Here is a 144,179-nt window from a genome sequence, read left to right as displayed (position 1 = left end):
GAAGGATAGGACTGGAAAGCAATTTTGCATTGCATGTGTGGGAAAGTCAAAGGACTTCTTCTGAAGTATGCACAACAAATTATTCCAAAACAAATTTCTGAAATTCAGTTTTAAATCAGGGATATTCATTCATACTCCAAGTGCTAACAAAATAACTACAAATCTTAGTATTTGACCATGTGTTGCCCTTTTGATACCTGAGGGATTGTTTTTCTCACAGGGATTTGCTAAGAGTGATTTTGCCAACAAAAACCATCTGTCAGTTATCAAAGAGAAGATTTGTTACTTTCTATGGAGAAGGTATTTGTAACTAAAGCAAAGCAAGTCACTACAGGTAGGCTCTGGTTTTTAATGAGCTTTATCGACCTTGTAGCTCTCATTAAGTACTGTACTTCTTGACCTTGCTGTATTCTGTAAGGATTGAGTTACTTCCCACAAAATTGTGTTTAGGAAAGTAAATAATAGGAAATTCTTGCATATTGGTTGAATGAACAGCCATGTAGTAACTCACTAGCCTTACTATAACTGATCTATTGCTGTATATTGCACAGCCTGATTTCCTGTTTTTCTAAATGGCTCTCACTGTGGACTTAGTGAATAGTTGTAGAGCTGTGTTGTATCCTCTCTGTTGTTAGTAAGCAAGAAAAGTGAGAAGAAACAAGAAGTTATCTGGATAGAGGAAGCAAAATCTGCTGCAAGCACAGTAAGACGAAAAGACTGGGGTTGACATCAAGACAGAGTGTTTCATTAAAAAAAAACAGGATATTTTTAAATGTAAATATGCGCTTATATTAAAATATGTGTTATATTTTATGAAGGTTTTCTATTTAGATTAGATATACATGTAATCTATGCAGTGCTAGTACAACAACAGCAAAATGGTAAACATGCCCAAAAGGATTCGGTGGCAAGAAATAATTAAATTTCTTTCAGAACCAGGGGTAAAATTAATAAGTTAGAAAAAGAGAACAAGATAAAGAATCAGCAAAACCAAATTAGGTCTTTGAGAACCCTTAGCCAAACCAACTAAAAGGCAGAGAAAGAATACCCATTTTAACAGGTTCAGAAATGCAAAGAGGACATGTTAACACATACCAAGGAAATCCAAAGGATCATTATCAAAAACCTAAACTCAACAAAATTGGAAACTATAAAAGGAAAGTGTAATTTTCTGTATAGATACAACATACTAAAGTTAAATCAAGAACAGATAAATAACTTAAATAGACCTATAACCCCCAAGGAAACGGTCATTAAGTGGCTCACAAACAAAAAATCTGAGGACCAGATGCTTTTAGCGCAGAATTCTGCCAGACTTCCAAAGAACAGGTAATACAAACAACCCTCAAACTGTTTCAGAATGTATAAAAGGATGAACATTGCCAAGCTCATTCTATAAGACCATGGTCACACTGATACTTAAACCACTAATAAATGAAATTTTCAGACCAATTTTCCTAATGAACAATGATGCAAAAATCCTCACAAACTAAACATATCAAAAACATCATCCACATGATCAAATATTCTTCAGTCCAGGATGCAGTGATGCGTCAACATACAAGAATCTATCAATGTAATCCACCATATACACAAACTGAAGGAAAACAGAAACATATGACCACCTCATTACATACAGTCTTTGACAAAATCTGATAGTCATCATGGTAAAAGTCTGAGAGCCATCAGGAATATGAGGCTCAGACCTAAACACAATCAAGGCAATATATGGCAAGCTGACAGCCAACATCAAGTTAAATGAAAAGAAACAACACAGTTCCACTAAAATCAGGGACAAGGCTTCCCTCTCTCTCCAAATCTATTCAATAAAGTGCTTGAAGATTTATTTAGCTATAGCAATAAGACAATGAAAGGAGACCAAAGGGCTAAAAATGGGAAAGGAAGAAGGCAAAGTATTGCAGAAATGATAGTATCCCTAAGTGACCTCTAAAATTGTACAGCTGATGAACATGCTCAAGGCTTTCAGTCTTTCAGTCTGAAGGATGATGTGTCCCCTTACAGCTATTTGGTTGAGGTATCTCCATGCAGGGCGTATCAGCTTCCTGTGTTACCTGCATTGCTGTCTTTCTGCTTCTCTCCCTTCCTCAAGTCATGCCTTTCATGTGGAAGCTTGTTTTACTTGATGGAGGCCTTACCCTTTCATCATCTGTGGAAATACAGACAAAACCCCTCCCCCAAAGTGTCACATTCCTTGATTTGATTCTGATGTTAAAGTATCTTTAAAGTAGACAGGTTGATTTAATTCAGCAGATTTTTCTATAATCCAGTGTCTTTCAGCGGATCTTACCCCCTTTGTGGCTATCAAGGTATGGTTAGATCTGTAAGAATCCACACATAAGGTAGACACTTGGGCACTTGTATTTCATGCCTGGGTCCATGCCAGCAAGTTGGCTTCTTACCAATTTAAACACAGAAAAAAAATCAAGACATATTACATAAGATGACAATATTAAGTTTCAAATAAAATATATGTTCATCATCTGAGATTGAAGGAATATTAATCTGAACTCCCATTTTTGTAGTAGATCTCTTTGCCAGAGGTTTCTGGCTATGTCTGCAACAAAGGGCTTTAATCTTCCTATTTAGTCTTCTAGTCCCATACATTTAATTTTTCTTATGCTTTGTTTTATTTGGCATAATGTTTCAATCCCTTCAATATGTGTAAATATACCCTGAAGGGGCCAATGTGGATTCCAGGACTCTGTGGGATTATATCACATCAGGTCCTGTGTCCTCTGAACCTTTAATTTCAATATAATTTAATTTTTATTTAAATTTTGACCTCTGGTGAGGAGGACAACAGGAGGGATCAATTATGCATAGGATAGAGATGGCAAGAACTGGGAGAGAGAACATGAATTGGTGGAGCCCATATCTGGGATGACCAAGAAACTTAGGGCAATAGAAACTCTCAGTAATCTATGGGAGTGACCTCAACTAAGACTCAAAGCAATAAGGCATACGGAACCTAAAATGGCCACCTCCTACAACCAGGCAAGTCTTCCAGTGATGGGATTAGGACACCAATCCAGGTCCAAAAATCTTTGACCCACAATTTGCTCTGCTTATAAGAAGTACAGGGATTAAAATATGGATCAAAATTTTAGGGATGGACCAACCAATGATTGACCCAGCATGAGACCATGCTATGAGACAGAACCCATCCTTGACATTAATATTGATACTCTTCTATGGCTGTAGATAGGAACCTAACATACCTGTCTTCTGAGAGGCTTTACCCAGCAGCTGACAGAAATAGTTGCAAAGACCCACAGTCAAACATTAGGCAGACTTCAGGGAATCTTGAGGAAGATGGGGAGGAAGGATTGAAGGATCCACAGAGGTAAAGGATACCACAAGAATACCTACAGGATTAACTAACATTGACCCATAAAAGGTTCACTGAGACTGAACCACCAAACAGAGAGCATGGCATGAACCAAGGTCCTTGACCTATATAATTAACATAAAGCTTGATCTTCATGTAGGTCCCCTAACTGCAGGATCAGTGGTGGTGTCTAACTCTGTTGCCTGCCTTTGGATCCCTTTTCTCTAACTGGACTGCCTTGTCTGTCTTCAGTGGATGAAGACACACCTAGTCCTACTGCAACTTGATATGCCAAGGCAAATTGGTATCTATGGGAGTCCTCTTCTTTGAGAATAAAAGAAGGGGAAAGTTGGGGGAGGAAAGAGGAGAGGGAGGAAAAAAGATGAAAGATGAAGTAGGGGAAGCTGCAATTGGAAAGGAAAGTAAATAAATCAATTAATGACAAAACATATTATGTATGTTTTGAAATATCACACTGTGTCCATTCATATGGATAATTATTGCATAGTAACAGGTGATATTTATAATTCAGGAAAGATAATTAACTCTCAACAATAATATCCTAAACATTTTTTCAGCTTCTTCATGCAATATATAATAAGGAATATATCAAAGCAAAATTTGTATACAGAAAGAATTTTTAAGTATATCTGCACTGGTAGTGAATTTTCAGAAGGTAATTAAAAAAGACAAGTGATTTTTTTCCCCATGGTGCACATTTTCAGTGGAGTAAATGTCATTTACAATAAGCAAAAAAGTGGGTGGAAAGTTGTCAAATATCAACTTCAGTGAAGCAGTTTCTTGCTTGAAAAATCTACACCACTGAAAGATAGCAGTACTGCACGTGCACATAAAGAGATGCAAGCAGAATTCCAGGTGATCTTTAAAAATTAGCAACACTTTCAAGGTGTCTAGTTATTTACTGAAGATAGAAGTCTCATAGAATTGCTTCATCATCACCAAAATTAAAGTTTCATTAGTCATAAAGCTTTTGTGAACACCAAATATATAATAAATGCAGTATTGAACATATCATCCAGTGTATAATGTGGTTTTAGTAGGACTGGGATTAGACTGGAGTCCCATCCATAAATGCTAAGCATGAAGTCATTCACAGGGCCACGCCCCAACTCTACAAAACATGACTAAAAAATAAGAAATGGAATTTAGTATTTCAGATTATGCTCAGGAATTAAGTTGGATAAAATCATGAAAAACAAGTATAAAATTGTTCTTTTAATAAAAATTAATGCCGTTCTTTAACTTCCAAATTTATTAATGTTACATAGTATTGTTTTTGAAAAAGCTCATTTTGATTTTAATCTCATTTTTATTCTATCTGTCTATGTATCTATCATCTCTATCTCTCTATCTCTATATCTCCGTGTGTGTGTCTGTGTTACAAAGAAGCGTAAACATGTGCCTGGCATGGGTGGAAATCAGCAGACAATTTTCAGGAGTTGGTTCTCACCTTGACCTTGCTGATAACAGAATATCACTTGTAGATTTTGCTGCATTGTGTACTGCAGGATAGCTGGTTTACACAGTGGTGATTCTCCTGTCTTTATCTACTATATCCAGGGAAGTATGCTGTGGTTATCAATACACAGAATTACTTTTTATGTAGGTTCTTAGAACTGAACTGATTGCCAGACTTTCATAGCATGCACTTTTCCCTTCTTAGCCATCTTGCTGGCACCAAATTCTTGACTTCCAAGCCTTCTACAAAGATATCATATACCCCATTTCATGGTATTTAAGTTTTCTCTGAGCCTAATTCCTAAGTATTTCATTGCTATCAACCATCACCCTTCTATATAAAAAGGATTCAATGCATTGAAATTACAAAGCTAATTTCTTAGTAGCAGATCTGTGACTTAACCTCCTTTCTGAATATATTCATGTTATTGGATTATAGTAATACTAATTGGATAAAGATCCAGTTCCATTTTCTTTGTTTAAAAATGTCAATCTGAGAGAATTGCTCATAGAAATTTAGAAGATTAGAAAGATGGAAATCTGATATGTACAGGTAAAGCAGCTATGGAAAAGATTGGTTGAAATTATTTTCAGCTCCAAGGAGTTCCTTTAACTGACCATCTTCAACTCATAATTCCTTTCCAGTTTACCTCAACTGTTAAGTGGCATCCATGTGTCTTTTACCAGCACCAAATAGTAACTAAGTCCATTATATGATTAGGTCTGGCTTTTTTATCCAACTGTGAACGTCTTTTAAACTTACAGCCTTTACTGTACTCTACTCCATGGAGTTGATCAGTGTGTGTTTCAAATTTCCTTTTTCTCAGAGTTTGTTTAAACCCATACTTGTCTCTTCCATCATTTCCTTTCAGTCATGTCAAAATCCTCATCATCTGAGACATTTGTCCACTTAAGGTCCAATCTATATTTCCTGCCTTTAACCATCCCACACATTTACCTTTAACATCCATACCCACTAGTCTTACAAAGCACTGAGTTAGATACACCCTATGTTAGCTCATCTTTCCAGAGAGAGAAAAATCCATGAGATATACTTTAGTGGATAACAATGGAAAAGTTCTTGTGACAATTTGCTCTATGTGCATTGACTTTGTGCATGTAAACAAAGAGGTTTGAGACTTGTTCACACTTGGAGATCTCAGAAGATGTCACAACAATTTGAAGGATGTTCTTTAGTGGTTGAACAAAGATGTATAGCAAGTGTGAACATGTAGATTCCTTCCACCACTTACAATGCAAATAATTCCAAGAGTTTCTTTTGTAAATGTTAAGAAAATAAAACAAATGACCCACAGAATATTATTCTTATTTTATACTGAACATATCATGAGTAACTTTGTTCTGTAAGAGAAAATTGACATTACTTTTTAATAAAAAGAAATTGTTATGATGAAGAGGTTAACAGTATTTGATGCTCTTGCAGAGGATTTGAATTTAGTACTTAGCACCCATATCAGACACATCGGGTAACTCACAGCTGCCTGATGTACCACAATCAAGGCATTTTTCAGGCTCATCTTGATTTTGAGGCATGTATGTGGCACATACCAGCCAGCACACCCAGTAGGAGGACGAGTAGGAAGAAAAGGTGGAGAAGGAACAGAATGAGGGTCAGAAGGAAGAAGAGCAGAAGGAAGAGGAAGGGCAGGAAGGAAGAGAAGTATAAAGAAGAGAAGTAAGAGGATGAGGAAGAAGAGGAGAAGAAATAAAATACTGGATGGGATTGGCATAGGAAATTGGTAAAGGATATATGGTTGAGACAGTTGTTGGTCAAAAATACCACTATCCTTTGAAGATCTCGAACTGTCTATAGAAATTCGTTGAAAAGCAAAGAATTATAATTATTAGCCTAATTGTTATAGCATATGGTTCTCTAACATATTACTCTTTAACTGAATTATGATACATGAAATGGAGGTGGGAGTCTCATAATAATGTAGTCAGAATTCTGATGGCTATAAAAGGCACATATTCCAGAAACTAGCATAAGTCTGGATCATCAAAATTAGCCAAACAAATATTTTCACCAATTGAACTTCCAACAGCAGTATGTGATCAGTTGAAACAATCTGTACATGGCATTCTCATTCCTTAGTCCTCCATATGATAGTCATTTCTTTCTGTCTCCTCCTTCTGAATATCGTATTAGTCAGGATTCTCCAGACCAACAGAAAAATTTGAGACACAGATATATGCCTAGATTTAGGTATAGTTATATGAAAGATACTTACTAGGAAATTGGCTTGTGTCATGGTCTGGCCATCTGAAAGCTTGAAATGTCAGAATGCTGATAGCACAGTCCAACTTTAACTGCCTGGCAACATAAAGGATGAGACCGTGACTCTCAGCAGAGAAATCAAGGGTCATGGGTCAATGTGAGATCATGTGTATAGACACATGGCAGTCTGTGGTTTTGATGTCTACAAACAAAACAGGTATCTCAGTTCTGACAGAGACTGAGAGCATCTGCTTTTGCTAAGTCTCCCAGACCCTAAGTGGTTAACGGCTGACCTCTAACATCAAGGATATATTTCAATTTAGTTCATTGATACATAGGATAATCTTTCCTTGAAACACCCTGTCAGATACAAGTAGAAATACACAAATAATATTTATTTGTTCAATAGTATTCTTTAATGGAGTAAAATTGATTCAAAATATAAATCATCAGACTCCCTTGTCTTTATTCTAGAGGAGTTTACAGCAAGGGAGAGGCAATGATGGAAACTCAATGATTTGATCATACTTTCTTAGTCATAAAATCCCTGTTCAATTACAGAATGTAAATAAAACATCAGATCACATAAAATTGAAATGTTAAGTAGAATAACATGGGCTCGTTTTGAATTTGCGTAGAAATGTGTATTAAATGTACATTATAACATTTTAAGGGATAAATAAATATGTATCAAAAATACATTTTTGTTTGTTTTTGTTGATGTTGTTTACATTTTTTGCTGTACCTATTTGGAGAAATATTTTTAAAGGTAACAAGTTTCTTAAAGTGTTATCTCAGGGATTCCTTATGAGTGTAAGAGATGAACAAAATAATATCCCCATACAAAAAAATAATGTGTGTGTCTGTGTGTACTCCTCCAAACCTCCTCATATAAGAGATATCCTTTGAATTAAGTCCTTGTTAAATCAGTCATTAATTAATAAATTATAAATAGAACTGTACATAACTACATTTTAAATATACTATAAATACTAATGTGTAGGATATATTCTATGAAAAGAAATGTTTAAGAAAAGTACTTCTAATGTCAAAAGGCATTCTCATCCATGAGAAATCTTTTTAATTGATTATTTTATTTATTAACATCCCATATGTTGCCCCACTCCAGAGTTATTTTTCCACTACCCCCCACCTCTGAAAAGCTTACCCTCCATAATCCCCCTTGCCTGGGGCATCAAGTCTCTTCCAAATTAGGTGCATCCTCTCCTAATTAATAATTTTAGATTAATTATCATCTCTGTTTTATTTTATACACTAATAAATATTTGAGAGAATCTGCTTCTCAGTGCACACACAAAAAATAATGTGTATCATTAGTCAATTTTAATGTGTATTTGTCTTTTTGTAAATGACACTGTTAACATTTTCCATGTGTGATAATTATCTGTATTTTTAAGGGCTCTATTTATATTTATCATCCCATTCTCTCTGAGACTCGGTGTCTATGTAAGCCATGTGCATTGTGGAATACAGGAAAGCTCATGAACATGGAGGTACCTTTGCCACTGATGAATCTCTTAGACATTAAATGGTCTAAGTGAGGCAGGAATGGCTTTAAGTAAGACAAAAGGGAAGATGCAATCCCCTGCTCCTTAACTCTTCCCACTATGACAGGCCAAAATATTTCAAGTTTGGGACACATATTCTTGGTAATCTGTGAGGATGGTATTATTAAAAGGGCCTAAAACAATAAGAGTATGCAGGAGACTATTTTAGTGAAAGCCATGTTATGTTTTTGTATTGAATCTTGCTAAATAATAATAGTTTATGTACCTATGGTGGATAAAATCTTATATAAATTAATTTTAAAGTCTCTCAAAGAATTTCACCATTGTTTACCTTGGTTATGAACCACGATGTGTTTGTATATTGGCTATGACAATGGAACTAGAAAGAATAAAGAAAGCTATATACCATGTCTTGTACATCTATAGATTTACCAAATTTCAAAGTCAGGGATGCAAAAAAGGAATGCTTTGCATATGTAGGTAAATTGGATCTTTAACCACATTCCAATAGCTCACCCAGAAATAATGACATAAACTATCAGTACAACAAAGTTTTCTCTCAATTTATTCCTATGACCTGATGAGTGGTCTATATTGGAAATGTCTTGGGGTTTCTATTGATGGGACAAAACACCATGGACAAAAGCATCTTGGGGAAAAAGGGGGGTTTATTTGACTTAAACTTCTGCATCACTGTTCTACAAACTAAGACAGGACAGGAACTCCAGCAGGGCAGGGACCTGGAGGCAGAAGCTCATTCAGAGGCAATGGAGCTTACAGACAAGCTCCTTATATACAAGCAAGCTCCTTCCAGACTTGATCATTGTGGTTTGTTACGTTTGAATTTTTATAGAACACATGCCCACAAGCCCGTGGAATCTTTTTAATTGGGCTGAACCTTTCCTCATTGATCATTATTTAAGAAAATGTCTTACAGCATAATCTTAGGGATGAATTTTCTCTATTGAGTTTAATTCCTTTCAGATACATCTAGCTTGTGTCTAGTTGACATAAAACTAGCCAGGACTAGAATATTGTGGTGCGAGTAAAAGGTTGTTTTCACTGACTTCTGACATATTAAGCAGACTTCTTGAAAACCACACTTACGGAAATATATCCACAGATACAATTAAGGGAGAGTATATGAGGCATATTAACTGTTAAAAGAGTTGCAATTAAAGAATAGTTTCCCTTTCTGTCATTTTTTTCTCCACAGGAGTGAGTTATGTATACCAAATCTAAATGAGTTATTAATCCATGACTGGCTTGTTAGAGGCCTCAAAAGGGGAAATTTTTAAAATTAAAAGCCTTGTATTTTTAAGTTGGAGTTTTATTTTGTGGAAGGATCCCAGGGAAAGCTTCTTTCAGACTATAAACTTCGTGAGAAGACATAACTCTCACTTCGTGTTTATGTAGTAGAACAATTATAAGTAGCAATTCACACAGAGATGGAGGAGTCAAAGCACGCTCCCCATTTGAGGGTTACCCTTGTTCAGTAGTTCTCAACCTAAAGACTCATTGGGGTTGACCAGCCATTTCACAGGGGTCATACATCAGATAGCCAGCATATTAGATATTTTTACATTATGATTTATAACAGTAACAAAATTGCAGTTATGAAGTAGCAAGAAAAATAATTTTAGGGTTGGGAGTCACTGCAATACAGGTTCTGTATTAAAGGCCTGGAGCATTAGGAAGGTTGAGACCACTGCTCTAGCCATTGTTGCTACATATTGTTTAGTACATAGAATGCTGATTCTTAACTCTGAAGCTTGGCACCTGGAACACAATTAATTGTATTAGGCCAACTCTATTTTAGATTATTTAATACTTCTCAATGTGATAGCTAATCTTGGTTGTCAAATAAATTCCATCTGGAATAAATTAAGAGACACGACTTTGAATAAGTCCATGAGAATATTTCCGTGGATGATTAACTGAGGGGGAATATTCAGCCCCAGCATACATAATATCTTCCATCAGTGTCTAAACATAATGACTGTGAAAGGAGAATATTGGCTTTTACCTATTCCCTTTGCTCCACGCTAGTTAATTTTTCTACCTTTGTTGCCACTGATGTTATTATCTTTCACTGATATTGGAATTCAAATGTTTGACCTTTCAACATGCACTCAAGGCCAAAGGGTCTACAGGAAACCTCCAAGCCATCAGCACCAGACTGGGACTGCAAAAACATCCAATATGACAATCTAAAGAACTTTCAAGGTTTTAGCCTTGAGTATGCTAACAACCATTGTTAGGTGACACAGCCTACATTATGTGAGCCAGTCTCATAAATCTACTTTGCATTGTATATTAATACTACCAGTTCTTTCTCTCTTGAGAATCCTGAAGAATGTACTCATATGCAAAAATAACTCATATTAAAAGCGTAGACCTGCCTTTTCAGTTCTCTCTATGCAGCATTTCTTATAGTAATACCTACCTGAGGGTTTCTCAAATATCTATTACACTGGCATAATTGTTCCTACAGATTGATTCAGACTGAGGTAAAACAGTGGTTTCACTATAATTTGTGATATCATTCACATGCAGTTGACTCAATAGAACAACTGAATGAGATATGAAATGCTCAGTAGAGACATAGTTCAGGAAGAGCTCCATTGCTGAACACACTTCAGAGGAAAGAGGTGTCAACAGTGGGTCATTGATATTGCTGTGATATAGCATTGATATAGCAGAGCTTAAGGGCTCAGTAACAAGTGACAGATGTACCTTACTCAAACAGTTTCAAAGTGAATCCTATTCCATGAATAGGTCTGATCGATTTGAAGTTCTAGTGTCTTGTGAAAGTGTCATGACAGAGTAAGTAACTTGATTCAGAAAGAAAATATAAGTCTATATATTGAGTGTTATTCTAAGACTAAAATCAGAGTGCCACAGAATGAAGATGTCACTGCTTTCTCTGTGATAATTTGTTAGTAAGCCAAGGACATGCAAAGCACACCTAGAACTCATATATTTGGTATCCTGTGATGATTGTTACTTCAGAGTTATTGGGAATCATACAATTTAATAGCTGCAGTATGATAAAAGATGATACTTTATTGCCCAATCAGGGAAAGAACCCAAAGAGAGCAAGGGCTAATACCAAGGATACACAGAACCTTCTCTAGGTTCTGTTCTGTATGGTACCTGAACTAACAAAGATCCCATGAAAGAATTTCAGCCATATCTACACTCAGTATGATAATCTACATGCTGTCTAGTTTTATAACAGTTTAATTTTCATATCTATCTTCTCCTGTCTTCAGAAGGTTGTTCTTATGACTAATACATCTTTAAATACTAGAAGTAAATCTAACTTATTTAACCTTTTGTTTCTTATTCTTGCAAAGAACAAATAATCATTGTGTGTGTTTTCTATACTACCATATTTTCCCTTTTACTGTTCTTATTGTTTGTGTGCTGTCCTCCTGGGTTTGATTTTGCATGCACTGACTGACTGGTTTGTTTTCTTAGCCTTATTTTGAAAGTTCAGTTCCTCCACTTGTCAACAAAAATTCTCTAGAATACAGGTTCAATTCACTTCAGCATGTTGGATAGAGAGTGTGACATTTTAGTCCATTTTTTTTTACTGTAGCTGGGAATAACTGATTGAGATTGTTGAGGAATTTCTCCCTTGGTAGACACTATACCAGCAGGCTGCTTATTTGAAACCCTACCCTTGAGATGCATCACTTGGTTTTGTAATCATTGCTCCTCCTAGAAACTAAACTATTTTCTGTGAAAATAAAATTCTCAATTCCTATGCATACACTCTATATGAGAAAAGATTCTCTTGAGAAATTTTATGAGTTCTACACATGGAAAACCCTTATTTACCCAGCTTCATTCATTGTATTCTGCCTTGTGGTCCTTTCTTTTATTTACTATGTCTGGATTTCACACAGTTGGTATGTAATTGGAAATAGAAAACACCTCGGTTTCTCATTCCTCTATTGAATTGATTCAAGAAAACTAAATCCAGCTGGAAGTCAGTTCTCTGAACTTTTTCATTACAAATATTTGATTTCTGAGAGTTTTCCCCACTCAGGTGAGATGTTAAACTGAGCACATTGTGTGCATCTGAAAGGTTCTAGAAGAGGGAGAAGTAAGTCCACTATTGAGTTCTTTTTCACATACTGTACAAAAGAAAAAAGAAAAGAAATAAAGAACAAGAATAAAAGAAAAAGTAAAAAAAAAAACAAGAACAAAGAAAAAAGAAAAATACAATAAATCAAAGCAGAAAAGTGAAAGATAATTTGGTCTAAACATACTGTAAAATGCCCTGCTTTTACTTAATATCATGATGTTTCTTGAATGTGTATCTCATTTGTGAAATAAAATATGTGGTCTCAACAATTCATGGTCTGTTGTTTCCACTTATTATATTATCTCTCATTAGTCATTGTGACCTAAGGTGCATAAAGCAACATTAAGTTGACTTATAACATATGGTTAATAATACTAATATTTCTTTGAAAGCCCAAGGACACGATGAAACCATAATAATTACATGGTCCGTGCTTATATGATAAAAGGCAATCTAATACATATTTATAACTGTAAAAACTTTTCGGAAGAAAATAAGGAGGTGAAATTTTTTGAGGAGGAGTGATCAACATAACTGGACTATAGACTAGTTATTTAACAAAAGTCCAGAAGCTGCAATGAATGCATGTTGTGGATGTGCTCAATATCTAACATCAGTGGCCTTAAGAAAACCTTAGGAGAGGCCCCTTGGTATTACAAACTTTATATGCCCCAGTACAGGGGAATGCTAGGGCCAAGAAGTGGGAGTGGGTGGGTTGGGGAGCAGGGCTGGGGAAGGGTATAGGGAACATTTGGGATAGCATTTGAAATGTATATAAAGAAAATATCTAATAAAAAATAAAAGAAAAAGAAAAGAAAACCTTATACCAATCAAAATGTCTAAGATCAAAACCTCAGGTGACAAGCACATGTTGGAGAGGATGTGGAGAAAAAGGAATACTCCCCCATTGCTGGTTAGATTTCAAACTGGTACAACCACTCTGGAAAACAATCTGGAGGTTCCTCAGAAAATTGGAAATAGACCTACCTCAAGACCCAGCAATACCATGCTTGGGAATATACCCAAAAGATGCCTCACCATGTCATAGGAGCATGTAGTCCACTATGTTCATAGCGACCTTGTTTGTGATAGCCAGAAGCTGGAAACAACCCAGATGTCCCACAACAGAAGAATAGATACAGAAAATGTGGTTCATTTACACAATAGAATACTACTCAGCTATTAAGAATGAGGGCATCCTGAGTTTTGCAAGCAAATGGATAGAACTAGAAAATTTCACCCTGAGTGAAGTAACTCAGACCCAAAATGACATACATGGTATGTACTCATTAATAAGTGGATATTAGCCAAAAAACCAAATGTACAGAATACCCAAGATACAGCCCACAGAACTCAAAAAGGTCACCAAGCAGAAGGGCCCAAGTGAGGATGCCTCAGTACTACTTGGGAGGGAGAAGAAAGCAACCACAGGGGTGGGAGGGACCTGGGACAGAAGGGATCATGGGGGTGGAGAGAAAAACATGATTGGGTATTGGGTGGGGGGAAAGGACTGAATTCCCTGAGGGCCATCAGAAAGAATGGAAACAGGCAACCTTGAGAGGTAGGAGGATGGGAGGGGGACCCTCCAGAATGTACTAGAGACATGGGAGTTGAGAGACTCTCAGGATTCAAAGAGAGGGACATTAGATGAAATGCTCTACATTGGGAAGAGGGAACTTGTAGAGCCCGCCTCCAGCAGAAAGACAGGGCATCAAGTGAGGGATGGGGTTGCCAACCCACAGTCAAAACTCTCACTTATAATTGTTCCTGTATGAAAGAACTGCAGGGATGGAAGTGGAGATGAGCCTGAGAAAAAGAAGGTCCAGGACAGGCCCAAAGTGGAATCCAGCTCAAGGGGAAGTCCCAAGGTCTGACACTATTTCTGAGGTTATGGAACACTCATAAAAGTACCTATCATAACAGCACTACAGAAGATCCAACAAGCATCTGAAAGAGTCAGATGCAGATATATTCACCCAACCAATGGACAGAAGCTGCTGATCTCTGTGGTTTAATTAGGATAAAGCTGGAAGGAGCTGAGGAGGACCGCAGGCCTGTAGGAGGACCAGCAGTCTCAATTAACCTGGACTCTTGTGTTTTCTCAGATACTGGACCACCAACCAGGCAGCATACACCAGCTGAAATGAAGCCCCCAACACATATACAGCAGAGGACTGCTGGGTCTCGGTTTAGTCAGAGAAGATGCACCTAACCCTCAAGAAACGAGAGGCCACAGGGATTGTAGAGGTCTGGTGGGGTGAGGGGTGGAGGGGTGGGCACATTCTCAGGAAAACAGCAGGTGGAGAGGAGGTATAGAATGTGAAATAGCTGAAGGGTGGACGAGGAGGGGAATAAAATCTAGAGTTTAAAATTTAAAGAAAAGGAGAGGAATGGAGAGGAATGGAGAGGAGAGGAGAGGAGGGGAGAGGAGGGGAGGGGAGGGGAGGGGAGGGGAGGGGAGGGGAGGGGAGGGGAGGAGAGGAGAGGAGAGGAGAGGAGAGGAGAGGAGAGGAGAGGAGAGGAGAGGAGAGGAGAGGAGAGGAGAGGAGAGGAGAGGAGAGGAGAGGAGAGGAGAGAAGAGAAGAGAAGAGAAGAGAAGAGAAGAGAAGAGAAGAGAAGAGAAGAGAAGAGAAGAGAAGAGAAGAGAAGAGAAGAGAAGAGAAGAGAAGAGAAGAGAAGACTTCCTTTAATACTACAAACCTCATCTGACCACTTGAAGACATTGAGAGCAAATCAAAACCTAAGGCTTCAAAAAGAAATCATTTTGCCACAAAATTTCAATATAGACCCTGTTCAGGTTGACCTGAAATTCATCAAAATCTGTCAAGTCTCATAACTACATGAACCAATACTGGGCACACAATAGAAGCACAACAAATAGGGTCTCTCCTCTGACTGATATGAGTGATCTTCACAGGAAGGTACTTCTGCACTCAGAAGAAATGCAATGAGTGAGTGGCTGGGACATTCAGTCTCTGTTTTTCTCAACTCTGGTGCCATTTCAGGGGATCTGTGTGCTCATGACTCATAAAGATTTGATTTTTTTGAGATTGTACTTGGTTAAGCTTTTCTTACAAAAGGTTGCTTTTAGAGACTGGAGAGATGGCTCAGAGGTAAGGAGCACTGAAAGCTTTTTAGGAGACCTATTTTGATTCCCACTTCCATATGGCAGATCACAAACATTTGGGACTACACTTCCAAACTGTCAGACAATATTTGCTGATACCCATGCAGGCAAATCTTCCAAACACATAAGGTATAAAATAATAATATATATTTCAAAAGCATCCTTAAGTATATGTTTATATTATGAAATTGGGGGAAGAATAATATTTTAAATATTTAAGTTTATGATTTATTTTTTTGTAAAAGGGGCTTTTCAATATGCTCTCTACTTATTCCATTAATTGTATCAGCATAAGAAACACACTGGCAGAGAATCAGAAAGGTAGGAATAATGAAGTGATGGTGTATAGGTTGAAATGAGGGTAGGTAATAATCTAATAATGAAAAGATACCCTACCTTTACCAATTACATGAATAAATATTAAATACTCAGAGATTTTAAAAATATGTCTAAAATCTATCAAATGGGAAAACTAAATTAATGTTTTTCATAATAAAAATCAATAATTACAGTGCGACCCTTATTCAGTTATTTTTGTTATGAAAGGACTTAAAAGTCACTGATTGACACCTTTTCCAGGATTTACTGGAATAACAGAGATAGCCTGATAGAAGTTGGCAAGTGAGGGGCTATGGGTAGCACTCAGAAACTGTGGACACAGAAAGCACTGTAAGGTTGAACAAAGACTCTTCAACTCAGACAAATAAACATTGCTGAAGTTTAGCAAGCTTGGTGCAAAAGCAAAAGAATCTTTAAAAAATTAACAATGGGTATATATTAGAAATACAATGAAAGAGATCATAAAACCTGTACCTTCTTTTCAGGTATTAACTCTCAGGATTAAGTCAATATGTAATACACATATTGACAGATAAAACAAGCGGAGATCTCGAAACATCTAGGAGTTAAGCATCATCCTTTGAAGATACTAACTTCAATGAGTTCAGATTCAAATAAAGAAGCTAAAATTGATTAGGACATTTGAGATAAAACATGAATTATAATAGATATAATACATGTAAATTATCTTTGTACCAATTATGTATCTTTCATGTACTAATGCAATTTTTTCAAGCATATGAGAGATACAATGGCTGTTTTTGGAAGAATGAAATTTCAGTTTTTATGAAGTGGGTTTTCTGTATTTTACATACAGTGTCATAATAACCCATCTTTCAGGACATTTGTTTTTTTTGATTTCTTTGACTAATATACATTTATGAAAATTTTGGCTATTTCTTGCTTGTTTGAAATGTCCAGGATACTTTTCTTTGTAATTCCTGCCTGATTTCCCCACTAAAGTGTTATTTCTTCCTGCTATTGAGTTGCCTCAGCATGTTGTCTTTCAGACTAAGACACAAAATTATTCCTTACAGACTCCTTTTTCTTTGTGTTTAGAGACACACATCAATAGACTTTAAATTCTGAAAAGCAACCTTTCTTAAATGTCTAGAACATGGATAGATTATTAGTTCATAATATTGTAGATATCTTGGTCTTTGACTTTTGACTTCTAAAATTAAACTTCTATGACCAAATAAGTAGTATGTATGTGTGTGTGCATGTGTGTGTATATATGTGTGTATATTTGTCTGTACATATATATGTATTTGATATATATCAAAAATAGTAGCACAAGAGCTGTGAGTGGTACATGGGAGGAATGTGTTATTAACTATAAAGATGGTAGACATGGCTCCAGCTGAGGAAACTGGCCTTCAGTTCTATCCTCCATGCTGGTTAATTGGCTGAATCTTATTACAGAAAGGAGAACTTCTGACATCTTGCCACCACAGGACACTTATAAATTGTTGCTCTTCACCTGAGCACATATAAAAAGAATCAAAAGGCAGAACTGTAGAACTTCATCTAAAAGAAAAACATTAGATGGTAAATTTCATCAGAGTGGAGATTCAATAATTGATCTCAAGAAGCCAGCTGGGGATCTGGGGAACATAGGACTAGTATTAGAACTTTGGTCTATAAAAAACATAGAACTTCTGAATGAGATTGGGCTTTGAAATTTGTGTGTATGTGTGTACGTGTGTGAATGTTAGTAGTAAAAAATTTCAAATTTTTGGTTATTAACCAGTAATTGTCACAATTGTAGAATTCATGCATAGAAGCTATTATGGTTCAATTTTGATGAAAGGGATTCTCAAATACAGTTTTCATAGGAGCTGAAAGTCTAGGTTCTATTATCATATCCATTTGATAGAAAGAAAAAGCAAAGACTCAAGTAATTCAGTCAAGTGAAGTATGGAGAGCCTTAACTACAGTGGATATGTGAAATCGATATATCTGCCTCAAAACGCAAGAAGGCAAATTAATGTTGAATGACTGGAAAAATATCTTTCAGTTCTTTTTTTATTTATTTATTCATTTTTTATTTATCATTCCATTTGTTTACATCTCAAATGATATCCCCTCCACAAACACCCCCATACCACCTCTTTCCTCACCTTTGTCTTTATGCGGGTACTCCCCCATCCAACCACCCTCTCCCACCCAACTGCTCCAGCATTCTCCTACAGTGGTGCATCAAACCTCCACAGGACCATCAGCCTACCCTCCCATTACTGTCAAAGGACATCTTTTGATATATATGTATCTGGAGACATGGATCCTTTCCTGTACACTACTTGGTTGGTGGTCTAGTCACTTAATTATGATTTGGGTAAATTTTTATTTTATTTACTTATATTTCCATATTTTAAAAACTTTTTTTCATATCCTATACACTGATCACACTTTCCCTTCACCAAAATTGGCATTTAAGTATTATGTGCTATTATGACATCTCCAAGCCAAATATATTCTAGCCAATCCCTGCCTCATCTATTTCTCCCCAATTAAAATTGTTATGAGAAAATACAGTGACAATCTTTGTTCATAAGACTAGTAGATAATATGATATGTTGCAAGTTCATAAATTCAGTCTATTAGTGTTGGTTTTCAAATCTAGTTAGGATTTTCAAATTTCCACTGCAGTGTCTTATTTTCTATATGTACAGGTAATAAAAGATAATGAAATGCTACCCTGGATTTGGAATTACAAAATTTAAGGAAATAATGTTTTTCTAATGGAAAACAGAAGTCTCGCATTTCAAGAATGGTGTCATTTTAAAAGTTGACCTGTATGACTAGTCCTAGAAACCTCTCTTTGGCATCTGCATGACATTTCTGAGACTTCAGCTCCTCTTAGTACTCCCTCTTGTAAATTTTGGTAAATGACTAGGTAATATATTTGATGACACTAAATACGTTCAATTTCTTCTCAAGTTGCCCTTTCCACTACTAAATTCTCTTCTACCATAGTAATTATTTATTCTTAGAGGGAAAAGTTTTCCACTCGTAGATTAGAAATGTATTTTTCAATTACATTGTATTGTATTCTTGTGACTGACCAAATGTTCAAGAATTTATGTTGTCCAACATACATTTCTAATTATTTATAAGCATTTCTTGGTTCATGTGGAATCATAAGAAAAATAAATTTAAAAATGACCTGTGTGGTTGACCAAATCAGTAGTTGGAAGCTCATTTAGTCACAATCATGCCTCTATATACAACCTGACATGGTTATAAACATGGTATGCTTACAAAATGTTTGTAAGTTTTTGATCTTAGAACAACTCAGATCTCAAAAAAAAACACCCAGTTGAAGCCTTTTCTAATTCTGAGTCAATTAGATGACTCAGTTCGTAAAGAGGTATATTGTGCAAGACTAGGGACTTCATTTGACCCTCTGGAATCTATGTAGAGGTAATAAACACAGAACCAACCCCATATAGATGTCCTCTGATCCCCACATGTGTGCTATGCCAAGCATAGTCCCTACCTCCTTCCCTTCCTCTTTCACTCCCTCCCTTGTCTGTCTCCCTTTCTCTACCCTCTGTAAATAGTGATGCATAAGATTAAATTGAAAACTAAATCTCATAGCATAATATTGAGACCAATTTGGATTTTTGCTTGGTTTATCAAAAATAAAATATCTCTCTTAGATCCTACATTGGTTGCTGCATCTGACTTTGCACATTTAGAAGCTACTCTGGTGTGATGGACTGGGGAAAAAACTTTTTTTTTTTAAGCAAAATACCGTTCAACATACTCAGTCAGAGGAAACTATGCAACCCCAGCCATACCTCCAAGGCTCTCGTGAGTAAGTAGAATACTAATGCAACCGTTTTAGAGTGATGTGGAGTGCACGTTCCCAAATGATTTTCCGGCACAGGTGAGCTCTACAGCCCATATCTCAGCTCCGATGTCAGCAGGTCAATCAATCATTAATTAGCTTTTTATCATAACAGAGTTCTTTTCTGTTGACAGGCATCTCAGGAGAGTCCATTTTCAATTTGACAGACTGCCAAGTATCCAAATTGATTGTTTATCTGAATCCAACCCTCAGAGGCTTTTTGTCTGACATACAAAAAAAAAAAAAAAAACAAAAAAAACATTTTTAACACCATAGTTAGTGTGGGTATGCAGTCTCATTCTATAAATGCATCTTTCCTTGGAAATAAAGCTTATCAATCCAAACTAATTTAAAATAGTACTTAGCATTTGAAAGTTCTTGTTGTTGCTGCTGTTTTCCTACATTTATTCAAATCTTTTATTCTTCAGGCATGAACAGTGAAAGTACAGACACCAGTAAGTCCTATTACAATAGCTTTCTATGAAACGTAGTTTCAACTTCTTCAAATACTTTTGGTCTTAATTTCAACTCTTTAAAATTACTTTCTAATTGATTTATAACAAGAAGTGGCACAATGTTTAATACTTATCATGTGTTTAGGTTAAGATCCAGTTTATCTGCTTTCTTTAGTGAACAATCTGAAAGATTTAAGGCATGCTATTATTGCTCTTGCTGAGGAGACAGAGTTGCCGAACCCAGTGTAGCCTCCTCAGTGGATTCCAGGCAAGTGAGACATCTTATCTCGAGAGAATAAAAGAAAAGATAGACAGCACCTGAGAATGGACACCAAGGTTGTTCCCTGACCTTCAAATACAAATGTACATTTATATCATGGGCCTTCACATACCTGTGCAGTTGAAGACACAAAAACATATAATGCATACAACATATATTTTTGCTTCAATTTGTTCATAAGAAAACATTCAGCATAATAATACAATTCATCTTTTACCTATTCCCTGAGACTTCCCCTCTAACACATTATTATGAGAGTAAAACTAAAATAAGGATATACATTAAAGGAAAATAATTTGCAAAAGAGCAAGGCTAATGTTAACAGTGGTAAATTGAAATGTAGTGAATGGCTCAAATGCAAGTGTCTTAAAAAAAAATCTTAGCACTCTCAAAATGGACTGGAAGATACTGGATGGTTGAATGGGACCACAATCTCATTTACTATCACAAAGACTAAGAGTTAATTACTCATTGGCAAGTTTTCTCCAATAGTTCTTATTGTTAAAGGAAAATCACTATTCCAATTTCAATAGAGTAAACTTTTGTCTTCTTTTGTGCTAATTAGAATTGGTAAGAATGTGTGCTGAAGAATGATAAAAATCCACCATATTTTAAAAATAAAAAACGTTCTAAGTGGGCTATTATATATTCTGAATTATGCATTCAGTTGGACTCAAATGAAAACAAAATAAGATAGGATTAGGAAGTCTGGAAACAGAATTTATCCCAAATTCATGATAAATTATCTTACTCTTGGATGAATAATAAAGACTGACTCTGATTGCTTGCTGACAGTTCCTTTTGTCCTCTTTATATACCACATCTGGAAAAGTTGACTTTTAAAACTGTGCTATCCACTGATGCCAGGAAAAAGTTCAAACCCTTCCTCAGTATCCCCTCACCAGCACCGAATTATCATGACAGTCTGAAGCCAATTCCGTTCCTTTGCTCTCTTAAGGCATTTTTAAATCAATTTAAAAAGTTTGACTGGCTCTCCCCAGAAAGCTTCAAATTGGTATTTTTATACTCTCTTGGTATATCAGTGATATTGATTTTGGACATTAGAGCAATTTTAGATAGTAATCTATCCTGTCTCCTGCGGTTTCATCAAGTGTTTTTTCAAATGTAGAAAATGACTTTTCTGGGGAATTTTATAAAAATTCATATTCTGAACAAAGTAGATCTGAAGTCTGTCCTTCCAAAGATTATGTCAATAACTTTAATATAAAATAAAGCAGAAAATAATTGCAGAGATGCCTCTTTGTATAAATCTATCTCTACTCAACTTTGATGTTTGATTTAATTTATTACATTAGATAGAAGTTGGAGACAGCCTTTGTTTCTTTGTACAAAATCATTTCAGTTAGTACTTTAAGTCTAATATTTGAATACAAGTTTGATCAAAATTGGTTAAAATCCCGTGATTATTTTGGCATTTATCATTGTTTTACTTACTTCTCTATTACTGTGAAGAGATACCATGACCAAGGCAACTCTGCTCTTATAAAAGAAAGGATTTATTTGGGGGCTTGATTGCAGTTTTGGAGGGTTAGTACATTTTCATCATGGTGGGAGGCAGACAGGCCTGGTGTTAGAACACCAACTGAGAGACCTGAATCCTGACTTGCTAAGATGGGAGAAAACAACAACAACAACAACAACAACACCAGGCCTGAGGTAATCTTTTGAAACTTTGCAGCTCAGTCACAGTGGCACATCTCCCCCAACAAAGCTATATTTTTGAATCCTTCCCAAATAGTTTCACAAACTGTAGACTCAACATGCACACATATAAGCCTGTGGGGACCACTCTGGTTGGTTTTTCTTACTCAATATATATTGTCTGTTGTTTACAGTATCTACTATGTAGTAGTTCACATAATAGAAAATTTTAAAGAAAGGGAGGAAGAGAGGGGAGGGACGGAGGGAGGGACAGAGGGAGGGACGGAGGGAGGGAGAAGGAAGGAAGGAAGCCAACAAGCAAAACTCCATGAACAAAAATTGGAAAGAGATAACACAAAAGAAATGAATAAACAGTACTGGATTGTATGAGGTTCAGATATTTTCAACAGAATCCTGAATATACACTAAATCTCTGCTAACATTTTAATTGGAAATGTTCTCACAGCTGCATGTTTTAAATGTTCAATTCCAATTGTTTGGTATTATTTCAAGTACAGAGAAGTTTTTATCAGGCAAAGTTCAGATGACAGAAATCAGTCACTGGGGGAAGGACTTTAAAGGATTTCATCTCTACTCTTAGCAATAATCTCTGACTCCTGGTCTATACTATGTGAATAAGAGCCACCACATATTCCTCTTGCTCTACCTTCCTGCCATGTGGACTGACATGTATCTGAAACCATGAACAAAAATAAGACCTTCCTCCTTCAATTTGCTTTCTGCCCCAATGGACAAAGGTAACTAAACCTGAACAAAAGTAACGAAAACCTAAACCTTGTACCATGACGAGGTATTTCTGCTGTTCTAAATCTGATCTTCATAACTGATTTGCAGGGAGAAACAGAAGCGTTTGAAGCTACTGGAAACACATAGCTTATGCTGTTGCAAGGGGGGCTTGGTGTCCTACTCTAATGTCAATTCAAATTATCATTTTGATAAGACAAATACAAATAGTAAAGATTAGCCTTAGGAGCTTTTCCGGTGGTAAAAAAAGATCATTTGGAAATTTTGGCTGGATGAAGTTCATTCTGGTTATGCTCTGGCAAAGAAAGAGGCCATTTTTATTATTTAGTTTCTTTTTGGCCTGAGTCCTGAAGAAAATTTGTGTGAGTCTAGTAATGGAGACATTTACTTATACAACCCCAAGACAACAAAACTTTCCAGCTGTAATATGGATAATGCTGATGCACTGTAGAAAGATTCACAGTACAAATCAAGACCAAAACAACAATAGAGAAGCATTGAAATTATGTGGAGATGAGAGGATAGGGATGATCAAAAACAAACAAACCAAGTATGGGCAAAGCAAGGACGTCTGTTGAAGAGATTGGTATCATTAAAGACAATCAACATTTTGCTTAATGGACATCAAAAATGCCCTTCATTATGAATCTCAACCTAAGGAAGGATCCAAATATAAAAATGAAAATTCATTTGATAGACTTTAATTTGAAAAGCTAATACTTATAAAGAAATAGCATCCAGGATACCCTACTAAAAAAGCACCACAAAGGGATTTTTTTTTTGTATCATATTCAGCCATCCAAGAGATAGAGGTTACTGCAAAGTTGTCCAGAGGTACTCATTTAATTCTTAAGCAAGCAATATAATTGGTATTATCTGTTAGAAGCCAACTCTTAGCAGAAAGTGGCTACCATCTTTGCAGCCATCTCGGGCTATGTACCTACAGGTGGTACTTTTCCACCCTGATGTGAAACTTGTTTTCCTAGCATGATGTTTTTGCAAGAAGCACACCACAACTGAACACGCTCTGATAACATCTTATATTTCTCCCATACATCGTGGATTTGTGGTTAAGTGTCTCCAGCTGCACTCCTCAGCTTGTGCTTATACATACCCATAGTTCCCTTCCAATAGACTTGATCCTTGATCAGATAGCCTGTCTTGTCTCCATTCTTCGTGTCTCTTGACCCTCAGTCCCCACTCTCTTGCAGGCTCCATTGACTGACCATAGACGGGGGTCAATTATCCACTTGTTGTTGGCTTTGTAGTTATGCAGCATGCAAGATATACAGATTCAAAGAGGATTGTACCAAGTCTCCAGAGAAACACCTAGAAGGTAATATACAGTACATTCAAATTCCTTTACTGATACACTGTGTATAAAGGTGAAGCCTAAATCCAATAAGTATCACAGGATATTGGAGATGTTACAAATGAGAAATTTCTGATGAAGAAAGCTGTGGGCACTAAGTAGTGGAACTGTCTCAAGTGACAGACTCATGTGTATCTGAGATGGCAGGGCCACATGGACTAGCTGCTGCTGCCTTCTGTAGTTTACATAATAACACCACATTCCTCAAATACTAGACATGAAGTTCAGGGATCGCCCTACAAATTTTGGGGTCTGCTTTTTGTTACCCCTGATCTTTCCTTGTTATTTCTCTGTTCTTTTTCTTTCTTTTTCAAGAAAAAAATATTTATTGAAATGTATTCTTTTCTCAAACAATAATCCCAACTTATTTCCCCTCCCTCCACTCCTTCCAGCATCCCCTTACCTCCCTCCTCTCCTAGATCCCATTCTCAATCTGATTACTCTTCAGAAAAGAGTGGGCTTCCAAGAGAAAAAAAAAAGCCAAATGGGACAAAGAAAGATACAATAAGATAAGGCAAAAGCTTTTCTATTGAGTCTAGATGAGGCAACTCAGAAGGAGAAAAAAAAGAGTCTCAAGAGTAGACAAAAGAGTCAGAAAAAAATTCCTTCCACTTCTAGAAATCTCACAAAAACAACAAGATAAGCAGTCACAATATGTACAGAGGACCTGGAGCAGACCAGTGTAGATCCTGTGCTTGCTGCTTCAGTCTTTATGAGCCCATGTGAGACCTGCTTAGTAGCTTCCGTGGACCATATTCTCCTGGTAAAGGCCATGTATTCTGACTTTTACAATCTTTCCTTTCCAAAAGCAAACTTTATACTGACATTCCATTGTACTTGACAGCATCTATGTGATTTCCATTCTCTGCTAATAGGACCATTATCTGGAAACTAAACATTTGTCTATGTGTTTCTAGGGGCAGGGGGGAATCCTAATACCTAAGTAAGTGAGTATTAGAGTGAATGAGAATTGCAAGAAAATCACGTCGCAGCCTTAAGTATTTAACTTCATATTATTGGGTAACTTCGGAATTCATAGAGTGAGACAAAATAAAGATAAGACTAAGATCATCTGCTAAACAAAATAACTGTCACTTCTAAGTTCTCAAATACTAAGCTAAATGATCTGCAGAAATTCATAATGGTGATACAGCTTTCTTGCACTGGCCAATCAGGAAACTTTTCCATAGCTTTTTAAATGTTGTTAATGGTTGCCAATCTTTTCAGAAACAGTAACTGCCACGCACAGTATGTACTGTTGAACTTTAGCCTGGTCTTCCAGACCAGGTCTTTAAAAAAAAGAAGAACATTTTAGTCACTGTTAATCCTTTAGAATTCTTTCCTAGTAAAAGTTGCTTCCAAAAAAACTTGGATGGTATAATTGTAACCCTACAGTGCTGTCATTATGAACCACAGCATGAAGCCATCGCACCTCCATTCTCAGTCAGGAGAATCTGAATAAGAAGGGAGTCCTCCACTCAGATCAAAACAGAAAATAGATTGTAAAAATAAATCTGCTTCAAATGACGTTCTCAGAATGAATCACTCTTGGCTTTGTTCTTGTTTCTTTGGAGAAATAAAATGATTTCTCAGAATTGGATATGGCATTGATTATTACTTATGGACTCTGATGTGGATTTACAATGGTGTATTTGCTTATTTGAGATTACTAAAACATACCATGTAATGTGATTAGTTAGCACAAGTTCCCAGAACTAAGACCGTCTCTTCTCCAGTTGTTAAAAACTTAACTGTGGAGTCAGAGTGCATGGATCTGGATCCTGATTCAGAATCTTTTGTACTGGGTAATCTTGAACTTGGTTGCAATTACCTTGTGAGAAGAATGAGATAGCAAGAATACTTACAAATAACCAGGACACATGGGGAGACAGATATGACTGTCAAGTGTAGGTAAAACTGATATTGTCCACATGAATTTGGACAGGGCTGTAATGAGGTATTTCTTACCAGCAAATATCAAAAAAAATACAATGAGATACTAAAGTATACTGTGTCAGGATGTCATTAACTCGGAAAATAGACATTTTGACATGGTTATTATGAAATCAAATTCTTGTAAATTATTTAGTAAAATGTAACATAGCACAAAGCTTCTAAAAAATGAGCAGAACATTTATAAAATATTTCAAATACAACTGTCATATAAATGCCTATATTCATTTCTAGGAATATTTCAGGTAGAATTGATATATTTACTGGATGTCCTACATACATTATATTATTTTTCATAGTAGACAATCTGAAAATGGACTGATGTGTGCTCTCTCTACATATATATATATTTATGTACACACATAAATATTCCTCAACTCACTGAGGTGTATATATTGAATGTGTATATCTAAAAATATTTCCCTTTTAGGCATGCAAGATCTTACATATCTACAGGGTAAATAGCATATATTATATACTTACAGATCATGACTTTGTGTCTTCGAAGTTTTCATCCTGGCATATGACAATGATAAATTTTATGATGTTGATAATCTCAGAATTCTAGCTTGCTTTCTTTGGCTTCACTTTTATTATAACTGAAGTGCTGATACTGTTTTGCTCTTTATAATTTCAATTAATCTCCCCTACTAAGTTTTATTTAATAATCTTTTAGCAAAATAAATGTTAAACCCATATCTTGTTGGTAAGTTTCCATCCCAGCTGCTCACAAAGCAACCTGTAGTAAGTAAAATGAAAGCTAAGCAGATCCTGGTCAGTGTCAACTTGTTTTCTTCATGTCCTGTGTCTAAAGTGTGTGGCACCTCCAACAATAGGGTCTTAGCCTCAAGCACTGAAGTTTAACTAAGTATAATAATAATTACACTTAGATAATAATAGATTGTATTATTTAGGAGGATATTTGTTGATTTTAATTATGAATTAAATTAATGACTTTTTATTAATTATTCCCCTTGTTTACATCTCAAATTATATCCCCCCCCCGCCCAAATCCCCATCTGGAGCCAACCATCAGACTGAGCTCAGGGAACCTGGTGGGGGAGCTGCTGGAAGGACTAGAGGAGTGGAGGGGAATTGCAACCCCAGTGGAAGAACAACATAGGCTGGCCTGACCAATCAGTTGTCATGGAGTCTAGACCACCAATGAAGAAGTGACCTGGAGGGATTCATGGCTCCGGATATATATGTAGCTGAGGATGTCTTTGCCTGACAACAATCAGAGGGGAGGCCCTTGGTCCCTGGGAGGTTTGAATCCCTAGAATAGTAATTTTTTTCTTGTGGGGGAGGGGAGGAAGAAAAGGGTTTATTCAGCTTACACTTCCACATTGCTGTTTATCACCAAGGAAGTCAGGACTGGAACTCAAGCAAATCAGGAAGCAGGAGCTGATGCAGAGGCCATGGAGTGATGTTTCTTACTGGCTTGCTTCCTCTGACTTGCTCAGCTTGCATTTTTTTATTAGATATTTTCTTTATATACATTTCAAATACTATCACAAAAGTTCCCTATAACTTCCCTCCACCCTGCTCCCCTACCCACCCACTCTTGTTTCTTGGCCCGGCATTCCCCTGTACTGGTGCATATAAAGTTTGCAATACCAAGGGGCCTCTCTTCCCAGTAATGGCCGACTAGGCCATCTTCTGCTACATATGCCAGTAGAGATACGAGCTCTGGGGGTACTGGTTAGTTCATATTGTGGTTCCACCTATAGGGCTGCAGAGCCCTTCAGTTCCTTGGGTGCTTTCTCTAGCTTCTCCATTGGGGGCCCTGTGTTCCAACTTAGAGATGATTGTGAGCATCCACTTCTGTATTTTCCAGGCACTGGCATAGCCTCATACCAGACAGCTATACCAGGGACCCTTCAGCAAAATCTTTCTGGCATATGCAATAGTGTCTGGATTTGGTGGCTGATTATGGGATGGATCCCCAGGTGGGGTATTCTCTGGAAGTCCATACTTTTGTCATAGCTCCAAACATTTTCTCTGTAACTCCTTTCATGGGTATTTTTGTTCCTTATTCTGAGGAGGAATGAAGTATCCACCCACTGGTCTTCCCTCTTCTTGATTTTCTTGTGTTTTGCAAATTGTATCTCAGGTGTGCTATGTTTCAGGACTAATATCCACTTATCAGTGAGTGCATATCTAATGACTTCTTTTGTGATTGGGTTACCTCACTAAGGATGATATCCTACAGATACATCCATTTGTCCAAGAATTTCATAAATCCATTGTTTTTATTACCTGAGTAGTACTCCATTGTGTAAATGTACCACATTTTCTGTAACTATTCTTCTGTTGAGGGACATCTGGGTTCTTTTCAGCTTCTGGCTATTATAAATAAGGCTGGTATGAACATAGTGGAGCATGTGTTCCTCTTACCAGTTGGAAACTTCTTCTGGGTATATGCCCAGGAGAGGTATTGCTGGAACTTCCTGTAGTATTATGTCCAATTTTCTGAGAAACCTCCAGACTGACTTCCAGAGTGGTTGTACAAGCTTGCAATCCCACCAGCAGTGGAGGAGTGTTCCTCATCCAGTACCATGCAGTTTTTATCACAATTGCTCTGTAATACAGTTTAATGTCAGGCATGGTGATTCCACCAGAGGTTCTTTTATTGTTGAGAATAGTTTGCTATCCTGGGGTTTTTTTTTTTATTATTCCAGATGAATTTGCAAATTTCCCTTTCTATCTCAGTGAAGAAGTGAGTTGGGATTTTGATGGGGATTGCATTGAGTCTGTAGATTGCTTTCGGCAGGATAGCCATTTTTACTATATTAATCCTGCCAATCCATGAGCATGGGAGATCTTTCCATCTTCTGAAATCTTCTTCAATTTCTTTGTTCAGAGAAGTGAAGTTCTTATCATACAGATATTTCACTTCCTTAGAGTCACACCAAAGTATTTTATATTATTTGTGACTATTGTGAAGGGTATTGTTTCCCTAATTCCTTTCTCAGTCTGTTTATCCTTTGTGTAGAGAAAGGCCATTGATTTATTTGAGTTAATTTTATATCCATCTACAGAACTGAAGCTGTTTATCAGGTTTAAGAGTTCTCTGGTGGAATTTTTGGGGTCATTTATATATGTTATTATATCATCTGCAAATAATGATATTTTGACCTCTTCCTTTCCAATTTGTATCCCCTTGATGTCCTTTTGTTTTTGAATTGCTCAGGCTAGAACTTCGAGTACTATATTAAATAGGTAAGAAGAAATTGGGCAACCTTGTCTAATCCCTGATTTTAATGGGATTGCTTTGAGTTTCTCTCCATTTAGTTTGATGTTTGCTACTGATTTGCTGTAGATTGCTTTTACTATGTTTAGGTATGGGCCCTGAATTCCTGATCTTTCTAAGGCTTTTCTCATGAATGGGTATTGAATTTTGTCAAATGCTTTCTCAGCATCTAACGAGATGATCATGTGGTTTTTGTCTTTGAGTTTGTTTATATAGTGGATTAAGTTGATGGATTTCCATATATTAAACCATCCCTGCACCCTTGGGATGAAGCCTACTTGGTCATGACTGATTATCGTTTTGGATTCGGTTGGCGAGGATTTTATTGAGTATTTTTGCATTGATATTCATAAGGGAAATTGGTCTGAAGTTCTCTTTCTTTGTTAGATCTTTGTGTGGTTTAGGTATCAGAGTAGTTTTGGCTTCATAGAATGAATTGGGTAGAGTACCTTCTGTTTCTATTTTGTGGAATAGTTTGAGAAGAGTTGGAAGTAGGTCTTCTTTGAAGGTCTGATAGAATTCTGTGCTAAACCAATCTGGTCCTGGGCATTTTTTTTTTTTTTGGTTGGGAGACTATTGATGACTGCTTTTATTTCTTTAGAGGAAATGGGACTGTTTATATTGTTAATCTGATCCTGATTTAACTTTGGTACCTGGTATCTGTCTAGGAAGTTGTCCATTTCATCCAGATTTTCTAGTTTTGTTGAGGATAGCCTTTTGTAGATGGATCTGATGGTGTTTTGGATTTCCTCAGGATCTGTTGTTATGTCTCCTTTTTCATTTTTGATTTTGGTAATTAGGATACTGTCCCTGTGCCCTCTAGTGAGTCTGGCTAAGGGTTTATCTATCTTGTTGATTTTCTCAAAGAACCAGCTCCTGGTTTGGTTGATTCTTTGAATAGTTCTTTGTTTCCACTTGGTTGATTTCAGCCCTGAGTTTGATTATTTCCTACTGTCTACTCCTCTTAGGTGAACTTGCTTCCTTTAGTTCTAGAGCTTCCGGGTGTGCTGTCAGACTACTAGTGTAAGCTCTGTCTAGTTTCTTTTTGGAGGCACTCAGGGCTACAAGTTTTCCTTTTAGGACTGCCTTTATTGTGTCCCATAAGTTTGGGTATATTGTGGCTTCATTTTCATTAAACTCTAAAAAGTCCTTAATTTCTTTCTTTATTTAATCCTTGACCAAGGAATCATTGAGTAGAGTGTTGATCAGTTTCCATGTGAATGTTGGCTTTCTATTATTTATGTTGTTATTGAAGATCAGCCTTAGTCCATGGTGATCAGATAGGGTGCATGGGATAATTTCAATATTTTGTATCTGTTGAGGCCTGTTTTGTGCCCAAATACATGGTCAATTTTGGAGGAGGTACCATGTCAGCCTGAGAAGAAGTTATATCCTTTTCTTTTAGGATAATACATTCTTTACATATCAATTAAATCCATTTGTTTCATGACTTCTGTTAGTGTCCATGTGTCTCTGTTTAGTTTTCTGTCCATTGGTGAGAGTGGGGTGTTGAAATTTCCCACTATTATTGTGTGAGGTGCAATGTGTTCTTTGAGGTTTACTAAAGTTTCTTTAATGAATGTGGCTGCCGCATTTGAAGCATAGATATTCAGAATTGAGAGTTCATCTTGGTATGGTTTAAATTACAATGGTCCCTAAAGGATTATATATTCTAATTTTTGGTCCCCAGTTGGTACAACAGGATGGGGGGTGGATTAGTAGGTATTGATTTATTTATCTTTGATGAGTATGAAGTGCCCCTCCTTGCCTTTTTTGACAACTTTGGGTTGGAAGTCAATTTTATTCGATATTATGATGGCTACTCCAGCTTGTTTCTTCAGACCATTTACTTGGAAAATTGTTTTCCAACCGTTTACTCTCAGGTAGTGTCTGTCCTATTCCCTGAGGTTGGTTTTCTGTAAGCAACAAAATGTTGGGTCCTCTTTGTGTAGCCAGTCTATTAGTCTATGTCTTTTTATTGGGGAATTGAGTCCATCGATGTTAAGAGAAATTAAAGAAAAGTAATTGTTGCTTCCTGTTATTTTAGTTAAAGTTGGGATTCTGTTCTTGAGGCTGTCTTCTTTTAGGTTTGTTGAAGAATTACTTTCCTGGTTTTTCTAGGGTGTAGTTTCCATCCTTATGTTGGTGTTTTCCCTTTATTACCCTTTGAAGGGCTGGATTCGTGGAAAGATATTGTGTGAATTTGGTTTTATCATGGAATACTTTGGTTTCTCCATCTGTGGTAATTAGAGGTTTACTGGGTATAGTAGCCTGTGCTGGCATTTGTGGTCTTTTATGGTCTGCATAACATCTGTCCAGGATCTTCGGGCTTTCATAGTCTCTGGTGAGAAGTCTGGTGTAATTCTAATAGACCTACCTTTATATGTTACTTGACTTTTTTCCCTTACTGCTTTTAATATTCTATCTTTACTTAGTGCATTTGTTGTTCTGATTAGAATAATAATTTTTTAAATTAACTTTTATTTTACCTGATTTATTTGTCATCTCAGAGGCCTTCTGTTGAATGAGTTGACCCTTTCTAGCTCTTTCTGAACTTTGGCTGGCTGGTTCAGCTCAGCTGTTCTGGCTTCTCTTGGATGGCTTCATACTGAATTGCCCTGCTTGGCCTCATACTAACTCTGCCAATTAGTTCAAATCTTCTGACTCCTTTTTATTCTCTAGCTTCAGCTCTGCTATCCTATACTGAACTGACTGAACTCATGAACAAACTCAACTCCACTGTATTGCACTCACAGCCGTGACTCCCAACTGACTGATTGAACTGACTGAATACACTCTCCCTGTAAGGGTCTTAAGTAGCTTTTCTCTTGAGAGTTGGATCCCCATTTCTGACTCATTTTGTCAAATTGTTCTCTGATTGATCACCTTTCCTGTTTCTCAATTAGATGCCATTTTTAAACAGGGCTGTTTCATTCTACAAATTAATTTTACCTTAAAACTATGTACTATAGGTGTGTTCATATTCCAGTCAGAGGGATTAAAGATTTGTGATGTCTGAGTGTGATGTGTCTACATTCTATCCAGTTCACACAGACTTAGGTCTTTGGACATAATCAAAACAGCCATATTATTGGATTAAAATTCCTCCACACACTTGTATGGCGTAATATGCTTGTGATGGTTTAAATTACAATGGTCCCTAAAGGATTATATATTCTAATTTTTGGTCCCCAGTTGGTACAACAGGATGGGGGGTGGATTAGTAGGTATTGATTTATTGCCAAGTTGTTACTAAGGATAGGTTTTTAGCTTTCAAAAGTCCATGATCTCCCCAGTTAGGTTTTTTTTTTCTTTCTCTGACTCTTATTTGTTATATCAAATTGTAAATACTCATTACTACCCTAGTGCCATGCCTGCCTATTGGCTGCCATGCTCCCCACCATGATGGTCATGGATTCATCCTAGGTAACCATGAACCTCATTCATTGCTTTCTTATGTAAGTTGTCTTATTTATGGTGTCATGGTGTCTCTTCACAGTAATAGTTACTAAGAAAATGATCACAGGTACATTTGTGGTATAGATAGGGTGCTACCTAAAAATTGTCTCATTCAACTTAAAGCATCCTCGAAATGAGGAAGCACATACCAAAAACTGTAACTCTGGCAAATGACCAAGGGTTTGGTAGCTCATAGGTCCTCCTACTATTATTGTGCTAAATTGACATACAAGAAAGTATACTCCTAACTCACATCTCCAAATCTATAGATTGGTGATACTCTCAGATGTTATCTGAGAAGTTTTATTGTACAGTGAGAAGTGTTGAAAAGAGAGAATTATAGATAATCAAAGTATAGAGAGTGTCAGTGTGATGCAGTAGCTGAAAAGGGATATCTATATCTCACACACACACACACACACACACACACACACATACGCACACATGTACACACACACAGGCACACATCACACATAAGACTCCTCTAGAATAGAAAGTGGTAAGACTGTAATACAAAGAGATTGAAAGTGAACATAGGAAGTCAATGTCTTCTAGACATAAGAAGATTTATATTCAAGTACTCACAGAAACTGTGATTGTCTGTATAACACTATACAAGATCAAGATAGTCACCATTTCATCATGAGGAGCTACTGACACTTGTTTGTTTCTGGAAGAGGAAAAGTCATTTTTCTTTAAAGGTGTGGCCCCTAGTAGTCTGATCACAGGCTGGTGGATAACTCCACACCCCATGAATATGTGGTAACAAATTTGAACTCATTTATGTTTCTGAGTTTGAAGCAAGCTTGATCTAATGCATGAGTTCCAGGATAGACAGGACTACACAGAGAAACCCTGTTTTGAAAAACGCAACAAACAAACAAACAAACATGAAAAGAGAAAGGGTTAGGAAAGTTGAACGTGAATCTGCATAGCTAGTGAAAGCAGTTGGGACTAGTTAGTGTCATCAAAATGCATTCTATGACTCACATGATATGCACTCACTGATAAGTAGATATTAGCCGGGAAACTTAGAATACCCAAGATACAATTTGCAAACCATATGAAACTCAAAAAGAATGAAGACCAAAGTGTGGACACTTTGCCCCTTCTTAGAATTGGGAACAAATCACCCATGGAAGTAGTTACAGAGACAAAAGGATAGACCATCCAGAGACTGCCCTACCTGGGGGTCCATCCCATAATCAGCCACCAAATGCAGACACTATTGCATACACCAGCAAACTTTTGCTGAAAAGACCCTGATATAGCTGTCTCTTGTGAGGCTATGCCAGTGCCAGGAAAACACAGAAGTGGATGCTCACAGTCAGCTATTGGATGGACACAGGGCCCTGAATGAAGGAGCTAGAGAAAGTACCCAAGGAGCTAAAGGGGTCTGCAGCCCTATAGGTGGAACAGCAATATGAGCTAACCAGTATCCCCAGAGCTCATGTCTCTAGCTGCATATGTAGCAGAAGATGGTCTGGTCGGCCATCATTGGGAAGATAGGCCCCTTGGTCTTGCAAACTTTATATGCCCCAGTACAGGGGAAACAACAGGGCCAAGAAGTGGTAGTGGGTGGGTAGGGGAGTGGGAGAGGTATAGGGGAATTTCGGGATAGCATTTGAAATGTAAATGAAGTAAATACCTAGTAAAAAATTGAAAAAAATGCATTCTATAAAATTACCATATTTAAAATCATTATGTATTTCAGTTAATATTTTCCTTCAAACTGTTGAAAAATGCCACTTCATATTTTGCAAAGATAATATTCAGTTTTGAAATAATTTTCTATTCTGTATCTACATTATCTTTTATTTTTGAGATTATAATGTAATTACTTCATTTAACCCCTTTTCCTTCCTTCCCTCAAACCCCTCCCTTGTACCTTGTTCTTTTCACACACAGCCATACATGCACACACACACACACACAAATACACACACAGGAAAGAAAAGAAAGGAATGGAGGAAATGTGATATTAAAATTAATATGCAACAAATTAAAATTTAAATACAACAAATTTGAAACTTTTATTGAACCTGTAACATTAATTATCATTTTATGTTTAGAATTTCTTAGACAATCATGTCAACATCCATCATAATTTTGCTCAATGATTTATTAATGTCGAAATCATGGCACAGATCATGAGCTTTGGAATAAACATATGTCTAATTCCTTTGTTCTCTTTAAATTCTCCAAAGACAGAACTTTTTCAGCTAAGAGTTAATAATGCTGAGGTTTGAAATTTTATTATATTGCAGATTTAGAATATCTGCCATCTACAGTATTTATTTACCCTTATGCAATCCAGTCTCTTTTCTGAAATGGATATAAAGTTCCCATGGATTTCTAGTCCAGGAGAAAGTACAAATGATTTTAAACTAAAGCAAGATTTGCTGTGTGGCACACTATGTGAATTTTGGTTCTGCCTCCTTCACTCCCTTCAGCCAACGCTATCGTGGGTGTGAATCTTTGCTGATTCAGTTCACATAAATAAAAAAAAAAACAAATAAAAATAAAGTAAAAGGTAGTTTTCTTATTCTATCAGCAAGTTCTGCATTTCCCAGAGTGTGCCTAAGAATTTTCAAGGAATTTTCAGAAAAGGATTAATGGTGCATGGGCAATTAAAAGAGAAGGAGAAAGCAAAGAAAGAAAACATAGGGATGAAAGGAGCTGTGGTATTAGAATTATTGTAAAGGGGCAGAGAATAAAATGAGCACAAAGGGGAGGGGGGGAGGATACTTAAGGAAGGATTTCAAGAAGTGGATTGGATTATCTTCTGAACTGTTACTTATGCAAGAGGAGGTGGAAGGATTGCAGGAATCATAGTTAGGGGAGGATACCAGGAGAACATGGCCCCTTGAATCAATTAATCAGTGTTCACATGGGCTCACATTGAAGGAGCTTCAATAGCCCTGTACTATGTCCCCTGTGTATGTTATGCAAGCTTGGTATTTTTGTGGGTCTCCTAACTGTGGGAGCAGATAGGTCTCTGGCTCTTTTGCCTTCTTTTGAGATACTTCTTTTTCTTGTTGAGTGCCTTGTCCACCTTTGCTATGAGGGCTTGCCATCGTCTTACTGTATTTTGATTTTTAATGTTTTGGTTGTTGTCTCTTAGAGGCATGCTCTTTTCTGATAAGAGATAGAGAAAGATTGTATCCAGGAGAGAGGTCATGCAGGGATATGAACTGGGAAGAGTGGAGAGAGGGGAAACTTGTCAGGATGCATTGCATGACAGAAAAATCTATTTTCAATTGATAATAAATAATAATAATAATAATAATAAATAATGAAAACTCCACCACCCCCATGCTGCATAAAGGATTTGCTGATGTCTCAGAGCTTAATGACCTTACAGCTGGGAGCTCAGCAAGCTGGAATCTAGAGCAATTATTGTGTAATAACAAGTGAATCCTTTTCTTACAGAAAGGTAGCCTGGTTATAAAACAGACACTCATGGCAGAGATTTTTATAGTAGCAATACTTTTGATATATAACAATAATAAAAAGGTTCTAAGGAAGACAGTAGGCCTCCTAATTTAAATTATTGGCAATAATTAGGTTAAAAATATACACTCTAGTTTAAAAAACTTTTTCTAAATGTCCAGTAATTAGGAAAGGGCCTTGATTTCAACCCACCCAAGCAAAAATTGTAATCCTAAATTTAATAGAAAAATGATTTTACTTTATATGATTATCTAAGAACTTTCATACTTTGAGAGACTGGTTCAAAGAAAATAGTTTTGAACTCTTGCAGAACAATAAAAGAAAATGTGAATTAAAAGGAGGAAGGCCTTTTATATGAAAAGAAAAACAAAGAAACACAATTACTTTTTACAAAGTCATGTAGACACATGTAGACCTTTCTCTTGTATAACAGCTAATACTCAACTTCAGCTATGAATAATCTAAAGTGTTCTAATCATAACAGGAAACTATATTACAGTGAAAATTCATCCAGAAACAAAAAAAGTCTTCTTTTCTGGAACACACAATATTTTTTTTCTACTATATTACACGACCCAAACAGCCATGACTGAGTAGAATACCATTATTACATGGTAAATATTCTACCAGGCTACTTGGAGGAGTCATATAATTGAGAATGGAAGTCTTTACCAGTTAGGAAAGGAAAAGGAAAATTAGACACATTACAGAACTGTACATAAATTCAAGTATAGAATGCAACAGGTAACTAATTGCCTCATTTTATACATCATATCTATAAACAAGGCATTAATCTAGAAGCTGTAAAGAATAAAGCTAGTGTTTAGCTCACTTATCTTTACTTTGCACACTTGATACATGTTGGTATCAAGGCACATCATTCACTTGGTTCCAAATGGCTGCTACTGTAACTATTTCTCTATTTCAATTTCATCATTTCTGGTACACTTTGGTACACTATAGCTAGACTAGTTTCTGGATTGCCTTGTATTTAAGCAAAGGTGACTGTGAGTTCTGACAATGGGATGTAATTAAAGATCACATGCTTCATTTACAAGAATTGCCTATACAAGTACCCTCTTATGTCAGTGTCTCTTCTTTGTTGTTTTTTGTTGGAATGCAATTGTTCGCTGTGTTCATATAGCAAGAGAAAAAGCAGTGGGGTTCCTGGATACCACTTGAATATCACTTGCCATGAGGGACACTGGTTTTTAATTTCAGATGGTTAGGAAATCTGTTCATTTTTTAGCATACATTATGCAATTTAAAGTTCATTTGTTTTCAGCCTTTTGCTACTTTATATAGTACTTAACTTGTGAGCATTACACAAGATGTGTACCTAATGCGTTTTCCATAAAAGATGCACCAAACGGAAAAGCAATGACAACCACTTTAGTATTAGCCGTGGAGTACATAACCAATGCAGCTTAAATGGGTGGTTCTTAAGTATCATGTCTACCTTGGTGGAGTGGGGTTGAACTAATGCTCATCCTTAAGCTGAGAAGCATGCTTTACAATGACATATGCTCTCAATGGGACTAAGTTGTTCTGTGAAGAAATTACAAGCAAGATTTTGAAACCCCAGCTAATGTCTATGTGCTCTGTGATCTAACTTGTATATATCACAACCCTTCAGCATCCTAGACCAAGTGATTTTCTTTCTATAGGAATTCCATTCACTATGCCCACGCTACTCCTAGGAATAGGATAAAATGAACAAATAACAGCTTTCGCTGCAAGATAATGGAAGTTAAGAGTCTCAAGTTTTAAATTACTGTTAATAGGAGAGTATGACAGATAGTAAAATGAAAACTGCTTTCTTCCTGGATGCTAAATTACATCTTGAAAATTGTTTACTTTGAGAAATAGAAGGCTTTCATTAACCAGTTCTTTAACTGTCTCTTAAAGCAGGACCCTGTCCTCCCTTGGCCTTGGAGGACTCTCAATAGTATTATTAAGAAATATCCAGTGCATTAAGTTACATTTTACATTTAATATCTGGTCAATCAATCAATTGATAGTTAACGTTGGCTGGCTGACATTTAAAACTGTCAGTCACTTATAGTTTTAGCCAGAACACAGAAATTGTGAGTTGGCAAATATTTCCGTTTTCTCACTGCTATAATAATTCATACTATGTACCACGATTCCATCTAGTCGACCTCTAAATCAACCCCTATCTAAAGTCTCGGTGAGTCAAACCCAATTCAACTTTAGGATCTACATCTTTAAACTTGACCGTTATTATTTTTCCCTAAAACCTTTCATGAACATTCCTGTAAGTTTAAAGAAGATATCTTAGTTACTTATTTACTATAATGTCCGAGATCATTTCAGAGTGATTTTTTTGAAGCCTAAACAAGGAAAGTTAGTCATATCAATAATGATACACATCAGGACTCTGAGTTTTATCTGATGATAGCTTTGTTATTTTCAGTAGTTGGTTTCTAAATGAAACAACACAATGAAAAGAAAAATAAATCATGAAGATACAATAAATTATAGCTCCTGAGCCCTTGGTGCAGGGACTGGTGTTGACTCACGATTTCACAGTGAGGAGCTGTGTTACTCTGAACCACCAGAGTTCTGATGCAGGTGGCCTATAGTCTGACATTTGTTAGGATCTCGGTGCTTCAAAGGATCAAACATAGTTTTGAGCTTTATCATATTTCCCCCAGTTTCAGTGTTCTCCAGGCACATATGAGACTGGTTTCTTTCAGCCTCATTGAGAGTAATTCTGGTGGATTGCTTCACATTTCTCCAGGCAATTGCAGTAATATGTATCTGGAATAACACAGGGGGACCACTCTATGTCTTTTAGAAGATGCTAATTATACTCCTGTGAGATGATAATTACCATCACAGACACACAATCTTTGTACTTTAGAGGAGTTTTGAATGTACAACAAGCACATATCTTTGTGGATTCATGACTATCTTCAGGGACAGGCGACTCTATATTTCTCAAGAGAGTTAACAATGCCCCAAAACAGCTGCAAAACTCACAATGTCCTCCTTATATTTTCTTCTGATTATTTCTTTTAGTCTCAGACTATAAACCAGCTGCTCTACTGTGTCATATAACAGGGTCTTTAAAGCAACTCAACAAATTAGTTTTGTGTAGGACAGACAAAAACTTTAATTTCTTTTCTTTTTATAACACAAAAATCACATTCTCTTCATACATAATAAAATGCAAATAAAGATTTTGCCAAATGTACATGGTAGATAATTCTAAAAGATGTATATTGCCTTGTCTTGTGTCTTTATGAAACCCCAGTATTTATTGATGAACAACTGAAGGAAGATTAAGGTATTTTCAACTTCAAATCATACTGAACTATATAGTACAAATGTTTATTATAATGCATTTACCTTTGTAGTACTGGATGCCCTGTGCCAAAGGAAGAGAAGAGAGAAAAGTATCTAGTGTCATTCATTCTAGGTTCAATTTAGTGAATTGGAAAATACAATGTCCACTGGCTCAAAAATATCCCACTGTGGATTAGAACTGATACTTAGAGGAATGTATAAAATGCAAGAGCTAAGCAGAATCTCAAAAAGCCATGTGGGATTTCCCTATGTTTCGCATCTCATTAGATCTTACCCTGCCAAATTGGATCATTATCACAGTCTGTGTCATCATTTCAGAATTGGGATTCACTGAGACAAAATATTTACTGTAGTTGTACCTACACATTTCAGATGGAGAGATTCTGTATTTTATATGTATTGATTGCTTTAAATACAGATGGGAAGATCTGTTACATTTCCCCAAGGATTAACTTTGTATAACACCAAAATGAACATCAAAATTAGTTGTTCTCAATTTAGAGAAAAACACATTCAAATAAAAGTATTTGGCTTAGAGAGCAATGAACCTTATTATTCATGTATTCCACCCATATTTTATACATCTCTGATATATGAAAATAGCTTGAGAATCCTTAGATTTTCAATATCTTAAAGAGATGAAAACATTGTTTTCTGTGGAAATATTCATAAAAAGTACATGAAATAGTGTGAAAAGTTATTTTCACATATCTAAAAAATGTTCTAATGATAATTTCTAATAGAGCACAATGATGGTTTCTGTAATACTAGTTTGCTTATTTTAAATTATTGTATCTTTGACTAATTGATATTTCTCAGCTGTACATTTCTGCATAGCAAAGACCACGAATTGCAGTTTCTACTACATAAAATCACAGTTTGTCAAACTGGGATGTGTTCAGCAGGATAGAATCTAGAGCTTTCCTGTGTTTGCTTAGTGGACTAACATAGCTTCACGGTTCACAGTAGCATTCCTTCTACAAATATCAGATAGTTTACTAGTTCTCTTAGCTTGGTATTTATGCTTCTTCTCCCCTGGGCATCTCTAGCAAGATAGATCATGGCTCTTTCTTGGCAGTAGTGACTTTAACATTTGGAAAACCTGATTTCCTATCACTTATTAAGTGTCTACAAAATCAATTTCAGAGGGCCTTGCATTAGAGTGTGCCAATAGGGATTAGTTTGCTGGGAGATTTTGATGGATCTAGGTTATAGGTAATATTTTGTACATTTTTTTTTCTGGAACACTAACAAGAGTAGTAGCTAAATAGAAAACTCTTATGATCCTGTTATCCTTGTTAAGCTTCAGGTCTCATATGACAAACATTTCTAATATAAAAACCTACATTTAAGACTTGAATCAAAATGTGAACTCTGATAGGACATAAAACCAAGGACTGAGCCACATTTTACAAAGCCCTGTACACAGATTCATGTGAAAAAAAGGGTCTGTAGCCAAAACATAAAAATTTGGAATCCAGAGGTATGTGTGTGTGTGTGTTTATGTATATATGTGCTTCTCTGTGTGTGAATGTGAGCATATGTTTGTATGTGTTTATATATGAGTGTGTGTATTTGTGTGTATAGTCATGTGTTTGTGTGTTTGTGTGTGTGTGTGGCTTGGCGTGTTCATTTTTATATGTGTTTATGTGTGTGTGTGTGTCAAGTGTGTGAGCATGTGTTTGTATGTGTGTTTGTGTGTGTTAGTGATTGTGTGTGTGAGCATGTGTTTGTGTGTGTGTGTCTTTGCTTGTAAACAGTAGATAATTGTTGGTTATAGAATTGAGACAAAGCTCAGTGGATGATAACAAATACAAGAAGATCAAGTCCAATCGATGGTAGCTTCTTTGAAAGACATAGTCCTGAGACTGGAGGCATTTCCAAAATGAAAACTGAGATAGTAAAAGAATTATACTAAACAGCAAGATGAGATTCATTTTTACCTAAGGTCAAGATAGGTTCACTAACCAAGTAATTCTTATAATTAATTGAGTACTTCTTTGAATATTTTGGTAGTAAAATTTCCAAACTGTGAATATATCTTATTTACTAGGCTTTAACCTAGACTGTTTAAATTGATATATTTGTAAATACTTAACAAATTGGGAAGACCTGCAAAGTTCTCACAAGAAGCTACAGATTTATGCTCTGATCGCCTTCATGACTACCTGTGCATGATAGGACATTACTGTTTGGATCACTTCAAGATCTCTATTTACCAATCTGTTCCATTCTTGAAAGACAGAATAAAAACCTAGTGTCCCTCAAATTCTATTGGCATTATAATGAGAATAAATCAATGAACAAGTATTAGACAAGTTAGAACTAAGAAGTTTTAACTGCTATTGCTACAGAATGCCCACAAGAATATTCTTAAGAGAATAGTAGTATAAATACCAGTTATTTTGCCAAATTTACCTGCCAGGAAGAATCAAAGAAACCAAACTGAGATAAAGGCTGGACAAGATTCAAAGGAAGTAAGTAAAATCATTAAAACATATTAGGCAGAAATACAGAGCAGAGGGAAGATGAAGTACACATATCAGTGGATGAACAAAAACTATACCTAATAAAGACAGTGGTTCATAGGCAAACCCAAAGAAGAGTTTCTATATAATTGTATCAATGAGGGTCTATAAATTCCACAAAGGTATACATAAATGATCGATCCCTCCTCTTATTGCAGCAGATTGTATAACCCATTAGTGATTAAAACATATACCTTTATATGTTATTGCCACCTCAAAAAATGTCATTTAAGGTGTCTTGATTTGTCTGAAGAAACATCTTTACTTTTGAAAACCACTGACTTGGCAGTGAGGTACCCTTAAGTGTTATATACTCTGTACATTAGAGCAGTAGCATGGCGCTTGACTGGTTACACTGCCTTTTTTCTACTCTGAAACAAAGCCCTAAATATCCACGTTCTTCCTATGAAAACAGAGAGTTCTTACAATGAGTGCTCATGGGAATATGATCTACTATGTCATAGGTTATCCCCTAATTAATTGAAAAATTACTAAGATTCTGAGCATCTAAAGATATTAGTCTCCAATGATTACTGAGTAGAATAAGAGCTAAGATGTACTAGTACTGAAGTACAAATTATTAGTAAATCCAAGAAAACTGTATGATTTGATCTTACTAATGACAAAATATTAAAAATCCCCTTCTTGTTTTCTGTGGATATTGCAGTGTAGTTGATGTCTCATAATTATGGAAACAAAGAATTGCCTGAAGGAAAACTTAGTAAAACTAAGTAAAAACTTACGTTAACATAAAACATTCTGAGGCTTCTTTATGTACTGCCTTAGTTAGGATTTCTGCTCTGATAATCTAACACAGCATGAATGAAACATATAATCAGGGGAAGTAAAGGTTGGAGCAGGGCAAGAACCTGGCACCATGGACTGAAGTAGAAGACACAGAAAAATACATTATTCATTTCCAGCAGGCTATGGCTTGCTCAACTACCTTCCTTATACAATCCTTTACCACCTGTCAAGGAGTGGCACTACGTAAGTAGGCTGGGTACTTCCCTATCATATAGTAATCAAGAAATGTCCTGACAGACGTGCCTACAGGCCATTCTGATGGAGAAATATTCTCAATATATATTTGCTATAGAAGAAAATGATTGACCTTAATAATACATTTTCAATAACACTTAGAAAATTATAGTCCACTGGTACATCTTCACATTAACAAGTTTTAAAATGTTTTGCATTAACATCATCAGGGAAATACTCTTGCTTATTATACCAAAGAAACTATACTGTTTGCAAACCTAACCCTTCAGAGAGAGTGCTGCTCTGTAACAGAAAATATTCCCTACTTTCTGGACCAAATTACATGTATTAAAATATGGTTACAAAAATGTTAGTGCAAAAGGAATTCTAGTGTATTGCCATAGACAAAAAAATCTCCCAGTTTCTGTGAAGGTATATATGATTAAATAGTCTATAATCATGTTTCTCTCTCTTCATTTCACTTGATTATGAAGAGTAGTTTCTGGTGAGCACCCTGTCTTTAATATAGTGTTCACTAATATTAATTCTTTCTGTATATAGTTATTTTTGTATTTCTCTCTTGTATAATATATCCTGACTGCAGTCTCTCCTCCCTCCACTCCTCCTAGTTTCCACCTCAAACCTCCCCTCTCCTGCAGATCTGCTCTTCCTCCATTTTACTTCCTAAGAGAACAGGTCTCCCTGGGATATCAACTGAACCCACCAATCAGAATAGGTACAAACCTTCATCTCAGGGCAAGGTAAGGCAACCCAGTTAGGGAGAAAACAGTGCCAAGAGCACGGGAAAGAGTCAGAGAAACTTGCACTCCCACTGGTAGATGTCCCACAAAAACACCAAGATCACAATCCCCACATATTTGCAGAAGGCCAAGTACAGATTCATGGAGGCTCTGTGACTGCCAGTCACTTCATTCCCTATGAGCACCTGAACCCAGCTTAGATGATTCTGTGGACCATGTTCTCCCAGTGTTCTTGACCCCTCTGGCTTTTACAATTTTTCCTTCCCTTCTTCTGAGAGGTTCTCTAGTTCTAACGGTAGGAGCCCAGTATCCATCTCCAACTTACACTTTCTCTATGCCTAATGTCCAGCTGTGGGTCTCTGTATCTGCCCCCATTATCTGCCAGAGCAAGCCTCCCTGGTAATGTTTAGACAAGGCACTGATATACGAGAATAGCAGAATAGAATTAGAAATCGTTTCACTGATTATTTTGTTCTTCTATTCTAGGCTGTACTGTCCAGCCTGGCCATACAGAAAATCTCTGGCATAGACTTCCTCTCCTCTTTTATATCTCCAATTAGACTAGTCATTGGTTGGCCTACATATAAATTCTGCACTTCCATTGCCCCAGTGCACGCTATAGGCAGCACAGAAGTATTGTGGCTGGGTTGCTGTCCCAGTCCCACTAATGGAAACCTTGCCTGGTTACAGAAGATGGCATGTTTAGGCTTCATTAATACTCACTAGGGTCACCTTAGTAAAACCCTAGCATTTCAATTGTAATAGGTTTCCATACCATCCCCTAAATAGCCTCCAATTTCTATTCTTTCTCTCTGTCTCTCTCTCTGTCTCTCTCTCTGTCTCTCTCTCTGTCTCTCTCTGTCTCTGTCTCTCTCTCTCTCTCTCTCTCTCTCTCTCTCTCTCTCTCTCTCTCTCTCTCTCTCTCCCTCCCTCCCTCCCTCCCTCCATCCTCCACACACATATAATTCTTCCTGTTCCCATTCCCACCTGCCTCCAATTACCTACAAAAATCTATTCTATTTCTTTTTCCCAGGGAGATCCTTATATCCCTCCTTAGAGTCTTCCTTATAACTTAAGTCTTTCTAGGTCTCTAATCTATATCATGTTTATCATTTACTTTATAGTTAGTAACTACTTATGAGTGAATTATCTCTCTCAGGATGATTTTTTTTTCCAGTTCCATCCATTTACCTGCAAATTTTATGATGTAATTTTTTTTCTTAACAGCTAAGTAATCACCATTGTGTAAATGTACCACAGATTTTTTTTAATCCATTTTTTTAGCTGAGGGACATCTTGGCTCTTACCATTTTCTGGCTAATATATATATATTTAAATGCAGCTAATGAATATAGCTGAGCAAGTTCTTTAAGGTAAGATAAAGTGTCCTTTGGGTATATGGCCAAAAGTGGTATAGCTAGGTCTTATGGTAGCTCAATTCCCAGTTTTTTTGAGGAATGACCATATCTATTTCCATGCTGATTGTACAAATTTGGACTCTCATCTGCAATGGAGTAGTGTTCTCTATGCTCCACATCCTTGCCAGTATGAACTGTCACATGTGGTTTTGATCTTAGCTATTCTGTCAGGTGTAAGATGGACTCTCAACACATCTGAATTGCATTTACCTGTTTGCTAAGAATGTTGAACAGTTTTTTAAGTGTTTTTCAGTCATTGTGATTCCTCTTCTGAGAATTCTCTCTTTAGATCTGTACTCCATATTTCATTGGACTATTTGGTTGTTTAATGTTTTGAGTTTCTTGATATGTGTGTATATATAATGTATATTATATATACATATATATATGTGTGTGTGTGTGTGTATGTATATATTAACCCTCTGTTGGATGTGGAGTTGGAGAAAATCTCTTTCCTTTCTGTAGGCTGCTATTTTTTCCTATTGACCATGTTCTTTGTCTTACAGAAGCTTTAGAGTTTCATGAAGTCCCATTTATTAGTTCTTGATCTTTGCATCTGTGCTATTGGTTCAGGAAGTTGGCTCCTTTGCAGATGCATTCAAGGCTGTTCCTCACTTCTATCTGGTTCAGTATAAAGCACTCTTTTCTAATCCTCTTGTAAGATGAATTTTTTTCAGAAGTACTTTATAAAACAAAGAAGATGATTCCCAGTCACAAGAATTCTCATCTCACCTGTGTGTCATTGAAAAATGTACTTTGTTATCCATTAAAAGCATACTGCAGCAAGCAATCATTTAGGTGCTGACTCCTACACCCCATAATACATCCATGGACTCACAGAAAGCTCATCTCCTAATAGCTGTTTATAAATCCTAACTCTTATATCAGTTTAGCACAGGCATCAGGTTTTATGGGGTTATAGTTTGCCTGGCTCAAGAACTCTTCAACAGCTTAGTGAGTTTTACATTTCCTCTACTTAAAAGTAAAATAAGAAAATGGATAGATTGTTTTCCTAAGAAAAATAGGGCATTGATATACACAATAGGAAAATTCTGGTCTTTAATTGTTTTTTTTTATTATTTTTCTGTCAGTGTAAGACATGTAAACAATGCATTGTGAACAATGCACCCTCCTTTCTTGTATTCTTCTTTCACCCTCTCTAAGGTATCTTTTCAGACTGGCTCACTTGCTATATTATATTAAATTATGGTTCAGGTTTTGCAGGAAGCCAAAGCTTGTGTGTGTCCATGATTGTAATAACTACATCATATCCAAAAGACATACATTTATGGTGTTCTTTCCATCTGCTAGTTCTTAATTTTTCTGCCACACTTCCATGGTGTTCCCTGGAATTTGGAGGAGGTAACACTGTTTTAGGTTAGAATCATAAAAAGTCATGTATTTTGAGCACGTTAAGGTCATGTATTTTGAGCACGTTGATTAGGTAAGACTATGTTAATAAACTTCTGCCTACTGCAAAATGATGCTTCACTGGCAAAAAAGTATAAAATTCCTTAGTGTAAATATGTAAATATATAGAAGCTAGTTTCATCACATAACCACTTGACAAATGACTCCTCCATACAGTTCATGAAATTCTGAACTGTAAACCTCTTTTTTTTTTGGACAGGTTTCCAGTATCAGCCATATAGTCCCTCAAAAGAATAGGATTTCAAATTTAATAAGAGCAGTTTTATCCACATAAATTTCATGCCACTGCTGCACACATAGGCATATTTTGCCAGGCTGTTTATTTTAGTAAACATAATACAGACCTGAACAAGACTATTGATGACTTTTCTCCTTTGGCAGCTTATATCATACCTCTGAGTACTATGAGCACTAGCCAACATGGAGAAAGTATCCAAGTTCTATCTTGGTGTCTCTGTGTCCTGTATTCAAATTGTACTAACTGCAGAAGTAGGGTCTAACAACCAAATTCTGATGTCATTCATAGCAATAGTGCCATAGTAAAGAGAATTAGAATATGATACATAAGTTTCTATTTTGGAGAATAAATCGAGAAGTATTGATGATGATTCTTCTTTGAATATTGAGAGAATTCTATAATGAGTCCATCTTGCCCAGAAGTATTTTTTTGGTTAGGAAGCTTTTAATTACTGCAACTATTTCATTGGGGAGTTGGAAATCTGCTTAATTTGTATATTTTATCTTGTTCTATCAAGCAATCTATCTATCTATCTATCTATCTATCTATCTATCTATCTATCTGTCTGTCTATCTATCTTTATATATAAAATCATAAGAATAATATGAATTTATCAATTTCTCTTAGATTTTTCAGTTTGGTAGAGTACAGCCTCTAAATTTCTTCAGTGCCTGTTGTAATGGGCCTATTTTAATTTCAAATTTTATTTATCTGAATCTTCTCTAAGTTTTAGTTAATTTAGATAAAAATTTGCCAATCTTATTCATTTTCTCCAAAGCCAACACTTGAATTCATTTATTTTTGTAAGTTTTTTTTTATATTGATACGTCCTGAGTTAAATTATTTTCTGTGGTTTTAAAATGTAATTTATGATGAACCATAAACAGTAGTTATATTTATAGATTAAGAACTATTATTGTATAGCTCAGTGACAATAGGCTACTTACTCTTCCATTCGAAATGGAAACACTTCATAGAGTCAATGCAAAGTAAGCCTAGTGTTTTAGATAAAGTAAAGACCAATTTAGAACCTCAGGAGTAGTTTTTTCATATGAGTAATTTTACTGAACTTTCCTTTTTTTTTTTTCCCCCGAGAGAGTGTTTCTCTGTATAGCTGTCTCTGGCTGTCCTGGAACTCACTCTGTAGACCAGGCTGGCCTCAAACTCAGAAATCCGCCTGCCTCTGTCTCCCAAGTGCTGGCAATGAAGACATGCACCACCACTGCCCGGCTGAACTTTCCAAATATTATTACCAAATTAACATTACTGTAATTAAATTACAATGAAGAGAAAACTGAATTTCAGAAGAGTATTATCCGTTAAAGACTATTAATCCTGGTTGCCAACCTGATTGAGTGAAGACATTTGGGTAGATAATGAACATTTCTGTGATTCCTATGAGGATACCTATACAGAGAACTAGGTAATTAGCGCTCTGAACTACTTAGTGGGTTAAACATCTGAATATTTGAAAATAAATATTAAAATTTGATGAACTTTAAGGATGAGGCCTTTTTGGAACTATTATTTCCTTCAGACCATGTCTTGGAAGAAAAGATCTTGGTCCTGATCACTTTGTTGCTTCTTGTAGCTTCTGGTAGTCACAGCATGAACAGCTTTCCTCGTCCACATCCTTTGATCATATTTCTGCATTTCTGCAGTCTTAGATACTCTAGATCCAGCCAATTTTGTGTAGTGACTAATTCTTTATTCTTTTCAATTGCTTCTTTTAGCTATCTACATACATATATATCTGTGTGTTGGAGGAATGGGAACAGAATGGATAAAGATCTGTGGGGTGTGTGTGTGTGTGTTTCTTTTAAAGTTATGGGTAAAATTATATGCATTTATTATAATGTCTGGTATCTTTTTTATATCTAATTTTATTTGGTATTTTCTTCATTTATATTTCAAATGCTATCCCAAAAGTCCCCCATACCCTCTGCCCCACTCCCCTACACACCCGCTCCCACTTCTTGGCCCTGGCGTTCCCCTGTACTGAGGCATATAAAGTTTGCAAGAGCAAGGGGCTTCTCTTCCCAATGATGGCCAACTAGGCCATCTTCTGCTACATATGCAGCTAGAGACACGAGCTCCGGTGGTACTGGTTAGTTCATATTGCTGTTCCACCTATAGGGTTGCAGACCCCTTTAGCTTCTTGGGTACTTTCTCTAGTTCATCCATTGGAGGAACCTGTGTTCCATTCAATAGATGACTGTGAGCATCCACTTCTGTGTTTGCCAGGCACCGGCATAGCCTCTGGTGGAATCACCATGCCTGACCTAAAGCTGTACTACAGAGCAATTGTGATAAAAACTGCATGGTACTGGTACAATGACATTCTGCTTTCTAAAGCTATATTTCTTCCTTCTTTAATGACATCATGGGTTAGTGGGAAGCAGCAGAGATTTAGGAGGAGAAGGAGGGGGAAATGTGCAGTGTGCACATGACTGATAACTGTAGGTAGAGAGTTTTCATGAGAAAATGAATGTATAGCCTTTACAGCTGTGAAAAAAAAAAAAAGGTGGCCTGAGTTGTCTGAATGCCAGAGTGTGTAGACTGCACCTCTTTCTTGGCCAAGGCTTCTTTGAACTATTCCACACATCCTTCTTTAGAATATGAACCCCAGCTTGGCTGAACTGCAGGAGATATGTAGGATATACCATACATGCAACATGCAACCCATATATGGTAGTATTTATATTAGATTTCTAAAATAGTGTTTCTCTTTGAAGAGTAGGATGAAAGAATTTTTATAAGGCATTTTTCTCCCCCCCCCCTTCTCATTCTCTCTTTCGTGTGTGTGTGTGTGTGTGTGTGGTGTCTGTACTTCCGTGCATATAGATGTTGTCTAGTGGATAACCTTGCATATAATTTTCAAGAACACATACAACACCCCTGTATTAGAACTGCAAGTAGTCCCAAGTGCACACAGCCATGCCAGGAGACTTGTTCCAATGGGTTCTGGGTACCAAATCAGGTTCTTCATCCATTGGTTAAGCATCTGAGCCATCCCTCTAACCCATGTGTTTTAAGCTCTTATCATCAAGGTTAGATTTGCCCACCAAGGAGGAAGATAATGGTAAAGTCTTTAAAGACATAGTTTGCAGATGTTTCCTTCATATAACCTTGTACTTTCTCTTCGCCTCTGTCACTCTCTTCTCCATGGTTTGAGAGTCATGCCTGTCTAGTTAATTCAGCTTAGTGAAAGTGATAGGAAAGCATGCCCACTCATTCACTCTTTCTTGGTTAGTGGTGGCCGGGCCTCTTCTGTCAGCTATGACCTCAGCTCCTGCTATGGAACTCACATTTGGCAAAAGTCTCACAAGGATTCATGTGGACCTTTACTATCATTTGTCTGGAGGTACAATAAAATAGGGAAGGCTCACTACCTATGAAACACATGCCTAAATGGTTCATTGTGCCAGCAGTGATCTATACTTCTTGACCCTGAGTACTACTCAAATTGTGTTTTCTTTCTAAATATGCTTTTTCTTTCACAGTCACTTGAGATTGGTTTTCCTTATTATTGTTTATAACATTTTACTTCATTCACAAAATCTCTCTAACACGTTTGAGGAAGCAAAAGGGATAAAATACAGAATTCTATGGCTCTCCCCTTCATTTACATTAAATATTTTATAAATATCAATTATTCTTCCATCAAATGCATATATTTCATGGGTATTTTCAGGTTATTTGATTTTTAGGTACAGGATGAGCACTTATTAAATGTACAATTTGGTATATTTTATAACATTTATTTAACCAAATATATGTCCTCATTGATATTTATTTTGTGACTTTATCTTTAGGTTTGAAGTTTTTGATATAGTCTTAATTATTTACCAGTGTTAACAGGATCAATTTATTTTATTATTCCATTCTGAATATTTGTGACATAGCCAAATATCTAATCTAGTACCTGCCATATGAATCAATTGAAAAGTTTTATTGACCATACATGTCATATTTTGAAACTCAAGCCACATTAATAGTGCCAGAATTTCTAACACAGTTAAATACCATGTAGTTGTATATGGGGTGGTGGGCTGTGCAAAGATAGCCTGGTCCCCAGTTAAGCAAAGGTCTGGGACCCAGTGACCTGGTGGGCAGTGATTTGCACCTGCATGGGACAGAAGGTGTTTGACCACGCCTCCTGGGCCCCTGGCTCCTGTTGCTGCTACAGCCTCCCACAATACCCACACCCACACCCACACCCCCACCCCCACCCCTGCAAAGAGGTATGTGGCCATCAGTCATATAGGAGCAGTACTAAGCCCTCCCAAATGCAAATAAGGTTTCCCCAAAGCTCTCAGAACAAACCAGTGAGAAGTCAGACACTTACCCACCCCAAAACTGTATATAAGAATACTATCTGGAAGGATTAAAGGTGTTCGAGAACTTCTCCATTGTCTGAGCCTTCTGTTCTAAGAGCTGTACTGCTTGGGAAGAGGTCTACTCTCCGGAAGCACGTGAAGGGCAGTCGGCCTCTCATTGGCCCAGCCCAACATGACTCAGTGCAGGGCAGGGCTGAGTAACTAAGTAACCTGGAAGGCATGGTAGAGATGGAGATGGAGCCAACTGCAGCAGGAAGCAACATCGACTTCCCCTCCCTCCCTGCTTAGCTTCCCTTCGCCAGAACTCTCCCACAAGGCCAGGCCAGAGATCTCCATGGAAAGCCTCAGGTACACAGGCCCACAGTTGTAGAAAATTAATTTAAATCAGTTCATTTACATATCAAAGCATGAAAGAGTTGTAAATAATGTAGGACAGCACAATAGTTTCTGTAAAAAGATATTTGAATTTTTCATCGGTTTATAAGAGCATATTTTTAGCAACAGGAAATGCAGCAATTGCAGAAAATAATACACTTTTAATTTTGATTCAGAGATTGGGGTTTTAGCACTTTAGTCTTCAAGTGGGAAGGTGAAGCCAATTTTCACCATAAATACACTGTGGAAATTAAACTGTAAAGAGATCCTTCTAAAAGAAACAAAATTAGAAATTTATTTTGAAATAATGGTCATTTTATTCATAGGTAATAATTATTACTAGTTTTCTTTAAAGACAACCTTTGCATATTAACAATTATAACTCTATTAGTAGTCACTGAGTTACTGATAACACATGGCAAGAAATCAATGTCTTCATGATGCATGCAAGATGTGCTTTGTAACAAAGCAAAACAGGTATGAACCTTTGATCAATACTTCGATGTATAGGCCCATTTTTAGCTTTTGGTTCAGTTCTCTCAGTCTAGTCTCTTAATATAATCATAATGGAAGGCAAACAGTAACATTTTGATGGGTTCTGATGAACACTGAGACATTTAATATCACCTAGCTTAATTCCATGTTTCATCAGAGTTTCTCAATTGCAGGGTCATCTCCTTTCAATCTCTGTGTCAATTATAGCAGAATGTTTGCATTGTTTCCAGAGATTGGCTGCAAGATCAAAGTTATGAATCTATGATCCATATGGTATTAAATTCTACTATTGATAACTTCTCCAACTGAGTAATGAATAGGATAAAAAAGGGGTAAATATCCACACACAGAATATTATTTAGGCATTGGAACACACCATTTAGACTGTTAAACCAAGATGAAACACCAGTTTTCAGAACTCAATCCATTTTCCTTCTGTAAGCACTACTTAAGCAAAACAAAATGTTTTTATTAGTTAATTATTTTATTTATTTACATACCAATGATGCTCTTCTTCCCAGTCTCTCCTCTTAGTCTAATTCCCCCATACTCCTTCACCTTCACTTCTGAAAGGGTGCTGTGATGGCTTGTATGTGCTTGGCCCAGGGAGTGGTACCATTAGGTGTGGCCTTGTTGGAGTAGGTGTGTCACTGTGGGCATATGCTTTAATACACTAGTCCTAGCTGCCTGGAAGTCAGTATTCTGCTAGCAGCCATCAGATGAAGATGTAGAATTCTCAGCTCCTCCTGCTCCATGCTTGCCTTGTTATTTTCTAGTTCTATCCATTTCCTTGAAAAATTCATGAAGTCCTTGTTTTCAATAGCTGAAGAGTATTCCGCTGTGTAAATGAACCATATTTTCTGTATCCGTTCTTTGGCTGAGGGGCATCTGGGTTGCTTTCATTTTTCTGGTTATTATGTATAAGGATGCTATGAATATAGTGGATTTCTTTTCCTTCAAGTACTAATTTGAGTTTTGAATCAAGGTTAAATATATCACCTCATGCCAGGTCCAGCATTTCTTTCTTTCTTTTATTTTCTTTCTTTTTTTTTTCATCATTTCTTTTGTGGGGACAGAATGAAATGATTCTTACCCCTGGGACAGGGTGAGAGGACCCAAGCCTCCAGGAGTGTTGCTGCCATGAGCATAAGGCTTGTTTGTATAATAATGTACATATTTTCACATTTCTCTGAGGAATGTCCTCCCTTTGAATGTTAGTAATAATCAAATGTCCATAATAATCAGACTGCCTGAGTCCAGGAGGTGAACCAGTGGCTAATGTCTTAGCAAAATGGTAAATACCTTAAGGCTCTGGAAAAGAGCTCTTAAAAACATGAATAGAATTTCTCAGCTATGCAAAATGTAAGTATGCAATATGAATTATGAGGGGCTTCATGAATCTAAAGGAACAAAGACAGCTACACTATGGCAGGTTGTCAGAAAGATACAAAGAGAGATACAAATACAGGCAGATTTCTGAGTTTAAGGTCAGCCTGGGACAGAGCAAGGTTGGGCTAGGTGTGGTTGGAATGGTAATTTTAGGACTGAGTCTCACCCAGCTAGTTTAGCACTTGTATTCAACAGAGGCAGGCAGAAATCTGAATTCTTTGGCAATGTGTGCTTGCTGTTTCCTAAAGATTTGGGAGCTGGGTTCACAGGACTCTGATTCTTAAGATAATTGAAAGGAAATTTGGAGTAAATGATTGGATTGATATGTAAAATAAAAGACTGGGCTTATGATCTGCAGGCAAAGAGCTAGCTTTCCACAGAATATCTTTAGAATAGCAAAAGAACAGAAAGAGCAAAGGAGAGAGAGAGAGAGAGAGAGAGAGAGAGAGAGAGAGAGAGAGAGAGAGAGAGAGAGAGAGAGAGAGAGAGAACACAGAGAGAGGACAGAGAGAAAGAATGCAGGACAGAGAGAAAACAGGCTGAAAAGCTGTTTCCAGCAGAGCATAGGTCACTGGTTGGTTGGTCTTTGAGTAGTTTGTTTTTGCAGCTCAGACACCCTTTCTCTCAGAACCCCTCTCCAAACTTAAGCCAACCTCTTCAATCTTGGCAATCTCAGAACTATTTTATAATTTTAGAAAAATAAAACTGTGTAAATGTACTTTGTTATTATGGTAAAATGTGAATTATATTTATTATGATAATATTATCAAAAAGCCTGAACTCTAGCAGACTATATTCTAGTTGGAATAGTTTAAAGTAGAGCTGATAAAGGACAATAAGGTTACACATTTAATAGTGATTTAATAAAGGGGGATGATTTAGTGATATACATGCCTAGTGTTTGTATTCTCATCTACGTTTATTATTTCTTCTTGAATGTGATTATTTTTTGAAATCTATACAATCCTTCATGTGAGTAACTTAGTGATCAGTTGCATTTAAAAGGATTTCAGTCTCATCATTTTTATGTTCATCTTTACATTTAATGATGTAAAATAATAACTCTTGAACATGGATGATGTGGCAGAAAAAGCATAAGAAATGTCAAATATAAACTAGAATCCTCCTTATATTGAATTTCTACTTTTTTCTTACTCTCACATTTTGAATTCTTGCAGTCATTGCTTCTAGAAATTCTTCATTAATTTAATCAACCTATATGTGGTATATCACACATTCAAAAAATTGTATGTGGAAAATGTAATTAAATGCACAATTTGAGGAATATTGTAAAAATTAGGATTTTTCTTGAGGAAAAGTGAATTTGTGAAGCACAGTGTATTACAGAGTCACTCAGGCTGTGGTATTTAAGCTGAAAAAAAAATCTACAGAATGGAATATGTGTTATTGCAGGATAACATGTGACAGTCAATTTGATTTCAGAAATAATGGATTTGAGGTTCTGTTTTGAGACCAGATTTCAAGCAGAATGTTGACACATTTGCTAAAATTTGGACACTTCAAGTCCAGTTTTTCTACAGATCCTAGAGAAACGTATAAACAAGATACACTAATGAAAAGTATACTATTAATCTCTTAAAGTTACCAAGCATTGTCTTTTGCCTTACAGAAGGTTCGCAATTTTATGAGGTCAGATTTGTTGATTCTTGATCTTACAGCAGAAGCCATTGCTGTTGTATTCAGGAATCTTCGAGGCTTTTCCCCACTTTCTCCTCTATAAGATTCAGAGTCTCTGGTTTTATGTGGAGTTCCTTGATTCACTTAGATTTGAGCTTAGTACAAGGAGATAAGAATGGATCAATTCACATTCTAACACAACACATGGATGTATAACCAAGTATATATGGAGAGGTGATAGATTACATACCAAAGAAATTCTAATTTATTTATGGACACATAGCATCTCCCCATATCCTAATTATGAAATCTAATCCCTCTAATGCTCGAGGCTTTCAGCACATTAGTAGCCTGGGTCAGTTCCTCATCATTGCTTGGCTCAACTTTGAAAGTTCCTATTAGGTCTCAGAACCAAGGATCCAGCAAGATATTTCTAACCTTTTGATAATCAACTAACTGTTGTATGAAGTAAGTGATGGGCAAATTTTTGTCATAATTAAGTTCCCCTTGGAAGAGAACATTTGGATGTAAGCTGATGTACTGAGATCATGACCTTGTTTGAGTAACCACATTGCCATTAATATATAAAACAGGGGTAGTGATATTTTCCACTCCCATGATCCTCAGAGACAAACAAGAGTGAATCATGCCCTGAGCATTCTTTTTCTGATTCTGAAGAAATGTTTGTCACAGATGAAGTGAAAGTATAAACTTTCAATAGCAAAGTCAAAAATGCAAAGGCAAGTCAAAAGTGAACCAAGCATTCCCTCTGGAAAGGCCAGAGAACCCTGCATGATTATCCCCACAGTCCCTTGCCATGTGGGAACCCAACTCTTCAGGCCTTGCCATAAGGAGAGTCATCTGCATTATACTCATTTAACTTTCCCAGTAAAGGCTTAGGCACAGCCAGAAACTTACAGTAGGACTATTATGCATAACATAAATAGAAATATTGAGACAGGCCAACTGAACATAATTTCTGAAGTGGGATCCTATTATCTTTTTTAGGGTACTGATCAAGAAATTGAAAAGCAGGAAACATGAGAAAGGCATGTAGGATTTTCTATATTTAGAGTGTCAATAGCCAGGCTTTAATGGAGTTTGGATTCAAATATCAATTTGTTGACCTCTCATCTGTTCTGTACTAGTCTTCATTTCTTTCCATAACAGAAAGAATGAGGGACAGCAATTGATCCATTGGCTGTCCATCAAACTGATGTAGAAACTCTAACAATGTGTAGTGATGGTCACGCAACAAAAAATTTTTCCATGAGGGAGCCATCTTGGTTCACGGGTCCCTCAGAGACCAGTCTGCACAGGTCAGCGAGCAGACTGCAAAAGAGACAAAGCTTCTGGGACAGGCAGAAGCAGCACAGCTTCTGGGACAGACCCCATTTCGGGCTCCAGACATCCAGGCAACTTCCACACCAGAGGAGAGGTGTCCATCCGACAGGGCTCTGCCAGAGCAGGTGAGGGAGCCATCTTGGGTCCTGGATCCCACAGAGTCTAGTCTGCCCAAGTAAGAGTGCAGTCTACAGAAGCAACACAGCTACTGGGACAGACCCCATTTCGGGCTCCAGACATCCAGGCACATTCCCTGCCAGAGGAGAAGTGTCTGCCCTGGAGGGCTCTGACCATCAGAGCAGGTAGAGAGCAATCTTGTGTCCCTTGTCCCTTGGAGACCAGTCTGTGCAGGTGAGCGTGCAGACTGCAGGAACAACACATCTTCTGGGACAGGCCCTGTTTTGGGCCTTCATTTTCTACCAGGTCTAAACACCAGATATCTGTGCACCTTCCCTGCAAGAGGAGAGTTTGCCTGCAGAGATTACTCTGATCACTGAAACTCAAGAAAGAGCTAGACTCCCAGGTCTGCTGCCTGGGGCTAACAGAATCACAAGAGGAACAAGCTCCAACCAGAGACAATTATAACAACTAACTCCAGAGATTATCAGATAGTGAAAGGCAAACATAAGAATCTTACGAATAGAAACCAAGACCACTCACCATCATCAGAACCAGCACTCCCACCTGAGCCAGTCCTGGTTATCCAAACACACCCAAAAAGCAAGACTTGGATTTAAAATCATATCTCATGATGCTGGTAGAGGACATCAAGAAGGGCTTTAATAACTCACTTAAAGAGATACAAGAGAACACTGCTAAAGAGGTGGAAGTCCTTAAAGAATTACAGGAAAACACAACCAAACGGGTGATATAATTGAACAAAACCATCCAAGATGTAAAAAGGGAAGTAGACTTAATAAAGAAAACCCAAAGTGAGACAATGCTGGACATAGAAAACCTAGGAAAGAAATATAGAACCATAGATGTGAGCATCAGCAACAGAATACAAGAGATGGAAGAATCTCAGATACACAAGATTCCATAGAGAACATGGGCACAACTATCAAAGAAAATGCAAAATGCAAAAAGATCCTAACTCAAAACATCCAGGAAATCCAGGACACAATGAGAAGACCAAACGTACAGATAATAGGAGTAAATGAGAATGAAGATTTTAAAATTAAAGGGCCAACAAATATCTTCAACAAAATTATAGAAGAAAACTTCTGAAACCTAAAGAAAAAGATGCCCATGAACATACAAGAAGCCTACAGAACTCCAAATATACTGGACCAGAAAAGAAATTCCTTCTGACACATAATAATCAGAACAACAAAAGCACTAAATAAAGATAGAATATTAAAAGCAGTAAGGGAAAAAGGCCAAGTAACATATAAAGGTAGGCCTATTAGATTCACACCAGATTTCTCACCAGACACTATGAAAGCCAGAAGAGCCTGGACAGATGTTATGCAGACCCTAAGAGAACACAAATGCCAGCCAAGGCTACTATACCCAGCAAAACTCTCAATTACCATAGATGGAGAAACCAAAATATTTCATGAAAAAAACAAATTCACATAATATCTTTCCATGAATTCAGCCCTTCAAAGGATAATAAAGGGAAAACACTAACACAAGGACAGAAACTACACCCTAGAAAAAGTAAGAAAGTAATCCTTCAACAAACCTAAAAGAAGACAGCCACAAGAACATAATCCCAACTTTAACAACAAAAATAACAGGAAGCAATTACTTTGCTTTAATTTCTCTTAACGTCTATGGACTCAATTCCCCAATAAAAAGACTTAGACTAATAGACTGGCTACACAAAGAGGAGCCAACATTTTGTTGCTTACAGGAAACCCACCTCAGAGAAAAGAACAGACACTACCTCAGAGTGAAAGGCTGGGAAGCAATTTTCCAAACAAATGGTCCAAAGAAACAAGCTGGAGTAGCCATTCTAATATCAAATAAAATTGACTTCCAACCCAAAGTTATCAAAAAAGACAAGGAGGTGCACTTCAAACTCATCAAAGGTAAAAATCTATCAAGATGAACTCTCAATTCTGAATATCTATGCTCCAAATACAAGGGCAGCCATATTCATTAAAGAAACTTTAGTAAAGCTCAAAGCAAACACTGTACCTCACATGATAATAGTGGGAGATTTCAACACCCCACTGTCATCAATGGACAGATCTTGGAAACAGAAACTAAACAGAGACACATGGACACTAACCGAAGTTATGAAAAAAATGGATTTAATAGATATCTACAGAACTTTTTATCCTAAAACAAAAGCATATACCTTCTTCTTAGCACCACATGGTACCTCTTCCAAAATTGACCATATAATTGGTCAAAAAACAGGCCTCTACAGATACGAAAATATGGAAATTATCCCATGCATTCTATATGATCACCATGGACTAAGGCTGACCTTCAATAACAACATAAAAAATAGAAAGCAAACTTTCACTTGGAAACTGAACAACACTCTACTCAATGATTCCTTGGTCAAGGATGAAATAAAGAAAGAAATTAAAGACTTTTTAGAGTGTAATGAAAATGAAGACACAACATACCCAAACTTATGGGACACAATGAAGGCAGTCCTAAGAGTAAAACTGAAAAATAGAAATTAGAGAGAACTTACACTAGCAGCCTGAAAGCAAACCTAGAAGGTCAAGAACTAAAGGAAGAAAATTCACCCACGAGGAGTAGAAAACAGGAAATAATCAAAATCAGGGCTGAAATCAACCAAGTGGAAACAAAAAGAACTATTCAAAGAATCAACGAAACCAGGAGCTAATTCTTTGAGAAAAATCAACAAGATTTCAAGTATCTGTCTTAGTCAGGGTTTCTATTCCTGCACAAACATCATGACCAAGAAGCAAGTTGGGGAGGAAAGGGTTTATTCGGCTTACACTTCCATGCTGCTGTTCATCACCAAAGGAAGTCAGGACTGGAACTCAGACAGGTCAGGGAGCAGGAGCTGATACAGAGGCCATGGAGGGATGTTCTTTACTGGCTTGCCTCCCCTGGCTTGCTCAGCCTACTCTCTTATAGAACCCAAGACTACCAGCCCAGGGATGGTCCCATCCACAAGGGGCCTTTCCCCCTTGATCACTAATTGAGAAAATGCCTTACAGTTGGATCTCATGGAGGCATTTCCTCAACTGAAGCTCCTTTCTCTGTGATAACTCCAGCTGTGTCAAGTTGACAAAAAAATAGCTAGTACAGTATCTAAACAGCCCCATTTGCCCTAAAGAAATAGAAGCAGTCATCAATAGTCCCCCAACCAAAAAAAGGCCAGGACCAGATGAGTTTTGTGCAGTTTTATCAGACCTTCAAAGAAGACCTAATTCCAACTCCTCTCAAACTTCCACAAAATACATACAGAAGGTACTCTACCCAATTTATTCTATGAAGCCACAATTACTCTGATACCTAAACCACAAAAAGATCCAATAAAGAAAGAGAACTTCAGACCAATTTCCCTTATGAATATTGATGCAAAAATACTCAATAAAATCCTCACAAACTGAATCCAAGAACACATCAAAACAATCATCCATCATGACCAAGTAGGCTTCATTCCAGGGATGCAGGGATGGTTTAATATATGGAAATCCATCAATGTAATCCACTACATAAATAAACTCAAAGACAAAAACCACATGATCATCTCGTTGGATGCTGAGAAAGCATTTGACAAAATCCAACACCCCTTAATGATAAAAGTCTTGGAAAGATCAAGAATTCAAGGCCCATACCTAAACATAATAAAAGCAATCTACAGCAAACCAGTAGCCAACATCAAACTAAATGGAGAGAAACTCGAAGCAACCCCACTAAAATCAGGGACTAGACAAGGCTGCCCACTTTCTCCCAACCTATTCAATATAGTACTTGAAGTTCTAGCCTGAGCAATTCAACAACAAAAGGAGATCAAAGTGATACAAATTGGAAAGGAAGAGGTCAAAATATCATTATTTGCAGATGATATAATAGTATATATAAGTGACTCCAAAAATTCCATCAGAGAACTCCTAAACCTTATAAACTTCTTTAGTGGAGTAGCTTGATATAAAATTAACTCAAACAAAACAATGGCCTTTCTCTACACAAAGGATAATCATGATGATAATGAAATTACAGAAACAATACCCTTCACAATAGTCACAAATAATATAAAATACTTTGGTGTGACTCTAACTAAGGAAGTAAAAATCTGTATGATAAGAACTTCAAGTCTCTGAAGAAAGAAATTAAAGAAGATCTCAGAAGATGGAAATATCTCCCATGCTCATGGATTGGCAGGATCAACATTGTAAAAATGGCTATCTTGCCAAAAGCAATCTACAGATTCAGTGTAATCCCCATCAATATTCCAACTTAATTCTTCACTGAGATAGAAATGGCAATTTGTAAATTCATCTAGAATAATTAAAAAAAAACTAGGATAGCAACAACTATTTTGAACGATAAAAGAAACTCTGGTGGAATCACCATTCCTGACATTAAGCTGTACTACAGAGCAATTGTGATAAAAACTGCATGGTACTGGTACAGTGACAGACAGGTAGATGAATGCAATAGAATTGAAGACCCAGAAATGAATCCACACTCCTATGATCACTTGAACTTTGACAAATGAGCTAAAATCATCCAGTGAAAAAAAGACAGCATTTTCAACAAATGGTGCTTGCACAACTGGTGGTTATCATGTAGAAGAATGTGAATTAATCCATTATTATCTCCTTGTACAAAGTTCAAGTCTAAGTGGATCAAAGACCTCCACATAAAACCAGAGACACTGAAATTAATAGAGGAGAAAGTGAGGAAAAGCCTTGAAGATATGGGTACAGGGGGAAAATTCCTAAACAGAACAGGAATGGCTGGTACTGTAAGATCAAGTATTGACAAATGGGACCTCATAAAATTGCAAAGCTTCTGAAGGCAAAAGACACTGTCAATAAGACAAAAAGGCCACCAACAGATTGGGAAAGTATTTTTACCAATCTTAAATGTGATAGGGGACTAATATCCAACATATACAAAGAGCTCAAGAAACTGGACTCCACAATTTCAAATAACACCATTAAAAATGGGGTACAGAGCTAAACAAAGAAATCTAAACTGAGAAATACTGAATGGCTGAGAAGCACCTGAAAAAATGTTCAACATCCTTAATCATCAGGGAAATGCAAATAAAAACAACCCTCAGATTCCACCTCACACCTATCAAAATGGCTAAGATCAAAAATTCAGGAGATAGCAGATGCTGGTGAAGATGTGGAGAAAGAGGAACACTCCTCTGTTGCTGCTGGGATTGCAAGCTTGTACAACCACTCTGGAAGTCAGTCTAGAAGTTCCTCAGAAAATTGGACATAATAATACCAGAAGGTCCAGCAATACCTCTCCTGGGCATTTACCCAGAAGAAGTTCCAACTGGTAATAAGAACACATGCTCCAGTATGCTCATATCAGCCTTATTTATAATAGCCAGAAGCTGGATAGAACCCAGATGTCCCTCAACAGAAGAATGGATGCATAAAATGTGATACATTTACACAATGGAGTACTATTCAGCTATTAAAAACAATGAATTTATGAAATTCTTGGGCAAATGGTTGTATCTGGAGGATAGCATCCTGAGTGAGGTAACCCAATCACAAAAGAAGCCATTAGATATTTACTCACTGATAAGTGGATATTAGCCCAGAAACATAAAACACCCAAGATACAATTTGCAAAACAAGAAAATCATGAAGAGGGAAGACCAACTGGTGGATAGTTCATTCCTCCTTAGAATAGGGAACAAAATACCCATGAAATGATTTACAGAGACAAAGTTTGGAGCTAAGATGAAAGGATGGACTATCCAGAGACTACCCCCTCTAGGGATCCATCTCATAATCAGCCACCAAACCCAGACAGTATTGCATATGCCAGCAAGATTTTGTAGAAGGGACCCTGGTATAGCTGTCTTGTATGAGGCTGGCAAATACAGAAGTGGACGCTCACAGTCATCTATAAGATGGACACAAGGCCCTCAATGGAGAAGCTAGAGAAAGCACCCAAGGTGCTGAAGGGGTCTGCAACCCTATAGGTGGAACAATGATGTGTACTAATCAGTACCCCCATACCTTTTGTCTCTAGCTGCATATGTAGCACAAGATGGCCTATTCAGCCATCACTGGGAAGAGAGGCCCATTGATATTGCAAACTTTATATGCCCCAGTACAGGTTAATGCCAGGGCCAAGAATTGGGAGTGGTTGATTAGGGAAGCAGGGCAGGGGGTGGGTATAGGGAACTTTCAGGATAGCTTTTGAAATGTAAATAAAGAAAATATTTAATAAAAAATATTTTCTACAAGCATTTAAAGCTAAAGTTCCTGATGAGTAAGTTCCTCTTTTTTTTTTTTTTTTTGAAAAATATCTAGGTGATCTAAGTATTTCATTATCCTCTAACTCTTCCCCCTTCAGGTATCTGTCATTTTCATTTGCTTTATGGAACAAGGATAAAGTAGTAGGATGGAGTCTTGTCCTATCTGCATCTAATACCTTTGGTTCAGTATGCTCCACACAATTTCAATGCACACTCCACAGACAATGACTTTATTTACAGACATTCCTATTTAGGAACTGTATTCCAGTGGTGTACAGAGGGAGAAAAAAGGAAAATGATATGGAAGAACACATAAGCGCTTCCACAATACTGAAACAATCATTGACATTTGATCCAAACTGTTGGCAATGTTTAGTGAAACAGATCAAAGTTCATATAAACCCCTGGCACATGGGCAGAGAGACATCTTGTTGTTGGTGGTTTTCTTAGATCAGACTGGAGCAAAGCAGATGGCAGTCCTTTGTTCATCCTAGCTTTATGCCTGGATTGTTGGCCAATGCTATCACATGGCAAGGAATCATCCCTGTGTCCAGGTGCTCTTGAGGCTTACTTCTGTGACTGTGCACCTGGATTCCTTGGAGACCACTATGAACTCAACTTTGATGAAGGTGCCAGTCAGTCTTGTCTCCATGGAGATATGTGTGCATGGAGAAGACAACTACAATGCTGACTGCTTACAGGGATAGTGGACTTTGATGCATCATTGTTAGTCAAAGATTTGTCACAGTGATACAACATGTGAAGACACCATTGACAGCTATATTTGTCAGTGCTGGCCTGGATACACAGGTTCCCTGTGTGAGACAGACATAAATGAATGCAGTAGCAACCCCTGCCAATTTGGAATGGGCTGGGGTGGGTTGTGCCAAGCTGTCCTCAGAGGATCAATAGAAACACATTGCAGACCTGCCTTCCTATTTCAACAACCTTGGAGCCTCAGGCTAAGTTTATATCTGTCAGTCAGAATTCACAGATAGGAGCCTAGGATAAGTGAGGGGCTCCACCCAGCAGTTGACCAGAACAAATACAGAAACCCACAGCCAAAGATTAGATAGAGCTCTGAAAGTCTTGTGAAGGAGTTTGAGGAAGGACTGAAGAACCTGGTGAGGATAGAGACTCCACAAGGAGACCATCAGAGTCATCTAACCTGTATCAATGGGGGCTCCCAGAGACTGAACCACCCACCAAAGAATGTACAAGGGCACCTGGGCCTAGCACACACACTCTCTGTTGCCTGACTGTGGATCCTGTTCTCCTAACTGGTCTGTCTTGCCTAGCCACAGTGGGAGAGAATATGCATAATGCTGCAGTGACTTGAGACACCATGGCAGTTTGGCACTGAGAGGGGAATCTCCTTCTTCTCATAGGTGAAAGAAGGGTTTGCCGGAGGAGCTGTGTCAGAGGGAGACTGGGAGTAGTTGGGAGAAGTTACAATGGAAATGTAAAGTGAATGAAAAAATACATTAATGGGAAAAAATAAAATCAAATCCAGATAGTACTACACAGGAGGAGGAAAACAGACAGAAATCTGTAGACCACCATATTACCCACAGACATGCCCTCCAGTCCATGGCACAGGCCGCCCATAGAAACCTGCTTGCCAATATATACATATATGTATATGGACATCTGCTTGCACAGATGGAGGATGTCACCTGGGGGCTTCCCAGCCCCATGGCCAATCTATAGCTGAGGCCACCACAATGTGGAAGCATGTGATAGTCAGATGGAAGGGAAAGAGAAGTGGAACAGCTTGAGCATGGAGAGAGATGGAGCTGGAGAATCGAAGGTAGAGAGAGGTAGCCTTTTATGAGTGGCAAGACCCATGGTGAGGTCCTACCTGGAGCTGCTGCTGAAAGCAAAGTTTGTCCTGTGGTGTGGATAAGTAAGAGGTGATGAACTGCCCAAATCAGCTACTACCCAGGGCCAGATCCATGGCTCCCGTTTGACCCACCCTGAAATCTATATCATCTGTGATCTGTCTGGCTGTCTGTGATGTCCATCCCTGCTGTTCCAAAGCAGCAGGATCTCCATAACATAGAACAACAGCAGGATAACCAGGGGGAAGACTTGATGAGGGTATAGTATTGGTGGCATCACAGAAGCCAGAGGTCTCAAACCAGTCTGATGACTCATAGCAATGAACATTTGCAAGTGAAGATGTTTGTGCAGAGGGCTATACTGCAGGCCACACTGTGACATACTACAGCTTCCAGGATAAGATCTTTCCTATGCTTTTTGTTTTTGTTTTTGCTATTGTTTGTTTGCTTGCTTGCTTCCTGGCTTGTGTGTTTACTTTATTGTGGGCGGTGGGGGTGGGGCAGGTTGCTAGAGTAAAGGGCAGATATGAAGGGATGGACAGATGAGCAGGACTGGGGTGCATTATGTGAAACTCACAAATAAACAATAAATGTTTTTTTAAAAGTTCATATAAGAAAGTTACAAACAGAAACCCATAGCACACTTTACTAAGCAACCCTTTAAATTATTAGGTGCTTTGGACATTTTGTAGCCTATGAAAATGTTGAATTATGTTTTAAGTTGTGCTAAATACTTTTAACTTTGTATGACAATATTGTGGAAAATCAAACATGACTCTGGGAAATTGCATCTTCGCAATTCTGATTTCTCCCATTCACTATTCATTATTTATATTGAAAACAGATTCTTCTCTCATGCAATATATCCCTACCACCATTTCCCCTCCCTCTACTCCCCAGTCTCTCCTCCCATTTATACTCTTCCCTAGATCCTTTCCCATTTCATTTCCTCTTTAGAAAAGAGCAGGCCTCCAAGAGAAAACAGACAGAGAGAAAGAGAGAGAGACAGAGAGAGAGAGAGAGAGAGAGAGAGAGAGAGAGAGAGAGAGAGAGAGAGAGGGAGGGAGGGAAGGAGAGGAGAGGAGGGGAGGGGAGGGGAGGGGAGGGGAGGGGAGGGGAGAAAGGGGAGAAAGGGGAGAAAGGGGAGAAAGGGGAGAAAGGGGAGAAAGGGAAGGGGAGGGGAGGGGAGGGGAGGGGAGGGGAGGGGAGGGGAGGAGAGGGGAGGGGAGGGGAGGGGAGGGAAGGGAAGGGAAGGGAAGGGAAGGGAAGGGAAGGAAACGAAAGGAAAGGAAAGGAAAGGAAAGGAAAGGAAAGGAAAGGAAAGGAAAGGAAAGGAAAGGAAAGGAAAGGAAAGGAAAGGAAAGGAAAAAAAAAGTACAGTAAGACAAGGCAAAAACCCTTATATAGAATTTGGACATGGCAAGCCAATAGAAGGAAGAGAGTTCTAAGAGCAGGCAAAAGAGTCACGGGTACACCAGCTCTCATAAAAGCACCAAGATAACAGCCGTAGCATATATGCAGAGGACCTGGTGCAGACCCATAAATGCTCTGTGCTTGCTGCTTTGTGAGTGCATATGACTGCTTAGGTGACTCAGTGTGCCATGTTCTCCTGGTGTCCTCCATCCTCTCTGACTCCTACAATATTTCCTATGCCCTGTCACAGATGTCCCCAAGTGCAAAGGGAAAGACCCCATAGGAGACCTCAAGTATCCCCACCCATCTGCTGAAGCTGATGATAACTGGGAAAGGCACTAAGCTATGAATATAGCAAAATATCATTAGGAACCATGTCATTGCTTGTTTGATTTTTGTTTTGCTTGGTTTTTTTTTTTTTTTTTTTTTTTTTGATTGAGTTGTGTTTGGTCCTACCCTGGGTCTTTGGGGGTAGCCAGTGGTTAGTTCTTGGCCATCAAGGAATTTTCTGCCATGGGCTTCTTTTTGTGGCTTTGGCCACAAGTTAACCCAGATATTGGTTGGCTACTGTAGGCTTACATTTTTTAAAAGACACTCCCACAAGACCCAAATTACCATTGCCCCAGAACATCTTACAGACAGGACAGATTTTTGCAGGGTGATAATGTTTGTGTTGCTGTCCAGGGGTCTCTATTACTTTCTGAAAAGCCCTGGAATAAACAATTATAGTCCCTACTTTATTAGTGTAATAGTCATAATTATGTGATGTAGTCATGGTCTGTGTCTACTAGGTACAGTTGAACACTAATCTCAGCTAGATGAATCATTAATGTGTGGCTTTGGTTATATTTCTTAAGTTCTTTGTTTCTTATTTTAGTTGATACTAAAATATAGCATAATCCCATTATATGCTCATTCTGAGGGTTAAGCAAACACCTAAATTACCCAGGTTGGTTAGCAACCTAAATCTCACCAGTTTTGATCTATGTATGTATATTTTTAGGAATATAGTAAGTATTTAATGGAATTAGAACCCAATAACAAATTCAATAACAAGTTATTAAAAATAAGTTAAATGTATCCTCAAGTATTCTTTCTTGGTAAATTTTGCTGTCACTCACCGTTACCCTATCCTTCTGTCTTCACCTTAAGCAAATGTTAGTCTATCTATTGATGATAATTATCTGTGTAAATCTATATACATGGGCATGTGTTCTTTAATTATACCTAAACTTCATTGAAGACATAAAATTTTTCTGAGATTTAAATTTCGAATATTTGATATTATTGTGCTATATTTGTCAATTCTTTTGTACATATAGGACTTTATTACTTTTCATTCTTATTTTACTTTTTCTGTTGAAATATACATAATTACATTTATTCACTCTCACACACAAACATAGGCCTTTGGGGTTTAGATGTTACAGAGACAGCCTCTGTAAAGTTCTTGTTTTCTATATATGTACATTTAACTGTTGAAATTTCATTGTCCCAAGTATCAAAATGTTCATTTTCTATATTTACTACAAAAAGTATACTCCTCATGCAAAATAGCATTGAAAGAATATATGAAGTTTATCATAAATATACTTGAGAAATTTAATAATTAATACAGAAAAAATTGAAAAGGAATCTATCCATGAAATCAAGAGCATACATTAAATGTGGTTTAAATAAAGCAAAGAAAGAGACACAGAGAGAGACAGAGAGACAGAGAAATAAGACTTCTTTTGGTAATGTTATTACCCCACCTCCTCCAAATGAAAAACTATGTTTATAAACACTAATGTTTCCTTCAATACTAGACAATGGTTTCTGTCAAACAATAGGAAAAGATTGAAGAAGGTGCTAAAATTTCTGATTGGCTGTCTTGAGGGAGTTTATAGGCTATGGTACAGTGGAGTAAAGCAGAAATGGATTATAGTTATAGGAAACAGAGAACTAATTTGGGAGGGGACAAGACTTATAGTTTATAGAACATAGTGCTTGAGAGGCAAGTGTTACACACAGAAAGTATCCCAAAATCCACAGTAAATGCTTTAGCTCCAGTGTAGAAGTCAAGGTTTGCATATAAGCAAATTGCATAAAAACCTAAGGGTAAGGTTAATGACCAGCTGTAACCCAGGGCAAAAAGTCACTGGTCAGGTTGTGTCCCTGGACACAAGGACAAATATAATAAATTTTCTAAAACATGCAGGATAAAGTACACTGAAGAAAGTTAACTAAATAGTACTGCTTTCATTTCACAAAAAAATCAAAATCTGAAAAAGAACAAATTATTTTCAAGTGTTAATATGTAGCAGAAAAATATCAAGAATATTAAAAGGAATAAAATATATCATCCATCTGTTAGCAAAATTCTCAGTGTGGCATCCAATAACAATCGCCAAGTATATAACTGAAGCAGTTCAACATAACCCATAATAAATTGAAAAGAAAAATCAAGGGGTCAAAACTTATCACAGATACAGACTTAACAGACAAATATATTAATTTGACTATGTGACTTGTGTTCAAGAAGTCAAGTCATAAAAATATATGAAAAAGGACCAAATAACAACTCTAGACAGGGAAACTACAAAGTTTAAAATTTTAAGAATTGTCTGAGGTTAACAACTGATAAGAACATTTGTCAGAAGAAAAAGAAATCAATGAAGGTAAGAGTGAAACAATGTAAACTATAAAGAGAAAACAATTTAAGAAAATCAATAGAAACACAAGCAGCCATGAAAGGACTTGAAATAGTTCAAAATGCATCTTAGTACACTCTACCAAAGAAGGTAAAGAGGAAGGAGTGTTTGAAGAAACCATGACTAAAATAATACAAATTGGGTAGTTGAGGCACACAAGCTGTGAAGTTTAGAACATTTCTACAAAATAGTTGAGAAATTTCCACCACACTTGTCAAAGTAGGGTGTGTGTGTGTGTGTGTGTGTGTGTGTGTGTGTGTGTGTGAGAGAGAGAGAGAGAGAGAGAGAGAGAGAGAGAGAGAGAGAGAGAGAGAGAGAGAATTAGGAAGAATGATGATAGATAAAATAGGAAGGAAAACTGTATAATGAGTTTAAGTGGGTTTGGTGGTTAATAGTGTATGCCATGTTCACTGGTCATTTGATTTCCTGATGAAATTAAAAAGGTGTCTGGCCTTGTTTATTGATGAAATTACCATGTGAGTCTGTGGGTTTTATAAAACAGAGTCTTACACAGTATAATTGAGCATCATCAGATCTACTGAGATACTAAATAGGACAAAAGTTAAAAGAAAGATGACATTTCCTTTTACATTACTCCTATATATGAGTTTAGGAGCAGCTTACTTCATTATCTTCTGGCTTCCCAGTGAATATGTACAAACAGCTTCCCTGGTTCTAAGTCTTTTAATCTGAATTGTACCATTAGTCTATTCCCAAGGAATCTAGATTTCATACATTGGATCATGAAGCTTTTGTTCAACTTCCATAATCAACTGAGGCAAATATTCTGTTAACTCTTCATTGTGCATATGTATCACAAACATGCATACATATAGACATGCATATAATATATATATTATATATAATTTTTCTTTGGAGAAATATGATTAATATAATAGGGAAGATATATTGACAAATTATCCTTATACTAACATTCTGTGCAGGTTATAGGATCATAAGCTATTTCACACCCAATCATATACCTAAATAACTCCATTTCCTACTGAAAAAAATGTACAAATCTATGCTTGTTATCCTGATGTCTTCTATAACAAGGAAATGAAAGCAAACTTTATGTACACCAGTAGAAACACAACTAATGAAACAGTGTTTACAATGATGAGGATTAGCCCCAGTGGTTCTTTTTTCTTGGTTCTCTCTTGAGGTAAACCAAGGGGGTGAGCATTGGTTGGGGGAAAGACTTGGTTTTATGAGATATGTGGGGTTGTCTACATAAAATGTTTACCTGTCATAAATTGGAGTTACTTTGCAGTGGTGTCTGACCAGCCTGAGTTCCTCTGATACCAGAAACTGCAGTCTGGTGTTTAGCACCTCAGAGTAAACCAGTGGGAATTAAGTAAAAGGATATAGTGTTGGTGCTCCTTTCTCTAGTGAATCAGTCTGATGACTCTGGCTAAGCGGTTAACTCTTTGTGAACCAGAGAAGAAGGAAAGGAAAAGAACTAAGATGATTTATACTGTCAAATATGCACAGACACATACACATTCAAACATTAATACACTCACTCACATGCTGCCTGGGCACAACCATCTGTCACAATCAACTTCACAAGTATTCATATTTGCTTACATACATACACCTACACATGTACATATAGACAAACCAACATGCACATCTGGATGGATGGATGAATGGATGGATGGATGGATAGATGGATGGATGGGTGGATGGATGGATGGATGGATGGATGGATGGATGGATGGATGGGTAGATGGATGGATGGGCAGATAGATGAATAGATGGGTAGATAGATGGGCCAAAGCTCCACAATCCAAACCATTCAACTAACAATGTTATTTCTATTCTCCGGTCTTTTATACCTTCTTAGACAAATAGTTCATTAGAAAATTACCTCAGAGATAAAATATTACATAGAATGGGAGTTCAGAAAGAAGAAGATATTAAGTTCAAAACAGTGTTTCATTCTATATCCTTGTTATAAGTTCAGTATAACAGTTTCACATGGCCTTGCCTTATCATAGAGCACACTGGTGACTTTTTTCTTGAACCTAAATGTTTTTCCTTGAACACAAATTTGTCCCATGTCTATTCCTCTTTTTAGTGTAATTATGGGAGCTCATTGTATTTCTTATTATGCAGCCTTTACTTACTATTATGAGGACACATTTTATTCTTAATTCTATCTTTATTACATCTTTCTAGCCACTAAAACCATTCCTAAAAACTCTCTTCCTAAAATCATTTGAATCAAATAAGTGATTCTATAGAATTATTTTCTATTTGTCTATATAGCATCACAATAAGATAGTATATCTTTGTAGGTCTGCAGAAATCTGCTCCAAAAGGTGAGTCAATACCTAGTGATTGTTATATATTTAATAATAACTGGAGAAGCATATTAATAGCAGGACTCTTTCCTCTAATGCAACCTCCTCAGCCTTGCCTAGAGAATCAAATCCATCATAGATTGACAGTCTATGGCAGAACCATCTCAAGAAGGTCACTTGCTAGTTTTTAGCCTCTCTCAGATTGCTCTTCGCACTACACAAAGTAGAATATTCAGCTATACAGAAAAATCAAATTATAAACATTCCAAGAGAATAAGTGGACTTTGGAAGTATAATATTAAGTGAAGTGATCCAAACTCAGAAAGAGATGCCTGATACACATATTTATCAAATACACACACACACACACACACACACACACACACACGTGTGTGTGTGTGTATTGGTCAAATATATACAAGAGCACATTAAATGATGATAGTAGATAATATGCAAGGACCAAAGGCAGGCAAGGGTGTATAGGGCAGGAAAGAGGATATAAATTTATATATTTTCTTTAGTATTATAAGGGACTGCTATGCCTTTCCCAACTTGCAATACACTAGAGCCATTTGGGAAGAGAAAATCCTGAGAAAATATGTCTACCAGATATTTTCTGTACATCTATGCACCAAATAGTGCAATGCCTACTGAGCCCAAAAAGGCTATCAGATCTCTTAAAATCTAAGTTGCCTATTTTTATAAGATACCATGTGGGTTATGTAAATCAAATACTTGTTCTCTGGAAGAGCAGCCAGTTCTGTTAACCACTAAAGCACTCATGAAGCCCCATTTGGGGAATTTATTTATTAATCATTAATATGGGAGGGCTCTGACCACAATGAAGGCCATGTTGACATGGGGATTCTAGGATACATACAAGAAAGCTGAGCAAGCCATAGGGAGCAATCTAGTAAGCAACACCACCCATGGTCTGTGCTTCAGTTCTTGCTGCCAGACTTCTGCTTTAGTTCCAGACTTCCATTGATAATGATTTATGATAGTAAAATGTAATCAAATAAACCATTTCCTACCGAAGTTGTTTTGGATCAGTATTTTATCATAAGAGCAGAGGAACAAACTAGGAAAATAAGTAAATAAAATTGTCCCTGCTAATAGAGTTGTAAACCCTGAGAAAACTCCACTACTTCTTAGGAATGCCCATTCCATTGGCAATTATAACTACATAGAAATTTAGGAAAGCATAAAGAATTTTGGATGGAGAGTTTTACATGACTTCTTTAAACCAGCTGTGTGCTTTTGTTGTTGTTAGTAAATTAAAATAAATTGATTTAATTAAAAAATAAATATAAAAAGTACCTCTCATTTCTCAGGAGAACTTTCTGAATAAACTTGGAAGATTTTTATGGGACTAGAAGATAAGGCAGTGGCATCTGCCACAGTAAACAGTTTCAGAAAATGTATGTAGGTATGCCTTCCTCAAGGAGAGAGACATTTTCCTTGAGAACATAGAGCAAAACATCTTATTTCTTGATGTGGAATACTAATAATGACTTTCTTCAGAGTTCTGAAATAGGGCAAACACATCCTCACACCAACACTGTCACCAATATTCATTTCACCAAACTATTACTATTAACCTTTCATTCAACATCACCAAAATGGAATTTTATGCCTGTGTACTTCTTCCTGTAAACCCACAGTTTCGATCAAAATACCAGAAAGTAAAAATTGAAAGATTCCCAGATAACTCTACAAAATTCCTAACATGACTGGTTGAAACCACCAGAATGATGGCACCAGGATCAGTTTGAGAACGTATCCTTACTTAGAAAGACTTAAGGAAATCACACTACTTGATAAAATGTGGGTCTCTAGATAGAAACATAGGAAAGAAAGATAATACTTTAGACAAATATGCACATATTAATACATTTAATTGGTAATAATGAACTGGCATTGGTTTGTTATTTTAATACACATACAGAATTAATGTAAAGTTTTAATATAAGGGCACTAGGCTTGGGATATATTAAAACGTTGTTCACTACATTTTCAAATTTTCTATCAGCTTAACAACTTAAAAAAAACCTACTTAAAAAGGCATTAAAATAATTGGAAGTGTTTTGACTAAGACCTTAATGAGTCACTTGAGATGACAGTAGGCTACATGGCAAGTGCTTTAACATTAGACTGATGGAGTTCAATTTCACCTCCGTTACCAAGTAGAGGCATAAATCAACATAATTTTTATCTGTTGAAGCCATGGTATCCTTTTATATGAACACAGAGGATAATAATATCCTTGTGGAGTTACAATGAAGTTTAAATGAAATCAGATACCTGAATCATCCAAAATGATACTTGTCACTGAATGCTTAAATGATACAACCAAGGACTCACTATCATCAGAAGGGACCTAGACTTGCGCGTAGCTTCTTGAGATCTACTCTGATTTTGTGATAGACTAGCTGTGTTTCAAATATCAACAACCAGATTTTAGAGCAGACTGCTCAGCCTTACCTTTTATTTTTTCTTTCTGCCCCTTAGCCTGGAAATTCTTTTTGCATCCCATGTGCAGTCATTCTGAGGCCTTCCCCTGGTATAAAGGCTGGCAATATACTGGAAAGAAGATTATGTGAACTAATGAAGACACAGGGAAAATGGAATAGGAGAAAAAAAGGTATGGAATTCCAAAATCTAGAGCAAGAAAAATATTTATACCCACCTCAATGAGCAGCTCAGTTGTCTTTATTCCCAGCTTTCTGAAGAAGAGATTGCTAAATTCAATTGAATGTAACATCCTGATTAGGCATAATTATTGTATGTATTATATATTTGAAGCTTAATATTACACATTTCCTTGTAATACATAAAGTAATTCAACATCTATTAATTTAAAACAACATTCCACCAGTACATGCTTATTTCTTTTGGTTATTACATGAAAGTAAGCAGATTTTCCCTTTATGTCTTGAAATATAGGCAGAGAAGAACTTTTTCCCTAAAAGCCATCACAGAAAACATAGTGATAACAGAAGCTCTTTTTGTTAGTTACTTTTTGTTGCTACTATAAAACACCACAACCAAAAGCAATTTAAAAGAAAGTTTATTTTGATGTGTGGATTCAGAGAAAAAGTCCACTGAGGTAGGGATAGTCATATCAGCAGGAGGCTAGAGCAGAAAACTGAGAGATCACACCTACATCCTCAAACACAAGTTAGAGATGAAATAGAATTGAGGTGAATCCATAAACATTCCAATAATAACCCCAGTAACTTATTTCCTTCACCTATGTTCCTTCAAGTTAATATTCTACAACCTCCCTAAACAGTACCACCAATCAGGAACCAAGTTTCAAATGTATGAGCCTATGAGAAAGATTTTTCATCAAACCATCACATTTTCTAAGAACTATATCTTTAGTTCCCTTATGTGACAAAGTGTTGGGGATTAAAGCTCAGCAGAGTCAGAGGCTCTGAGGGAATGGTACATGATGCAACAAGGTGGTTTTCATCTTCATGCTAAAACATGAGAAAAGAACAAGCAAATGGGTATTTACAACCCAGCACAAATAAAAATCTAAATTTTACCAGTGAGATGTTTTAGTTTCTTTCTCATTATCCCCAGCCAGTTGATTAAATCTACACATCTCAGCACATCAATGTGAGACCACAGGTCCAGTGGCTGACAGCTATTCCTTCAACTATTGATTCAGTAAGCAAAATCTATACTAGCCTTATTGAAAGAAAAAAAAAACTTATTGTTTTCTGAGAATTACATTTTTTGTTCGAATATTTTTAAAAGTGAAAAATATTATGTTTATTATAAGGAAAATAAAATAAGAACTAGTATATAAGATGAGAAGATTATGAGATGTTAAACTGATAAGAACAGATACTACACTTGATCTTAGCCAAAAGGCCGAGAAGCAATAAATTATTAGAAAATATTTCAATTATTAATATTGGTTATTCTCAGCATACATATACAATATATAATATTTCAAAGACATGAATTAAAGACATTAAAGCCATAGTCACATACAGAAGTTTGCCAGATAGAACCTTCCAGCAACTTTTATTTCTGCAGCCATTACAGTTTGTGAGGATAGATAGGTGTCAGAACTCATCAGGAACTTCAAGATGTTTCCTCCCACTGAGAAATATAGTTACTTTTGCTAGCTTTTTCCCACTGCCTCTGAGCTGCATTATAGTTAATTTTTTTTCCAAGCTGAAAAGCACCAGGGAAGATGCTCAGGCAAAAAACAATCTATTTTTAGTCTTTAGCTCATTCTGACGTGAAAGCAAAGATCCACTGCAGCTGTAACACCTGGGAGTTTCCTGTGCTCAGTAAACAGGGCTAGCGTATAGCAAGAACGGTATTTGGAGCTCTAAAATTTACGAAATGGGAATTGTAGCATTGTAAGGAACAAAGAAGTGCCTACATGAAGAAAGTATTCTCTGGACATTCAACAAAGCAACAAAGAAAGGAGAAAAAAAATAGGAGGGAGGTAAAAAAGGAAGAGGAGGATAACTCCACTAGCCAGTGTAGGTGACAGGTCTATGAGACAGTCTCATATGCATCATCTAATTCATTTTTATGTATTTTCATACTTGAAACATTTCTTGACTTAGTCTCCTCATTTCTTAAACCTTGAACGATGCACTAAAGATCAACAACAGACTGAGGAGGCAAATAAAGGGAGCAGTGCTTGTCTAAAATGTTGAAGACACTTGGTTCACTCTTGAGTACCAAAACAAACAAACAAACAAACAACAACATTTAATGCAGATGAAATTTGGATTAGGATGTAACTCAGTTAATAGAGTATGTCCCTACTGCAAATGAGTCTCTGAGATCTATCCTCAGCACTGCAGCAAAATCTAGGCATGGGCAAGCAATGCCTGCAATTGCATTCACAGCACTTGAGTAGGGGATTCAGGAAAATCTGAAGCTCAAGGGCATCTTCAGTGACATAACAATACAAGTCTAGCTTGAGATACATTACATCACCTCAAAAAAATGCAAATAAATGAAAAATATCAATAGCACATCTCAAGTCAGGTGCTGCATTCAAGTGCATATTTGGTAAGTTGCAGTTAGCATATTAGTTGCCAAAAAGGTTGATTTCTGGATTCTTTTGGAAAGATGTTCACATTCCATCAGTAAGAAGGAAAACAAAACAGTAAATTGCATTATTTTACTTTTCTAAAAGGGGAGATTCTTTATCATTAGCATCACATGCCCACTGAGTGCTTATCTTCTGGCTGTAACATCTACTGGCTTTAGAATACAGCACTTTCAAATCACCAGGATTGCTACTGCGCAAAGTACTGTAGCACTCTGCACTTGTGTCAAGCATGAATCCACGCCCTCCAAACACTTGACTGCGACTGAGAATATGGGAAGGCAGTCATGCCGCACAGCACAAAGCTACAACACATCAAGTCCAATATAGGTTTTACACTAGGGGGTTCAGTCTGTACAAATTTCCTTTGTAAGATCAAAGAAAGACATTATTCATACCCAGCCAACTTAGTAAAGGCAGTGTACATGAATAATGCTCTCCTGAGCCTGGAATATGACCTAGAGCTGTCCTTTAATGTATCCTCCCTTAGAAAGAAGCTAGAAATCACACTGATGCAAAGAGTGACAGTAGTAAGTTATCCTCTATGGTCCATGACTTCATCAGCCATACAACACCAGGTATGAATTCTCTACAACTGAATACCTTAAATCCAATTAGACTGCTATTGGTTACCCCCAAGATATAAGTGCCACTAATGCCCCATTAGGGAAATCTTGGCTGTTAATTGCTTTGTTCCATTGGTTTCACATCTAGATAGATTGGTTTTCTCCTTAGGCACATTTTTAAAAAATTGTACCTTTGGATACTAAGAGAGCTGGTCCTCTGGGAGAATGTACACCAACTCAATTTCCAATTCCTATATCTGAAGTTTGTGGTATAAACTTTAAATTTCTTTTTTTTTTTCTAAAGAAATGGGAAAATATGGGGTTAAGGAGTTAAATCAGAGCCTGACTTAACCACCCTCCATGGGCATTCATCATCTCCCTTTGTGTGGTTCCCACCATCACTAGCATCAAGGAGGCAGCCTATCCTAGGATCCCTGTGCTCTTCAGAGTCCCATGTATATGTGCCCATGGAGACCAGAAGAGGGCCTGAGACACCGAGGAGCTGGAGTCATGGAGTGACAGGCAACTATGAACTTCCCCAAACAGGAAGCAAGGTCAGATAGGTGCACTGTTCTCACAGTGGTCATTCCATCTTCTCTTTGGATCAAATTATGTCCAGCACCTAGGACCAGTCTATCCAGAAGCCCCCCGAGTGGCAGGCCTAGATCCACCTCCATCACTGGTGTTTGCCCAATTCACAACACAGGGTACACACACCAATCCTTCAAATAAATTGACAGACCTGACAGCCCAACTGTGTCCTTTTTAGTGACCTGACAGACTTGGATTAAGACTAATCGTGAGGGCCTAGTGGCATTATCATCAATATCTATTGGCAATATCACCATTACAGTGCATCGTCTTGGATATATTCCTTCTTACATGTACCAAAACTCATACAACAATGAGTTCTGGGTTGCAAAAGAGGATTTGTTCTTGCACTTGTTTTTCAGTTTTTGTCCACTAATTCAACAAAAACTCATACAAGTGCTATAAACTTTAAATTTCTTACACTCAGCATGTATTAATTCCTTTCGTTAAATAAAATTACTTATCTCTAGTACTATCTTAGTTGTGTCTTATCTGTTCAAGGGACTGTATGTTAGGCAGTTTATGATGCATAGTAAGTTTAGTGATAAGAAAATGATGGTATTTCTTAGTCATGACACACCCACATGATAATAGATACTCTTCAGGATTTATTGTATTTGAAAAGATGAGCATCTTTCATTTCTACGTTTTTATGGCAAGACAAAGAAAACATTAAATGAAATCTATGAGCTGAGTCTTTCCTCCAATTCTCAAGTCTGTTCTACTTGCTCTTATCTAAAATACCTTCACAAATAGGCAAAGTGGACATCCAAATTGTTCCAGGATTCCAAAGTATGAAGTGCATAGAGCAAGTAATCATGTGAGATGACCCTCCCTTAGAGAACAGCTGTTGTCTTCTGACAATCATGAATTCATGGTGATTTTGTTATTCCTTTTGTATTGCATGGTTTTATCTTTCTTTATTGAATACAGAAGGACTAAATATTTAATAATTTTCTGTAGTGAATTATCAGATTGAATATATTCTGAAAATCAAAATCTAAGTTAATCCATTTTTGCCCTCCCACAGAATTTCCTTTATTGACACATTTGAAAGTATGTTTTTCTCTGGTCTTCTATAGAGAATGAGTGTATGAGCAAATGCAAAACCTCATATGTGTGAAAGGTGTCCCAGGAACATAAAATAAATCGGGAAAGAATTCAAGAGATGATGATTAAATGTAAGAATACACGCTTACTTTTACCGAACATCATAATTTTATTGAACATCAATAGTAGTAAACCTAAGAAGATGAACGGCATCTCAATTCATTTTGGTTCAAGAATGACAAGAACACATGTCACTAAATAACTGAAAAGGGTAACTGGTTAAGCACTGATCATTCCAGAATACTTTCTCTTCTACTGAATACAAAATCATAATGCAACCTAGCTGTATAAATCTACTGAATATGACTTTTGAGATTTACTTGGGACATATTAGATATAGTACAGGATAAAATCCTCCTTCTTTTCTCCAAAACATAAACAGGCACTTCAGGTTGGGACAGGACAAAAAGAGTTTTTAATGAAGTATTTGTCCAATTTAATCATAGTGTAAGCACACTATGCTAAACTTCATCAGGAATTTATATATAAATATATTCTCAAAAAGTCACATGTGTGCCGTTTTGCAAGACCAAAGGGGTTGCCTTACAAATGTTTGTATACATTACCCTGGTCAGTATTGCACTCTTTACAGATCTGAAATGGTAAAAGTACGCGAGGAGTAGAGCAAGCATCCTTTCTTTCCTTGGACCTATTTCAAGCTTTATCTCAATTATGCTAAGATTAATATACTGTCCTGTGTGCTGCTTTTTAATTTCATTTTCACTAATTTTTATAATAATTAAACAATAAATATATTTATGTGATATAAGTGGTGACCACCTAAAGTTTTCTATAAGGACAATTTACAATGTAATATTGAAACATTTATTACAGTCAAGAATCTACAAATATAAGAATATCAGAGTGGAAGACTTCTGGTGACTGGAACACAGCTTCTGCTCCAAACCAATTGCACGCAGGACCTGAGACTGCATTAATTAGGGAAGCAGAAACCAGCCTGAGTAGGGCCACAGGCCTCATCCAGCCGGACCAACACCAGAGTAGCTAGAGCGCAGGGTCGGCTGACACCCTCCAGCTACCCACGACCCCCGCCACAGGATTTTGAGACTGCTGGTGAGTGGAACACAGCTTCTGCTCCAATCTTTAAACAGTGACAACGACAACAACTAACCCCAGAGATTACCAGATGGCGAAAGGTAAACGTAATAATCTTACTAACAGAAACCAAGACCACTCACCATCATCAGAACCCAGCACTCCCACTTCGCCCAGTCCAGGGCACCCCAACACACCAGAAAAGCTAGACACGAACTAAAAGCATATCTCCTGATGATGGTAGAGGACTTCAAGAAGGACTTTAATAACACACTTAAAGAAATACAGGAGAACACTGCTAAACAGGTAGAAGACATTAAAGAGGAAGCACAAAAATCCCTTAAAGAATTGCAGGAGAACACTGCTAAAGAGTTACAAATCCTTAAAGAAAAACAGGATAACATAATCAAACAGGTAGAAGTCCTTACAGAAAAACAGGAAAACACATCCAAACAGATGATGGAAATGAACAAAACCATACTAGACCTAAAAAGGGAAGTAGACACAATAAAGAAAACCCCAAATGAGGCAACACTGGAGATAGAAACCCTAGGAAAGAAATCTGGAACCATAGATACCAGCATCAGCAACAGAATACAAGAGATGGAAGAGAGAATCTCAGGTGCAGAAGATTCCATAGAGAACATCTGCACAACAATCAAGGAAAATGTAAAATGCAAAAAGATCCTAACTCAAAACATCCAAGAAATCCAGGACACAATGAGAAGACCAAACCTAGGGATAATAGGAGTGGATGAGAATGAAGATTTTCAACTCAAAGGACCAGCAAACATCTTCAACAAAATTATAGAAGAAAATTTCCCAAATCTAAAGAAAGAGATGCCCATGAACATACAAGAAGCCTACAGAACTCCAAATAGACTGGACCAGAAAAGAAATACCTCCCAACACATAATAATCAGAACAACAAATGCTCTAAATAAAGATAGAATAGTAAAAGCAGTAAGAGAAAAAGGCCAAATAACATATAAAGGCAAGCCTATCAGAATTACACCAGATTTTTCACCAGAGACTATGAAAGCCAGAAGATCCTGGACGGATGTTATACAGACACTAAAAGAACACAAATTCCAGCCCAGGCTACTATACCCAGCCAAACTCTCAATTAACATAGATGGAGAAACCAAAGTATTCCACGACAAAACCAAATTCACACATTATCTCTCCACGAATCCAGCCCTTCAAAGGATAATAACAGATAAAAACCAATACAAGGACAGGAAACACACCCTAGAAACAACAAGAAGGTAATCCCTCAACAAACCTAAAAGAAGACAGCCACAAGAACAGAATGCCAACTTTAACAACAAAAATAAGAGGAAACAACAATTACTTTTCCTTAATATCTCTTAATATCAATGGACTCAACTCCCCGATAAAAAGACATAGACTAACAAACTGGCTACACAAACAAGACCCAACATTTTGCTGCTTACAGGAAACTCATCTCAGAGAAAAAGATAGACACTACCTCAGAATGAAAGGTTGGAAAACAATTTTCCAAGCAAATGGTATGAAGAAAAAAGCTGGAGTAGCCATTCTAATATCTGATAAGATTGACTTCCAACCCAAAGTCATTAAAAAAGACAGGGAGGGACACTTCATACTCATCAAAGGTAAAATCCTCCAAGAGGAACCATCAATCCTGAATATCTATGCTCCAAATACAAAGGCAGCCACATTCATTAAAGAAACTTTAGTAAATCTCAAAGCACACATTGCACCTCATACAATAATAGTGGGAGACTTCAACACACCACTTTCACCAATGGACAGATCATGGAAACAGAAACTAAACAGAGACACAGAGAAACTAAGAGAAATTATGAATCAAATGGATCTGGCAGATATCTACAGAACATTCTATCCTAAAACAAAAGGATATACCTTCTTCTCAGCACCTCATGGTACATTCTCCAAAATTGACCGCATAATTGGTCACAAAACAGGCCTCAACAGATACAAAAATATTGAAATTGCCCCATGCATCCTATCAGATCACCATGGACTAAGGCTGATCTTCAATAACAAAATAAATAATAGAAAGCCAACCTTCACGTGGAAACTGAACAACACTCTTCTCAATGATACCTTGGTCAAGGAAGGAATAAAGAAAGAAATTAAGGACTTTTTAGAGTTCAATGAAAATGAAGCCACAACATACCCAAACTTATGGGACACAATGAAAACATTTCTAAGAGGAAAACTCATAGCTCTGAGTGCCTCCAAAAAGAAACTAGAGAGAGCACACATTAGCAGCTTGACAACACACCTAAAAGCTCTAGAACAAAAGGAAGCAAATTCACCCCAGAGGAGTAGAGATCAGGAAATAATCAAACTCATGCGCGAAATCAACCAAGTGGAAACAAGAGAACTTTTCAAAGAATCAACTAAACGAGGAGCTGGTTCTATGAGAAAATCAACAAGATAGATAAACCCTTAGCCAGACTCACTAGAGGGCACAGGGAAAGCATCCTAATTAACAAAATCAGAAATGAAATGGGAGACATGACAACAGATCCTGAAGAAATCCAAAATACCATGAGATCCTTCTACAAAAGGCTATATTCAACAAAACTGGAGAACCTGAATGAAATGGACAAGTTTCTAGACAGATACCAGGTACCAAAGTTAAATCAAGATCAGATTAATGATCTAAACAGTCCTATATCCCCGAAAGAAATAGAAGCAGTCATTAATAGTCTCCCAGCCAAAAAAAAGCCCAGGACCAGATGGGTTTAGTGCAGAGTTCTATCAGACCTTCAAAGAAGACCTAATCCTAGTTCTTCACAAAGTATTCCACAAAATAGAAACAGAAGGTACCCTACCCAACTTATTCTATGAAGCCACAATTACTCTGATACCTAAACCTCAAAAAGACCCAACAAAGATAGAGAAATTTAGACCAATTTCCCTTATGAATATCGATGCAACAATACTCAATAAAATTCTCTCTAACCAAATCCAAGAACACATCAAAAACAATCATCCATTCTGACCAAGTAGTTTTCATCCCAGGGATGCCGGGATGGTTCAATATACAGAAATCCATCAACGAAATCCAGTATATAAACAAACTCAAAGACAAAAACCACATGGTCATCTCGTTAGATGCGGAAAAAACATTTGACAAGATCCAACACCCATTCATGATAAAAGTCTTGGAAAGATCAGGAATTCAAGGCCCATACCTAAACATGATAAAAGCAATCTACAGCAAACCAGTAGCCAACATCAAAGTAAATGGTGAGAAGCTTGAAACAATCCCTCTAAAATCAGGGACTAGACAAGGCTGTCCACTTTCTCCCTACCTATTCAACATTGTACTCGAAGTCCTAGCCAGAGCAATTCGACAACAAAAGGAGATCAAAGGGATACAAATTGGAAAAGATGAAGTCAAAATATCACTTTTTGCAGATGATATAATAGTATATATAAGTGACCCTAAAAATTCCACCAGAGAACTCCTAAGCCTGATAAACAGCTTCGGTGAAGTAGCTGGATATAAAATTAACTCAAACAAATCAATGGCCTTTCTCTACACAAAGAATAAACAGGCTGAGAAAGAAATTAGGGAAACAACACCCTTCTCAATAGTCACAAATAATATAAAATATCTTGGCGTGACTCTAACTAAGGAAGTGAAAGATCTGTATAATAAAAACTTCAAGTCTCAGAAGAAAGAAATTATAGAAGATCTCAGAAGATGGAAAGATCTCCCATGCTCATGGATTGGCAGGATCAACATTGTAAAAATGGCTATCTTGCCAAAAGCAATCTACAGATTCAATGCAATCCCCATCAAAATTCCAAATCAATTCTTCAACGAATTAGAAAGTGCAATCTGCAAATTCATCTGGAATAACAAAAAAACCTAGGATAGCAAAAACTCTTCTCAAGGATAAAAGAACCTCTGGTGGAATCACCATGCCAGACCTAAAGCTTTACTACTGAGCAATTGTGATAAAAACTGCATGGTACTGGTATAGTGACAGACAAATAGACCAATGGAATAGAATTGAAGACCCAGAAATGAACCCACACACCTACGGTCACTTGATCTTCGACAAGGGAGCTAAAAACATCCAGTGGAAGAAAGACAGCATTTTCAACAAATGGTGCTGGCACAACTGGTTGTTAACATGTAGAAGAATGTGAATGGATCCATTCCTATCTCCTTGTACTAAGGTCAAGTCTAAGTGGATCAAGGAACTACACATAAAACCAGAGACACTGAAACTTATAGAGGAGAAAGTGGGGAAAAGCCTTGAAGATATGGGCACAGGGGAAAAATTCCTGAATAGAACAGTAATGGCTTGTGCTGTAAGATCAAGAATTGACAAGTGGGACTTCATGAAACTGCAAAGTTTCTGCAAGGCTAAAGACACCATCAATAAGACAAAAAAACCACCAACAGATTGGGAAATGATCTTCACCTATCCTAAATCAGATAAGGGACTAATATCCAATATATATAAAGAACTCAAGAAGGTGGACTCCAGAAAGTCAAATAACCCCATTAAAAAATGGGCTCAGAACTGAACAAAGAATTCTCACCTGAGGAATACCGAATGGCAGAGAAGCACCTGAAAAAATGTTCAACATCCTTAATCATCAGGGAAATGCAAATCAAAACAACCCTGAGATTCCACCTCACACCAGTCAGAATGGCTAAGATCAAAAATTCAGGTGACAGCAGATGCTGGCGAGGATGTGGAGAAAGAGGAACACTCCTCCATTGTTGGTGGGATTGCAAGCTTGTACAACCACTCTGGAAATCAGTCTGGCGGTTCCTCAGAAAATTGGACATAGTACTACCGGAGGATCCAGCAATACCTCTCCTGGGCATGTATCCAGAAGATATCCCAACCGGTAAAAAGGACACATGCTCCACTATGTTCATAGCAGCCCTATTTATAATAGCCAGAAGCTGGAAAGAACCCAGATGTCCCTCAACAGAGGAATGGATACAGAAATTATGGTACATTTACACAATGGAGTACTACTCAGCTATTAAAAAGAATGAATTTATGAAATTCCTAGCCAAATGGATGGACCTGGAGGGCATCATCTTGAGTGAAGTAACACAATCACAAAAGAACTCACACAATATGTATTCACTGATAAATGGATATTAGCCCAAAACTTAGGATACCCAAGATATAAGATACAACTTGCTAAACGCATGAAACTCAAGAAGAATGAAGACCAAAGTGTGGACACTGTGCCCCTTCTTAGAATTGGGAACAAAACACCCAGGGAAGGAGTTACAGAAACAAAGTTCGTCGCTGTGATGAAAGGATGGATCATTTAGAGACTGCCGTATCCAGGGATCCATCCCATAATCAGCTTCTAAACGCTGACACCATTGCATACACTAGCAAGATTTTGCTGAAAGGACCCAAATATAGCTGTCTCTTGTGAGACGATGCCGGGGCCTAGCAAACACAGGAGTGGATGTTCACAGTCAGCTATTGGATGTATCTCAGGGCTCCCAATGGAGAAGCTAGAGAAAGTACCCAAGGAGCTAAAGGGATCTGCAACCCTATTGTTGGAACAACATGATGTACTAACCAGAACCCCGGAGCTCTTGTCTCTAGCTGCATATGTATCAAAAGATGGCCTAGTTGGCCATCAATGGAAAGAGAGGCCCATTGGACTTGCAAACTTTATATGCCCCAATATAGGGGAATGCCAGGGCCAAAAGAATGGGAATGGGTGGGTAGGGAAGTGGGGGGCGCTATGGGGGACTTTTGGGATAGCATTGGAAATGTAATTGAGGAAAATATGTAATAAAAATATTAAAATTTAAAAAAAGAATATCAGAGTGAATTGAAAGAAGTTTTTAGCATTGGTTTAAAAATGAAGGCTCAAAATTATCATTAGATAAACAAAAATGCTGTTTGATTTCTTGCTATAAAACATTTTAATGTTTCAGTTTTCTTAGATTATTTTCTATGATAAGTAACACTATACAGATAAAATTAAATAAAGTTTGCAATTACCTGAGTAGTAAATGAATGAACAAATAAATAAATAAATTTACTGAATGATTTTCTTATTTAAATGATCTGTGTTTAATCAGAAAGGTTTCCAATTCAAAATTTTCTAATGATCTTGTGATGTATGTCACATATAGCATTTACCCCAAAACATTCATTTAGAGAGACAAACCACAAACACTCTAGGTTCAACAAAATAGCTATCTAATCTAAGAAACAGAAGGACAGCTCTTACAATTGTTTACAAAGTTTGCAAAATAAAATGTGTAAGATAGGTATATAGGAAGAAAAATTGTTAATGTCCATTGCAAATGAAAGAATAGTCTCTTCACGTTTTCAGATTAAACCTTTTCTAGCTATTTTTCATCTTTTATAGTTCAAACGCAAAGTCTTTACAGTGGTCAGGCCTGTCCAAATGCTTTGCCATCCTCAAATTGCATCGTAAAAGTGACCCTGTACTTCAATAGAAATAAATGTTCTCAAGTTCTATTACTAGGATTGTTCCAACCATTCAATACTGCATTTTATGTTACAGATATTCTCATAAACAGCATTATACTTTGAATGTCTAAAAATAGAGAGAGAGAAAAGAAAGGCAGAGAGAGAACTCATGGAATTCTGCAAATTTTCATTTTCCTAGTGAATAATGACAACAGAATTATTGTAGAGAATATGGGAGCTGCAAGTCACTCATAGGAATACAATTTTGATCTAGTATCTTACGAATCATAGTATATAGAAAGATGGGAAAAATTTTAAGTTATATGATGTTTGATGTACTTAAGGAAAATAAAGTCACTGGAAGAAATATCCAAAAACTCAGAATTTATTTAAAACCAAATGAGAAATTATCTTTAAAAAGCTTTAAAAATCTCATTTTTTACTGAGGAAAAAAATACATTTTCCTATAATGAGCTGAATGAAATTTTTGGCAGGGTGAGAATAGAATGGCAGTAGGCACAGTGTTGTTGTTTCTATGTATGTGTGTCTGTCTGTGTGAGCTTATGCCACCCATGTGCAGGTGCTGGAGGAGGCTAGAAAGGGTGGTAGATCACCTGAAGCTGTATTTACAGCCAGTTATGAGGCACCCAATATGGGAACTAGATGTCCAATTTGAATCTTCTGGAAGAAATGCATGCTCTCCTAAATTTCCATGCTGTGTCTCTAGCCCCATAAAATACTCTTTAAAGGAACATAAGAATTTTTGGTACAGGTTGTTGTTTAAAATGAACTTTTAATGCATATTGCTCTATTGTCTTCATACTATGTCCCAACAATTTAATACATACTAGCTTTCCATTAATCTGTCATCTGGCATTACACTTTCAGCTGAAACAATTTAAGATCTGGCTTATGTTTAGTGCTATAGCAGCTAACACATTAGAAATATGAAAATATGAGCTATATGAATGAGTGTATACCTTTAAGATAATAAATGAAAATACTTATTGGAGGTTTTAGTTATGTAACTTTTAATTTTCTTTCTGCAATCATCTAAAATATTTTACTTTTCTTAATATAAAATATACTGTATGTACTGTATATTATATACCATGTATTATATAAACTATATATAAAATTATTAATATATAAAATATATTGCATATGTAAACTATATATATGCTTTTATAAAATAATGTGTTTGCTTCAGTCTTTTAATATAGAATACTGAAATACCTTATGATAGAGGTATATTGTTATTAGAATTTTTGAAATAACAACAAAAGTGCCATTATAACACATTATTATTATTATTATTATTATTCAAACTAACGTAAATTAGGATTTGTAAAAGTGCAACATTTAAAAACCACAAACTCGAAGCAATTCAGGAGCAGACAAGACGATCCAGCCGGTTAGGACTATTGAACTAACCAGTACCCCCCAGAGCTTGTGTCTCTAGTTGCATATGTAGCAGAGGATGGCCTAGTCGGGCATCAATGGGAAGAGAGGCCCTTGGTCTAGTGAAGAGCATATGCCCCAGTACAGGGGAATGCCAGGGCCAGGAAGCAGGAGGGTGTGGGTTGGGGAGCAGGGCTGGGGGATGGTATAGGAGGCTTTTCAGATAGCATTTGAAATGTAAATGAAGAAAATATCTAATAAAAAAATAGAGTGGTTACACCAAAAAAAAACAAACCAAAACAAACAAACAAATCAAAAAAACAAAAAGCAAACAAACAAAAAAAGACTATTGCCTCCAAGTTTGATGAGTTTAGATCAATCCCTGGGATCTGCATAGTAGAAGGACAGAATAAATTCCTCCTCCCATATCTCTAAGGACCTCTTGGCACATATGTGAATGTACACACACACACACACACACACACATACAAACACACACACACACAGACACACACATGCACACACATGTGGTCATACAGAGACAAAACGGCAGAGACAGAAACACAGAAAGAGAGAGAGAAAGAGAATCAAAATGTAATTTTAAAAACCTAATCCTTATTAATAAAGGCTATACCATGTAATAATGCATTGTTGTCTGATTTATGATATTGCCTGGAATTTTCACAATTTTTTCTTCTGAAGAAAAGAAATTTTGGTGCTAATTCCAAAATACTTAAAAATCAAGCTTGAATCTCAAATGAATGCTCTAAGTGTCTATATGAACTTTTCAAATATGGAAAGAAAAAACATAATTGATTGCTCTTACCATAGAGTCTGGTGTTCAGAATTATAGATTATCATCTATTAGGAGTAAAAGAATGTTTTAGTCAGGGTTTCTATTCCTGCACAAACATCATGACCAAGAAGTAAATTGGGGAGGAAAGGGTTTATTTGGCTTACACTTCCATACTGCTGTTCATCACCAAAGGAAGTCAGGACTGGAACTCAAGCAGGTCAGAAAGCAGGAGCTGATGCAGAGGCCATGGAGGGATGTTCTTTACTGGCTTGCCTCCCCTGGCTTGCTCAGACTACTCTCTTATAGAACCCAAGACTACCAGCCCAGGGATGGTCCCACCCACAAGGGGCCTTTCCCCCTTGATCACTAATTGAGAAAATGCCTTACAGTTGGATCTCATGGAAGCATTTCCTCAACTGAAGCTCCTTTCTCTGTGATAACTCCAGCTGTGTCAAGTTGACACAAAAATAGCCAGTACAATTGACCCCTTGTCAACTTGACACAAACACATCACTAGTAAGCCTCAACCCTTACATTCTTATTCATCCCCAAGATCTAAATAACTTTAAAAGTCCCACAGTCTTTACATATTCTTAAAATTTCAATCTCTTTAAAATATCCATCTCTTTTAAAATCCAAAGTCTTTTTACAATTAAAAGTCTTAACTGTGGGCTCCACTAAAACAGTTTCTTCCTTCAAGAGGGAAAATATCAGGGCACAGTCACAATCAAAGCAAAAATCAATCTCCAACCGTCCAATGTCTGGGATCCCACTCACGATCTTCTGGGCTCCTCCAAGGGCTTGGGTCACTTCTCCAGCCATGCCCTTTGTAGCACACACGTCGTCCTCTGGGCTCCAGATGCCTGTACTCCACTGCTGCTGCTGCTCTTGGTGGTCATCTCGTGGTACTGGCATCTCCAAAACACTGCATGACCCCTTCAGTCCTGGGCCTTCAATTGCAACTGAGGTTGCACCTTCACCAATGGCCTTCCATGGCCTCTCACAGTGCCGAGCCTGAGCTGCTCTGCATGACCCCTTCATGCCTTCAAAACCAGTACCACCTGGGTGACCCTTACACATTACCAAGTCCCACTGCAGAAGGAGTACAACCTTGCCTATCTCTGGAACACAGCCTCTTTGTGCTTTCAGAAAACACTTCCCAGAAGATGTCACCTCAACGATGCTGGTCTCTTCTTAATCACCGCTAATTTCTTAGCTCCAGCTAACCAGCATCAATAGTCCCAGTAATGCAAAGTTTTTGCTTTAGTAGTTCTGGTATCTTTTTAATCACAGCTGATTCTTCAGCCCCAGCTAACCAGAACTACAAAATCTTCACAAGCAAAACAGCAATGGCCCTGAAAAGAGTCTTTAAATTTCCCTCTGAAATTTCACAAACCAGACCTCCATCTTCTGCACTGTTCTCAGCATTATCTTCCAAGCTCCTACACAACATCTGACAGAGCTCTTAACAACGAATGGATCTTCAAGCCCAAAGTTCCAAAGTCCTTCCACAGTCCTCCCCAAAACATGGTCAGGTTGTCACAGGAATACCCCACTCTGCTGGTACCAATTTGTTTTAGTCAGGGTTTCTATTCCTGCACAAACATCATGACCAAGAAGTAAATTGGGGAGGAAAGGGTTTATTTGGCTTACACTTCCATACTGCTGTTCATCACCAAAGGAAGTCAGGACTGGAACTCAAGCAGGTCAGAAAGCAGGAGCTGATGCAGAGGCCATGGAGGGATGTTCTTTACTGGCTTGCCTCCCCTGGCTTGCTCAGACTACTCTCTTATAGAACCCAAGACTACCAGCCCAGGGATGGTCCCACCCACAAGGGGCCTTTCCCCCTTGATCACTAATTGAGAAAATGCCTTACAGTTGGATCTCATGGAGGCATTTCCTCAACTGAAGCTCCTTTCTCTGTGATAACTCCAGCTGTGTCAAGTTGACACAAAAATAGCCAGTATAAAGAAACAACCAGATAAACAGGCCATTGCCAGAATAATGAATGATGGACATTTTCCACGTCCATTCTGAACCAACTTCAGGGTCCTATTAAAAAACAACCTCAGGAATTCTAGGACCATGCCAAGATAATAATTGTGAATTCAATGTGTATTCTATAAGCACACACATTTATTTTTTTTTTTTTTACTATATTGTTCTCTTCCCTCTTCTCTCCCCTCTCCGTTTTGTCCTTCCCTCTCTGAACAGACTGCCTAGAGATGATTTTACTACCAATAGTCCATCTGAACATGAGCCCAGACAATGCATTTCACAAGCCATTGAAAATGTAACAGGTAGCAATAATGTCACCCAACACAAAATTGAGATAATGACCTCCGCTATGTGTGACATGCTTTGAGTGTAAACCATCAGTGTTAGCAATGGGCAGCAACTAATCTAAGTGAAATCACCAGAGTTCCCAGAAAATGTGGGCTGCATCCAGCCAGAGTTCTCAGATCTAGTGATTGGACAGAACAGCTCATTTTTCCAAACAGCTCTCAGGTTAGGACAACTATCAGTTCTGATGAGTTTTCTTCAGATATAAAAGCTTTTGACTAAATTAATTCAGAAAGCCAAAGGCAGGAGGTGTGCCTTGTTGTTTGGTTTCCTGCTGCTGCATCCATACAGATGATGTCAAAAGAAATAAGATTGTATTCTCAATTCTGATAAAAAGTGGAACTTTTATAGGAACTTTTCAAATGAGAAAAAAAAAAATATCTCCTCTTAAACTGGAAATTTCATGGTCCTTGTAGAAGGGAAACCTCTGCACAAGCTAGGAGGAAACCGAACACATCTGCCTGGATGCTGCAGGATTAGGAAGCAGGGATTCTATGATGCTTAAATTCAGGAACAAGAGTACTGCTCTTATGGACTATTGAAGTGGGATTTTTTGCCAAATTAAAAATTCAGATTATTTCTGAAACATTTTCCATCCTTAAATGCTGAGAACTTACTCAATTATTTCAACATTAGAGTACTGGCCAAGCCTGCATGAAGTCCCAACTATCATACCCAGTACTAATATAGGAAGGACCCAAAAATTGAAAACAAACACCAACATTTTATTCTCTCCACAAACAAAAATGAGTGTGCATCTATATGTGCTCATATACCCAGCTATATGATTTATATAATGGTTGTATCAATCATTTGTTTTACTGTCTTGGTCTCTCAGTGTACAACTAGATGTAACTTCATAATCTTTTTCAAAATGAATAGCTGAAAGGGTGTTTTTATTTATTCTCTATCATTAGAAGTAATCCCACATGAATTACCTAATTGAGATACACATAATGCGTATGCTGATAGTTGTGTTTAGTCTGGATTTTTAAATAGTATAAAGTTATTAACCAAAGATGTTAAGAAGGAAAGCACATCTGATTAAAGTGGAGAGTGGAGAAAAGTCAGTCCATTCAGATAACACAGTCCAACTAGTTTAATTGTGTCACATTCTCTGTGTGGAAAAAGAAACTGACTGCCATCATAGCCGTAGCATCCTGGACATCCACAGAACTACAGAAGACCGCTGAAGTTGTCTGTGGAAACAGGAGGCCATATAAAGATCCCACCATTACATGCCACATCATCAGTGGAATTTTAAATAAACAGGTATGAAGTAGAGAAATAACCTGTATACTGGACAAAAGGGGGAAAAAAGGTACATCTTTTTAAAAAGACATAGATTTTTGGATTTGAAAACTGAAAAAAAAAAGTGTCCATCTGAAAAGAAAAACATTATTCCCCTTTTATGAAACAGGACAATATAGAAATGTTTTATCTAAAAGACTCCCAAACCATTCAGATAATTTACACGACCATTTGACCAGTCAAATTTTGCTTAGGTTTAATTCATGAACTCCTCATGCAGTGGAACGTTTGGCAGGACTGTGGTATCAGTGCCAAAGATACAGTCTTCCTTATGTCACAGCATGTAACTTCACAGCCATTTGTCCTTTTTGGAGGATCTTACTTTCTTAGAATATCCTGGTTACAAAATAATCATTTAATTGCTGCAATCCATTTGAAGAGCTGGGAGCTGCTCACTCTGTCAAGCACTTACACCATAAGCATGAGGACTAGGGTCTGAATCCCCAGAGTTAGGTGGGAATGGTCACCCAAGGAGACAAGGAACACACAGGGCAAGCTTTCTAGATAAGCTAGCTGAATCGGTAAGCTCTGTGTTCAGTTTGAGATCCAAACTTATTCAAAAAGTAATAGTGAGCAGCACTGTCAGTGGATGCCGATGCATGTCCTTCAAATGCACACATTCATTTCAACACATTCCCTTCCTTATTTGCCTCTTCCCTTCCTATCCATGTTTGATCCTCCCATTCCAGCCAACCCTCATCCATCCATCTATAGCAATCTATTCTATTTTCCTTTCCTAGGGAGAGACATCCCTCATCCCTTGTCCCTTACTCCCTACCTAACCTCAGTGGTTATATAGATTGTAGCTCATTTATCAATGACATAAGAGCTGACATCCACGTACAAATAAATAGACAACACATCTGTTTTTCTGGGTCTGCATTAACTCACTCAAGGTGATTATTTTTGTAGTTCTATTTATCTATGAATTTCATAATTTCACTTTATCTTAAATGGATGAGTATTATTTCATTTAAAATATACCATGTTTTCTTCACTCATTTGTCACTGACAGACATCAAGGTTGTTTCCAATTCCTTGATATTATGAGCAGAGTAGCAATAAACGTGGTCAAGCAAGTGTCTCTGTAGCAGGATAAAGTGTCCTTTGGTATATCTGGATATTAAAGTAGGTGAATTATCATCTATTTGAGGAACTACCAGATTGACTGATTTCCTTAGTAGCTGTACAATCTTGTTCCTACAATGCATGAGTGCTCCCTATACTCTACATCTTCACCAGCACGAGTTGTTATGTGTTCAATTGATCTTGGCTGTTCTGACAGGTACATGATGAAAAAAAAAATCTCAAAGTATTATGCATTTTCATCCCTGCCGCTGCCTTAGGATGTTGACCATATATTTTAGTGCTTTTTAGCCATTTGAATTCTCTCTATTAAATTATTTTTTGTTCAGATATGTAGTTTAAATTTAAATTAGGTTGTTTTCCTGATTATATATATATATTGGATATTAGTCTCCTATCAGTGGTGTAGCTTGTAAAAATCTTTTCCCACTGTGTAAGCTGGTGCTTTGTCTGAATGATGGTATTCTTTGTCTTACAGAATCTTTTTAGGTTTACAAAGTCCCATTTATTAACCATCTTTTTGATGCCCATGAGATGGATTGGGAATTAGAATGGGAAGCTCAAATATGTCACTTCTCTTTTTGATGGCAGTCACTAAGAAGAGAGTAGGCGACCTCTAACCTTTCTCTTTCAAGTCAACCTGTTTCAGAAAAATGCATTCCTTCATGGGTTCTTAGATGTGATATTACAAAGGCTACCAGAACATCAAAAGACAGTTTCCAATTTTTCTATAAGTTGCTACACTGTGACATTGACTAACTTACAATTTATGAAAATAGCCATTTTTATTATTCCTTTCAGTCCCCCAAATACTTTCTATGCACCACATTCTATTGTTACAGTAGTATTGAAGGTACATTAAAAGAAAATATATTTTAATAGCTAACAGTCAGAAACCTAGCTCTAGGTGGAGAATTAATACTCTTAATGGGTAGTTCAGTCTTCTGGCTAAGGGACCACCTCCTAGAAAGTAGATTCACTTTAATCCATGCTAAAGAGGTAGAGGTATAATTATTATTTTAATAAGCTAGTATATTCTTTCCCCAAAAGCCTGCCCATCACGGCTGTTTTTGGAGCATCTACCTTGTGCTTCTGTGGTCAGCCAAATTCCCTTTATTACTTAGGAAGATATAACTTTTCTACTTCTGGTCTCTTTTCTAAGCATGTTTTGCCTAGCCCTTTGGACTTCCTCCATCTTTCTCTAAAGGCCATCTTCCTTCTTGTCATGCTGCCTCTTGTCTGCCACAAGATGACCTATCTTGCTGAACCTGCCTGATTAACTCAAATGACAGGCACTTGGCTCTGTCTTTTCTACATCTCTTGATCTTATTCCAGTCAGTTGTAGAAATTTCCTGATTTCATGCCCTGTTGTTTTTCCTCTTAATGTTCTAGCTTTCTCCTCTTTCTGTTCTTAAATTTAGTGAGACAAATCACTGGAAAGAGACCTCATCTTCTCTGGAAGAATCTTTGGCACCCTAGGTGAGATATTCTCAGTTTTCTAATAACATTTGATAATCGTGAAACTGTTAATAAACTACATTGGAATAGAGGATGGGAAAATAATTCTTAAAAGACTTCATATGCAGAAAGAAATGCTATACATAAGATGTTCCTTAGTAAGGAATGACAGCGTATCAATCACAAATGTTTTGGGTAAAAGATAGAGTTTTATGTATATATCTATAGGTACAAGAACCATATGAAGAGTGTACTAAGTGTTTATGTTGGTCTAGCACGGCAGCAGTAGTAGCTGTTCCTGAGCTCTACAGTTCATGACCTCACTATCCTTGGAAAGATAACTAGAAATTCAGCACCTGGCAATGTACTAATCCAAAGAAGAAAGATGCAGACAACCATGGTGATTATGCCAATAAAAAGCTTGAGTCCTTTATTTGCCAGTGAGCAAGAGTAGGCAGATGATTTGGTCCCCTGCTGCTGCAGCTCAGGACTACTGTGTTTGTAAAGGCAAAAATCACAAAAAAATCATGACTCACATCTAAGTTATATGAGGGGCAAAATAACCTTGAAATTGTTGGCTCTGAAAGAACATAGTAACAATTTTAGCTGTAACATGACATTTATTTTTGACTTATACCTTTTACAGGATTTTAGTTTAAATTAATTGGTTTGATTAATACATCTGTACCATGATCAAGGCCAAGAAAGTCTCAAATATGCTTCCAAAGGAGAGAAGCCTATTATGTGGTAGAGGGCTAAGAATTGTCTAGGAATACATCAAATGGACTCAGAACAAGATGTTGTTAACTTCTTCACTTTAGCATGATTTAGAGTGAGCCTTAACTCCAGTTAGACAATTGCCGACTACCACTGACATATAATCTCCACTATTGCACATATACCAATATCTTGACATGCCAGTCATTTTTATATTTCATAGATGCTGTAGTTGTTCAATTGTTTCCCTCCCTTGACAGCTTACATACTATTTTCTGTATCATAAATGCTAGATCATAGGAAAGAATAGAAAGGAAGATTCCAGGTCAGAAACAGTTCAAATCATCTAAGTCTTATGTTCTAAGTATTCTAGTTTCCTCAGCTACAGAGGTCCAAGGTGTTTAGAACAAATGAAGACTGTAACAGAAATCCACAACTGGAAACATTGCAGAGATCAATGGATTATATGGATTCATCTATATCACAGCTTCTGCATTTATGGTCCAGGGAACATTGAGGAAGAGGGTATAAAAATATTACAAAACTGAGAATACCAGGACATCTATAGTAAACTTTCTTTCTTAGAATATTCACTTACAAGTGGATATTAGCTGTTAAGTAAATGATAATCAAGCTACAATCCACAGACCCAGCGAGGTTAGGTAAAGAGATGGTCTCCTGAGAAAGCATATGGACTTCCTTTGGAAGGGGAAGTAGATTTTGCTGGTGGACCAGGTGCAGTTGAGGACCAGAGAGGAGGGATTAGGTATGGGAAAGGGAAGCTGGGAGAGAGTACAGTGAAAGGCATCGGACATTAATTGGCATTTAGGAGTCAGTATGGAAACCTACTGTAGTAGAAGCTTTCTGGGATCTATGAGAGTGAATCTAGAGACAACTCACTAACACCAAAAATAGACTTTCCCAGTTGTATTTATGTATTTGTGCATATAGAAACATATGGGTGTGTAACAGTAATAAAATGACAGATAAAGAGACTATTATCAGATGAACTTCCTAGGAGTCCCCCAAACAACTGGAGCAGGGGTTATCCCTGAGCCTGTTGCCTACCTGCCTGCCTGTGGATCCCAAACCCTTACACGAACAGCTTTGTCTGGTCTCAGTGGAAGAGGGTGTGCCTAGTACAACAGCAACTTGGTGTGTGTGTGTGTTTGTGTGTGTGTGTGTGTGTGTGTGTGTGTGTGTGTGTGTGTGTGTGTGTGTAAGAGAGACAGAAAGAGAGAGAGAAGGGGGTGACACGCAGAAGGGAGCTTCTCCTTCTAAGGGGAATGTAGGGAGAACTTGTATGAGGGGGTAATAGGGGAAAGGAAGGGTTGATATTAGGTTGTAAAATGAATAAATACATTTATTAAAAAGGAGACTATTATCTTGAAAGTGGGAAGGCATGGGATGGGTTAGAGTGATGATGGTACTTGGGCAGGAGCGGGGGAGTGATGGAGAAAGTGATGTAATTCTATTTCATTTAAAATCATGTTCAAAAAATATTACAAAAAGAGAGAATTTAAAAATTCCAAATATATTCCATAGTAATATTTTTTAATCTGTCTACTCACAAACCCTATCTGGATTGATTATTCAATATGTCCCATATATTAACTTTTAAGTATGCAGCTTTTGTGGTTTCATTTTATCTTTTCCTTAGTTATCTATTAGTTTTATCATGTAATCTATAATTTTGTGTCTGCTAATTTTTCTAAGATTCATGTTACATTTACAATTTTATCCATGTTCCGCAGACTATATTGATAACCTACATTTGTCTTGAGAATCTATGGATAATTTTAACGATGATTTTTATTAGTATGCAAAACTATGTTTATTCATTGACCCATAGAAGTACATTGGTGCTGTTTAAAGTTTTGATTAATGTGAGTTATGCTGTAATTTACCTGCTTACATGTCTCTTTTGATGCATATTTGTATAAATACTATTCTATTCTCAATGTTACTGTTAGAATCAAATAGTACAGGAGTTATCATGTTATGGAACTTGAAGGGCAGTGACAATCCCACAAACAGAATTCTAAATGTTTTCTTTTGTTATTTTGAAGATGAAATACATTACCATTTTAAATTTTTGAGAACAATAACCTAGTTTCTTTTCTTGAAACAACTACGTAGGTGTTAATATTTACAAGTTAATTAGTTTTGCCTTGATGTTTCAAACACTGAAAATTCACAGATCATTTAAATATATACTATGAAAGTTTTTGAACTTTTGGGAAACACAAAAGAGTTATTTATTTAAACATTTCTTTTATCATATTTTGTTTGTCTTCCATTTTCTTTTTAGTCCCTTTCTTAGATGCCAGTGGAGGGCATATTTGACATTCAGCATGACCTGGGAAACTCATCATGCTGTATGTTGATTTTTTTTCTGAGTCTGTTGTTTTGTAAATGAATTTTCTGTCTAGTCCTACTGTACCTCCTACTTTCCCTCATATTTCAGGGTCTTTTGTTTAAACCAGAGTTTCATGTTCTATGAATTATCATTCTTTCAAAGAGTGCATGAATCTTATCATAGATATCCACTAAAGTTTCTGATTGTTCTTATTCAGGATCATAAATCAATCATTTAATCTGAGTTCATTTCAGAGCATGGAGGGGCTGGGGGTCTGTTTCCTTACTTCTTTTCTTCCCATTACATCTCCCTCAAGTGAAGAGTATCTTATATATTAATTATCTTTGATTTTGAACCAAACTATAGCTTTGAAAAATACTTGTAGATGGAATTTCAGAATAAACATGATGCTCTATTTTTCTATCCAGGGTGCCCATTTGTTTTAAGATTGATAGTAATAAGTCTTAGTAATTTTAATTACTACAAATCTCTTTCAGGGATTTGGCATTTCATAGACTTTCAAGCTAAATGAAAATTCTATTTGAGAAATTCTTCTTCTATGGTATATTTTCCTTTCCTTAATTAAAACAGTCCCCACTTTGATGGATTATTGCCTACTTCTTGTGGCCACATAGCTTTGTGGAATGTCACTGGTGGGCTTAATCTTTTACCTACTGCCTTTCAAGTTCTAAAATGTCATTGGAGTTTCATAAGATCCATGACTGCCTTCTTTCAATTTAGTTCTTCTCCTAGAGTCCAATTGAGTGGTAGCTGGGATGGGTGGATAAAAGAGGGAGAGGATGGGAAGAAGCATGTGACTAAAGGAATGTAGGAACATCTAAAAGTAAGGACCATTTAAAGGTTTATGTGGAAACCTAATTCAGTAGAAGCTTTCTGTAAACATACATACAAACAAACATTTCGAAGGTGATCTAAATGCAATATCCAAATAACAGGGAAGACAAAGCTCAACTTATCATATATAATTACCAAAAGAGACTTCCAGTACTAGGGATATGTTATATTAAATAGAGTTCTATAGCCAAAGAGATCCCATGGGAACCCATAAAGAACCCAGGATATTGCCAAGACTATTTGGAAAGTTTGGGTTTGCAAAAACATATGATAAAGCCCTATTTCCGGAGACAGCACCTAAACTATCCTTTGGGCATGGAGAAATCAAGCTGATCACCAATCAAGATGAAGGTAAGAGCCTTCTCCTAACTTCTTAACACCTTTGGTACAGGAAGGGACCAAAAAGTTATCAAAAGAGAAATGTAAACACTAACCTTGCTACCAAACTTGAAATTACATGAGCGACTTGCTTGCAAGATGTGCTAGTGAAATAGTAGTACCCAAAGCTTGTGGAACTCATAAAACAATATCTCATTTGAGTTATGGCCTCCTCCATGAGTTGAAACCAATATGCAATGCTCCTTGACTGTTAAAAAAAAACAGAGATTAGATAGGCCAGGGACCTAGAGGAAAACCAGTACTACTGTCCTCTTGCTAAATTTATTTCTGCTCTACTAAAGCTTTTATTACTTTTATTTATTTTATTCCCAGTGGACATTTTGCTGTACTCAGACATTTGTGTCTTGGTCAGCATCACCAGTGAAGTTTCCTCTGCAGCAAATGGGAATAAATACAGAGATTCACAATTAACAAACATGTTGATAGTGAGGGAACCTTTGAACACTTAGACCTGAAAGAGTTGTCTCCATTTAATCCCTCCTATTAAGGCTCAGGGAACCCTGAGAAAGAATAGGTCGAAAAAAGAATGTAAGTGCCTGAGAGGTAATCAAGACCTTCTAGACACAACAGGGATGGAACACATACAAAGTTACCAAGACTGTGGTAGCATGTACAGGGCTTGCATGGATATGCACCAGACAGGTTCGCAGAGCTGAGAAAAGAAGTAGGCACATGTCTCCATCCCTAATCCCAACTGGTAAGCACTTGCAAATGAAAAATTAGTTTTCTCAACAGTGTCTCATTGGGGAAACAAACCACACTTAAGGGTAGGTCCTATGCCTAGCAGTAACGGAGCAACGCAAAGCTAACTCAACATAGTCTTTGGAGTTTTGTGGGTTGTTTTTGTTTTTGTTTTTGTTTTGTTTTGTTTTTGTCTCAGAATGTTTTATCAAGACAATTATTTTAATTTTTATGTTTATTTTTATCTTACAGAGTATCTTGTGTATATGTTATGTCTTCTGGCTTGTGGTTTATATGGGGTTTCTGTGTGTTTGTGAATGTGTGTGTTTGTGTCTTCTAGTCCTTTATTGTGCTTTAGTTTTGATTCTGTTTTTCGTTTTGTTATTTTTGTCATATTTAAATTTTCCTGGTTTTGATTTATCATATTGTTTGTTTCCTAAGGAGAAACAGAAAGCACATGAATCCAGATGGAGGGAATGTAAGGAGGAACTTGGGGGAGTACAGAAAAGAGAGGTCATAATTAGAATGTACATATGAGAAAAATATGTTTCAATAAAAGAAAAAAACTAAAAAAAACACAATAAGAAGTATTCAAAAACCAGCTACAGAGGACATCAGCATGACTGTGGCTTATGAGCTCAGGCATTTTTTTGGTGATATTATGAGAGGATCCTATCAAGAGGAACTATTTGGGTGAGGGAAGTTCTGTTAATAAGCCATTTTTGGAGAATGATTGTGATAAAACATACCTATGCTGAGCTCAAATTCTCTAATTGTATACAATCCCCAACTCTTTGCCCAGGAAGTGGTGCCACAATGTTGATCAGGCACTCTCAACCTCAAGTACAAAATCAAGATAATCCTCCACATGCATGAAAATAAACCACACAAAATGATAAAATAGTGTATTAAAGTATCATATGACTATACAGTATATTGCATCTATAAAACATGTTTTTAGAATATTTAGCACTACTGGAAATACATTCAATATAATATGAAATCAAGCCAATTACAAATATTTATACTTTAATTATTTTAATAGCCAAAAGTCCATAGGTTGCAAACCTTACCAATAAATTGAATGTTCATATTTGTGTTTTTCAGTAGATACTTTTTTGTGACAGGATCTGATTATATAATACAGACCAGTATAGAATTCACTATATAACACAGGCTGGCATTGACATAAGAGGGAGGTATGGAATTACAGGCATGAGCCACCACATCCAGCCTTTTGCAACAGGTTGCTATAAAAATGCCGCTGTTGCAATAAGCAAATTTATACAGAAACATTCTATGTACTGGTTTCTAAAAAAGTACTTCTCTTCTACTCCCTTTTATTTAGTTTAAAAAGGATGTTCACAGGTGAAATATGTGCCTGTATGTTAGATGTGTGCTCAAGGAAATACCTGGAATTATGATCAACTATGTCTCCTTCCTTGGGCATCATGTCCAGATGTATGCTTCATTTATGAATCTCTAATTGACTTTGGTTCTTCCATCCTCTCTGCCATTGGTTTTGTTTTATATTTTCATATCTGAGTAGTCAAAACTCAATGTAGTGAATCATTTAAATTCCTATTCCTCCAGAATATCTCTACATTTAATGTTTTCCAATTCAGCAATCCCTGGGTCCCATGGTATACTTAAGATTTTGAACTTATGAATAACATCTGCAAATTCCCAACAATTACCTAATGGCAAGTCTCAGAGATATCCCTCTTTTCTCACTAGGCTTTATTTAAGCTTTTCAGAGCAGATATATGCATTAATTGTATTAGGTTCATTCTAGGGTAAATTAACATTCTTTTTTACATAGCAAAATATCTGACTTGTATAAAATCTCATTAAATAATTCATTAAATTGCTTCATAATTTTAATTTTAGAGTCAAAAATGGAAAGCATGACAGTTTCTCTATTTGGTGCATGAAGACAATAAACTTTAAAAAATTAACTCAGTTTATTACAAATAAATACTTTAAAGATATTCTTTGGCCTTCATCCCATCCCTTTCTTTGAACATCACATTAAGAAAAAGCTTTCAAAGATAGTTATCATCAACTCAGATATGTCAAGGAGCGAGCCCTACTCTCACCACCTAAAGACAGACACAGGACAGAAAAGCATCTGGAACCCTAATTCTAACATTTAGACATATATATATATATATATATATATATATATATATATATATATATATGTGTGTGTGTGTGTGTGTGTGTGTGTGTGTGTGTGTGTGTATGTGTGAGTGTCTGTGTGTGTTTTTTCTACTAAAACTCAGAAAGAATGTAATGATTTCATGGGCAATAAGATGAAAATGAAAAGATTTCTCAATAAATTTAGAATTTCCAGTTCCAAATCTCTTTATTTATTTATTTATTTATTTATTTATTTATTTATTCACTCATTTAGAGTCCTGCATAGAAGATATAAACACAATTATGTACTCTAACATTATCACATTCCATTTCAATATTACTATAACCCTTCCACTCAAGCATAAAGTATACAAGTTCATATTCATGGACTGATATTTTGACTTGCTTTCCTAATGCAATATGATATAATTTAAGTTGTGTCAATTAGGAATTTAGTTCCTGCTCACATCTTCTCTTCTTGTCCATCAGTCCTGGCATGTTAACAAGCCCAGAACTGTTTAATGAATGGTGAGAAATATTGAACCTGGTTACCACTATCATCTTAACCTAGATACACTGAGCCCATGGAAGGAGACTACCACAATTATCTTTTAATCTATAAAGCATATATCGTGCTCCAAAAGTCAAAGACATCTAATTGAATATTATAAAACACTAAGAGAAGAAATTAAAGAAGATGCTAGAATGTGAAAAGAGCTCTCATGTCCACAGAATGGCAGAGGTTATAGTGTTGGAATACTTCTATTACCCAAATTGGGCTATATAGTCAATGCAATACCCATTAAAATTGCAATGACATTCTTCAGAACTAGAAATATAAGGCAAATTATAATATAGAAATAAAATACCTGAAACAACAATCTAAAGCAAAATGTTTTAAGCTAGACCTATCTTAATACTTGATTTCAAACTATACTATTAAAGAATAATAACAAAAAGAGAGTTACTGAAACAAAAATCTAAAATCACCTGAGAATGTAGTCTCATTGAAAGATTGTTTAGACTGGCTGACTATGGCCATATGTATGGGGGATTGTCTAGAATAGGCTGCTTTGGATATACCTATGGAGAACCGATTTGATTTTGTTAACTGAAATGAGAAGACTTGATACTGAAATGGCACCATTCCCCAGGCAATGGATCTGATTTGTGTATGAGTAGAGAAACTGATACCAGCACCAATGGTCATGTGTTAATCTATTGCCCTTGGGCCCTACTTGAAGTAATGTGACCAGGAATAGTCTATGATAAAGGCTGTAGGAATAAATAAGCACAGACATAGTCACCTCACACACTGGAGGAAACACATTCTCTTTAAAAATAGCACTTTAAATTTAAATGTGCACATGCACAAAAATGGAAAACCATCCCCAGGACTCACTGAACTCGTCAAAAATCAAGTGGAAATAGATGAAGTACTCTTCTGTACAATCTCCTTAGAACTTTGAACCTCCCAGGAGGAAACAAAGGCATAGGTGTGTGCAAAGACTTTCTAAGTAATATTGTAATATCCCAGGGAACAAAGCCAGGAATTGATAGATGATAGTGCATCGAATTTGTTGCATTTTGAGCCTATTTTGTATTTGGGAAGAAACAAAAACACAATGGGGAAAATTTCAATAGCTAATCTTAGCTTTTCATCAAGTTGGGTGTTTCAACTACCAACAAAATATGATATAGATATGTTACTTATATCTTGGTCAAGTTACCATGTATGCCCTTATATTTTTAATTTTCTGTGTGTGCCATCGAGTGAATTAGAAATATCAATGTAGATATATACATACTTTAAGAATCCAACAATAAACCTTTCATTTCTGGAAAAATATAATCTTGTTTTAGCGAACTTATATGTTACTGTGTAATGTCAAAACCATTGGTTTTTACAAAGATTATATGCCCCAGTATAGGGGAATGCCAGGGCCAGGAAGCAGGAGTGGGTAGGCTGAGGAGCAGGGGGAGGAGGGAGGGTATTGGGAATTTTTGGAGAGGAAACTAGGAAAAGGGATAGCATTTGAAATGTAAATGAAGAAAATAATAATAAATAAATAAATAATTAGCATTTAAGTGTTCTCAATTCACGTCTCTCCTCCCCTCATCTGTAGGACATGAAAAATATTAGTCTTATATTAACTTATACAACCTCTTTTGTAATTTTTAAAAACATTGACCCTTGTTTATTACATAGTTTTTAAAATACAGCCATGTAGAGTGGAAAGTGATAGCATTTAATTATAAATATATATTTACGTAAAAGGTATATTTCCTAAGTTTAGACATCAACTTTATTGGTTCATTGAATTTACAACTACAGAATTTTAAAATTTCACAAATAAAGTTAAGAATGTAACTATACAACCTACCAAATGAGAAAAAATATCCCAGCTCTTTATCCAACACAAATACCTTATATCCAGTAGATATCAAAGCTCAATAAATACTTACCCAAGGACAACTAATCTAGTCAGTAAGTAGGAAAATTGGCTAGACAATTGTCCAAAACATTACCACAATGATGCCCATTATTGTAGAGAATTAACATATTTTAATAATAAAGAAAAATCAATAAAAAATAAAGGAAGCCTACTGTGTTGGCTAGGTTTTATTATCACCATGACTACCTGCTAAGGAAGTCTCAGTGAGTGACTGCTTATATTGGGTTGGCCAGCATGGCTGTTGGAGATTACCTTCAGTATATTGATTGGAGTTGGAAGACATTCCCAGGGCCAGTGATAGAGGATTTTTTTCAATTAGATATCATCTTTATCTACATTTCAAATGTTATCCCCTTTCCTAGTTTCCCCTCTGAAAATCCCCTATCCTCTCTCTGCTCCCCCTGCCTCCCTGCTCCCCTGCTCCCCCTGCTTCCCAACCCACCCACTCTTTCTTCCTGGCCCTGGCATTCCCCTACACTGGGGCTTAGAGCCTTCACAGGACCAAGGGCTTCTCCTCCTATTGATGACCGACTAGGCCATCCTCTACTACATGTGCAGCTGGAGCCACGAGTCCTTCCATGAGTTTTCTTTGATTGGTCCCAGGGAAGCTCTGGTTAGTTCATATTGTTGTTCCTTCTATGGGGTTACAAACCCCTTCATCTCTTTGGGTCCTTTCTCTAGCTCCTTCACTGGGGACCCTGTGCTCCGTCCAATGGATGGCTGTGAGCATCCTGAACAGTAGATTGCATATAACACATCGCACTCTGCTCAGGATTTTGCATGCAGGGTGATGAGTGTGCTCTAGCTCTTGTCTGCTGCCTTGATGTAATGCCAGATAGTAAATTACCATTGTAAATCAAATAAACCCTTGCTCCCTTAAGTTGCTTTTAGCAGAAGATATTATCAGAGCAACAGAAAACATCACTAAGATACCAATTAGAAGAAACTTTCCAAAATGAGCTCAATCTAATTAGCTAAAATTGAGAATCATGAATTAATTAATGGCACTATAAGGCACTATTGGTGTAATTTGTGTTTCCACAAAACCTAATTTATGTCACCTATTATGCTTTAGTTTCCTCATTTGTAAAGTGAGGCCATCAAATTTACCTATTTCATGTAGATCATTCGAAGATGGAATTTGCAAATAACTTAAAAAGTGTGGAACAGTTCCCGAGGCCAAGCAAGAGTGAACATTGTTAACTACAGCCTGTTATTGACTATAATAAACCTCTGCAAGTTGTCCTGACTCTGTTCTGACATGTCACATATGAAATGTTATTTACAGTTATACTATCTAGAAAATAAAATGCAATAAATGTGACTTCCTGGAAATGTCAATGTTCTCATATTCAGAGGTTGCATAACTAAAATAGATCTGTTTCCACAGGATTTGATGACTTCAATTTCCATCTTTACTGGTACTACACAGCTGAATTATCTGTCTCTGTTTAAAAGTACATAGTGTTAAAGTTTGACTGCATATGAAAAAGATGCCTATAGATTATTCAGGTCTTTTGATAATAGTATATTATCAACTTGCATTCCATAAATTATTACTGTGTACTGAATGGTATGGAAGAAGCTCTATCTGTTAATCCCTCTAGAGTAGTGCAATACTCTTGTAGTGAATAGAAAGGGTTTTAAATGATAAATAAAGGCTATGTAGCAAAAAAAAAAAAAAAAAAAAAAAAAACAAACAAAAAAAACCACACAGTACGCTCAATTTCAGAAAGCAGGTTGTGATTATCAGCTGAGACAAAGTTAATGATTTTGTAAGAGTGATGGAATAAGTGTGGATGATAATGTTCAATGAGACCAAAAATATGTTTTGCCCACTGTTCTAAATGGGGGTGCTTACTTGTCTCTAATTGATATTAGGAATAGTTTCATCTTATTCCCACCATCTGTTTGCTACTTCTTTCTCACATTCCTTTTTCAAAGGACTTGCTATATGGTATTGGAACATTACTTCACTCCCTTTTTAATATATTTTAGGATGAAGAAATAAATAAATATACAACTAGTAAATGTTAGTTTAAAAATAATAAAATTTAAGTAACCTGTCCCTTTTCAACACTTTTTCACACAGATAATACCTGGTTATAATCTTAAGATTTTATTTAGACACACTGAAATAAATTTCCAAGGGCTCTTTGACACCAAGAATCAGTAATTCCTACTGAATCAATAAATTAGTACAGAATCGTAATTGCACTAGATATAACTAGTAATAGTTAGTATTACTACCTGGTAGAAAATATGGGTCAAGATGATTGATCTTGGTTATAAAACGGGAATATGGTTGCTACCACATATGAGGTAAGAGAGGAGAACTTCAGGAATGTAGAATATTAATTTTTAACCATATTCATAGTTAAAGGTAATGAATATAGATGGCAAAAATGTATACATGCTTACCCATGTATATTTATTTTGTGATCCTCAAAAGTCTTATACAGATGAAAAGGTTAAAATGTGGTATTGCTTTAGTAGCTATACAAAAGGGTTCTATTGGTTCATTTTTTAAAAGTCCTTGAAGAACTTTTCTCTTAGAAGGAAAGCTCTATATATAGCCCTAGAAGTGCAATAAAATGGATAAAGCTACCTATTTCTGAAGTGCCTTTGGCATCTTTAAGTAACCCAGAGCCAGAGGTCATCTGAGTCATATCCCCCTTAAGAGAATGACCCTTGCAAGTACGTTTTGCCTTGGGCAACATGCTTGTGTATTTGAACATTCACGGTCAGTGCTCATGGGCTGACAGCTGGGATTTAAAATACTTGTAGCTAGATCATAAAAACAGATGAGAAGTGCAGGCCATCTGCTGCAGGTGTCTTCTGAAATACCCCCAAATTCATCAAACACACGTTGACACTCATTAACAAAACATTTATCAGTACAGGATCTCTTCAGTTTTATTTGGAGTTGGCTCCAAAATGCATCAGTGGACATGGTTTCTCTTCCCCTACAAATGGTCGCTATCCTTAACCAAGTGCATCCTGACAGAGTGTTGTTCACATGGCAACATCCATCAGCCCCTGTGAAAGCTGGTGACCTGGCACGTATTGGCTTTGCACCGCATCTGTCTGGACTGGACTTTTATTGAATAGATGCTGGCAGTGCAGACAGAATTTTATCTGTCTCATTATAATCCACTGAATTGACTTAATCAGCCACAAAAATAGCCAGAGTGCACAATAAGCCCTGGGCTCAGATTTCTAGGAAACTAAAATTTACATTTGCTGTTTGATATTTTTCTCCTTACACATACACATTCAATGCATTGGCTCATGCTATCCTACCACATAACTCATGTGTTCATGATGTACTGCCAAGTCTCCACTGGACTCGGTTTAGTCCAGTATTCAACGAATACAGCATGAATCTTCAAATATATCCAGATAAAGTTTAATTATTTTTGTTGAAAAATAATCAAATTAAACAGGTTTGTAAGAAATAGCTGAATATATTTCTATAAATTATATCAAAATAGAAAATAAGTACTCTAGAGCAGAGAATGTATATAATATATAAATTCAATATATATTTGCAGTCATAAAGGACTTGTAATGTTAGTTAATTTACTGATTTGACCAACTACATGACCAGTAGAACCTTACAGAAGGAAGGGTTTGTTTCTGGTAACAGTTTAGGAAGATGTTCCATCCATTATGTTGGAGAAGGCATAATGGCAGAATTGCATGCTAGCTGATGTTTTTTCCGTCTATACTAAAAAAAAAAAAAAAAAGCTAATTGAAAAGAAATGAGGTCAGACTATAAAATGTACAAGCCCAAGCTCAATAATCTAGTTCCCTCAATGAGACTCTACCTTTTGAAGGTTCCACAGCTTTAAAAGAGAACCAAATACTCAAACACAAGAGTCCATGGAAACATATTCAAACCACAATATGATTAATATAGCTCAAAATTCTAGCATCCATAGTCAATTTTATAAATACCAACCCATGCAAAAAAGGTTGAAATCCATAAACACAGAAAGCAGGAGAAAATTATTGTCACTCTTTAGTCAGCCAAGCAGGGAAAGAGTGAATTATATGCAGGCTTTCAGAGATTGGTGATGCCATTCAACACTTTGAACATCCTCTGGTATATTCAGTACAGCAATTCAAGTGCTAATCTGTTCTAGATTAATACACACACACAAATACAAACATACACACAGAGAGAGGCAGGGGAGAGGGAGAAGGAGAGGGAGAGGGAGAAAGGGAGAGGGAGAATGAGAAAACATACTCAGCTCTCTGGACATCCTATGACCCAGTCATGGTAAGTCATAAATTTGATCATTCTATATTGGTATATGATTCACAGAATTAAAAACCCACCATGACCACATATACATCCTCTTTTTAGTGAATTGTTTTCAAATGTTGACAAAAACTACATATTTTGACATTATTTTGACAATATGCAAATAACAAGTCTGTACTGGTTTTTATTTAGATCTCATGTATTTGCAGTGAAATTTCATCTAGCAAATTCGCCAAGATAACATGTTACATCTGAAACACATTTAGTACAACTTATTACCAGCATAGTTCAACTTGAGAACACATAAGCATATTTCTAAGTAAAGTAATATAACACAATACCTATTTTATAAGTGTTAAGTAATTTATGAAATTATTGAATTTATTAATAGTGAAAGCCAGAATGGCTTCATGATGTTTCAAAACCTTTAGAAAGGTTGTTAAGTCACTATAAGGTGGTAGGCTAGTTAGTTTTTGTCTACTTGACCCACAGATTTGTCTTTGGTCATGTCTTTGTGGAAGTTTCTTAATTAATGATTGATGTATGAGGGTCCAGACCACTATGGCTGTTGCCTTGTCCATATCCAGAGCAAGTGGTTAAGAAAACAATCTTAGCAAATAATACAAAGCAAGCCAGTAGTTGTCTTTAAGTAATGGACTATGAACTTTAATCTTTAATAAACATCTGTCTTCACCAAGTTTGTTTTGGTCAGTGTTTTATCTGGCAAATGAGAAGTAACCAAAACAAAAATTTAAACCAGAAGTGGGACATTGAAGTGATGGACCTCACTATGTTGTTTCCTAAGAGGAAAGTAGAAGAATCTCTGAGCCTGTAGAAGTTTTCAGATGCTTAGAGCTCAATGACTATTGTTGGAATTTGGAAAGTCAATGCTGAGAGTAATGCAGGCAAGTGAGGTTGGCTTGTAAAGTTTTGAGAGAAAACTGGGGAACTCTCAATGACTCTATTGGGATCGTTTGTATGACAGCTTGAATTAAGATGTTTCTGGGAAATGTGGGTTCAAGACTCAGCTTCAATTAATAAGAAACTAGCACCACCGAAGTGAAAATAATGTTTACTGGTACAATAAATGTTTATTAACTGAGGCTATGAAATTGGATGTGGTTAAGAAGAGACCACTACTACTGGGGAGAAACTTAGGGGATATTTACTTGTGATCATCACACAGCAGCTATGGAATACATGGTTTCAAGGCTCATCTCAAACTGGCAACTGAATGAACTTAGCAAAGTGTCCTACACAAGTAACTAATTTTGGTAGCGTGAAACTGCAATAGCAAATGGGGTCAGGAAAAGATGCTTAAGCTAAGAAATATCCCTCAAAACAGACATTCACTAGTAAGAAACATATGGAATATATAAGTTATAGTAGAGCAACTAACTCTACAGCCGTCTGGAGTCACTTGTTGGTAAGCAGTATTTGTTCTGTGGTCATTGTAACCCAAGATCTAAACTTTCAATTTAATGAACTGAGGTGAATTTTAAAGTTGAAATAGTATTCAATACATTTCCACAGAGCACAACTCAAACATACTGGAAAAATTAACTTCTGTTTCCCTTTGTGACTCAAACTCAAGGCCTCATACATGCTAGGTGAAATTGTGCTAAAATCTACAGCTCAAACATTCAAATTTTAGTTTCCAAATTGAGAGGCATTGAACATAACAAATAATCTTAGAGACAATCTGCCAAGAAAAGCATCTAAAATTTACTATCGATTCTATGTGGAAATAATTTTGGGGTTACATTGACTTAAAATGTATTTATAAAATGATTACCACCTATTTATTTTCCTTATCATTGACCTAGTCGCTATCAAACACAAATGCATTTTACTGGACAGTGCAGCCGAAGTGAGAAAACTGGACAAACTTCCAGAGTTCTTGAGCACTGGCTTTGCTCCCAGAGATATTTACTTTAATCTTATCTCCATGACCCGACCAGAGAACTTTGATGATAGTATCCCTGTGTTTTCCTAATCTCTTCAGACATATGTTCCACAAAGAAAAAATAATACAATTTTTCTTAGAGAAAGTAATAGCCCTAAAATCTACGACAAAAGCAATTTTTAAAAATGAAAGAAAAAGTAAATAGACACTGAAATCTGTAAATCACTATAGAAATATATGTATGTGGTGGAGGCTCTGATAGAGATGGAGAAGAATGATTCTTAGGCATCATGAATCTTATTTGGAGCCATTCACCAATACAATGTATTCACAAAAAAGATTAGGTTAGCTTAGTTGCCTTTTCTTCTAAGCCTGAAGGGCTTGAAATACATCTTTAATAGTTGTTTAATGGGATCATATATTAACACTTCTAGCAGACCATTTATGGACAACTTTTTACTATAAATATTAATTATAGCACTCTGTATCTCAACAAGCAATAATCTTTAAGTCTCTAATATTTGCATTTAGCTGTAGAGAAAAGCTTACCATTTCTTATCTTTTTCATTAGATATGTTCTTTATTTATATTTCAAATGTTATCCCCTTCCTGGATTCCCCTCTGAAAACCCCTTATCCCCTCCCCCTCATCTTGCTCACTAACCCACCCACTCCCACTCCCTGGCCCTTGCATTCCCCCACACTGGGGCATAGAGTCTTCATAGGACCAAGGGCCTCTCCTCCTACTAATGACCTACAAGGCCATCCTCTGCTACATGTGTAGCTGGAGCCATGATTCCCTCCATGTATACTGGTTGATGGTTTAGTCCCTGGAAGCTCTGGGGTACTGGTTAGTTCATCTTGTTGTTCATCCTATGAGGCTGCAAACCCCTTCAGCTTCTTGAGTTCTTTCTCTAGCTCCTTCATTTGAGACCCTGTGTTCAGTCCAATGGTTAGCTGAGAGCATCCACCTCTGTATTTGTCAGGCATTGGTAGAGCCCCCCAGGAAACAGCTATGTCAGTCTTCTGTCAGCAAGCACTTGTTGGCATCCACAATAGTGTCTGGGTTTGGTGATTGTATATGGGATGGATCCCCAGGTGGGGCAGTCTCTAGATGTCCTTTCCTTCAGTCTCTGCTCGACACCTTGTCACTGTAATTCCTTCCATGAGTATTTTGTTACCACTTCTAAGAAGGACTGAAGTATCCATGCTTTAGTCTTCGTTCTTCTTGAGCTGCATGTAGCCTTTGAATTGTATCTTGGGTATACTGAGCTTCTGGGCTACTATCCACTTATTAGGGAGTGCATACCCTGTGTGTTCTTTTGTGATTGGGTTACCTCACTCAGGATGATATTTTCTAGTTCCATCCATTTGCCTAAGAATTTCATGAATACATTGTTTTTAATAGTTTAGTAGTACTCCATTATGTAAATGTACCACATTTTCTGTATCCATTCCTCTGTTGAGGGACATCTGGGTTCTTTCCAGCTTCTGGCTATTATAAATAAGGCTGTTACGAATATAGAGGAGCATGTATCCTTATTACATGTTGGAGCATCTTCTGGGTATATGCCAAGGAATGGTATTGCAGGGTCCTTAGATCCTAGCCAGAGCAATTATACAACAAAAGGAGGTCAAAGGAATACAAATTGGAAAGGAAGAAGTCAAAATATCACTATTTGCAGATGATATAATAGTATACTTAAGTAACTCCAAAAATTTCACCAGAGAATTCCTAAACCTGATAAACAACTTCAACAAAGTAGTGGAATATACAATTACCTCAAACAAATCAATGGCTTTCCTTAACTCAAAGGATAAACAGGATGAGAAAGAAATTAGGGAAACAACACCCTTCACAATGGTCACAAACAAAATAAAATACCTTGGTGTGACTCTAACTAAGCATTTGAAAGATCTCAATGACAAGAACTTCAAGTCTCTGAAGAAAGAAATTGAAGAAGATCTCAGAAAATGGAAAGATCTCCTATGCTCATGGATTGGCAGGATTATTATAGTAAAAATGACCATCTTGCTGAAAGCAATCTACAGATTTAAAGCAATCCCCATCAAAATTCCAACTCAATTCTTCACAAAGTTAGAAAGGTATTTGTAATTTCTTCTGGAATAACAAAACACCTAGGATAGTGAAAACTATTCTCAACAATATCATTTGTTATCTTAATCTCCTGTTTAAACTTTTCCTATTTAGTTGGAATCAACTAAAAAGAATGAAATATTTTAAAATAAAATTTAGAATAGGACCTTCTTTCTCCAAACATCCTCTTCTTTTTTCCTATAAATTTATTATTTTATTCATTTGCATCCCAAATGTTGTCCTCCCCTACCCGCCCCCCCTCTTTGCACAGTTGAGGGTACTCCTTCACGGCATCCCCCATCCCCGGAGCATCAAGTCTCTTCAGGATTAGACCCATCCTCTCCATATGAGGCTAGACAAGTCAGTCCTTTGCTACATATGCACTAGGGACCTTAGACTAGCTCAAGTATGGTCTTTGGCTCCTGGCTTTTTCTATGAGTACTGCTCAGGTATCAGGTTTGGTCTTTCTTTGAGGTTACCATCCTCTTCAGTTTCTTCAATCCTTCCTTTAACTCTTCTATAGGGCCCCTGCTTCATTCCAATGCTCAGCTGTGAGAATCTGCATATGTCCCAGTCAGCTGCTGGTAGAGCCTCTCAGAGGAAAGCCATGATAGGCTACAGTCTACAAGCATAATATACCATCACTAATAGTGTCAGGGATTGGTGCCTGACCATGGAAGAGATCCCAAGGTCAACCAGTCACTGGTTGGCCATTCCTTCAGTCTCTGCACCATTTTGTCACTTCATTTCTTTTAGATAGAAAAAGATTTGGGTGAAAAATTGTGAAGGTAAACTGGTGAACTCATCCCTCCACTGGAGGCCCTGTCTATCTACTCTAGCTGGTATCTTCAGGTTCCATCGCTCCACTGTTAGGCATTTTAGATAAGGTTACCCCATTGAGTCATGGCTGCCTTCCCAAACTTCTCTGGAACTTTCTAGAGATTCCCTCCACCCCTGGCAGCTGTATATTTCCATTTATTCTCCTGGCCCTCTGGGCTTCTCATTTATCTCACCCCATAACTGATCCTGCTCCCCTTTCTCTATCTTCTTCCACTTTCCACCTAGATTCCTCCCTCCCTCTGCCTCCCATGATTATTTTATTCACCCTTCAAAGTGGGATTGAAACATCCTCAGTTGGCCATTCCTTCTTGTTAATCTTCTTATGGAAATATGGAATATATCATGAGTATTCTGTATGTGTTGGATAAAATCCACTTGTCAGTGAATACCAAAAGTGTACAGATTCAATGCAATTCTCATCAAATTACAACACAATTTTTCACAGTCATGGAAAGGGCAGTTTTCAACTTCATATAGAAAAACAAAAAAGCCAGGATAGCCAAAAGAATTCTGAACAATAAAAGAACATCTGGAGGAATCACCATCCCTGACTTCAAGCTGTACTACAGAACAATAGTGATAAAATCTATATGGTACAGAGACAAACAGGACAATCAATGGAATAGAATTGAAAACCCACACGTATATAGACACTTGATTTTTGACAAAGAAGCCAAAAACATACCGTGGGGAAAAAAGAAAGCATCTTCAATAAATGGTGCTGATCTAATTGGCAGTCAGTATATAGGAGAATGAAAATAGATCCATATTTATGACATTGAACAAAGTTCAAATTCAAATGGATCAAGGGTCTCAGTGTAAAACCAGGTACACTGAATCTAATAGAAGAGACAGTGGGAAAGAACCTAGAACTGGCACAGGGGAAATTTTTCTCAACAGAACAATTGCTCATGCTCTAAGATCAAGAATTGATAAATGGGACCTTGAGAAACTGAAAAGCTTCTTTATGGCAAAAGACACCATCAATAGGACAAATTGACAACCTACAAATTAGGAAAAATATCTTCACTAACCTTACATTAAACAGAGGGTTCATATCCAAAATGTATAAGGAACTCAAGAATTAACATCCAAAATCCCAAATAAACACTTAAAAATGGGATACAGAGCTAAACAGAAAATTCACAACAGAGGAACCTCGAATGGCCGAGAAGCACTTAAAAAAATACAGAGGTGGAAGTTTGCAGCCAGCCATTGGACTGAGCATGGGGTCCCAGATGGAGGACTTGGAGAAAGGATTAAAGGATCTAAGAGGATTGTCAGCTCCATGGAGGGAGCAGTAGTGTCAACTGGCCAAACCCCCAGAAGCTTCTGGTGACTGGACCAACAACCAAAGAGTACACATGGAGGGACCCATGGCTCTGGCCACACCTGTGGCAGAGGATGTCCTTGTTGGCATCAGTGGAAGGAGAGGCCATTGGGCCTGAGGGTGTTCGATGCCCCATTGTAGAGGAATGCCAGGGCGGGACAAGGGAAGTGGGTAGGTAGGTGGGGGAACACCCTCATAGAGGCAGGGGATGGGAAATGGGATAGGTGGCTTCCTGAAGGGGAGACCTGGAAAGGGGAAAACATGTGAAATGTAAATAAAGAAAATATCAAATTAAAAAAGAAAAGAAACAAAAAAATGTTCAAATCTTCAGTCATCAGAGAAATGCAAATCAAAATGACCCCAGATTCTACCTCATATCTATCAGAATGGCTAAGATCAAAATCTCAAGAGACAGCAAATGCTAGCAAGGATGTGAAGAAAGACAAATACTCCTCCATTGTTGGTGGGATTGCAAAGTGGTACAGCCACTCTGGAAATCATTTCTGTGGCTCCTGAGAAAATTGGAAATAGTTCTACCTTAAGATCCAGCTATACCACTCTTGGGCATATACCCAAAATATGCTCCACCGGTATGGAATACATGTTCCATCATGTTCATAACAGCCAGAAGCTGGAAACAATGCAGATATCCCTCAACTGAATAATGGATACAGAATATGTAGTTTATTTACACAATGGAATACTATTCAGCTATTGTGAAGGAGGACATCATGAAATTTTCAGACTAATGGATGGAACTAGAAAATATCACCCTGATTGAGGTAACCCAGGCCCAAAGGACAGGAATGGTATGTATTCAAAACATTCTTTTCTTTGACTCTATCTCCACACTTTAACCAGTGAAGGCAACCAATCCTCATGACAAAAGAACCTGTGTCTAACAGCTCAGTATTCTGCCTAGAGGTAAACAGGTGCATCATGTGCTTAGACAGACTTTCTAGCAATAATTCCATATATATATATATATATATATATATATATATATATATATATATATACCAATGAGAAGAAAGAAACAAAAAACACAAAATCAAAAACCCAGCCTGATGACTAACTTGTAATGCCAACATTCATGAAATGGAGACAAAAGAATTACACATTGGAAGCTAGTCTGGTCTATGAGGCAAGACTTTCTCCAATACAAATTTAAAATAGGAAGCAGGCAAACAGCAACAATAACAACAACAACAAAACCCTTCCACTCCTAAGATTTTTCAATCACTAGTAAATTTCTACTTGTCATCTGGGACCCATTTGCTCTTCTTTTGACTGTTTCACAGTTTTGGAAACTGCAAGTGCTGAACAGCAGTGTGGACAATGCAGAGAAATGCAATTTCTCATAATGCAGCTCGGGTCCCAGCTTAGAACTCTGTTTCTTTGTGTGTTATTGATGCAGCACTCCTGCTCCAATAAGTGCATTTTAATAGAATTAAGTGGATTCTTCCTGGTTAAGTTGTAGTCAATATGATAGGGTGTTTGTTTATGAAGAAACTTAGAAAGAGTAAAGACTATTTCATATGGTAGAGTAAGAGGAGGAAAACTGTATTTGAGTTAGTTTCAGTAGAAGAGAGAAAACATTTCGTATATAACACTACTCCATGTAGAAACACCACCAAACACAAGGAGCACAAAATGAGACACAGGATTCGCTTAGATGCAATATATAAATGGAGCAGGGCTGAGGAAAACATTTCTTTCCACTTGACTTCACCTCTTTGTAGGTACACACACTGTATTTTTTCATGAGTCCCTTGGTCCCTTGTTTATATCAAAAGTCACTTAAATAAGCAATTTACTCTTCAGTTTTCATTATATTAAGTTCTTTTTTTTTTTTTTTTTTTTTTTTTTGGTTTTTCGAGACAGGGTTTCTCTTTATAGCTCTGGCTGTCCTGGAGCTCACTTTGTAGACCAGGCTGGCCTCGAACTCAGAAATCCGCCTGCCTCTGCCTCCCGAGTGCTGGGATTAAAGGCGTGCGCCACCACGCCCGGCAAGTTCTTAATATATACTACTAGCTATTTCAAATAATTTGAACTTCTATGTCAATCTGCTTATTCGATTTTGGACAATAATTTGTACATCAAGTATTTCATTGCTAGTGGATTATTCTCTGGAATGTCTCCTATTTTAGAGTACAGAAATCACAAGACATAAAAAGTGAAACAAATTGTATGAACAATAAAATGAACGTCATGATAATCATTTTCTAACAACATCTGTTTCTCTTTATCATAAAACGGGAGTGAAAAGGTGCCTTGTTTAGTTTACATTTTACACGATTTCAACTCAGGAGGATGAAAAAATGCACATATTTATGAGTTATAACAGAATAATTCCTTCTGTTGGCAGGGATTTTCTTGACACCTATGTCTCTCTCAGCATATAATATTCTCTTGAATATACATAGAGATTCTGATTCCATGATCAGTACTTATTTGTTCTAAGGGGAAAAAAAGTAATGTCTTCCTTACATTTAAGTTGAATGGCAAGTAGCTTATATAAAGAAATGCATAGAATAACCTTTAAATAAATGCAAATGTTGGTATGATGTCAGAAGTTTCAGTAAGCCATGTCAGTGAATATGAACATGAGCCATTTTTAAGTCCTGGGATATATTAAACAGAAGTAAGAAAGTGACAAGTGGCAACATCAAATACAAAAACAAAACAAAATATAACAAAACAAAACAGAACAGAACAAAAACCAAAAACCACCTGTCATTAAATGTACTGATGATTATCTGCAGTTATGGCATCTTTAAAAACAAAGAATAATTTGAAAATGAGTATTGACCCCCCCCCCACTGACCAGACATCAGGTGTAAAACAAAACACATCCCTTACATTAGTTTGACCTTGGAAGGATTATGAAATTGCATTGTAGAATCAGTGTTCTACCTTATAAGCTGCAAAAACAGATTTATTCTGTAAAATTAGACAGTAGTTTTTCAAGTTCAAAAACCCAGTGTGTGGTAGGAATGGAACTCAAAACATATTTGATTGTACCACCATCTCCTTTCCACAATTATATAATGTCATTCCAGTTACATCTTATTATAAGAATAGAAAAAGCTCAAACTAATTTAGAAACAGAACGGATTTTTTTGTGTGTTTGTTGTTTTTGAGCTGGGAATAAGAGACTATTTCAAAATTATATGCTAAGCAACACACTTTATTTATCCTCTCTTATTTCCTGTGTTTGATTCTGTTTCTCTAGAATCTATGTTATTTGGTGGATTCTGTGTAAAGAGAGTACAAGAAATAGTTATTCTTTACAAATTAAGTAATTGACACATCTTATTAAAATAATAAGATTTTTATATTTTTCCCATTTCTCTACATTATTTTCTTTCATAATATACAAGGCTCCCTCTAATTTGCAAACTATATTTTTATTTTTGAGATTTAACAGGAATACATCTCTTCTGCTTGCTGTCCTTTATTTCCTTTAAGCACATTTCCTTAAACTATTTCCTTATAATTTTTAATGATTTTTTAAGCCTGAATGCCTTCCCCTAGTTAGCTTTAAGGTTGCAAAGACAGCCAATGTGACCAGATTTTGCTATCTAGGAAACAAAGCTGACTCAGTTCAGATCAGGACTTGTATTTCTTTTCTATAAAGCAACTGATGATTTATACATACTTAAAATTGGTTCCTATGTACTGGCAATCCAGGAACATTCCATGCCACAGTAACAAATTATTTTGTTCACTTTTTGTGGATGAAACAAAATAGGTACTTTACTTGAAGAAGAGAAAAAAAAATTGCAAAGTACAGATATAGTTCTGAAAGACTTATGATAGATATATAAAGGTTATATAGGAAGGTAAATAGATGATAGATAGATAGATAGATAGATAGATAGATAGATAGATAGATAGATAGATAGAAAGATAAACAGAACAACAGACAATGCCATTTACATTCCATGTTCAATAGCTTAATGTTTGTCATTTTAACTGGACAGGGTTTGTAGGGTTGTTTCCCAGAAGGATTCTATTGGGAAGTGATACAATATTTGAAAGGCAGGACTTATTTATTTTCTTTAAGTAACTAGGAGCATGCTCCCAAAGAGAGCTACAAGATGACTGACAGACACTCATATAATTTCTTTATTTACAGGTTCATGAGGTATGTGATTTGATCTGCCAGGCATTGCACAGTTATGTACCACATGTATCAGAGTTCCCAAGCACACATCTATCTTAAATGGAAGCCTCTAAGACCATAATCCAAAATAAAGTTTTGTCTGTATAAATTAGTTGTCTCAGATCTTTCATTATAATTATGGAAAGCTAACTACTGTATCATACTTCTCTATCATTTAAGACTCCCCTATTTATTATTCTCTTTGTCTTTGTCCAATTTGTATATTATGAACATTCTTAATAAGAAAATTAATTACAATAAGCACACTTAAACTTTATAGACCTATGAAACATGGTTTGGAAACAAAAAGTAGGTTTAGTGCACTTTATACACTTGAAAGTAATTATTCTCCACCTTTATTTATCACGCTGGTCTACAATGTCTTTCTCAAGAAGGTTCAGCCAGCGCAATTCCTCCTATTAAATTTTGTGACTGACTCACCAGATACATCTTTGACCCTTGTTCTACTCTTGCGTTGCACAGAACACTTGTTTATATTACATTTCTATTTTGGCTAGCAATAAAGCCCTGGCTTCACAGTAAGTTGAGAAATCATAGGAGAGTCTCCACTGGCTTTCTTTGTTCCATTAGCCTGTTGTGTAGACCCATAAAAACAAGTACTTGACTTTATGTCTTTACGTACTTTAGACTGCATTCTGCCATATGATAGTGGTAAAGGAGCTCATGTAGGATTTGTCAGAAGTATAAAATGCTTCGATTTTTACCTTCTGTAATGTATAAACTGTTGCTTGTCTAAGGGAAATACTGTATACATATACCATAAAAGTTAGAACTATTTCTGCTCCATTTCACTCCCTATCCAAGCACTAGTATCAAAACATTAATTTCTTTAGAACACTTATAAAAGAACCTTGTCTAACCTATGAGAATGAGGTCTTGACTCTAGGACATTGGTGAGATTATGTTTCACTTGCACGGATATACTTGAACATAGATTGGGATATTGAATGACACAATATGCAGAACAGCCTGCTCTACAACACAGACCCATATAAACAACATTGACCCCTGTAAATAAATCACAGTTGAAATGTCAAACAAGTCTATGGTTCTCTCTTCTTCATTTGAACACTTGTGCTATTATACAAAGAGTCAACAAAAAAGAAAGAAAGAGACCCTGTCTTAGTCAGGGTTTCTATTCCTGCACAAACATCATGACCAAGAAGCAAGTTGGGGAGGAAAGGGTTTATTCGGCTTACACTTCCATACTGCTGTTCATCACCAAAGGAAGTCAGGACTGGAACTCAAGCAGGTCAGAAAGCAGGAGCTGATGCAGAGGCCATGGAGGGATGTTCTTTACTGGCTTGCCTCCCCTGGCTTGCTCAGCCTACTCTCTTATAGAACCCAAGACTACCAGCCCAGAGATGGTCCCACCCACAAGGGGCCTTTCCCCCTTGATCACTAATTGAGAAAATGCCTTACAGTTGGATCTCATGGAGGCATTTCCTCAACTGAAGCTCCTTTCTCTGTGATAACTCCAGCTGTGTCAAGTTGACACAAAAATAGCCAGTACAATTGACCCCTTGTCAACTTGACACACAAACACATCACTAGTAAGCCTCAACCCTTACATTCTTATTCATCCCCAAGATCTAAATAACTTTAAAAGTCCCACAGTCTTTACATATTCTTAAAATTTCAATCTCTTTAAAATATAAAATCCAAAGTCTTTTTACAATTAAAAGTCTCTTAACTGTGGGCTCCACTAAAACAGTTTCTTCCTTCAAGAGGGAAAATATCAGGGCACAGTCACAATCAAAGCAAAAATCAATCTCCAACCGTCCAACGTCTGGGATCCAACTCACGATCTTCTGGGCTCCTCCAAGGGCTTGGGTCACTTCTCTTGCCATGCCCTTTGTAGCACACACGTCGTCCACTGGGCTCCAGATGCCTGTACTCCACTGCTGCTGCTGCTCTTGGTGGTCATCTCGTGGTACTGGCATCTCCAAAACACTGCGTGACCCCTTCAGTCCTGGGCCTTCAATTACAACTGGGGCTGCACCTTCACCAATGGCCTTCCATGGCCTCTAACAGTGCCGAGCCTGAGCTGCTGTGTGACCCCTTCATGCCTTCAAAACCAGTACCATCTGGGTGACCCTTACACATTACCAAGTCCCACTGCAGAAGGAGTACAACCTTGCCTATCTCTGGAACACAGCCTCTTTGTGCTTTCAGAAAACACTTCCCAGAAGATGTCACCTCAACAATGCTGGTCTCTTCTTAATCACCGCTAATTTCTTAGCTCCAGCTAACCAGCATCAATAGTCCCAGTAATGCAAAGTTTTTGCTTTAGTAGTTCTGGTATCTTGTTAATCACAGCTGATTCTTCAGCCCCAGCTAACCAGAACTACAAAATCTTCACAATAAAAACAGCAATAGCCCTGAAGAGAGTCTTTAATTTTCCCTCTGAAATTTCACAAACCAGGCCTCCATCTTCTGCACTGTTCTCAGCATTATCTTCCAAGCTCCTACACAACATCTGACAGAGCTCTTAACAACAAATGGATCTTCAAGCCCAAAGTTCCAAGTCCTTCCACAGTCCTCCCCAAAACATGGTCAGGTTGTCACAGGAATACCCCACTCTGCTGGTACCAATATGTCTTAGTCAGGGTTTCTATTCCTGCACAAACATCATGACCAAGAAGCAAGTTGGGGAGGAAAGGGTTTATTCGGCTTACACTTCCATACTGCTGTTCATCACCAAAGGAAGTCAGGACTGGAACTCAAGCAGGTCAGAAAGCAGGAGCTGATGCAGAGGCCATGGAGGGATGTTCTTTACTGGCTTGCCTCCCCTGGCTTGCTCAGCCTACTCTCTTATAGAACCCAAGACTACCAGCCCAGAGATGGTCCCACCCACAAGGGGCCTTTCCCCCTTGATCACTAATTGAGAAAATGCCTTACAGTTGGATCTCATGGAGGCATTTCCTCAACTGAAGCTCCTTTCTCTGTGATAACTCCAGCTGTGTCAAGTTGACACAAAAATAGCCAGTACAGACCCTAACAAAAGAATGATACATATGAGCAGTAATAGCACATGGACTGATATGTCTCACATGCAGTGACAAATATACCCTGTGTTTGTTTCTAGCATATGCTCATTTCTCTTTCTCATAAATAACTCTATGAGTTTGTTACACAATAAAATATATTAGTTTTTGGTTTTGTTCCACAATTACTTACATCATGCCATTTCCTCATTACATGGACATTGCTTTTATATCTGTCAGTTGATATCTTTGTTACCCACATCATTATCCATTCATTTAACAAATATTTATTAAATGATTTTGTGTGCTAAACACTGTTTTCTTATTTCACAACAGTTTATAGAGTTCAATATGTTTATAAAGATGCTAATTATGAGGAAAGATAGACAATACGTCTACATGTTTAGTGCAACTTAACTCTTATTTGTTAGCATGTTTGCTAGGCTTATTGTATCTGTATTTAGTGTATCTCCTAGGAAATACTTATTGTATCTGTATTTAGTGTATGTCCTAGGAAATATATTGATTTTTTATACTATTACCTGGATAGCTGTAGGATAATTATGTGCTGTGTATTATTTGTCATGTACTTAACTTTCAAATTGTCATGTTTATCTGAAATTAAAACCTAATTGAGTGCTCTGAAATGCCATGCCTGAGTGTAGACATGTGGTAAAGAGCACTTTCTGCAGAGATAATACTAGATACTAAGAGAATGGGATGTGGAGAAGGGAAAATGTCTTTAGAGGTAGAATCATGGACTGACATATAAAGAATGGAATTTGTTTAAAAATATTTTAAATAAATTAAATGAATGGAAGAATGTTGTAAGAACAGGCAAAGCACAGAATGAGAAGAAATATTTCAAACTGACTTGAAAATATTAGTGATGTGGTTTCATTTTGTCAATTCACGGTGTAGTCTAGGCTGGCTTACATTTCATGATAGCTTTCTTTCTCATTATCCAGAGTGCTACTTACTAATGCAGATATGAGTACTTGCATTCAAAATGTTTGTGTGTGTGTGTGTGTGTGTGTGTATGTGTGTGTATATGTGTGTGTGTATGTCTGTGTGATATATGTATTGTGTATGTATATATATATATATATATATATATATACATATATATATATATATAAAGTGTGTATGTATATATGTGTATATATATGTACACACACACACATATATATCATTTTTTGTGTTGTAGAGTTGATCTAAACCATTGTCTCTGAGCCATTATGTGTGTGTTTAAATTACCTGGGTTATCTGTAGTACCTCAAGCATGTATTAGATTTTACTTCCCTCCCAGAAGGCTGAACTGTGCTTTCTCTGATTTTGACAGAGTTATTTTCTACTGATCTGGATCATACCAGTTAAAGTCCCAAATTCATGTTGTCTCCATGGTTACAGAAGGACACCCTGCCACTTTGTGCTGAGAATTGTTTTCACCTGAGATAGAATAGCACTCGGCAGCATTTGCAAGTTGACAAATTCAATAGTGAGTGACACATTTCTTATTCAACTATAAACAGGATGCGTCCAAATCACATTAAGGCAGAGATGAAAAGCATTAACACAGGCACTTAGTATTCCAGACCATGATTACACTTTGTTCAAGAACATGAACCCAAGAGGTCACCTGTGCAATTCTGAATTCTGAGAACACTTTATACAGAATGAATTCTCTTCCTAGAATTTTTTTAACCTAAAATCATCCAATAACTGATGGGACAAATAATGAATTTTCTGAGCTTAATATCTACTTAAACACAAAATGCATATATTTTCCCTATTTGAGATTCTCTATTTTTAGTGTGTTTATACATACTCTTAGTTAAGTAACAAGCCCTCTCTATATTCACTTTAAATGAATATTATTTTTTCTTGAGATTTTTCTCATCAAATATTACTTTAATTCATCTTTTTTTATTATTTGAAAACTTTATATTAAAATATTTTTAATGATTTCAAGATGTTTTCAAGTTTAAAACCCTTCACGTTTGAATAGTAGTTGTGACTTGATGCTTACCCAATAGATACAAACCACTATGTATAGATTGAGCTGCTTGAGCAAGGCCGTACACAGTGTGAGGTTGACAACACAAAGTGTCCATGCATATATAAAGAGAAAAAAAAAAAAACAAGCATCCACCTCTGTATTTGTGAGGCACTGGCAGAGCCTCTCAGGTAAGAGCTATATCAGGCTCCTGTCACCAAGCACTTGCTGGCATCCACAGCAGTGTCTGGGTTTGGTGATTGTTAATGGGATGATTCCCCTGGTGAGTCAGTCTCTAGATGGTCATTTCTTCAGTCTCTACTTCACACTTTGTTTCTGTAACTCCTTCTATAGGTGTTTTGTTCCCCCTTCTAAGATGGGTAAAAGTATCCACACTATGGTCTTCCTTCTTCTTGAGTTTCACGTGGTTCATGAATTGTATCTTGGGTATTCCCAGCTTATGGGCTTATAGGCTTATGGACTAATATCCACTTATCAGTGAGTGCATATCATGTGAGTTCATTTGTAATTGGGTTACCTCACTCAGGATGATATCCTCTATATCCATCCATTTGCCTATGAATTTCATAAATTCATTGTTCTTAATAGCTGAGTAGTACTCTATTGTGTAAATGTACCACATTTTCTATATCCATTCCTCTGTTGAAGGACATCTGGGTTCTTTCCAGCTTCTGGCTATTATAAATAGGACTTCTATGAACATAGTGGAGCATGTGTTCTTATTATGCTCAGAGCCATCCATTGGACTGAGCATAGGATTCCCAAAGAAGGATCTAGAGAAAGTACCCACTGAGATGAAGGGGTTTGCAGCCCCATAGGAGGAACAACAATATGAACTAGCCAGTGCCCCTACAGATCCCAGGGACTAAACCACCAACCAAAGAGCAAACATGGTACAACTCATTGCTCTAGCTGCACATGCTGCAGAGGATGGCCTAGTCGGTCATCAGTGGTAGGAGAGGCCCTTTTTCCTATGAAGGCTCTATGCTCCAGTGTGGGGAAATGCCAGGACCAGGAAGCAGGAGTGAGTGGGTTGGTGAGCAGGGGGAGGGGGAATGGGGATGTTGGAGGGTGTTTTTCAGAAGGGAAACCAGGAAAGAGGATAGCATTTGAAATGTAAATAAAATATCCAATTAAATTAAAAGAAATAAAAACCAATACAATGGATTCAATATGGGTAAACCATAGAAGCCCAAGAAGGAATTTAAAGGACAATAATAGTAAAACAAAAATAAGGGGACCATGAAGGGTCCTTCAGACTAAAGCACAAGCCCAGAGCTAGACAATGAGGTTCAGGGGACCATGCACAACTCACCTCTGCAGGCTATATCCCACCTGGACCAACTTGGATCACAGGCATATCCAATTAGAATGAGTATGGTCAAGACAGGGTTCCAAACTGGTTAGTTTTGGAGTCCCTGAAGGTTCCCACAGATAAACAGGATGCTCCTGGGGACCCTGCAAGCCTCCTCCTGACCAAAGAGCAAGTTCAGGCCTAGACAATGGGACTCAGGAGACAACATGCAAATCCCCTTATTATGCATGACTTCTCAACTGAAACTCCAAAAGCCAGAAGGGCTAAGCAGAGTTCTTTCCAACCCTAAGAGAACACACTGATGTCAGCCCAGACTATTATACCCAGGAAAATTTTCAATCACCATAGATGGAGAAACCAAGATATTCCATGACATTTCCACTAACCTACAGACCATACTAGAAGGAAAACTCTAACCCAATGAGGCTAATTATGCCAGATATAAATAATTGCACATCATTAAAACCAATAGAACACACACACACACACACACACAACCACCAACAACATTAAAATAACAGGAAATAACAATCATTGGTAATTAATATCTTTCAACAACAATGGACTCAATTCCCCAGTACAAAGACACACCCTAAGAAAATGCATAAATAGAATCAATCATTCTCCTATATACAAGAAACATATTTCAGCAACAAAGATAATAATTGTCTCAGTATAAATGGCTGGAAAAAGGTTTTCTAAGCAAATGGACCTAGGAAACAAACTGGATTAGCCATTGTAATATCTAATAAAATAGACTTGTGACCAAAAGCAATCAAAGGAGACAGGGACGTACATTTGATACTCATCAATGGAAAAAAATCCACCAAGAGAACATCTCAGTTCTGAACACCTATGCCTCAAATTTAAAGGCGTGCACATTCATAAAAGAAACATTACTCAAGCTTAAATCACACATTCTCACCGATTTAAGAGTTAAGATCGACAATCTTGACAACTCTTTTTATATTCATTGTAATTCTTGTCAATTAATTAATTGTGTAGATCCTAATTTAGATAAGGAATCTACTGTTATGTTTTTGTAAAAAAAAAAAAAAAGAGAGAGAGAGAGAAATAACAAAAATAACAGAGGTTGGGATTCAAATGGACCTTACAGATATCTATAGAACATTTCACTCAACCACAAAAGAATAGAACTTCTCAGAACCCTCGCCAAAATTGACCATATAATTAATTGATCACAAAGCAAACTTCAACAGATACGAAAAGATTGAAATAACCCCATGCATCTTATCCAATCACCATGTAGTAAAGCTGGGCTTCAAGGACAGAAACAACAGAAAGTCCACATATTCCTGGAAACTAAACAGTGTTCTCAATGCTCAGTGATCACTGGATCAGTGAAAGAAAAGAAGAATCTAACGACTTTCTATAATTCAACCAAAATGAGGGCACAACATAGCCAAACTGTGGAACATCATGAAATCGGTGCTAAAAGAAAAGTTCAAAGCCCTAAGTGCCTGCATAAAGAAATTGGAGAGTTCTCATACTAACAAATCAAAAGTACATCTGAAGGCTGTAGGGGTAAAAAAAAGCAAACATACCCAGAAGAAATGGAAGACAAGAAATAATACTCAAACTCGGGGCTGAAATCAACCAATTAGAAACAAAGAGAACAATACAAAGAATCAGCAAAACCAAAAGCTGATTCTTTGAAAAAAAATCAGCCAGATAGAAAAAAACCTTTTTTTTCTTCAATTTTTGTTAGATATTTCCTTCATTTACATTTCTTTTTTTTTTTTTTGAAAGTCCCCTATACCCTCGCCCTGCCCTGCTCCCCTACCCACCCACTCCTACTTCTTGGCCCTGGCTTTTGGCTTTCCCCTGTACTGGGACATATAAAGTTTGCAAGACCAAGGGCCCTCTCTTCCCAATGATGGCTGACTAGGCCATCTTCTGCTACATATGCAGCTAGAGACACAGTCTGGGTGTATTGGTTAGTTCATATTGTTGTTCCACCTATAAGGTTGCAGGCCCCTTCAGCTCCTTGGGTACTTTCTCTAGCTCATCCATTGGGGGCCCTGTGTTCCATCCAATAGATGACTGTGAGCATCCACTTCTGTATTTGCCAAACACTGGCCTAGCCTCAAATGAGACAGCTATATCAGGATCCTTTGAGCAAAATCTTGCTGTCATATGCAATAGTGTCTGCATTTGGTGGCTGATTATGGGATGGATCCCTGGGTAGGGTAGTCTCTGGGTGGTCCATCCTTTAATCTCAGCTTCAAACTTTTTCTCTGTAACTCCTTCCATGGGTATTTTGTTCCCTATTCTAAGGAGGAATGAAGTATCCACACATTGGTCTTCCTTCTTCTTGAGTTTCTTGTGTTTTGCAAATTGTATCTTGGGTATTCTAAGTTCCTGGACTAATATCCACTTATCAGTGGGTGCATATCAAGTGACTTCTTTTGTGATTGGGTTACCTCACTCAGGATGATATCCTTCAGATACATCCATTTGCCCACCATTAAATTTCATAAATCCATTGTTTTTTAATAGCTGAGTACTACTCCATTGTGTAAAGGTACAACATTTTCTGTATCCATTCCTTTGCTGAGGAACATCTGGGTTCTTTCCAGCTTCTGGCTATTATAAATAAGGCTGCTATGAACATAGTGGAACAACTGTCCTTATTACCAGTTGGAACATCTTCTGGGTATATGCCCAGGCTAGGTATTGCTGGATCTTCCAGTAGCACTATGTCCAATTTTCTGAGAAACACCCACACTGATTTCCAGAGTGGTTGTACAAGCTTGCAATCCCACCAGAAATGGAGGAATGTTCCTCTTTCTCCACATTCACCCCAGCATCTGCTGTCACATGAATTTTTGATCTTAGCTATTCTGACTGGTGTCAGGTAGAATCTCAGGGTTGTTTTGACTTGCATTTCCCTGAAAACAAACAAACAAACAAACAAACAAACCACCTCTTAACCAAACTACCAAAAATGCAGAGACAGTACCCAAATTAACAAAATCAGAGAAGAAAAGGGAGACATAGAATGAACACTGAGGAAATTCAAAGAATCATTAGATCTTACTTCAAAAGCCTCTATTCCACAAAATTGGAAAATCTAAAAGAAATAGGTGATTTTAAAGGCAAATATCAATTACCAAAGCTAAATCAAGATCAGATAAACTATTTAAATAGTTCTATAATCTCCAAGGAAATAGAAGCAGTCATTATAAGTCTCCCAACAAACAGAAGTCCTAGGCCAGATGTATTTACTGCAGAATTCTACAAGATTTTCAAAGAAGACTTAATGTCAATACACTTCAAACAATTCCACAAAATAAACATAATGAACATTGCCAAACTCATTCTATGAAGTCACACAAAAACTCCACAAAGAAAGAGAATATCAGACCAATTTCCCTTGTGAACATGCAAAATTCTCAATAAAGTACTTGCAAATTGAATCCAAGAACACATCTGTCTTAGTTAGGGTTTTACTTCTGGGAACAGACATCATGACGAAGGCAAGACTTATAAAGGACAACATAAATTTGGGGCTGGCTTACAGTTTAGAGGTTCAGTCCATTATCATCAAGGTAGAAGCATGGCAGCATCTAGACAGGCATGGTGCATGCAGAGCTGAGAGTTTTACATATTCATCTGAAGGCTGCTAGTGGAAGACTGGCTTCTAGGTAGCTAAGAGAATATTAAAGCCAACACCCACAGTGACACAACCTACTCCAACAGGGCTATACCTCCTAAATAGGGTCACTCCCTGGACCGAGCATATACAAACCATCACATTCTACTCCCTGGCCACCATAGACTTGTTCAAACAAGTGAGCCTATGGGGGCCATACCTAGCCATAGAATAATAAAAAAGGACATTTACTCCAACTTTCAAAGCCCCCATAGTATATAGCAGTCTCAAAATTCTTAAAAGTCCAAAGTTCAAAGACTATCCTGAGATCCATCAATCACTTAACTGTAATCCTCAAATCAAGACAGGAAGGCAGCTGAGCAAACTCCACACTATGCATCCCTGATGCAAAGTGGTCTTCAGTTCTCCAAATCCTTTTTCATCTCTATTAACTGCAGCAAAACTGGTTCCACTCCTTGTTAGCAGCACTCCTCAGCAGATAACATATGGCTCTGGTATCTTGAACATTTTGGGGTCTCCAATACAATTTCAATGCTACAGCTTCCTGTTTCAATGTCTGGGATACAAATGATCTTCTGGGCTCCTCCAAAGGGCTTGTGTCACTTCTCCAGTTCTGCATTCTGTAGCAATTGAAGCTCAGGTTGATCCACTCCACTGCTGCTGCTGTTCTTACTGATCATTCCATGGTACTGGCATCTCCAATATCATGTACACTGGGGTCTTCTGCTGCAACTATGCATCACTAATAGGCTCTCATAGGCTCTTGGCTCTTCATGGTGCCAAGAATCAAATTCTTTTCATGACCCCTTCAGTCCTGGGCCATAAACTACAACTGAGGCTGCACCTGCATGAATGGACTTTCCATGGCCTCACAGTGCTAAGCCTCAGCTGCTCTTCATAACCCCTTCATGCCTTCAAAACCATTACCACTTAGGTGACTCTTACACATTACTAAGTACAACTGAAGCAAAAGGTATAACCTTGGCTATCTCTAGAACACAGCTTCTTTGTGATCTCAGAAAAGACTTCCCAGAAGATTTCACCTCAGTAATGCTGGTCTCTTCTTAGTCCTTTCTATTTTTCATTCTAATGCCAGAGACAAAGCTGCCAAGTTCAGCAGCTTTCTGGGGCTCGAACATAGTCCCCCTTATTCTGTTACATTATCACTAGCTTTCTGTTTTTTAACTCCTTCATTGCCTAAGGTTGGCTGTCTTGAATCTTGCTTTATATATTGACCTTGAACCTGGAGATCTGCATGCCTGTCTCCTGGTATTAAATGAGTGTACCACCATACCTGGATCTAAATTTAGCTTGTAGGCTTTTGCTCCAAAGTCCCACTCTTTTAATCTGCTATCTCCTAGAACATAGGATTCAGCTCCACTTCACTTCCTGGTGCCCCTTTAATACTTAAACCATATATATTATATTTTTCCTTTCTAAATTCACTATACTTGTTCAAAATGCTCTTTGTGAGACTTAACAAGAGAACAAAGTCTATGATAGGCTTTTCAGAGACTTTCTTTGACAATGTAATTAATCCTAGTCTCTTCAACTTAGCCTCAGACAGACTCATCAGAAAATGGCAAAAAGTAGCCACATTCTTCACCAAAACTCCACAAAAAGAGTTCTAGGCCACATATTGAAATTCTCAACTGAAACCCCTTGGGCCTGGTCCTCACATTTCAAATTACTCTCAGCAACAAAGTCTTGCATATTCCTGCTAGGATGGTCTATTAAGCCCCATTTAAAACATTCCACTGCTTTCCAGATCCAAAGTCTCAAAGTCCATATTCTTCTAAACAAAAGCATGGGTTAATGCTATCACAGCAATATCCAAGTTCCTTGTACCAAATTCTGTCTTCGTTGGAGTTTCTATTCCTGCACAAAACATTATGACCAAGAATCAAGTTGGGGAAGAAAGGGTTTATTCAATTTACACTTCCACACTGCTATTCATCATCAAAGGAAGTCAAGACTGGAACACATCCAGGTCAGGAACTTGAAGTCAGGAGTTGAAGCAGAGGCCATGGAGGGATGTTACTTTTTGGCTTACTTCCCCTGGCTTTCTCAACTTGCTTTCTTACAGAACACAGGATTACTAGCCCACAATGGCCTGGGCTCACCTCCCTTGATCACTAATTGAGAAAATCACTTATAGTAAAGTCAAGAATTGATTAATGGGACCTCGTGTGGGAAAAACTCTTCACTATAACCCTACATCTGATAGAGGACTAAAATCTAAAATATATAAAGAACTCAAGAAGTTAAATATCAGCAATTCAAATAATCCAATTACAAAATGGTACAGAGCTAAACAGAAAATTCTCAACAGATAAATCTCTAAAGATATGTTCTATGTTCTTAGCCACCAGGGAAATGAATCAAAATGCCTCTGAGATTCCTCCTTACACCCATCAGAATGGCTAAGATAAAAAACCGAAAGGACAGCACATGCTGACGATGTTGAGGAGCAAGGGGAATACTCTTACACTGCTGATTGGAGTGCAAACTTATTGATTGGAGTACATACTTGTAGAACCACTCTGGAAATCAAGTTGGTGGTTCCTCAAAAGATTGTGAATAGTTCTATCTGACAACCCAGCGATATCAATCCTGGGCATATACCCAAAAGATATTCTATCATCCAACAAGGATACTTGCTCCAGAAACTGGAAACAATCTAGATGTCCCTCAACTGAAGAATGGATAAAGAAAATTTGTTTTATTTACACTATGGAATACTATTCAGCCATTAAAAGCAAGGACATCATGAATTTTGCAAACAATTGGATGGAACTAGAAAATACTATTTAGAGTGAGGTAACCCACACCTAAAAGGACATACATGGTATGTACTCTCTTATAAGCAGATATTAACTATAAAGTACAAATAGCCATGCTAGAATCCACAGCCCTGAAGAACCCAAATAGCAATGAGGGCCCAAGGGAGGATGGTTGATTCCTTCTGAGAAGGGGAAACAAAATAGATATCTTCAATCAATGGAAGGAAGGTATTGGGTTGAAGAGGTAGTGGGAAGAGGAGCAGGGCAGAGATGGAGATCAAATATAGGGAAAGCAGGGAGAGAGAATGGAGATCTGCAGAGATGGGGGTCAATGTCTAGGTTGTGCTAGAGACTGAGGAAGAGGGGAGGCCACAGAGGGTCTATAGGGGTGACTCCAGTTGAGTCTCCCAGCAGTGGGAGATATGGATCCTGAGGTGGCTACTCCCTATAGCCAGGCAGGACTACAGTAGAGGGATAAGGACAGCAAACTACCTACAAATCCTTCCATCCAAAATGTGTGCTATCTACAAGATGTGCAGAGACAAAGACAAAATAGAGACTGGATGAATTGCCAAGGAGTAATTGCCCCAAATTGAGAGTCAATTGGTGAACCTAATCCCTGACACTATTATTGATACTTTGTTATAGATATCTATGCTTATAGATAGGAACCTATCATAATTGTCCTTTGGGAAGCTCCACCCATCAGCCAATGTAAAGAGATGCAGATGTTCACACTCAAACATTAGATGGAGCTTAGGGAGTCTTACAGAAAAAGTTGGGAGAATGGTTTAGGGATCTGAAAAGGAGAGATTCCATAGGAAGACCAACAGAGTCAACTAACCTGGATGCCTGGGGGTTCCCAGAGACTGAACCACGAACCAAAGAGCAGGCACAGGCTGGACCAATGCACATATGTAACTGATGAGCAACTTTGTCTTCATGCAGGAACCCCAACAACTGGAGCAGGGTCTGCCCCTGAGTCTGTTGCCTGCTTACCTGTGGATTCCATGTCCCTAAACTTTAACTTTTATTTAACATACTATTACACTTCATTCAGTAATATACATCTTACTACAACAAAAATCACAGAATTCTTCCATGGATCTAGAGTCATTTCTAGTATTTAGATATGAAGAAACCCAGTTCAATAGCTTTTGAAGGCATCAAGAGTCAAGCCACAAAACTTACCTACCTGGGTCATCCCTGGACCTATAAGGCAAAGTACAATATAGGTCCAGATACACTGAATACGTAGAGGGAAGTATGGATGGATGGGCTGACAGTGTAAACCACAATTTGATTTGGTTATGCCAAGTAATGGGTACCAAGCAGGCTAAAGTTCTAGGGATACTCATGAGTATACTACCTGTCAGACACTTGATTCCTGCACTGGGTGGACACATGACAGGGGAATGTGAAGCTATTGGCATCAGTGTTAGATGTCCCTTATGGTATATAGGTAAGAGTGCAATATACAGTGGTGATGGTATATTCTCTATCCTGACTTCCTAATATCATTTCAATATACCCATTAGCCCAGATGAGAACAACCTACTGTGATAAGGTTATTGGTGGTAAATCTTTTACTTATAAATAAGTAAGCTATGTATTATTCTGTGCTGCATAATTAAGTCATCTTGTATTTGCATTTGAACTTCAAATAGCTGCTGCTCTGTAAAGTGGAGTCACCTAGGACAAGTTACAGAGCAGAAGCCACTAACTATTCCACATAACATTAAGTCACTTCAAGCAGGACATAGCCTGATCTCTACAGAAATCAGGGTATTTTTTCCCATTTCAAATGTAGAATGAAAAGAATTAATAAAGTACAATGAGGTATGATTAATTTAAAGCTGATTCAACATGTAAAACAAATAAATTTTATATATCAAATCTACATGCTGCAAAGTCCATTTGGTACCATCGATAGAATAAAACATGTTAAAGAAATCAAATATCAACTAATGAGTATGATAGTGTCATAAACAGGAAATTTCTTCAACATGAAAAAATTCTATTAAAAAAAATTCACCTAAATTAAATTCATGATGAGCAACCCAAATCTTTTATACCAATATTAAGAAAGAGAATATTGTGTCTTCTCTGACCCCTCCTTTTCAACCTTATACTAGAAATTCTGCCTGATATGGGCTAAGGAAAGGAAGATTTGGAGGCAAAAGTGGAGATGGTTTCAGTTTTCCTTAAAGGGAGTTTAACCATGTTCTAGTGAGTGTATGTCCAACATAGATTGAACTTTTTTTTCCCAGTGGGGGCAGTGATCACAAGGTTTGTAGGCAGACCTGCGAGGACTGGAAATTGAATGTCATTGGGATACATGATGTGAAATTCCCAAATAATCAATAAACAATATGTTTTAAAAACTGAAGAAAGAAATGGGAATTTCTATGTAGAGAATATGAGAAGTTTCTCATCTTTTGAAAAACTCTGAGTCAACAACAACAAAGTTCTTAAACTAATAGGCAATTCTAATAAGGTGTTAAGATAAAGGATTAATGTAATAAAGTTAATTGCTTTTCTCTACATGAGCAATGAGCAAGTGGAATTTGAAATTAAAAACAGTGGTAAACACTAGAAAGGATGGATGGAGGCACTTTTATATTCTAAATTATACTAGTTCATACTGAAGAAAGGATTATGCACTTTCAGACTGAATATAACTCAGCAGGTAAGCATATTGTTCATGGTTCCCTTCAACTTAACCTTTAGCCCAGATGATGCCTTGAGAAGAAAGTGAGGCTCAGTGGCCTTGGAGTATTTAAATATCGAGAGAAAGAGGGAGGGATGGAGGCCTAGGAAGAGGATCACAGAACATATAGATAGTTAGAAAAAAAAAAAAAAAGCAATAGTAATGCCATGAATCTCAGACAAAGCTAGCAGTCACCCAAGAAAGATGGGACCAAGCTTTAGAATTATTTTCTTCTAACATTTTGCAATAAACCTAAGGTATTTCTTTTTATTCATTTTCCACACAATATATTTTGATCTTTTTTTTTTTTAATCCTAAGATATCTTTATAAGGAAGTCATTTTATTCAACTACCACTTGGGGAGACAATGAACGTATTGAACTTTCAGGAAGTATATGAGGAAGTAATTACAGAAGTGTGTGCCAGTCCTAGATATCTGCATTACCAAAACATCTCACTCACAATGATGCAAACTACATCAGCTAGTTACAGCTTCAGTTAGCTTTCTACTTTCTTTCTTTTTTAGAGTTTTCCATGATTAACAGTTTGTAATGAAGAACATGGGTAGTTCTGGGAGGGATTCCTCTTAGTTCTTCTCTACTAAGAGAATATCTTCTCTACTAAGAACAAATATCTTTGTTCATAGAAATCTAGCTATCACTTTACTAGTTTTTCTCTCATTTCTTAGTGACTACTGCCCAAGGTTACCTCTCCATGATGCATAGTGTGTGACCATTATTACTGATAGAAAATGATTTTGCCCCAACATCATGACTTAGAACTTGTACAACTTTCGTAGTTGTACAACTCCAAATATTATATACATATTTGAAGGTGTTAGATTGCTAGGTGTATACCAGCAGTATAGAACATCATTGGAGATAGATCCATCTTTTTTAATTAATAACCTGTAATGACAGAAATTATAACTAAAAGGGTCTAATTACTAGAAAATTGATATAAGCTGGGTCATATATGTGGCTCTGTGTGGAGGCTTAACATTTTGAACCATCTAATAGATTATAATATCATTAGTATTCTGATAGACCAAGAACAAATGGGCCTGTTAATCACATAAACAGGACAATGTTCTCCAAGAGAAGCATGACTTCTCTGAATTCTTTCCATGAATAACACGAGGACCAGGAAACTGATGGAATCCACAGGGAAATCTTAGTGACAGAGTGTTTGTTACTGCAGATTGGTACCATCGGAAAGTCATACCACATTTTGTGCTGTTACCACAAATGGTAATGATCAGAAAAAGAAATTGAGTCTTTAAGCTGACTTTTATTCTGAGAGCTGACAGTCTGGGAAGATAAAGGATTAACACCCAAAATCTGCTTCTCATCTCTCATTCCCAGCTTTATTGAGTGGAAAGAACTGTAGTCAATCATGAAATTTATAATTTACAGGTAAAATGATGGATAAAAAAATCTGAGGTAATCCAGACTGCAAGTGAACATTATTGTATGGTTTTTCTTATATGTGGTTTTATGTTTTGCATATATGTTCTCCCACCCAAATAAAAGGATATCTCAAGGAAGGAAAATAGAATGTAGTGTTATGAACTACTAAAAGGCAACATCAAATATGCAGGGTTTATACAGTCTGGACTGCAGAGCACTAGAAAATCTCCAGATTGCCTAATATGAAGTCTGCTATGGAACCTCTCAGCTTTCTTAACACTGTGGGCCCCCTTTCCCTGAAATACTCCCCTTTAATACACTTATATTTATTTCTTCTATATGTCTCACTATTTCTGTAGCGACAAGAAGTGTAATACAAATGGATAAACTATCAAAGACAGGACAATGAAATATTATTTAACAATAGATAAAATGTCCCATTAAGTTTTTAAAAGGCAGGAAAGAAATCGAAGATGAACGTAACCAGGTGGCAGAAAGGGCTCTGAAAAGGATGATTCCAGTCGCCTAACATTCAGGACAAAAGGCAAAGGTAAATTCACAGTGTAAAAGGTAGTTGTTCCTGGAGGAAGGGAAGAGAGGGGTGACAGAAAGAATACGGGCTATTTCAGAGTGTATTATTGACCTTTGTTATTCAAGATAAATTTGCTCAAACCCATAGCAAGGCCACTATAAACAGTGTATGCCATTATCACTGCGTGAGCATGGTCTTGACCTCTGTTATAAGCTGTGGTAAGTGAGTGACTGTTACCTGTCAATGTTCATTGACCACCTCTAGCAAATGTTTCACCTATAGTGAGGAATGTTAAGTACTAGGAAGTCCATGCATATGTAAATGTAGAAGGTAAATTGCAAATGTCACTTTCCTCCTTATGCTCCATTCTTGTATGACTTTAAAACTGTGCTCAACAGTGAAATTCATTATTGAGGATATGCAAATGCTTCTTCAAATCACCAAACTCTGTATCACAAAGCATGGCAGACTTGAGTACTTATATTAACAGTCTCTACAATAATGTTTAACATTGTTGTTTTGGTTTTTTGAGATCATAATGTAATTACATTTCCTTCTTCCCTTGCCTTTCTAAAAATCCCTGCCATAAACCTCTCTTTGATCTCTTGATCTTTTTGAAATTCATGATCTCTTTTTTAGTCATTGTTATTACACAAACACACACATGCACACAGACACACATCATATATATATATATATATGCCAATGCATCCAGCTCATCTGTATAATGTTACCTCATGTTACTTGTATACATGTCCTGGTGTGCTTTTCCCTGGGGAAGACTATTTTTCCACTTTCAGCATTCCTCAGTTACCTCTTGTAGTTGTGTATGCTTGAGAAATGTCAGAAACTATACCCATGATGTCTTGCAAGCATGACTGGCAAAACAAGCACTGAACAAAGACAAGAATAGAGAAAACATTCTACACAAGAGTGGCAGTTAGTATTGTAGGATCATTTTTTTATTAAAAATTTTTGCCATTTTTATTAGGTATTTTCTTCATTTACATTTCCAGTGCTATCCCAAAAGTCTCCCATACCCTCCCCCACCCACTCCCCTACCCACTCACTCCCACTTCCTGGCCCTGGAGTTCCCCTATACTGAAGTATATAAAATTTGCATGACCAGTGGGCCTCTCTTTCCACTAATGGCCAACACATATGCAGCTAGAGACACTAGCTCCAGGGGTTACTGGTTAGTTCATATTGTTATTCCACCTATAGGGTTGCAGATCTCTTTAGCTCCTTGGGTACTTTCTCTAGATCATTTTGTGGATTCTAATCTATATAAGAAATGGTGCTCAGAAGTTATTTATGACTTCAGTGTTTTTGTTCCACTGTGGATGATCTGAAATAAAATGACTAAGGGAAAATAATGAATAATTTTCAAATACAGCTACCTGTTCCATTGAAAAGTTCCAAACAATGACTAATCTAAGTACTATTTTGCATTTCAGGCATTGAGGTTTCCTTAAAGAAATTAATGATTCCAATTGTTATGGCATAGTGAAGATGCATAGATAGCTATGAAAATTGATAAACTCAAGAATATACACAAGTATGCCCACATGCACACACATACACACACACATGCACACACACATACTGTTGTAAACTATCTTTCTAGATCATTTGTAGTTACATAGAAGAATGCTTCTATGTTGATTTAAATAAAATTCGAGAAAATATTCACATAATTTTCTGTGTTTTGTCACAGTTGGTGGAAGGCACAGGTGGATTTAAGACTGAATCTTGGGTTTATGGGCAAGTATGATTATAGGATGGATTAGTGGTTACTAGAAACAAAAAAAAAAGTTCACAAATTATGTTGTTACAAAAGTAATAAATTAATCAATCAAATCTTATCAACTCCAAATGGAATTCTCCCAAAAAAGCTTGGGGAGCATAAATTTTACAGCAGAATTTGTGTTGAAAAATGTGTGTGAGATGATGTCTGTAGAAGGGTATGTGAATGTGAATAAAAGTTCCAAGAAGACTCAATAGGTATCAGAAATCCTAGCATGAGGCTTCCAAATTCTTTCTGTGGACCTACCATATTTTTATTTGATTGCAGTTGTATCTTCTAGATGTGCCCATACTTTGAATTTATAGATCTCCATCTCCTACATTATGGAAACTTTAAAGTAATGAAATCTATCTTTCTTATTTAATATCTTCTATTTTACTTCATTAAAAATTTGACAATCTATGCATCTAAGTGGATTCATTCCCTGCATCTCCCAGGAGATGACAATTTCATCCGTCTGAAAGAAGAAAGGATGCAAAATTGATATATTATAGAACACATCTTTAGACACCTTTTACTCAGATCTAGTGTAGGTACCATAGTAGCAGCAAACAAGTATTAACTAACGCTACAAATATGGAGTCATGGAGAGATTGTAGAATACGGGAAATCTCTCTCACCATAATAAAATCAGTTTATAGCAAGCCCAAATTCAGTCAACTTAATGTAGAGAAACTCAAAGCAATTCCACTAAAATCAGGAACATGGCTCTCACCACACCTATTCTATATAGTACTAGACATCTCTACCAGAACAACAAGAAAACTAGAGATTAAATAGATACAAATTAGAGAGAAAGAATTAAGAGTGTATTTATTTGCAGATATGATAGTATACATGTGACCCTAAAACATCCACTGGGAAACTCCTACAGCTAATAAAGACTTTTAGCAAAGTAGCTGGATAGAAATAAACTCATAAAAATCAGTACACATCCTATATAAAAGTGACAAATGGATCAAGGAGCAGGGGATAAAAAACAAACAAACAAACAAAACAAACAAACAAAAATACATGGAAACAGCAACTTTCACAGTAGCTTCATATAATATGTTTTTAAAAATCTTTTTTCTAACTCTAACCAAGGAAGTGAAAGCCCTGTATGGCAATAACTTCAAGTCTTTAAAGAAAAAAAATCAAAAAAGTTATCAGAAGATGGAAAGATTTCCATGCTAATGGATTGGTAGAATTTTCATAATAAATATGTCTATCCTACCAAAATGAAATCTACAGATACAATGAAATCTCCATCAAAATTCCAACATAATTCTTCAGAGATCTTGAAAAGCCAATCTTCAGCTCTATACAGAAACACACACACACACACACACACACACACACCAAACAAACAAAACCCAAGAATGCTACCACAATGCTGAGCAATAAAAGAATTGCTTGAGATGTCATCATACCTGATTTAAAGTTGTACTGTAAGTTTGCAACAATAAAAACCATGTTGTATTGGCATAAAAACAGACCTCCTGATTTATGGAGTAAAACTAATAACACAGACCTAAGTCCACCTACCTATAGTCACAATTTTTTTCAGAAAGTAGCCAGAAAAACACAGTAGAAAAAGATAACTTTAACAAGCAGTGATAGTCAAACAGGATGTCTTAGTGTAGAATAAAGGAAATACATAAACCAACATGAAATTATATACAATGAATCAAATAGAAGAGAAAGTTGGGAATAGCCTTGAACTCCTTGGCACATGAGATAACTTTCTGAACAGAACACCAATAGTATAGACACTAAAATAAACACTCCTTGAGACATCATGAGGCTGAAAAGCTTTGGTATAACAGAAGAAGACACCATTATTTAGACAAAGCAGCAACCTACAGAATGAAAGAAGATTTTTACTATTTACCTATCCAATAGTGGGATAATATCAAAAATGCATAAATAACTAAAAATAGATATCAAGAAAACAACCCCATTAATATAGGGACCGATATAGAGAATTCTCAAGAGAAAATACAAATGGATGACAAAAACTTTAGTAAATATTTAATATCTTTAGCCATTTGGGAAATGCAAATCAAAATAATTTGAGACCTCATCTTATACCTGTGAGGATGACCAAGATCAACAATACACATGACAACCTGTGTTGGTGAGGGTGTAGTACAAGGAGAACACTTAGCCATTGCTGGTGGGAGTGTGAACTTGTACAGCCACTAAGGAAATCAATCACTTTGGTGGTTCCTCAGAACGATGGCCATCTATTTCCATCAATATTAGCTGTACTACTCTTAGGCATATACCCTAAAGATATTTCATCCTACCACAAAGACAATTGTTCAGCAAAATTTGTTGCTGCTCTATTCACAATAGTCAGAAATTGGAAATCACCTAGATGTACTTCAACAGAGTAATGAATAAAGAAAATGCACATTTACACAGTACTACTTAGCCATTAAAACATGGCATCATGAAATTTTCAGGGAAATTGGTGAAGATAGAAAAAAATTATCCAGTGTGGTAACCCAAACTCAGACAATAAATATGACATATATTTACTTGTATGTGGGTATTAGATGTTAAGCAAATGGGAGCCAAGCTATGATCTGTAGAACCACAGACACTAGGTATTGTGTAAGGAACTAAGGAGTATAGATAGAGCTCATTAGGAAAGGGGAATAGAATCGATACCTATAGGTTAAGGTTAGTGGAGGAGACTGGAATATCAGAAAAGGGATCAACTTGGAAAGGGAAGAGGAGAGGAGAGGAGGATGTGGGAGGAATACAGAGAGAGATAGCTAAAATCAAAGAGCATTTAAGGGGTGGTATGAAAACAAAGTACAAGAGAAACTTCCTAAATCACATACATATACGAAGGCAATATAAATAAAAATCACCAAATAATGTAAAAACCAAGCCCAACAAGCCATCTTTGTCATCAAATAAAGCTCGCAATACTGAGATTAGTGTATATCTAATTCAAGTGTAGGCCCAACAGATGCTATGGTAAATCCAGAAAGACCCAGGCTGTTGTTAATACTCTCCACAAAGGGGCAGCATGGCCCCACTGCTGAGGATGCCTACATTACTCATCAAAACATGGAGAAGTCAAGCTGAGGCATACATAGAGCCTTCACACCTATGTTCTAGTTTCTAGGCTACAGAAGGCAGGAAGAATGTAAGGATCAGAGGAGCAGGAGAACACCAAGAAAACATGTTCCTCTAAATCACCACAATCAAAGTTTATGTGACCTTACACAGACTGGGGAATCATGCTCAGGGCCTACACAGGACTGTACCGTGTTCTCTGAGTACATTTTATGGCTTCTGTTTCCATTTAAGATTCCTGAGTGTGAAAATAAGTAAGAGTCTCTTTTTTATGCCTTCTCCTGGGATCTTCTCCTTCTGTTCATTTGTTTTACCCAGTTCCAATGTTTTATTGTTTATTTTATTTAATTTCATTTATCTTCCCTTAGCTGCCTGTTTATTTTCTAATGAAGGAAAGAAAGTGAATCCAGATGGGAGGCAGGTGGCCAATATCTGGGAGGAGTAGAGGAAAAAAAACTGTAATCAGGATATATTATATGAGGGAAAAAATCTATTTCCACAAAAAGAAAATAAAAGAAATTCAAAGCTGTGGTGAAATGACACAAAAGAATGAAATGCTATGTGACCAAGGTGAGGGTATAATTTGATTCTGCCTTTACAGAGCAGTAACTAGATGTGATTATTATAGAAATTTTTGAATAATGCTTCAAATGCTATCTTGAATCTCCTGTCTGTAATGAGATAAATTGAAGTTATTGGGCCTGGGAGATTTGGGGGAGTTGCCAACTCTTGTATTCCAAAGTCAAACTCTATCTCTTTACCCTAAATTCCCTCCAGAGGATTTTTTTCAGAGTACAACTGGGAAAATTGTTTAAAAGCATTATCTTCCAAGGACATCTGAATTCAAATCTGAAAGTACAATCTACTCACGTTAACTAATACAGGACTTAAGTATCTTCATTCTAATTTACATAAGCTGTTTCAATACTTATTAGGAAAGTATTTCTTAATACACCTACCAGTTTAAATAATTTAAAGTTGTAATTAGCTATATCAACAATTTCAAAAGGTGTTTTATATATAGTGCATTGTAATTGTCTGCATGTCTAATTAGACATCCACTAGATAGTTCTAATGGAAAACATTTGTGAAAACACTAAACTTAAGAAGAGACTGTTGTTATTTCTAAAGTTAAAAGTGGAACACAGAATATTCATTATGCCTTCTAAGCAAAACCAATGATTAAAAAAATGTAGGAAAATTGTGTGATCTGTATATCATGCTGCCTCTAGTATGAAATAATAGTTTGACTACTTCACAAATCACTCGGAGATTACCATATACCTCAGTAATGCTACTATTTTAACTGAGAGAACATGCACAAACTAACATGACCACATGAATACTCACAGAAATATTATTCATAATTGTCAGAAGGTGGAAACAGCTCAGATGACCACCAACTGGTAAATGGATCGACAAAACTGTGTATCTCCTGCAAAGTATTATATAGTCCCCATAAAGGATAAGGCATGAATGAATTTTTAAAAAGGGTAGGTTGAGTGAAGGAAACCAGATACACAAAGCTACATGTTCTATGTCTCCATTTATTTAAATGTCTGAAATAAATGAATTCATTGGGACAAAAATACATAAGTGGTTATTAGAAGCTGTGGGGAGCAGGGAGCGGTGAGTGGCAGTCAGTGGTACTGTATTAAGAAATGTTATAGAGTTAGACAGTGGCAATGGACAGGCAGCATTATAAGTACACTGAAAATGTTGACTTACACTTTTCAGAAATATGAATAGTTTATCTGAATTGCATCACACTTTGAAAAAAAAATTCAGTTGGAAGAGAAGGTGTCTGATTACTGTTGTCCTAACTGATCTACCTAGAGCAGTGAATCACGGAGTCTGTCTAGCCAGGCTGGGCTGTCTACGACAAAGTTGTCTGTGATTCATGACTCACTTTAAGCGAAAAGAAACACTGCCTTTTTCAAATCTTGTTAGTATGGATTTTGCTTTTCTGTTTTACAGGAAAAAATAAAAAGAAATATTCTGCATTGGAAAATCCCTTTCTCTGAATTAAACATTGCCTTGTCTTCTATATACCATTATTATTATTATTATTATTATTATTATTATTATTACTATCAATATTATTATTACTATTATTTTACTTATTTACTTTATATCCCATTCACTGTCTCCCCTCCTGGTCACCCCCTCCCATAATCCTCCCCTCCATCTCTCCTTCCATTCTTCTTTGAGCAGGTGGAGACACCCTGGGTATCCCCCCATCCTGGCACATTAAGTCTCCATTGAGGCTTGGTGCATCCTCTCCCTGTGAGGCCAGACAAAGCAGCCCAGCTGGAGGAACAGATCCTATGTACAGGCAATAATTTTTGGGATAGCCCCAGCTCAACAGTTGTTCGGGACCCACAAGAACACCAAGCTGTACATGGGCTGCATATGTGAAGGGAGGCTTAGGTCCAGCCTGCTATACACCAATGTTTAACTTCAAACCCTTCCAAGTAGAGTTCTGAGAAATGCCCTATTCCTTAAAGCTCATATTTAAGAAATGAGACTGAAGTGTAAAAGTTATAACATTTAGGCTATAAAACACTCTTCAAATATTGCATATTATTAAATTGACTCAAACACTGTAGGTGTACTGCATAAATGCAATAACATAGTATATACCAGTGCCTGGCAAATACAGAAGTGGATGATCACAATCATCTATTGGATAGCACACAGGGCCACCAATGGAGAAGCTAGAGAAAGTACCCAAGGAGCTAAAGGGGTCTGCAACCCTATAGTTGGGAAAACAATATGAACTAACCAGTACCCCAGAGCTCG

The 144,179-nt window shown here is 37.0% G+C and overlaps 1 long non-coding RNA gene, 1 other non-coding gene and 1 pseudogene across 3 annotated transcripts; 1 reads left to right on the top strand and 2 right to left on the bottom strand.

Moving 5' to 3' along the window:
- Nucleotides 1-51,858: 51,858 nt before the first annotated feature.
- LOC110295510 (uncharacterized) lies at nucleotides 51,859-119,153 on the top strand. Of its 2 annotated transcripts, XR_002378083.1 has the most exons (5): nucleotides 51,859-52,044; nucleotides 74,102-74,234; nucleotides 77,173-77,260; nucleotides 94,828-94,885; nucleotides 119,058-119,153. It is a non-coding gene; the product is annotated as an uncharacterized LOC110295510 (long non-coding RNA). The 2 variants fall into 2 exon arrangements; XR_015046841.1 differs by lacking the exons at nucleotides 94,828-94,885; nucleotides 119,058-119,153 and adding an exon at nucleotides 77,654-78,047.
- LOC115031246 (U2 spliceosomal RNA) lies at nucleotides 75,395-75,487 on the bottom strand (annotated as a pseudogene).
- On the bottom strand, nucleotides 78,116-78,240 carry LOC115031228 (small nucleolar RNA SNORA40). The gene has a single exon (XR_003836839.2). It is a non-coding gene; the product is annotated as a small nucleolar RNA SNORA40 (small nucleolar RNA).
- Nucleotides 119,154-144,179: the final 25,026 nt, after the last annotated feature.

This window comes from Mus caroli, unplaced genomic scaffold, assembly GCF_978045245.1.
Source record: "Mus caroli unplaced genomic scaffold, Mus_caroli_1 scaffold_4, whole genome shotgun sequence".
NCBI classification, from domain to species: domain Eukaryota; kingdom Metazoa; phylum Chordata; class Mammalia; order Rodentia; family Muridae; genus Mus; species Mus caroli.
The sequence above is the reverse complement of the archived record's forward strand: the minus strand, read 5'-3'. Positions and strand labels throughout refer to the sequence as shown.